This window comes from Muscardinus avellanarius (genome assembly GCF_963383645.1).
Source record: "Muscardinus avellanarius genome assembly, chromosome: 15".
Classification (NCBI taxonomy): Eukaryota; Metazoa; Chordata; class Mammalia; order Rodentia; family Gliridae; genus Muscardinus; species Muscardinus avellanarius.
Window position 1 is genome coordinate 31644215 of NC_137801.1, and position 144179 is coordinate 31788393.

At 39.9% G+C, this 144179-nt stretch overlaps 2 protein-coding genes across 2 annotated transcripts; one reads left to right on the forward strand and one right to left on the reverse strand.

The window, feature by feature from the left end:
- Positions 1-4016: 4016 nt before the first annotated feature.
- RMDN2 (regulator of microtubule dynamics 2) lies at positions 4017-68567 on the forward strand (the record flags this gene model as incomplete). Its single annotated transcript, XM_080711354.1, has 10 exons — positions 4017-4462; positions 37412-37586; positions 38983-39085; positions 43669-43729; positions 50278-50353; positions 51352-51429; positions 54986-55084; positions 63908-63961; positions 64046-64126; positions 68514-68567. 10 exons carry the CDS (start codon positions 4017-4019, stop codon positions 68565-68567), a joined length of 1227 nt encoding a protein of 408 aa, XP_080567480.1.
- A 31139-nt stretch (positions 68568-99706) lies between these two features.
- CYP1B1 (cytochrome P450 family 1 subfamily B member 1) lies at positions 99707-104292 on the reverse strand (the record flags this gene model as incomplete). The annotated part of the gene is made up of 2 exons (XM_080711279.1): positions 99707-100295; positions 103250-104292. 2 exons carry the CDS (start codon positions 104290-104292, stop codon positions 99707-99709), a joined length of 1632 nt encoding a protein of 543 aa, XP_080567405.1.
- Positions 104293-144179: the final 39887 nt, after the last annotated feature.

The window sequence follows — 144179 nt, forward strand, 5'->3', positions numbered from 1 at the left end:
AGCCTCAGCTACTTAGTGAAGCACTCTGCAACTTAGTGAGATCTTGTTTAAAAATAAAGAAAAAAAAATAGGAAAATAGGGCTGAGGGTATAGCTCAGAGGTAGGATGCCCTGGGTTCCATCTCTAGTAAAAAAAAAAAAAAAAAAAAAAAAAAAAAAGCCAACCCTTGTGCACCAGACTCTTTTGCATCCCAGGTTTCTTGCTATAATATTTCTTCTACTTCATCAGTGTTTGTTTTTAAGAGGTCTTTTTATTGGCAGAAAATACCATTGTTTCTTGATCTTTTGGCATTGTCTCTCTATAAGTTATGGCATCATTTCTGTCTTGTCTCCTGACTCTTCATTTGTTCTTTTTCCCCTCCTTTTATTTATTTATTTATTTATTTATTTATTTATTTATTTATTTATTTATTTATTTGTGGTACTGGGGTTTCTGGAAGCCCTCTACCTCTGGGCTACACTCCCAGACCTATTTTTTTAAATATATTTATTTGGAAACAGGGTCTCTTAAGCCAGCAAGGCTAGCTTCGAACCTGCAAGATCCTCCTGTCTCCACCTCCCAAGTGCGGGGGTTACAAGTGTGCACCACCACACCTGGCTCCTTCTATTTTTATTAATTAATATCGTTAGTATTCCATTTTTATTTCTTACTTATCTACTCTTGTCTTTTAGTGGTTATTAACTATTTAGTGGTTATAAATAGTGGTTATTAACTATTTAGTGGTTATAACACTATTATAATCTAAGATATTTATAAACAATTTATATACTTTTATTTGATCCTTCCCATACTTTGGGCTATTATTATCCTACTTTTTACTTCTACACAGTTTTGAAGCCCTGTGGTAAGTTATTGTCATCTTTGCTTTAATAAGCAATATTTTATAAAGAAAATTTAAAATGAGAGAAATGACTTTTCTATTTACCACATATTTGCCACTACTGGTATTCTTCATCCTTTGTGTATGTTCAAGTCTTTTTTTCTTTTTTTGTGGTACTGGGGTTCCTGGAAACCCTTCTACCTCTGGGCCACACTCCCAGACCTATTATATATATATATATATTTTTTTCTTTTTTTAATTTGGAACAGGGTCTCTTAAGCCAGCAAGGCTGGCTTCGAACCTGCGCAAATCCTCCTGTCTCTGCCTCCTAAGCGTGGGGATTACAAGTGTGCGCCACCACACCCGGCTATTCAAGTTTCTAATGTGTCATTTTCCATCTATTTGAAAAATGCGTTAGCATTTCCAATAGTACACGTGCATTAATAATAACACTATCAGTATGAACTACATTTTAATATGAGACTATAATGCACCAATAAATGTATTTAAAAACAAAACAATGTTTATTTTACCTTCAGTTTTGGAAGCTATTTCACTGGGTACAGAAATTTAAGTGGACAGTTTCAGCATTTGAAAGATGTCACTCCATTGTTTTCTGGCTTGAATAGTGCCAGAGAACACCTGCTGTAATCTTATCTTTTTCTTTTTTAAATACAATGTCTTTTTAAATTTTAAGGTAATCTTTTTGCCACTGGCTTTTGTCAGTGTTACAATGGTGTGTCTTGGTTTGGTTTTCTTATTCTGCTTGGATTATGTTGACCTTCTTGGATATGTGAGATCATGTGTTTTAATTTGGAAATTTCTTTCTTACCTTTCCCCCCTGTCTGATTTTTCCCCTAAAAGCTGTTCTTTGCTTGCCCCGATGGTGTTTTAATGTGAATATCTGAAGCTCTTTGAATACACTTCTCTCATCCTCAATACTCTGACACACACATTCTCAGTTTCTGTGAACCTTGATCTCTGTTCAACTCAGACCTCCATACTGTTTGGTTTTCCCCTCTTTGTGCCATGGTCCAGAAATTTCCTTCTTCAGAAAGTTTTAGGAAAACAAAAAATCACAAATTTAGTTAGATGCACATGGCTTATGCCTGTAATCCCAGTATTTGGGTGATTTAAACAAGAGGATTAGCCGGTTGTGGTGGCGCACGCTTGTAAGCCCCGCGCTTGGGAGGCGGAGACAGGAGGATTGCACAGGTTCAAAGCCAACTTGGCTGGCTTAAGAGACCCTGTTTCCAAATAAAAATATAAAAAAATAAGTCTGGGAGTGTAACCCGGAGGTAGAAGGGTTTCCAGGAACCCTAGTACCACCATAATTAATTAATTAAAAAAATAAACAAGAGGATTGTTGATTCAAAGCAAACCTCAGCAATTTAGCAAGAATTAACAACTTAGTGAGACCTGCTGCAAAATTTAAAAATAAAAACAAAAAGGGCTGGGGTTTAGCTTGGAAGTGGAATACACCCCCAAAATTATAAGTTTCATTTCCTATATTAGACAACTTATTATTAATATTTGTAACATTTCTCCCAAGTTGCTAGTGAAATTTAATTAAGGTGTTTACCTGTTTATAAAATAGGGAAAATTAAAGGGAAAACAATTTGGATAACTTCAAAGTACATACAAATGTTTCAATATATTTTACTTTAATTATAAAAGTCTGTCATAGTACTAATATACTTAATGCCATTTTTAAGTCTCAGACAAGAAAGGAATATGTTAATATTTCCATCTAGTTGACCTCTGACTTTGACAGCAGGAATAGGCAATAGAAATAGTGAAGATAAAATTTATTAAAGAAAAATTATGGTGCACTTTGTCATAGTAGCTGAGTTTATATGGAAGAGGTGGCCCATAGTTTGGGCCTTGAATACAAAAAGGGAAAAGTTCAGAAAGAGAAAAGCATCAAGTAAATGACCTTTGTAAAAAGTGAAAATTTTAGAAAAAGCAAAAACATTAACTCCTCAGATAAAAGAAGAAATTCAAGGAGAGAACATTCTGGGCCAGAAGAAGAAAGGGGTGAAGCCAGCATGTGTGTTATCACATCTGCTTTTCATATTGAACAAAATGGAGATGGGTGCCTTATAAACTTACCAAAGCTTGCTAAGGCATTTTATATCTCTAGCCCATATGCTTTAAAAATGCTAATCTCTAAGAATTAATGTAAGCCTGATGCTAAGGAAGAGCTTCTTGGCTGCTTTTAAAGACTAAGTAAGACTGAGAAATTCAGCAATTATAATTCAGAAATTAATTATATACAAGTAAAGATAACTTGAATTTTTATTTATTTATTTATTTTTGGTGGTACTGGGGATGGAACCCTTCTACCTCTGGGCTACACTCCCAGACCTATTTTATATTTTAATTGGAAACAGGCTCTCTTAAGCCTGAGAGGCTGGCTTCGAACCTGTGTGATCCTCTTGTCTTCGCCTCCCAAGCGTGGGGATTACAAGCATGTGCCACCACGCCTGGCTAACTTGAATTCTTAAATAATTTTCTCAGAAATATATAGCTATATGTTTACTTCTATCTATCAAATGCTTTAAACATTTCAGTAAAAGATAAATTTTAAATTTGTCATGAAGAATACAAATTCTGAATTAAACTCCATACTTGATACTAGACTTCAATAATATCCTAAAAGTAAATATTTTTATTGGGTCACATATATTGTAGAGATATTTACTCATAATATTTTTTAGTTTATGGTTTATCAAGTTTTTTTTTTTTTTTTGTGGTAGTAGGGATGGAACCCAGGGGCATTCTACCTCTGAGATACACCCCCAGTCCTATTTTTTAGTCTTTTTTATTTTTTATTTTTTATTTTTTATTATTTTTTTTTAGCTTTTTAAATTTTTTATTGGTGCACTGTATTCATACATCATAGTGGGATACAAACTTTCGTAGACATACATGCACACATCGGTCTCACTGATTTGCGAAGGGTCTCTTTAAGTAGCAAGGCAACCCGCTAACCACAATCTCCTAGTCTCCACCTCCTGAATGCTGGGATTACAGGCATGCACCACCACACCCGCATGTGCCACCACACCACACAATGGTTTTTTATAATAAAGACTTGGCTTTCATTGATTGAAAAAGCACTAATATTTTTGTCTAGGACAAAGACAATATTCATTTACATTTGTGCTCTCAATTTTAGAAACAAAACTGAGAAATGCCTCATTCTACAAACAAAGAACTGATTTTTGGCATCATGGTGGGAACTGCTGGAGTCAGCCTGCTAGTTTTGTGGTATCACAAGATTCGTAAAGCAAATGCAACAGTGACTTTACCTAAATTTCTTTCTCTGGGTAACACATTTGATTCAGTAACTTTGCAAGATGAGACTCATAATGGAACAGCGGTGATTTTTCAAAGAAAACAACTTCAAATATTGGAAAAGCTAAATGAATTGCTGACAAATATGGACGAACTCAAAGAGGAAGTCAAAATTCTTAAGGAAACCATTTCAAAGCTGGAGGAATGTATGCAAGATGAACTTGGAGGGACCATAACGGGTCATAAGATAAGTCCTCAGCACAGAGCTAGAAAAAGAAAGCTGACGACAGTTCAGAGTTCAGCATCAAGGCATAGCTCAGAGGAAGCGGAGAGTGAAGGAGGGTAAGTTTCCTTAAGATGTTTTCCTTCTTGCACTAATTGTTTATGCATTACTGGCATTATTTAGGACTTTTAATTGTGCATTTCCAGTCATATATTCTGCTACTAACAAGAAATGAAAATGCATGATTATTTTGACTTAGATTATAATTAAAACCACTTTCAGTATTATCAATATTTTAGGTGGTTTGGACTGCATTGATAAAAGAAATATAAATCAGTGGTAGGTGATATCATGTGAGTATTGAGAAAGACAGCAATCATTTGCCAAAATAGGTAACCCCCCCTTTTTTTTTTTAATGTGGTTACTGCGTGACACCTTATATAAGAACTCTCTAGACCAGTGCCGTCCAATAGAACTTTCTATGATGATGGAAATAAACTATATTTGTGCTTCCCCATATAATTGCTGCTAGCCACATGTGGCTCTTTTGTTGTTTTTGTTTTTGTTGTTGTTGTTGTTGTTGTTGTTGTTGTTGTTTTGTGGTACTGGGGCTGGAACCCAGGGGCATTCTTCCTCCGAGCTACACCCCCGGCCCTATTTTTTATTCTTTATTTTGACTTCGGCCTGGCTAGCTCAGTCCGTAGAGCATGAGACCCTTATTCTTTATTTTGAAACAGGGTCTCACTAAGTTGCAAAGAGACTCACTAAGTAGCTGAGGCTGTCCATGAACCGCGATCCTCCTGTCTCAGCCTCCCAAATGCTGAGATTACAAGCGTGCGCCACCACGCCTGGCTCATATGTGGCTCTTAAGCACTTAAAATGTGGCTAATGTTGCCGGGCGTGGTGGCGCACGCTTGTAATCCCCGCGCTTGGGAGGCGGAGACAGGAGAATTGCACTGGTTGAAGCCAGCCTTGCTGGCTTAAGAGACCCTGTTTCCAAATTAAAATATAAAAAATGTAGGTCTGGGAGTATAACCCAGAGGTAGAAGGGTTTCCAGGAACCCCAGTACCACCAAAAAAATGTTGCTGATACAAGTGAAAAATTGAAATTGTAATTTAATTGTAATTATAATTTTATTTTGTTTAATCATAATTAAATTTAAATTACCACTTGGGCTAGGGCTACTAAATTTTAGTGCAGATTAAAAATATTTGAGAATGTATAAGTGATTCAGTTTTATCTTTATTGGGTTAATTCATTGAAATTTTAAACTTATTTTTATATCCTTTTATTTGTGCATTATAGTCTCACATCATAATGTAGTTCAGAGTGATAGGGGCATACATGCACACAGCACTTGGTGAGCTTCTCCAGCCATCATATTGACGTTGACATTGGTATTTTCACATATGCATACAATGTCAATGGAAGTATTTCCTTCATATATTCTCCTCTTCCTCTACGCCCCCCTGAGCTCTCTCCATCACTCCACTGGGGTTTCTCCTTCTTTATTTAAAGTCCCTCTTGTATCCTGATGATTACTCCCTAGCTTTTCTGCATGTAAGAGAAAACATATGACCCTTCACTTTCTATGAGTGTGTAATCTCATTTAACGTGATATTCTCCATGTCCATCCGCTTTCCTGAAAATGACACAATTTTGTTCTTTATTGCTGAATAGAATTCCATTGTATGTATATTCTATAATTTTTAATCCACTTACTTGTTGATGGGATACCTATAGGCTGATTCTATAATTTGGCTATTGCGTAATTAATTGAATTCTAACACCAAGAACATAGATAATGTTCTTTTAGGGGAAAATTATAAATTAAATTGTATCTGACTTGTGTTTTGAAGACTAACATATGCAGGTCAAAAAATAAAAAAATTTAAAGGAGGACTAATTAGTATGTTATAGCCTGAAAATCTTGAGGGTTAGGAATTCTGTGTCTTCATTGTTTCACTCCTAATACTGTATTGTTGTGGCTGGTACAGAGTAGGTGCCAGTAAAGGTTTCCTGAATGAGTGCTTGATCTACACAGTTACCATGGGATTGGCAGGAGAGATCTGGAGGGAGAAACAAAGAGTAGGGATAAAATATAAATACTTAATCAGGTCTTAGAGATCACTGCTAGGACTGGAATTGTTTAATATCTTTTTATATAAATTCAGGAAATAACTATGAAGTTTTCCAGATAGGGAAGTCCGCAAAGGATCAATCTAAATAATAAGTTCTAAAAAAATGTGTGTTCCTGAACAACAACAAGTTGTAGACTTGTTTCAAAATAGGCAAATATTTAAAAGGAATCTAAAATAGTACTAAACCACTCAAAACGAAGACCTGGTAGTTATTATAGGGACAGAAAACACTCTCTTATTATATTTTATTAATGATAAAAATCCCATCATGACATGGAACATCACTGAGCGTCACTGAAGACAAGCCATCTGGTTATCCTACTTGTAGGTAAATCTGTGGTAGTTCTTCATCACACAGTAGTCCTGCTTGTGGTTCTGGCATTCACATGTAGTAAGGACATGACAGAACCAGGGATTAGCTAGATCTGATCCACTTAGACAGAGGAGGACTGGCATCTGGGTACAGGAATGTAGAACAAGAGGAGATAAAAAGACTCTGGCTAAATGTATAGCCTAGTTAAAGAAATTATAAAATTCTATAGTGATAACCTTCATTAAGTTTATGACAAGGAAAAAGAAAATAATGATAGTACTTGATTAAACTTCAAATAATGGCATCAGTGTACATTTTTAATGTGGATTCAAGAAAGAGTTGTGAAATTTATGAAAGGCAGTCACATGCAACTAGTAGAAAAAAACAGGCACATCAGAACTCTAAGACTGTTACCAGGGAAGACTGTTACCTCTTGCTTAATTTTGGGTGTCTTTGTTAGCAATAAAATACTAAAATAGTGATATGCAGTGCAATGACAGAGTAGGCTATAGTAAATAGTACTTAATAAAGCAGACAAAGAGAAACTTTGTCTTTTGCCCCATTCTAGAAAAATAAAATAAGCATATTAGCCAGGTGCCTTGGAGGTGCCTATAATCCCAGTATTTGGGAGGCTGAGACAGGAGGATTGCATATTCGAAGCCAGCCTCAGCGACTTAGTAGAACCCTGTTTAATAAAAATATATATTTATTTTTAATAAAAAAATAAAGTGGCTGGGAGTATAGCTCAGAGGTAGAGTGCCCCTGAGTTTAATCCCCAGTACCAAAAAAGGCAAATAAATGCATATTTAATTTGATATTTTTATTTATTTATTTTTTGTTGTTGTGGTACTGGGGGTAGAACCCAGGGGCTTTTCTATCTCTGGGTTATACTCCCAGACCTATTTTATACTTTATTTGGAAACAGGGTCTCACTGAGTTGCTGAGAGCCTCACTAAGTACCTAAGGCTGGCTTCAAACCTGTGCCATCTTCCTGTCTCAGCCTCCCAAGTGCAGGGATTACAAACATATGCCACCACGCCCGGCTTTTAATTTGATATTTTTAAATGAAGGGAATAAAATATAGAAAGATTTAACACATCTTTTAAATAAATTTTAAAATAATTTTAAAAATTAATTTTTCAATAGGTAAGAGCTGATTTTTATTTTATCTTATTTTATTTTTTGGTGGTACTGGGGATGGAACCCAGGGGCCTTCTACCTCCAGGCTACGCTCTCAGACCCATTTTTCATATTTTATTTGGAAACAGGGTCTCTTAAGCCTGCTAAGTCTGGCTTCAAACCTGTGCGATCCTCCTGTCTCAGCCTCCCAAGAGCAGGGATTACAAGTGTGTGCCACCACGCCTGGCCAAGAGCTGATTTTTAAATAAATACTTTAAAAAAAAAAACTGAGGTCTTTGGAAAATGTGTTTTAGATTGCCTGTTCTAATGTATCAGAGGCAGTTATATGGTCACATGACAAGTTTATCTTTTATGAGAGGTGTCTAGAGAATTTTACCTCTTTAAGTAAAGTAGATACCAATTTCCAAGTGCTATTAGTTTTACACAAGAAAGGAAAAATAGCCTGGCGTGGTGGTGCACGTTTGTAATTCCTGCACTTGGGAGGCTGACACAAGAGGATCGCGCAGGTTCGAAGCCAGCCTCAGCTGGCGTTAAGAGACCCTGTTTCCAAATAAAAAATATAAAATAGGTCTGGGAGTGTAGCCCAGAGGTAGAAGGCCCCTGGGTTCCATCCCCAGTACCACTAAAAATAAAAAAATAAAAAAAAGAAAGGAAAAATATACTTAGTACACTTAGTTGTTGACAAGACTTCAGTGTTAGGACTCATGAACTCTGATCTTATCAAAAATCAGTGGGATGCATCTTCTGCAAAAAGAAGCTCCCCAGGCCTTCTCCAGTACAGAAGTGTCCTCATGGCCTTTGTGGGACTCAGCCAATTTCATCTACGTGGAGTGGTAGTGAGAACAACTGATGCTCAGTGTGATAAAGCAGGCCCCCTAGGACCTTAACTGTTAAGACTGTTCCTTTATCTTTTACTAACAGTTTCATCTTGTAAAGCATCTTTACTTCTCAGCAAAAATATGTTTTGACTGACTTTTATTACTGCTCTAAGACATTGAATTAGCTACGACCTTGGCAACATTAGTGTCTTCAGTGAGAGCTGTATGTGGCACCAAATAAGTGAAAGAGGAGGAGTGTTTTGGAGAGGAGAACGTCCTGACACCCTTCCTTGGTGCGCAGTAAGAAAAAAAAATTTTTTTTAATTCTTTTTAGGTCACTAATTTATGTTAATATTTTTGGTTTATTGAAGTCCTTATTCCTAAAAACTTTTTAGTTCATTTTCTTTTGTAAACTCCCCACTGCCGTCATCTTGAGTACAATATTAATGTGAAAAAACCAGAGGTTTATTTTTCTTTCATATAAGAATAGAAATAAGAACACTGCAATTTTTTTTTTCTTGAATCTGTTATCCCATTTAATGTTCAACTAGTTCTTTTGGTAACTCATCCTATTCCTTATTTTATTCGATTTCTGTGCTTTTCATGTCTAGCAAAGTTTTGTGACAGTTAACTCTGATAAATTTAACCTGACATGATTTATTTTCTAGAGTATATAAATACTGTGGGTGACCACCCAATTTTTACATTAAATAGGTAATCTGAGCACAGATTAGAAAGGAAATTACACCAAAACATAAACTGCATTACCTTCCATTTGCAAACTGAAACAAATATGAAAATGTGCACACTGGAATGGCAGTATTCTCGTTTCGGTTAATTGGTCATGTTAATTTTTCCTTGACTAGATATTTAAACAGTAGTTACTTTTAATTTCTCTCTACTTGGTGGTGGAAATGTTAAACCATGATAGTTTTTGCTACCAGCTCTCAACCACTTACCTTTTGGAAAATACTCATTTTGGGGGATTTTGTACTTAGAGGTAATGTCAGAAAATGTTAAGCATGTCCTTCTTAAGAAAATACAAGGTTTCTAATTGTCATGTTACCATGGTGATTCAAGTAAATTAGAAATATTTAACTGCAGTCTTGAATTATACAGTCGAGATATATATATATCATGGTCTCGGCTTGATGTAAAGTAAATGAGCAGTGACCTGGCAGATTTTTCTTTTAGTAATAACAAAACCTAGCTTCACTTCAATCTTTACTTTTGTCTTTGACCATTCAACAATGAGAAAATGATAAAAGGTATCTGAGAATTAAGTTTCTAGGTCCCTTGAATACTGGATTTTCTTTGTCTTTCCCATCCATGGCAGCTATTTAAAGTCACTCAAAATATTCATACACATTAGTTCTCTCTCATAGGAGCTGCCACACCTCACAGTTTTAAAGTGTATTCTATAGATCAGTAACATACTGACATGTAATTGTAATTTAGTACGCGCAAAAATGACTCAAGAAGAAAAATAACATTGCAGTGTCTATTTACCTTTGTATAGGCAATTGCTTACATTACCCTTTTAACAATTGTACTTGGATAAAATGCTATGATTCTATAGGAATGTCACAGTGCAAGCTGCTTACCCAGGCACAGAGTATTAAAATTGTGAAGATTTGTGGTTGTATTAAAACTGTTGTGCCATTATACCTCAAAAAAGCCCTCCCCATTTCCCTTTTCTCTATCATATGTGACCCATATTGCTTTATCAAACTATGGGCTTAATAGCCGGGCGTGGTGGCGCATGCTTTTAATCCTAGCATTTGGGAGGCTGAGACAGGAGGATCGCAGTTCACGGACAACCTCAGCTACTTAGTGAGGTCCTTTGCAATCAGTGAGACTGTGTTTCAAAAATAAAGAATAAAAAATAGGGCTGGGGGGTGTAGCTCGGAAGTTGAATGCCTTTGGGTTCTACACCCAGTACCGCAAAAAAAAAAAAAAAAATTAAATACAAAAACTATGGGCTTAAAATCTGTTATTTCAATGAAAATGTTATGTGAAGCTCTAGAAATCTCCTCTTTAAAAAGTTAAATATTACTTGCCAGGCGTGCACCCTTGTAATCCCCGTGCTTGGGGGGCGGAGACAGGAAGATTGCGCAGGTTCGAAGCCAGCCTTGCTGGCTTAAGAGACCCTGTTTCCAAATAAAAAATATAAAATGGGTCTGGGAGTGTAGCCCGGAGGTAGAAGGGTTCCATCCCCAGTACCACCTAAACAACAACAATAACAAAAAAGTTAAATATTACTTAAGTTTAAAGGAATACATTCATTTTTTTCCCCATTTCACTGGTTCTTTACAAAGAAAAGTATGTTTTGAAATCTGGCACAGGGTTGTATAGTGAACCTGTAGGGTTTTTCTTTTGTTCTTGACATATTTTATTTTAGTAATAAATCCATATAATTTTCTTAGATAGTATCAAAAATAACAAGCCTGAGTATTTTGGGGAAAAAAAAGACAAGAAAAGAAATCCCACAAGTCTACCCCAGCATAATACATGGCAGTGCACCTGGCAACTTAGATGGTGTTACCTCATAAATGATAGAGGATAGCGATGAAAGCGAGACACAGACAGATAAAAACTTTCCAAGGTTTACTTACAACTTTTAACTTTCACTTTCATGATGTAAAATATAGGCCTTGCTTTATGTTAATTCGCATTTTTACTCTTGCCATTGTTTACTTCTGGCAAGTCAGTTTTGGTGTGGAAATTTTAATTATTCAAGGTATTAACATAAATGGATTCAGATACTCAATATGTGGTTGTTGTACTCCTTAATGACATAGTAGTCTAAATTTGCAAAATAAAAAAGGTGTTATGTTTTTTACACTTAAAAGAGGACCCATGCGTGGTGTGGTGGTGCACGCTTGTAATCCCCGCGCTTGGGAGGCAGAGACAGGAGGATTGCACAGGTTCGAAGCCAGCCTCAGCTACTTAGTGAGGCTCTCAGCAACTTAATGAGACCCTGTTTCCAAGTAAAATATAAAATAGGTCTGGGAGTATAGCCCGGAGGTAGAAGGGTTTCTAGGAACCCCAGTACCACCAAAAAAAAAAAAAAAAAAAAAAGGACCCATAACATAACACTAAAATCCTCTCTCTACTCCTCTACTCCTTCCTCTCAGAAATAACCTTTATCTTAAAGTTGGTGTGCAGTCTTTTTTGAAGTTTTAATGCTTCTACTACATATATATGTTTATATGAACAAGGTGTAAGTAGTCTTTTGTTCCTAAAATGTACATACATGGCGTTATAGGGTGCATAACCTTTTTTTTTTTTTTTTTTTTGGTGGAACTGGGATTCCTGGAAACCCTTCTACCTCTGGGCTACACTCCCAGACCTATTTTATATTTTTATTTGGAAACAGGGTCTCCTAAACCAGCGCGCGCGGCTGGCTTAGAACCTGCGCGATCCTCCTGTCTCCGCCTCCCAAGCGCGGGGATTACAAGCATGCGCCACCACGCCTGGCAGGTGCATAACATTTTGTAAGTTGGCTTTTGAGCTAAAAGTTTTTTGAAGTTTTCAATATTCGTATAGGTAAACAAACACTCTACTACTTTCAACTAACATGCTATATTCCATTGAAGGAGTATTTGTATATACCTTAGTTCTGTTTTGATGGATGTGAGGTCACATTTTTTTTGCTCTTATAAACACTTTTATTTATAATTCCTCATGTGTATATGGAAGAATTTCTTAAAAGTACTATTTGAAGTACTTTTAGGCATTGTGGACCATACAGTTTCTGTCTCAACTAGTCAGCTCTGCCAGTATTGTGTGAAAGCAGCCATAGACAATATGGGCGTGGCTATGTTACAATAAAACTTTATTTACAAAATGAGGTACGGGTGGATTTGGCTCCCAGAGTAAAGTTCGCCAACCCCTGAACTAGAAAAATACATTTAGCAGTAGTCTTTCAGTTTAATGTTTTTGGTCAAATAAAAAAGGCCTGGATTTGTTTTACTCTATTCGGAATTTAGGCTTTTTTTTTTTTTATTAAAAGAAGCTTTGCAAGAGCAGGTGCTGGATGATTATGAGGACAGAAATCTGATCTAGGCCTGGACAGATGGACAGGAGGTAAAGATGTGGACACCAGTAAGGGAGGGCCTTATTTCAAGGATCCTGACTTTGAATGGGAGGAGAAATGCACAGCAAGAAGGGAGTATCCAGTTCAGAGAGCAGATATTTTATGTTTGATGTTTTGATTTTTTTTAACATAAGGGGTACTTGAGCTTATTTATAGGCTTCAGGGAAGAAGCCAAAAGAGAGAGAAAGAGAACCAATACAGTAAAAGACCTTTTATTTTTATTTTTCTAAAAAAGGAAATAACCTCTGTGAAACAAGATGTGACCTGGCCCTTTCATGGTGGTGTACCTTAGGTAATGGAATAATGTAGAAAAAAGAATAGTATCACTGCACACCCTGGGCACACTTTATAACCCTCAAGATAATATCTGGTAACACGGGAACCAGCAGTATAAAGTCTCTAACACTGCCACCTGCAGTGAAGAAGAACTAGCTTGGAAAAGATTAAGTGCATCTCTGTCTTCCATTATCTTCCTAATCAAGTGTCCCCATTGCTATAAAATTTATAGATATAGTACTTGGAGGGTTATTAAGAAACAAAGGATAAGTTTATAAATTCATTCTTTTCTAAAACGTCCAATTTTGTAATGAATGAAAACATAACAGAGTTAACCTGATAAATAAAAGATGAACATTACTGTCACTATATATAATTAGGCATACTTTTTATTTTATTTTTACTTTTTGGCATTAGAGGTTGGACCCAGAGGTATTCTACCTCCAAGTTATATATTTTCCCATTTTTTTTGTACAAGAGATTGAACCCAGTGGCATTCTACCTCTGAGCTGTGCCCCTAGCCTTATTTTATTTATTTTTCTATTTTTAAACATGGTCTTGCTAAGTTGCTGAGGAGCTCACTAAGTTGCTGAGGCTGGTCTCAAACCTGTGAACCTCCTGTCTCAGCCTCCCAAGTACTGAGATTATAGGTGTGCAACACCTTTGGCTGCCCTATTTTATTTCTCTTTTGAAACAAGAATCTTTCAAAGTTGCTGAAGGACCTTACTAAGTTGCTGAAACTGGCCTCTAGCCTGTGATCCTCCTGTCTCAGCCTCCCCAGTACTAGGATCACAAGTGTACACCCCACCCAACTCATAATTAGGTATACCTGATGAGCCATTTATTAAGGAGAAATCTAATATACTGAATTGAATAGTTTATATTATTATTATTGACTAATAATTGGATCAGCTGGTAATATAATTGTACATTTCTATATTACCAAATTTAGAGTAGCTCACATTCTCTGGAATAATATAGAAAAATTTGAATTGGCCAATTCAGGTTATTTAAGTCACTTCTAATTTAGAGCTAGTCGTTTTATGTTATTAAAAATTCAGACTCCATATGGTTCTTCTTCTAGTCTTCGACTTCTCCCCAGGTATAGGGTAGATTCCTTGAAGGAACATATCTAGGCACCAGGAAGAAGGACATTCAGTCCTGGTGAGCTAATGATTCATCTGTTACTTCTCTGAAGAGAATAGAACATCTGTAGTCCCAGCAATTCAAGATGCTGAGACAGGACGATCACAAGTTGGAGACCAACCTGGACAATTTAGTGGGGCCTTGTCTCAAAATAAAACATAAAAAGGATTAGGGGTATAGCTCAGAGGTAGAGCACCCCTGAATTCCATCCTCACTATCAACATAAAAAAACAAAAGAACTTTAAGAGCATAATATTTATTTCAAAATTACTATAAATGGTATTTTTGTTGCTTTAATTTAAGTTTCCTTATAGGTGTCCCATACTATAAGGACAACAGGACATACTGGGTTAATGTATTAGGTTGTGTGTAGTGTAATACCAGATCACAAACCTGGCAATTGTGCAGTGAAAATTGAGAGCTCTAGGCCAAAAAAAAAAAAAAAAAAAAAAAAAAAAAAAAAAAAAAACACCTTTGTTCAAGCATTTCCTGGAGTAAGGTGTTAGGAAGGGAACAAAGACTAGAGGAGGTGATAGAGGTGGCAGGATGCTGAGCAGTGAGTAAGTATTTGAGAGGCAGTTATAAATGGCTCTGTACATATACATATACCTCTTATGGAGATAATATTCCAAAATGTTTTAGAACAGAGTAGAACATTTATTTTCTTGTAACTCTCACAGATGATTGTAAGTTCTTTTGGTGTGATGAAAGTCACACAGCAGATCTCCATAATTGTGCGGGTGGCCCAGAGAGTCGAAGGCACAGTCTACTGTTGATGTGAGTGTAGCTTGTTTCTTTCTTGGGAGGACAATGACTTGCTATCTTTTAAGCGTTTTCTTCCCATTTCAATACATCAGACCAAAGTCTACAATGGCCATTGTATCTGTTAGCATTCTCACTGTCATAATCCAAAACAACTGACCACACACAATTTAGAGAAAGGAAGAATTATTTGCTCACAGTTTTTGGAGATTTCAAGTTTAGTCCATGACAGGCTGGATCTGCAGAGGTCAGGACATGGTAGTATTAAAGAGAGAAGGAGAGAGAGCAAGGCTCTGCTCTCACATCATGGAAGCTGGAAGCAAAAGAGAGGAGAGATCTTATATAATCCCTGAGGCCACACCCCCAGGGGCTTCTCTTAGCAACCGAGCCCCACCTCTAACATGGCTGCCCAGGTTTTCATGAGGGCAAGGAAGACATTCTAAATCCAAATCATTACAGTTACTCTTCCTTATCACTGGAGGATGTAGCAGCCTGGAGTGGTGAAAGAAGGATGAATTAGTAGACCAGGGTGTGGAAAGTTGCTGGTGAGAGAGATGGTTGTGAGGAAAGACTTGTGCAGATATTGTTGTGTTATCACCCTCATGCAGCTGTTTCTTCACCCTTTGATTTGCTGGTGATTCTTTGAAAATAGTGGAGTCAAAATACCCATTACACAGCCACACGAATTTCAGCTTTTCAGCCAGGTAAGCTGTGGAATAATTTTATTCTGAACTGATGTCATTAGATTCTAGAGTCTGCTGTCATCACATTCTGTGTTATTGCTAGGTCAATTCCACATGCAGCTTAACAGACTTCTGACCCTTTCCACCTACACAAGGCATTTTACGGATGAAGGATGATAGAAGGAAAGGAAAGTCTTACTTTGAATTAAATTCAAAATGGGAAAATGCTTAAGGTGAGCCTTTAAAAACAAAACAAAAAATACTTCATGTGTTTCATGCTTCATATGCTAAAGAACATGGGAAATATTCAGAAACCAAGCTTTAGTGCTCCTTTTGGTTTTCCACAATAACTGGGTATCTGGAATGGCAGTATAGTTAGGTGAAACATCCTTCCCAGATAAATTTTGCTTCATCCATGGTTAATATTTTAAAATGCAATTAGTCAAAAGGATATAAGTTTATCTTACTTCACTCCTTTAAATACAGTAATAGTTACAAACAGATATTGTGATTTGTTTTATTTAAAACCATAAGTTCAGCCAGGCGTGGTGGCACACGCTTGTAATCCCTGTGCTTGGGAGGTGGAGACAGGAGGATCGTGTAGGTCCAAAGCCAGCCTCTCTGGCTTAAGAGACCCTGTTTCTAAATAAAAATATAAAAAAATAGGTCTAGGATTATAGCCCAGAGGTAGAAGGGTTTCCAGGAACCCCAGTACCACCAAAATAAATAAATAATTAAATAAAAAACCTAAGTTCTATTTCCAGAGATCCTTTAGTTCTAGTGTTCTTTTATATGATTTTCTTTGTCTTTCTTTCTTCTCTGAGCCTTTCAGTTTCCCCAAGCTTCAGTAGAGTGGGCAGGTACTTACACTGGGTAGAGTGACTCTTCTACCTCTCTGCATTCTTTGGGGCACATCTGTATGGCCATCAACTTTAGCTGCCCTGTTTTTCTTATTCTCTGTTGTTTCCCTATTGGTAAGGTGGACATTATTCCTCAGGAGGCTTGGCAAGTCTCTACTGTACTCCCTATTCTTTTTCCTCATTTCACCCTTTTTTTAAACTCTAGCTACTGCAAAGAGGACCAGAGCTACCAACCAGATTGTCCTGATGATCAAGTTGCTTCAGACCCTCAGCATCATGGAGCCTCTTCTATTTTACCACCAAAAATGTCTTTTCATCGTAAAACATCTCGTCCTTCTGCATTTTATGAAGTCATTGCACCCAAAGAAAGTAGAAAATTCTCTAAGGCATCAAATGAATTTGTCCGTTCATTTCCCTCTGCAAGAAGACTCTCTTTATTTGATAGATTTTTAAAAGGGAGTCTGTTCCCTAGTAAGCGACAAAGTAGAGTGAACTTCGATTCTCAAGAAAACATAAACTTTGGTGACTCTCCCTTAGAGCATTTTGCTGCCTTTCAGTCCCGAGGATCTTTTTCTTCCCGTAAACTAAGCATAGTTTCTTGCTACAGTAGTACCATTTTTTTTGATCCTCAAGCAAATGGTCATGACATGTTCAATCTAAATGAAATTGAATTTTTTTCCAAAGGCACAGGCCATGCTGATGCTGACAGACATACCTCTGTTATTCCTGAATATAACTCTAAATACATTACAAGTTTTGAAGGAAGAGTTCCTTTAGTCCGATGGAATACTGCAGATAGAGCCTCCTATCAACAAAGCATGTCATCCTTCTTTTCTCTTCCAACTGTTGCTTCCTCTACCAGTCAAACAAATGGATTTTTCATTGATGCTAAAGAAAGTGACCAGTTAAATAAAGAGTCAAAAGTTTCCTTTCATCTTGGGTCTCAGAGTCATGGTACCAATCATTCTCCATCTATGACTCAACAGTATCCCTACTCTCAAAGTGAAACTTCTCCTGGCTTCCATAATATTGGATTTTCTTCATTTTATAAGAATGCTGGTAGCTATATCTCATTTCAAAATGAAGTCATCTCAGGCCCACAGGAACAGGAAAATATTTCTGTCACACCTGAAGATGAAGACAAACCTGTGCCTATCGAAATTCCTACAATAAGGTCATCTCATCTCAGATATTTTACTTTCCTAAGAAGGGTATCTCAAATCAGGTGCCCACCAGTACGATAAAGTCTATAAAAATTACCCTTTGCTTCTCTTAGAAATCCCCTTTCCCCACTGAGCTTCATTGTAGTTTCAGAAAATAGATTTTTATATTGCAGTATAAATTTAGTTGCTATAATTTTGAAAGTTTATTGACATTATTGGAATATGAAATTGATCTGTTTCAGAATTTTTTCAGATTACTGTTTAGAAATTAGCTGATTACAAATTTCTAAATGACTATTGTAATACTTCGGGTATGAAGCTAGCATCAAGCTTTGATATATAGGTTATATAAATATAATACATTCTTTGCAATTTAGTACCTTCTTTTGTCCTACACTGATCATTAGAGATAGCATTCCTACATAATCTTCAGGGTTGTATTGATCAATTCACATATTTATATCAGTCTTGCTAGCTATATTTCTTATGTCTGACATCTCATGACATAACATTTTTGTTAACACAAGAATCAACAAAAATGAATTGTAAATAGACAATATTATAATGACAATATGCAAAATATTTAGAAACCAGATGTTTTAACTAAATTATTTTAACCCACACATTTATATTGGCACAAATATGGGGTATTAGAGAACTCAAATGTCAGAGATAAAAAGTATATGTATTAGTTTCCCAAAACTATATTTTTTAAAGTGAATATTTTTCATGTTTAATTATGCAAAACTTATAAATATGCTTATTAAATAACTAATGAGTGATAAATTAATATAAGCAATTAAGATACTTAAGTTGGAATATAATTAGCTTTTTTAGAGGAAAGGCATTTTCATTATTTTCAATTATTTATCATAATAAAATACCCCCAAATCTATATCCTTAGGCTAAGATGTCACTTACATTGATGTCTTTTTCTTTCTTTAAACATGTATTTTAAATCTTTTTTCAATTTTAGCTTAGTTATGATTACATGATTTTATATGGTACTGGGGATTGAACCGAGGGGCATTCTACCTCCAAGCCACACCCCAAGCTCTATTTAATTTTTTATTTTGAAACAGGGTCTCACCAAGTTGCAGAGGCTGATCGCAAATCTTTGACCCTCCTGTCTCAGGCTCCCAGGTACTAGGATTACAGGCATGTGTCACACCCAGCTGGGATTAAATATGTAAAACATAAAATTTATCATTGTAACCACTTTTAGGTGTATTGATTCGTGTCATTAAGTCATTGACATTCATGTGCAACCTGTACCACACTCATCTTCACAACTCTTCATCTTGCAAAACTGAAATTGCACTCATTAAACAATAACTCGCCATTCCTCTCTTCCCCAGTTCCTGTCAACCACTATTCTACTTTTTATCTTTTTTTTTTCTTTCCTTTTTCTTTTTGTTTTTTTCAGTACTGGGGCTGGAACCCAGGGGCATTCTACCTCTGAGCTACACCTCCAGACCTATTTTTTTATTCTTTATTATGAAACAGGGTCTTACTGAGTTGCAAAGGGCCTCACTGAGTTAGCTGAGGCTGTCTGCGAACTGCACTCTTCCTGTCTTAGTCTCCAAAATGCTGGGATTACAAGCATGTGCCACCATGCCCGGCCATAGTAACTTTGAAATCAAGAAATCTGAGATCTGTGCCAGGTGTGGTGGCACACACTTGTAATCCCAGTATTGAGAAGTTGAGACAAGAAGATCGCAGGTTCGTGTCCAGCTTCAGCTACTTAGTGAGACTTTCAACAATTTAGTAAGACTCTGTTTCAAAATAAAGAATAAAAAATAGGGATGGGGATGTAGCTCAGAGGTAAAATGCCCCCGGGTTCAATCCCCAGTACTGCAAAAGAAAAAAAAATTTGAGATCTCCAACACTGTTCTTATTTTTTTTTAATTGATGCACTGTATTCATACATCATAGTGGGATACAAACTTTTGTAGACATACATGCACACATCGCCCAGTCAGCCCCCACCCGATCCCCACTCCATTCTCTCCCCATCCCTCCCTCCCATGCTTGGCTTAGTGGTTGACATCTAGTATTATAGCAATTTATCCAAAATTAAAAATGATAATCTCACATAACAGTTTCATTTGTCTGATACCAAGCTTTTGATGACTTAAAGATAACATTCAATATTTCTTTTTACTTTCTTAACAGAGAATATTTTTTTTCTATTTTTTAGGTGAAACTATCATATATTTATATATTTATTTTTCAGAAAAAAAATCTATCCTAATATGGAATATGGACTCTAGATACCCCAAACGATCTTGAAAAAGAACAAAGCTAGAAGATATATATTTTCTGATTTCAAACCATATAAAGCTACAATAATTGAAACAGTGTAGTACTATTCTAAAGGCAGATATATAAACCATTGGAGTTAAAAAGCCTAGAGCTAAATTCTTCCCTATATTGTCAAGTTATTTTTGACAAGGTTTCTACGAACATTTGGTGGTAGAAATAATAATCTTTTAACTAAATATTGTTGAAAAATAATAATTACATGGAAAAGAATAAAATTGGACCCTTACCTAATCCCATATATAAATATTAACTCAAAATAGATAAAAGACCTAAATATAAATCTTAAGACTATAAACTTTTAGGAGAAAATCTGGGTCATAAAACCTCACAACATTGAAATTGGCAGTGATTTCTTGGATATGATTTCAATGGCACAGGCAACAGAAGAGTATACAAACTCCCTGAAAAATAAAAAAATATTGTATATCCAAAGACAATGTAAACAGAGTTAAAAGTTACTAATAGAATGGGATAAAATATTTCCAAATGCTATATCTGAAGGTATATTAATATTCCAACTAGAAATCCTAAAAATTAACAACAATAAAGGCAAACAATACAATTTAGAGATAGGTAAAAGACTAAAATAAATAATGAATCTCCAAAGATAACCAATCTTAGTTATCTGCTGGGTGGAAAATCTTGTTTTTCTGGTTCTGGTGTTTATTACCTATTTCTTCTTTGTAGTTAATCTCTTTGAGTATTTTCTCTAGCGCTGGTTTTGAAGACATAAATTCCTTCAGTTTCTGTTTGTCATGAAAGCTTCTCATTTCCCCATCTAATTTTTTTTTTTTTTTTTTTTTTTTTTTTGGTGGTACTGGGGTTCCTGGAAGCTCTTCTACATCCGGCTACACTCCCACGGGCTACACTCCCAGACCTATTTTAATACATTTTTATGTGGAAACAGGGTCTCTTAAGCCAGTACAGCTGGCTTTGAACCAGCGCGATCCTCCTGTCTCTGCCTCCCAAGTGCGGGAATTACAAGCGTGCGCCACCACACCCGGCATTCCCCATCTAATTTGATAGAAAGTTTTGCTGGGTAGAGAATTTTGGGATGGAAGTTGTTTTCTTTCAGTTTGGAATATGTTACTCCAAGCCCTTCTGGCTCTCATGACTTGGTTTGGGAAGTCTGGAGTGATTCTAATTGGTTTGCCTCTGAATGTCACTTGGCCTTTTGTTTTTGTTGTTGCCTTTAAGATTCTCTGCTTGGCTTCTACATTGGTCATTTTGACAATTATGTGGCATGGGGAACCTCTTCTCTGATCCTGTCTAAAGGGAGTTCTATAAGTTTCCTGGACCTGTGTATCAATCTCTTGCTCTATGTCTGGAAAATTTTCTGCTATTACTTCCTTGAAGAGATTGTTGATCCCTTTGGTTTCACTTTCTTTTCCCTCCTCTATTCCAATTATTCTTAGGTTAGCTCTCTTAAAATGGGCCCATATTTCTTCAATATCAGATTCCTGCTGTCGGATATTTTTTTCTAGATTAGAAACTATGAGTTCATTTTTGGATTGCTCATCTTCTAAGAGCGAGATTCTGTTCTCCATGCGTTCTAATCGGTTGTTTGTGCTTTGAATTGAGGCCTTTACTTCATTAATTGCATCCTTTATCTCTTTTTGGCTCTCTCTGAGTTCTTTTCGAAACACCTCTATTATTTCTACAGTTATTTTCCTGATTTGATCTTCTAGAAATCTCTGATTTTCAGTTTTATCGGGTTCTGATGTTGTGGGGTTGTGGGCATTTATTGCTCCAGTATTATTCCTCTTTCCCATGATTTCGGAGGTTTGTGCCTTCTCTGGGTTCTTCCCTTGGGTCACTATGACGTCACTTAAGGTGTTCTGGATCTCGAGTCAGTAGTATCTCAGACCCCTCTACTCCTTTACTGGGTTTTATCACAGAGTCTCCGACCCAGAGAGTCGATAGAGGCTGCTTTAGACTATGGGGGGTGCCAGGTTGCACGTTCTCCTATGGTGTGATATCTCTGCCACCGCCCCTCCCCCACTGGGTCAAGTCCCAGGGAGTACAGTACTGGGATTTCTCCTCTGTGGCCCGCAATTTGACTCACTGTTGTTGAGTACGCAGATGTAGCTGTACTGGCCTCGCTGAATTCGGTGCCGCTGCCGCCCGTGGCAATATGGCGCCGCTGCTACGCCCTAGGCTGTGGGGCTGGCGTTTTTCTTCTTGGTTTTGATTTCTACTCTGAATCCCTGCAGCATGTGCTGAGCTCAGCCACTGGGAGCTTTAGATGCTCTCTGAGCGGAGAAATCCCGCCTGGCTGTTCCGCAGTGGCTCACTTTGGCTTGCTGTAGCCGTCCTGTAAATTTGCCGGTGCCGCCGGCAGTATGGCGCTGCTGCTGCGTCTGACGCGTCCTCGGGCGTGAGGCCACTGTATCTCCTCTGTGGCTCTGTTCTCAGTCTGCTTTCTCTCTGGAGCCTGGTGATTTTTTGTTTCACTGGTGATGGTGTTTTCTGGCTATGAAAGGCGCTGATTTTGTGGTAATGGAGATTTGTTGATAGCGGGGCTGTTAAGCCCCGCTTTTCTCGGTCACCATCTTCCCGGAAGTCAAAGTATGTCTTTTGATTGATTGACCCACTTATATATGAAGTAGTCACTGATAAGATTCACTGCTGCCATTTCATTGTTTTCTGTTTTTCTTGGGTTTTTTCCCCTGCTTCCTTCCTTTGAGTTAGATTTCTTGTAATGACATGTTTTAATTTCCTTTTGCATATATTTTCTAGTGACTTTCTTTGTGGTTACTATGAAGATTCCATGTAACAAAAACTATAGCAATCTCTTTTAAACTGATATCAACATAACTTAAATTACATACAGAAATTATACTCCTTCACAGCTTCACTCTTCTCCATTTATGTGGTTGTTTTCATAGGTTACATCTTTTTCCACTGTGTAACCATTACACAGATTAATAATCATTTAATGCCTTTTTCTTTCAATCATGAAAAAGAATAAAAAGTGGAGTTTCAAACCAAAATTATAATAATACTGTTTTGATATTTATTCAAATACTTACCTTTACTGAAGTACTTTACATTTTTATATGGCTTCAAATTACTGTTTAAGGTCACCTTGAAGGACTCTCTTTAGCATTTCTTATAGAGCAAGTATAATGGCAATGAACTTCCCTCAGTTTTGTTTTTCTGGAAATATTTTTTATTTCTTTCTCAGTTTGAAAGACAATTTGGGCTGGTCATAGAATTATCAGTTGACTTTTTTTTCCCCTTTAGCTCTTAAAATATAGCATCCCATTGCCTTTTGGCCTTTAAGGTTTCTGCTAAAAAATCCATTAATAATCTTGTTGAGGATCCCTTATATGTGATGAGTTTCTCTTGCTACTTTTGGGATTCTCTGTCATTCATCAGGTTAAGTATGATGTGTCTTGGTGTCGACCTCTTTGGGTTTCTACTATTCGGAGTTTATTCAGTTTCTTGTACTTGAATTTTTCAAGCGAGCTCACTACCCATTCCCCTTTCTCCTTCTGGAATTCTTAGAATATGTCTTTGTTCATCTTCCTAATATCTCATAAATCTCTTAGGCTCTGCCTACTTTTCACCTTTCTTATTCTTTTGTATGTGTGTGTGGTACTGGGGATGCAACCCAGGGGCTTTCTATTTCCGGGCTATACCCCCAGACCTAATTTTTTAAAATATTTTCTTTGGAAATAGGGTCTCATTAGGTTGCGGAGAGCTTCACTAAGCTGCTGAGGCTGGCTTTGAGCCTGCGATCCTCCTGTGTCACCTTCCCTAGTACTGGTATTATAAGCGTGCACCATCATGCCCGGCTTCTGTTCTTATTCTTTTTGTTGCATATCATCAGTATTTTCAAATAACCCGTCTTCAAGCTCGCCTGTGCATTTTTCTACCTATTTAAATCTCCTGTTGCTCCCTTACAGTAAATTTTTATTCAGTTATTGTATCTTTTAGCTTCAGAACTTATGTCTGGTTCTTTTTTATAATTTGTATTTTTTCTCAATAATCTTTTTTTCCATATTGTTTTTCTGGAATTCTTCTAGATCTCTTATTGTTTTCCTTTATCTATTTAAGCATATTTAAAATTGTTGTCTTAAAAACCATTGACTAGTAAATCCAATCTGTATATTTCTTTAGGATCAGTTCTAGATGTTTATTTTATTCCTTTGAATGAGTCATCTTTCCTGGCTTTCTTATATGCTTTGTGATTTTGTTGAAACTTGATCATTTGAAGCAATAGCTACCTCTCCTAGTCTTTGTAGACTGGCTCCAGGTAGAAGACCCTCAATAGGCAGTCTCACAGGAAAGTTCACGGTCTTCTCATGTCATCATTGAGCATATATTACTTCTGGGCCCGGATGTGTATATGCTTGTACATTTTCCCCACCTCCCTCCTCTTACATGACTGTTTTTAATATCTTAATTCCTTAAGTCTCACCCCTGCATATTTTTGGACACTATTTGTTTTTGTTTTTGTTTTTGTTATTTTAATTTTATATTTTTTTGGTGATTGTAGTCATACATCTTAATGGGGTACAAGATGGTGGAGGCACACATGCACACATCATCCAATTAGCCCTTACCTACTTCTTGCCACATTCCCTCCCCTTCCCTCTTTTTGTTTGGCTTTGTGATTGACATTGATATGTTTGTTAATGTACATCATGTGCATTAAAGAACTTCCCTTTCACCCTCTCATCCCCTTATTTAGGTTGGCGTATTTGCTCCTTCTTCGTCTAGAGTTCCTTCTATGACCCATTTCCTCCCTAGATTCCACATATTAGGGAGAGCATTGATTTTTTATTTTTTGTGACTGACTTATCTCACTTAGCATAATGTCCTCCAGTTCCATCCATTTTCCTGTAAATGATGTAATTGTGTTTTTTTTTAATATTGCTAAGTAAGACTCCATTGTGTTCATATCCCACAGTTTTATAATCCATTCATCCTGTTGACTGACAACTTCACTGGTCCAATAGTTTGGCAATGGTGAATTGTGCAGCTATGAAAGTAGATACGCATGCATTACTTTGGTAGTTTGGTTTCTGTTCTTTTGGGTAGATACCCAGAAGTGGTATTGCTAGATCATATGGTAAGTTCATTCCCATTCTTCTGAGGATCCTCCATACTGTTTTCCAAAGTGGTTAACTAACTTGCAATCCTGCCAACAATGTCTTAGAGTTCCCTCTTCTCCACATCCTCGCCAGCATCTGTTGTTGTTTGTGTTTTGAATGATTGCCATTCTAGTTGGAGTTAGGTGAAATCTCAGGGTAGTTTTGATTTGCATCTCTCTGATTGCCAATGATGTTGCGCAATTTTTCATGCATTTAATGACCATTTGAATTGCTTCTTTCTTGAAGTATCTATTTAGTTTATGTACCCATTTTTGATTGGGTTATTTGCTTTTTTTTAGTGCTGAGTTTCTTGAGTTCTCTGTATATTCTAGATATTAGTCCTCTATCGGAGGAGTAGTTGCAAAAATCTTCTCCCTTCTGTTGGCTCTTGGTTGAGGTCCTTAATAGTTTCTTTTGCTATACAGAAGCTTTTAGTTTCATGCAATCCTATGTATTGATTTGTCTTTTAGTTTTTTGTGCCTTTGGGGTCTTGTTGAGAAAGTTTTTACCTGTGCCTATGTGTTGCAGTGTTCAACTTATGTCCTCTTCAAGAAGCTACAAGGTCTCTGGTCTAATTTCCAAGTCTTTGATACATCTTGAACTTACTCTTGTGCAGGGTAAGAAAGTTTGATTTATTTCCATTTTTTCATATATGATTAACCAGTTTTGCCAGCACCATTTGTTGAAGAGGCTATCTTTTTTCCAGTGTATGTTTTTGGCCCCCCTTGTCAAAAATCAATTGGCTTTAAACATGTGGATTTATTTCAGAGTCTTCTATTTTACTCCATTGGTGTATGTATCTGTTTTTGTGCCCGTATCATGCTGTTTTTATTACTATGGCTTTTTAGTATAGTTTAGGTCAGGTATTGTGATTCTTCCAGCATGATTTTTGTTGCTGAGAACTACTTTGGCTATTCTGGGTTTTTTTTTTTGCTGTTCCCAATGAATTTAAGGACTGCTTTTTCTATGTCTGTAAGGAATGACCTTGGTAATTTAATGTGTATTATGTAGAATCTGTAGATCACTTTTGGAAGTATGGCTATTTTGATGATATTTTTTCTGCCTATCCATAAACATGGAAGATCTTTCCATCTTCTAAGGTCTTCTCCGATTTTTTTTAATGTTCTATAATTTTCTTTGTAGAGATCTTTTACCTCCTTGGTTAAGTTTATTCCTAAGTGTGTGTGTGTGTGTGTGTGTGTGTGTGTGTGTGTGTGTGTGAGAGAGAGAGAGAGAGAGAGAGAGAGAGAGAGAGAGAGAGAGAGAGATATCCTGAGTGGAAGTGTTTTCTGGATTTCTTTTTCAGTGGATTTATGGTTGGTATACAAAAAAGCTTCTAATTTTTTAAGATTGATTTTCTATCCAGACACTTTTCTGAATTTTTTTCTTTTTTTTTTTTTTTTTGGTGGGTCTAGGGGTATAACCCAGGGATATTCGAACTCCAAGCTAAAACCCCTGCCCTATTTTTTATTCTTTATTTTGAAACCATGTCTAACTGAGTTGCAGAGAGCCTCACTAAGTAGCTGAGGCTGTCCGCGAACTGTGATCCTCCAGTCTCAGCCTCCTGAATGCTGGGATTACAAGCGTGTGCCACCACGCCCGTCTCTGAATTTGTTGGTCAGTTCTGTAAGGTTTTTGGTTGTGTTTGTTGGTTTTTCTAAGTATAGTATCATGTCATCTGCAAATAGTGAAAGTTTGAGTTCTTCTTTTTCTATTTGTACTCCTTTGATTTCCTTTTCTTGCCTTCTTGCTCTGGCTAGAGTCTCAAGTATTATATTGAAAAAAAGTGGTGATAATGGACATCCCTATCTTTTTCCTGTTTTTAGGGGAAATTCTCAAAGTTTTCCCCATTTAACATGATGTTGGCTGTGGGCCTATGTAGATGGCCTGTATGATATTGAGGCATGTTCTTTCTATTCCGATTCTCTGCAGTGCTTTTAGCGTAAATGGATATTGGATTTTGTCAAATGCTTTCTCAGCATCTATTGAAATTATTATATAATTTTTGTCTTTTGTTCTGCTTATGTGATGAATCACATGGATTGATTTTCATATGTTAAAAGAGTTTTTCATCCCTGGGATGAACCCTACTTGGTCATGGTGTATGATTTTCTTGATGTGGTTTTGAATGTGTGTTGCTAGTATTTTTTTAACAGTTTTCCACTCAAGTTCATCAGAGATATAGGCCCATAATTTTCCTTTCTTGAGCTGTCTTTATTAGGTTTTCTTATTAATGTAATTTTGGCTTTAGAGAATGTATTTTAGAGAGGAACGTTTCTTTCTATTTCATCAAATAGATTGAGGAATATCAGGATTAGCTCTTCTATAAAGGTTTTATAAAATTCACTGGAAAAACCATCTGGTCCTGGGCTTCTGTTTGATGGTAGGCTCTTTATTACTATTTCAATCTCTTTGATTACTATTGATCAGTTTAGATTTTCTATATCTTTTTGACTCAGTTTAGGCAGGTTGTATTTATATAGAAAGTTGTCAGTTTCTTCCAGATTTTCCATTTTTTTGGAGTATAGTTTTTCAAAGTAGTTTCTGATAATCCTCTGCATCTCTACACTATCAGTGGTAATATTTCCTTTTTAATCTATCTTTGTAATTTGGGTTGATTCTTTTTTTGTTGTTGTTGTTAATTTGGCTAGTAGATTATCTATCTTGTTAATTTTTTTGAGAAACCAGCTTTTGGTTTTGTTGATTTTCTGTATTTTTTTATTTTCTATTTTGTTGATTACTGCTCTGATTTTAATAATTTCCTGTCTTCTATTGGCATTGGGGTTAGATTGTTCCTGTTTTTCAAGGTTTTGGTGTATGTCATTAGGTTATTTATTTGGTGATGTTCTGTTCTTCTTATGTGAGCACTCAGTGTTATGAATTTTCCTCTTAATAATGCCTTCAAAGTGCCCCAGAGGTTTTGATAAGTTGTATCTCTGTTTTTGTTTTTTTCTAGCAATTTTTTTATTTCACCCCTTACTTCTATGACCCATTCTTCATTCAGCAGTGTGGTGTTCAATTTCCACATGTTTATGTACTTTCTCTGAGTCTTCTTATAGTTGATTTCTAGTTTAATTTCATTCTGGTCTGAAAAGATGCAGGGAATTTCACTTTTTTTAATTTGCTAGTGCTCACTTTATGACCCAGCATGTGATCTATTTTGAAGAAGGTTCTGTGAGTGGCTGAGGAAAATGTGAACTCTGCTGTAATTGGGTGTAATATTCCGTATGTGTCTAATAGGTCCATTTGGTTGATGGTGTTCTTTAAGTATGAGGCATCTTTACCAACTTTTTGTCTAGAAGATCAGTCTAACGGTGTGAGAGGGCTGTTGAAGTCTCCCAGTATTATTGTATTGGGACTTATGTATGACTTAATGTCACAAAGAATTTGTTTTATGAAAGGAGCTGTACATATATTTGGGGCATAAATGTTGACTATTGTTATTTCCTCTTGCTGGATTATTCCTTTTACCAGTAAAAAAAAAAAAGTGACCTTCTTTGTCGCTCCTGATAAGCTTAGGCTTGAAGTCTAAGTTGTCTGATATCATGGTTTCTATTCCTTCATGTCTTCGAGTTCCATGGGCATGGATTACCTTGCCTTTAGTTTGTTACTATCTTTACTTGTCAGGGGTATTTCTAGCAGGCAGCAGATAATTGGATTCTGGTTTTTAATCCATTTTACCACTTTGTCTTTTTATTGGGGAGTTGAGACCATTTATGTTTAGTGTGATAATTGAGAGATATTTTTATTTCCTAACATATTGAGTTTTAACTTCTGTTTAAAGTAGTGTTTGTTCTCCTTTGCTTAGTTGTTTGCTTGATGTAAATTTTTGTTTCTCTGGTTCTAGTGTATATTATTTCTTCTTTGCAGTTAATCGCTTTGAGTATTTTCCCTAGTGCTGGGTTGGAAGACATAAATTCCTTTCACTTCTGTTTGTCATGGAAGATTTTTATATCTCTATCTAATTCGAGAGATAATTTTGCTATTTTGGTAGGAAAAATTGGGGGTAGGAAATTTTTGGCTACAAATTGTTTTCTTTCAGAATTTGGAATATGTTAATCCAGGCCCTTCTGGCTTTCATGACTTGGTTTGGGAAGTCTGGAGTGATTCTAATTGGTTTGCCTCTTAATATCACTTGGCCTTTTTGTTTTTGTTGCCTTTAAGATTTTCTCCTTGGCTTCTTCATTGGTCAGTTTAACTATTATGTGGCATCGTGAGCCTTTTCTCTGATCTTGTCTAAAGGGGATTCTTTAAGTTTCCTGTACCTGTGTATCGAACTCTTGTTCTATGTTTGGAAGATTTTTCTGATATTACTTCTTTGACAAGATTGTTGATCTCTTTGGTTTCACCTTCTGTTTCCTTTTCTATGCCAATTATTCTTAGGTTAGCTTTTTAAAATGGGCTCATAGTTCTTCAATGTCACAATTCATGCTGTCTTTTTGTTTGTTTGTTTGTTTGTTTGTTTGTTTTATGGTGGTACTGAGGTTCCTGGAAACCCTTCTACCTCTGGTCTACACTCCCAGACCTATTTTATGTTTTTATTTGGAAACAGGGTCTCTTAAGCCAGCGAGGCTGGCTTTGAACCTGCACAATCCTCCATCTCCGCCTCCCACGTAGGGGGATTACAAGTGTGCACCACCATACCCGGCTTGAATTTTTTTCTTAAGTTTTTTACTATGCATTCATTTTTGGAGTTATCATATTCTAAGAGCGAGATTATTTTCTCCATGTGGTCTAATATATTGTTGATAGTTTGAATTGATTTCTTCCCTTCAATGATTGCATTCTTTATTTCTTTCAGACTCTCTAAATATTTTTGGAAGTCCTGTGTTATTTCTACACAGGACTATAATTCTGTGTTGTCAGGTTCTCTTATGGTGTTGTGGGAGCTCATTTCTTCCTTTTCTTTCCTCTTTCTCATGATTTCAGACGTTTGCATCTGTTGCTTTTGATAGATTTCTCTCAGTCTCTAGGTGTCAGCTGGTATGTCCAGGGCAAGTTATGTTTTATTCAACAGTGAAGGCTGAATGAGGAGGCTGAAATGAAGTCATAAATACAAGAATAGGATAAAGCCACAGATAGGCTCAAATAAAATGAGAGTATGAGTTTAGTAAGGTAGTATATAGTAGAGATTAGAGATAATGAATATGTAGTCATATTCTAGGAACCAATGTAGAATATTTAGTAAAGTGATATGAAGTGGATTTAATACAAGGCAAAGGAGAGAGAAAAAAGAAAAGGTTGGGTGTGGTGGCACACACCTGTAATCCCAGCATTTGGGAGGCTGAGACAGGAGGATCTTGGTTCATGAACAGCCTCAGCTACTACTTAGTGAGGCCCTGTGCAACTCAGTGAGACCCTGTTTCAAAATAAAGAATAAAAAAATAGGACTGGGGGTGTGGATTGGAGGTAGAATACCCCTGGGTTCTATTTCCATTGCTGCAAAAAAAAAAAAAAAAGGAGTGGGAGGATAGAGAGAAGAGAGTGGGTATGTACAAGGCAAGAAGCTTGGCAGAGGGGTTGGAAAGAGAGCAAACAAATATGCATACACACTCATACACACAAAAAAACAAACAACAACAACAAAATAATGCAAAAGCCTCTGCAGTCTTTCTCTGTGCACACACCAAGTGCCACCGGCACCTTTCCTGCTGCAAGCCTGATTCTCTGATTCTTTCTCAGTCTATGCAGATGGCCAGTATCAATAGGGCTGTATTTAGTGTTAAGCATATGTCACCCTCCACACTTTCCACGGATGTAGAGCCTGGGTCTCTCCCTGCCTGTGTAGGTGTTGGATGCCTCTCAGACCAAACTCAACGTAAAAGTCTCTGTTCTTCTCAGCTAGGGTTGGGTTGGTCTGACTTCTCCCTGTTCACCACTATTTGGTGGTCTGTCATGATCCCAGAGATCCTACTAATTGGATCTAGTGTTAAGCATAGGTCTCCTTCCACACTTTCCACTGATGCAGAGCCTGAGTCTGTCCCAGCCTCTGCTATGTCCAACAATAAACTCCAGCCCTGCCTTTGCCAGATTGAACTTCAAAGTCTTAGATCCAGAGAGTTTATCATGGCTGTGAGAGTCCCTGGAGGTGCCGCACTGGGTGTTCTCCTGCAGGGACGGCGGCTTCACTTATGGTGTTGTTGAGTGTTGGTCTGGATCTCTGGACGGGTTGGTGAGCTTGGCTGCCACTGCTATAAATAGTAGCCAGTATTTACACAGGAGGAACTGATGGCTTACAGTTCCAGTGATCTGCAGCCCCTTACTTCAAGTCCTTGGTTGTTTTTCTGTTCATCTCTGGAATTGGGTGTAGTGAGGCAAGATGGCACCAATGTGGTGCCCACAGCCGCTAGGCAGGTGGGTTTCTTTTCTGCTCTCTGATCAGTCTTCTAGCTTTTTTCCCCTGCCACTTTTGTTGTTTTTAAAGTTGTAGTATATTCTGGCTTTTGTAAAAATGATGTTTTTAAGGCAATGGAGATCAGGTGTCAGCAGGACTGGTATGTGCTGTTTCCCTAGGTTGCCATCTTCCCGGAAGTTGGACACTTTGACATTCTATTTTATTCTTCTGTCCATAATCCTTGGACCTATGTACTCCTGAGCTTGTGGCCCCCCTGTAGCTCATATGCACCACAATGCTTTCTACTGCTTTTAACAATCCCATGATAGCCAAACTATGCTTTCCTTCAGCACTATGAGTGAAACAAGACAGAACCCAGTGTTTCAGGAAGCCCCCATATGAGCAATAACCTTGCAAACAAGTTTCACTCTTTTCCCTTTTTTTTGGAGTGAGGAGTCAAGAATCAGGTAGCTTCCCCCTAGCTATGCTACACCAGAGAAGGAGTGTGACAAGGGTCAGCAAAAACATAAGAAGTCTCTAACTATTTATTGGGGACTTTTGTCTGGTTGCTGCAAATCCTTTACAAGTTTCTAGATCTCCCACAAAGCTATTTCAGTCAGCCTGTTATTGTCTCCTTACAAAGGCTTCTTCCAATGTAAATTGCTACCGCTGTACTTCTATAAATAGAACACAATTTTTGCAGTAAACAGTGTCATTTTGCTTTTAAATAATACAATTATGCCTTCAGAGATGTTGTTGTTGGTATGGAAATAAGTAGTTGATCATGAATAACTGAGGTAGGGAACATGATATAGTTCTTATTAAAATGAGAAGCAGGAAATAGGACCAGAAAAGTAAATGAGGGATAAATGTTTACAGTAAATTTTATATTTTAAGGTTAAATTCTCCAGATCTGATAAGAGGTTATTGGAAAAAGTCTAGGTTTGACATCGTTTAATCTCTGAAATGTCTTTTATGGGTTGGTGAGGTTACTAAAAATCTAATCTCTAACCCAAAGTTAGTAGATATATTTTCCCAGTCATGTAGGATGCATCTTATTTTTTTATTTTCTTTCAGAACTTGCTCATAATTTTTTGAGGAATGCCCATTTATAAATAAAATATCTCTGTCCAAAGTAGGAAAGCAATTTTCCCACACTTTTGTGCTTTTAATGTTCATTTAATGGGAAGAAGTTCGCCCAGATATTCCCTCACTTTTGGGCTAGTTTGCCTATTGTTGTGCCAATACCACACTGACCTAATTTCCATAGCTTCCACCATTGTTCTGTGGCCTGCTCTCCGTTCTTCAAAATTGTCTTAGCCTCCTGCTTTATTTATTTATTTATTTATTTATTGGTGGTACTGGGGGTGGCTTTTCTACCTCCAGGATATACTCCCAGACTAGTTTATACTTTATTTGGAAACAGGGTCTCACTAAGTTGCTGAGAGCCTCACTAAGTAGCTGAGGCTGGCTTCGAACCTGTGCGATCCTCCTGTCTCAGCCTACCAAGCGCTGGGATTACAAGCATGCGCCACATGCCTGGCAGTCTTAGCCTTCTTGCACTTATCTTCTCATATTGATTTTACAGCCAGATTAAGCTCCATATGAAAATTGCTTTAAAAGTATTGATTAGTTTGAGGCCATATGAAATTTTAATATAAAATTTTTGTGTTCATGGATATCTTTTTCCACTTACTTTGGTACTCTTTAATGTCCTGAGATGATATTTTATAGTTTTATCCAGAAAGGTCATAAAAAGACTTCTGTGTGGTTTTTACAAAAATCTTTTGATGTTATAAATGCTCTATTTTATAAAACTATATTTTCTAACTTGTTTTAAAGATTTTAAAAACACAATTGATTTGCAAGAGTTGATTATAAATGCTTATCAATTACTTATCTAGAATATTTTATAGTTTCTAGTCTATTGAATAATCTTCAAATGGTATAATTTCTGAATCTTCTTTTCAAATTAATATAATCTTTCTTTCTTTTTCTTTCAGTGTTGTGCAGAGAGTACCTGTGGTACAATGTTGAATAGAAAGAATAATACCATAATTATTCTCTATTCCTGATTTTAAAAGATGGTTCTAATCCTTACATTTATCACCTGCAGTGTGAAATATATTTTTTTTGGTATATAATTTCTATAAGGTTTGGAAGTCCCTTCTACTTTTTAAGTTTTGGGTTTTTGTTGTTTTTTTGGTTTTTTGCCTAAAATTGTATAGGAGTTTATTGGCAATATTTTTTTAGAACCACTGAAATAACCTTTTATTTTTTAATCTATTATTCTAGAGAAATTTTTTAATGTTTAACTATGCTTGTTATTACCAATATATACCCAACTTGGTTATAATGAATTCTTTCATTTTTGTTGCAGTTCCTTGGTTGATATTTTATTGAGGATTTTTAAATCTATTTTATGTGTGGAATTTACTCATAAATTTTCATTTCTTATAATATTTGTATCTAATTTTTTTTTGTTTTGGCAGTACCACACTCTCTTGATTACTATGGCTTTGTAATAAATTTTGAAATCAGAAAGCCCTCTGATATTTTCTTCTTTAATAATAATTTTAACTTTTCTGTGTCCCCTGCATTTTCACATGAATTTTAAGATCAGTTTTTTAACTTCTGAAAAAAAAAGTCATAATTTTTGTAGGAATTGCTTTGAATCTGTCATTAAGTTTAGGAGTACTGACATCCTATCATTACCAAGTCTTTCAATTTATGAAATGAGCTTTTTTATTTACTTAAATTTATTAAATCTTCTTTCATTTCAATAAGGTCTGTAGTTTTTAGTTAAGTCTTGCGGTTCTTTGTTAAATGTATTCCAAGAATTGTATATTTTTAATAATATCACATAAAATTTTTATTCATTTCATCTTTGAATTATTCATGGCTTTATAGAAATAATTATTTTTGTACATTGATCTTTTATCCTGCAACCTCTCTGGTTTTGTATATTAGTTCTGAGTGAGTGTGGTGTGTGTGTACAAGCACACACATGAGAGTATGTTCTATAAGATTTTCTTATATAAAAGATTGCTTTATTTCTAATCTGGGAAATATAAGAATATATATATCTTTCATTATTATAGTTTCATAGTAGATCCTGATATCTGGTGGGATACATCATCTTCTCCCCTTTGCTCTTTTTCTTCAAGAGGGCTTTAGTTACTCTAGACTTTTCACTTTTCTATATTACTTATGGAGTCAAATTATCAAATTCCACAAAAATTTCTATTAGGCTTATAAAGTCAGAATTGCATTGAATACATAGATTATCTGGAGATAACTCACATATTATAGCATTTTGTTTTCCTAGTCATGAACATGATATATTTCTCCATGAACCTAGGTGATTTTATAAACATCTTTTAATACAATTTTATATTATTTTGTTAGCTTTATCCCTAGATGTTTGTTACTCTCTGAGATCATTAAAAATAGAGTATTTTCTTGAATTATAAATTTTAGGAATTTTTTGACTTTCATATATTAGTGTTTAGTGAATTTGCTAAACTCATCTATTTATGTCATACACTGTAGATTATTTTTGTATTATATATATAAATAATCATATAACCTATAATAACAAGAAGGTTACATTTAATGAGGATGTGAAATAGTCAAGGGAGTTATATGGATATCCTGGGAAGGATATACCAGATAGAAGGAAGGGCAAATACGAAGGACTTGAAGCAGGATAGTGACTGATTGGTCGGTAATATAAAGGAGCCCAGAATCCTGGAGCGCTCTGAGAATGGGAAAGTGGTAGAAGATGAGGTCACAAGGACTGGACCAGATTACGCAGGGCCTCATGGACTACCATAAGGGCTGAGTTTTATACTCTGATTCAGACGTTTGTTCTAAGTAAAGGAGAAACATGATCTAAGTAAAGTTTTGGATTGGGTCTTTTGTCTACTCTATTAGAAATAGACTTTAAGGGAAACATGATAGGAGGCCATTGCAGTAATCTAGATGAGATATTAATGGTTAGGACCAGAGTGTTATTGAACAGAGGTGGTAAGCAATAACTAAGAGACTGGACATTACTTAAGAGAAAAAAAAAGAATAAAAGATAATTCAGCAACTAGAAGTATAAGGTTTCCATTAATAAAGAATGATGTTTAGAAAGGTGGATATAAGTTCATAAAATGTCTTTTTATACAGTTTTTGAAAGAGATTTATTTTGAGTCTTAGCACTTGGAAATAGTTATAATTTTTCCAAGAACTGATTCATATCTTTGCTTATTTGTATCAAATGGGGATTACAAATTATGTGACTGATTACATTGGCTGCTCAAAAACAACCACATTTGCATTCTTTGTAGCAAGTGTATATAGATAGCTAAAGTATGTGAATTTTTATTGATTTGATTAATATTTGTTTTATCACTATTTCTAATTTGTCTCTCTATATTATGTACTTTTCTATACTTTAAAATGCTTTTAGAATAGGCAGGAGACAAATAAATCATGTGCCTTGTATGCCACTGAAAATGGAATGTAAAGGGCAGTATTAATCTTTAAAAACTAAGCTGGGCGTGGTGACACACCCTTGCAATCCCAGTACTTGGGAGGCAGAGACAGGAGAATCACAGGTTTGGTGCCAACCTCAGCTACTTAGACCCTCCACAACTTTGTGAGACCCTATTTCAAAATAAACAATAAAGAGTAGAGCAGAAAGTGTAGCTTGGAGGTAGAATTACCCTGGATTCAATCCCCAGTACCAATACATACATACATACATACATACATACATACATACATATATACATACATACATACAAAGTTAAAATTTAAAACATCATCTTCAATTATAGATATATATGTATATGTGTAAATTAATACATGCATTTCTATTTCTGTGTGCCTGCTGGGTTTCTACAACTTCATATCATTCATTCAGGATATTCAATAAACACAATATAGAGTGACTACTGCTCTGGGCACTTGAGACATCAGCTAATGAACTCTACCATCAGGACACATGCACTCTAGTAGAGCATCCACTGACAAAGTAATGGCACATATAGTAGATTAGGAAGTTATATAGTATATTAATGGCACATATAGCAGATTAGGAAGTTATATAGTATATTAATGGCACATATAGCAGATTAGGAAGTTATATAGTATATTAATGGCACATATAGTATATTAGGAAGGTATATAGTATATTAATGGCACATATAGTAGATTAGGAAGGTATATAGTATATTAATGGCACATATAGTAGATTAGGAAGTTATATAGTATATTAATGGCACATATAGTATATTAGGAAGGTATATAGTATATTAATGGCACATATAGTAGATTAGGAAGTTATATAGTATATTAATGGCACATATAGTAGATTGGGAAGTTATATAGTATATTAATGGCACATATAGTAGATTAGGAAGTTATATAGTATATTAAAAGATAATGGTTCTGTGGGGAAAAGTCAAACGTGATAAGGGAGATTGAGGGCAAAGGGAATGTGGTGGTTCCAGCTGTAAAGTGACCTGGATGGGCCACACTGAGAAAATGACATTGGTGCAGAGACTTGAAGAGGGCAAAGGTGTGAGTGATACAGCTCATAGGGAAGAGCATTCCAAGAGCGTCAAGTCCTGAAGTAGGACATGCTTCGCAGGCTTATGGAACAGCTAGGAGGCCAGTGTGAGGCTGAATGAGTGACAGGAGCAGTGAAACTGAGGTCAGAGAGTAATGCGCCTGGGCAAATTGTACAGGGCCCTGTGGACCGTTGTCAGGGTTGAGGATTCTCCCTGTGCAACAGTGGCACCATTGCAGCTTCAAGCCTATGCGTGGCCTGGTTTGACTTGCATTTTAAAAGGAGCATCTGGCCATTACACATAACTTTCAAAAGAGTTGATGACGATTTCTACAATTTTAGGTATATTACAGCTAACACTGACACAGAAGAACAGAATTTTCCAGTCCCTCAGGCATTTAACACACAAGTAGAGGAATTCAAGTTAGACATCCTTCTTCAGAAGGCAGATCATTTACGTATGAATGAGGTTGGTAAAGTGGAGAGTTTTGAGCTACTTTGTGACCACAAAGAAAAGGTAAGAGCTCCTTGACAATAACATGTTCATGTGGTTTTTATTTTTCACTTAATCTCCCATTCCATTTAAAGTATGACCATCATGATTTGTGTCAAGGTTCACACAGAGCTGAACTCTCTATTTAAAAGTAAATAGATAGTAAAGAAAAAGTATTGAACTATTCTATGTAAGTTCATAAAATAGGAACTAGACCTATAATTATACAGATTTACTTTTATTTGATTTTTAATTAACTTACATATTCAATCCATATTTTCTAACTGATGAAGAATAAGACATCATGCCAAGGTAGGGAGTACAATGTTCTCTGGGAAGAGAGATAACTATATTTTGAATATTTTTCAATATTATAGCTCAGCTAATATTTAATGCTGTTTATAGCCATGGTCATTTTGCAGTGTTTAATGTTAGACCTGGATTGAACAGTCTACCCCTTTCATTTCCTTACTTAAAAAGTAGAGGAAGGGAGTTTCAGCATCCCAGGGAGAATTTCTTGCTTTCCCATGAGCAATTTAACCCTCATCTTTATCTGAGAATTTTGCAACTCTAAATACAGTATCTAAAAATCTAAGTATCTGATCAATAAGTAATACAGAAAAGTACCAAAACACCACACTGTAATATATATATATATATGTATATATATTTTTTATATATTATCAATAACATTTTTATATATTACCAATAAAATTTTATATATTATCAATAAAATTTTTTAAAACTTTAAAACCTCTAGGATTATATTTAGGAAATTGAGGTAAAAGATATGACTACTCTGTGAGTCTGTGAACTTCAATATAAGCATATTATGTAAAAGGCTCATTAAGATATTATATTGATAGGCCCAGTGTGGTGGCGCACGCTTTTAATCCCCGCGCTTGGGAGGCTGAGACAGGAGGATCGCACAGGTTCGAAGCCAGCCTCAGCTACTTAGTGAGGCTCTCAGCAACTTAGTGAGACCCTGTTTCCAAATAAAATATAAAATAGGTCTGGGAGTATAGCCTAGAGGTAGAAAGCCTCTGGGTTCCACCCCCAGTACCACCAAAAAAAAAAAGATTTTATATTGATAGTAGATAATATAGAAATGAAAATAAGTAAAGGACACCATAGTCTGCCGAGAGTTTATAGATTCTGGCACCTGTCAGCCCTCTCTCGTAAATATGTGACTCTAGTGTCTGGGTGATTTTAATTGGTTTTAAAATCTAAACAGAATACTGTATTTGATCACATTTCTTAGCCATGAATGTTTGAATTTAAAATGTTTAATATTTAAATATGGATTTGATCATCTGTAAATACCAGTGTACCTACTTAAGTTGTTAAAAGTCTCAGTGGAAAACAGTTATAATCTGGACAAGTTACAGAGTTAATCTAATGTGCAATTCTCTCCTTTTAGTTTAAAGATGAAGTAGAGTTTATGTGGCGGTTTGCTCGTGCTTATGGAGACATGTGTGACATATCTACAAATACGCAAGAAAAGAAACATTATGCTAATATTGGTAAGCATTTTTTCAAGATTGATTATTCTCAAGCAGCAGTTATGATCTGTATTCTCAGTTAAATTAATATATTTAATGTATTTCAGTATATCCTGGTACCAATAAATGTACACTGTTTCAGAACAGAAAGATTTTTTTAGGGCTAAAGTATATGTCCTTTTAAAATATTTGAGAATATTAGAGCCAGGCGTGGTGGCACACACTTGTAATCTCAGCATTTGGGAGGCTGAGACAGGAGGATCGCAGTTTGAGGACTGCCTCGGCTACTATTTAGTTAGGCCCTTTGCAACTCAGGGAAACCCTGTTTCAAAATAAAGAATAAAAATAGGGCTGAGGTTGTTGCCCAGAGGTTGCCCCTGGGTTCCATCCCCATTACAAAAAAAAAAAAAAAAAAATTGAGAATATTAGAATAGGCTACGGAAAAAAGCTTCAATTTTAGCTTTTAAAGTTTATAAATCAATAAGACAGGAACTATCACAGGCAGAGGACAGTTGTATTCAGCAATAATTTACCACAGTTAACACACTTTACTTTCTATAGGGGAGAACTCTATAAACCCCAAAGAAATAAGCTCTCAGACTTCAGTTCATGGATTTTTTTTAAATGATGCATCAGTATTAACCTTGAGTTAATCGCTGTTTAAGCTGAATGATGAAGACCCAGGGTGTATAATACTGTCATCTGTACTTTTTTTGTATATTTTTAGTTTTCCATAAAATAGCCAGAATATTATCTTTTTAAATTTTATTTATTTTTTTACTAATTTGTTTTGATACTGAGGATGGAACTCAGGGTCCTTCTACCTCTAACCCATTTTACCTTTCATTTAGAGTCTCACTAAGTTGCTGAGGCTGACTTCGAACGTGCGCTCTTCCCGTCTCAGCCTCCCAAGGGCTGGGATTACGAGCGTGTGCCACCACGCCGGCTCCAGAATATTATCTTGTTGTTGTTAATAGTGTTGTTTTCTACTTCACCATGACTCTCACTGAAATACTTTCTTGCAAAAGCTCCCAACTGCCATGTCTCTGAGCTTTAACATAACACTCTAACATCAAAACCCTTTAATTCTCCTTTTATTCCAAAGCCTCCCTTTTACCAGGCTTCTCTTCTCTAAGATAGCATGAGGAAGAAACAGCAAAACTGATCTCCTCCGAGTCTAGTTCTTGGTCATGTTGAAGTCCGTGAAGGAAGAAGTGTCATCTCTTGGCTTGGAGGTTCCTTTGCTGAGTGACCTCTGCACTTGAATCTTCTCCAGTGGGAAGGAGACAAGAGGTCTCCCTTGTTGTTTGTTTCATATCCACCATCAGCTTTGTGGACCAGTTTCTCTGGAGTGCAGTGTGCAGGCTGAATACCAAGTGTAATTCTGGAGAAGTATTTATTAACTTTAAGGAAAATGAAAATTTAACCAAAGAGAACAAAGGGATTTACTTTTATATCTACTGAGAAAATCAAAGTATATCTATGTAATATGCTCATTAATTCATGAATGCTAAATGCATTTCTTCCTTAAGCATCTCCTCTATTCTGGGCATCATGTTATCTGGTAGGAATAGGATAGCAAAATAGATGTAGTCTCAAAATAGACTGCAGGGGGAGTTTAACTTAGCAGAGGAGGCAGTGTTTTCAAATTATTAGTCATACATGTAAATATCTGTTATTAAAGAAGAGTACAGTGTGTTAAGAGATTGTATAACAAAAATAAAGAGGTGATTGAAAGGCTGGGGGTTGGTGTAGGGAAGTCTTTCTTATGGAAATAGTTGTTTCCTATAGGTTAAATTACTTTGAATCGCTAAACTGGAATGAATGGAATTGAATTCAGATGTAAGATGCTAAAAATATAAAAGATGAAGGCTAGAGGAAATTTGGAGGGAAAAAATAGAGTGTAGGAGATATGCTCCCAAAAGAAAAGCTTATAGTTTTTATAGTGTCAAAGAGAAGGGAGGAATGCCTAGATGTGTTCATTTAAATACAGAAATAAATTTAAAAGAATTCCTTTTGTTCATCCATTAAATAAATATTTAAGAAATATTTATTTTTATTCATTCATTAAATAATGAAAATAAAAATAAATGAAATAAATAAAATATAGTTTATTCATGCATTAAATAAATATTTAAGAAAGATTTCTCCAAAATTATTGTGTCTAGGAGCACTGTTAAAATGGGGCAGAAGAGAGAGAGACAAGAAGGGACATAACTATGATTGAGACTGCACACTAAGGAACTCACTGTATGGACAAAGTCCTTCTGTTCCAAGAAGAGACAGTTTAGTAAGGTCATGACCAAGTGTGCTGCAGTGGAGATCAAGGAAGGGTTAAGACCAGCCATTGAAAACCTCAGATTCAGTACAGGGAAGGAAGAAGTGCTGAATGTTTTTTCTCATAATAGTGTGTTTGAAGTTGTTATGCTACCTGGGCGTGGTGGCACACGCTTGTAATCCCCGCACTTGGGAGGCTGAGACAGGAGGATCGCTCAGGTTCGAAGCCAGCCTCAGCTACTTAGTGAGCCTTTCAGCAACTTAGTGAGACCCTGTTTCCAAGTAAAATATAAAATAGGTCAGGGAGTATAGCCCGGAAGTAGAAAGCCTCTGGGTTCCACCCCCACCCCCAGTACCACGAAAGAAAGGAAGAAAGGAAGGAAGGAAGGAAGGAAGGAAGGAAGGAAGGAAGGAATTGTTATGCTAAGGAAATGTTTGATCTCTAGGAAGTAAAGAATTCTTTTGTAAAACTCATATTCAGTATATCAGGATACAGTACTTTTTTTTATCACTAGAGGGTGCAGAATTATTTTATGAAACTGAGTATACCAGGATGCAATACGTGTGTGTGTGTGTGTGTGTGTGTGTGTGTGTGTGTGTGTGTGTGTGTGTTACTGGAGATCAAACCCAGGGACATTCTACCTCTGAGCTATACTCCTAGCCCTACTTTTTTATGCTTTATTTTGAAACAGGATCTCACTAAGTTGCAGAGGGCCTCACTAAGTAGTTGAGGCTGGCTGTGAACTGAGATCCTCCTGCCTCAACCTCCCAAGTACTGGGATTACAAGTGTACACCACCATCAGCAATACATTTTATAAGCATTATGATTAACCATGACTTGTATTCCAAATAAAACAGGAATCTTATATTTGAAGGAATGTTACTATATTATTTCTAATTAAGCAATCAACATGAGGCTGTGAGGCTTCTCTGGAGATTGTCCAACTTTCTCTTATCTTTGGAGAGTGATAAAAATCACTTCTTCTAATTTAGGCCTGAGGTGGTGCACTGAAAGTTTTATTTGGCAATGTGTCTAAAATGTTGATTTAGTTTTTAAATTGTTTTTGTTCTAACAAGTATGTTTTTAGTCATTCACTTAAAGTCACTAACTCCTTATTTAAAATTAACTCAGTTAATATTAAAATACTTTTTAGTCTTTCTAATTTACATCAATTTCTATATGGTATATTTCCCTTAATGGATAAAGCTATGTAGTGCCACCTCAACAAATTAGCAAGTTGGAGAATGTTTTATTTATTTATTTATTTATTTGGTGGTACTGGGGGTAGAACCCAGAGGCTTTCTACCTCTAGGCTATACTCCCAGCCCTATTTTATATTTTATCTGGAAACAAGGTCTCACTAAGTTGCTGAGAGCCTCACTAAGTAGCTGAGGCTGGCTTTGAACCTGTGCGATCCTCCTGTCTTAGCCTCCCAAATGCGGGGATTACAAGCGTGCGCCACCACGCCCGGCTGGAGAATGGTTTTAAAATAAAAGATCCTCATTCATAAAGATTATATAAACCACATATGTAAATCACACATTTTGTAAATCACTAGCTAGTTTTTTTTAAGGAAAACAAAACAAAAAGACCCCCTTGAGAAAGATTCTCAGAATATGGTTCTGTTTTGTTATAGGCATTTTGACTCTTCAAGCCATTAGACAAACCTCTAAAACAATTATTACATGATATAAGTTATGTTAAAGCTAAGTAAAATAATTTGGGGGAATCACGTATGTTACCAGTCCTCTTCATTATGGCGAACGATTCGGCAAGAGTGTCCCAGGAAGTCTTCCGTACTCCTCTAGACAGAGTCACTCACTCCACGGTGCTCCCTCTTTACCCTTCTCTTACTTCTGCATGACATTTACTTGTTTATATACCTGCTGCCTACTGAGCTGTGAGTCTTTGAGGATCAAGGACTGTGAGTTGACATTTTATTCCCATAAGTTCACAGAATATGGTATTGCATAGTTACTCAGTAAATATTGTTTGGATGGATTACAAAAACTAACTTCTGTTATACCTGTAACATTCAAATGACTTTGCCTGTACTTGGTTAAACCAGTTAGTCCATTGGGTCTCAGACCTGAGCATATGTCAGAATCACCGGAGGAGTGTTAGAGCACAGGCTGCTGGACCCCACCCCAGAGTTGACTGTTGAGTGATCTCCCATGTGGTGAAAACTTGCTTCTCTAACAAGTAGCCAGGAGATGCTAATGCTTTTTGTTCAGAGAACATATTTTAGAAACCACTGACTAATCCAACAACCCACCTCCTACAACCCAAATGAAGGTACTAAGTGTAAGTATTTTATCTTTTCAGGAAAAACTTTAGGTGAAAAATCTATTACCCGGGCACCCATGAATGGACACTGTCATATGTGGTAAGTACACAGGATTATGCAGTCTTTTAAATTCTAATATGCTTTCTATATGTTTGCTGTGGATTTTTAAAACTATGATTGACCCATTGAATTTGTCAGCTACATTCACAGAAAAAATATATTTAGCAGATAGTACAGGAACTATACATATTTTTATTATGCTTTTATTCTCTTGTATTACAGCATATTTTAAATACATTGAAAGTAAGTTTTCACTAAAGATTTCACAAGTAAATCTACCAAGATGGCTTTGATAAATTATAATTAAATCTAGTGTAATATAACATTTTGTTTGAGAACACATACTGAAATAATAATTCTAAACAAAACGGAGAAAGAATACTTCAAAAAATAAAAGCACATTAGCCATTTTCTTCTGATTTGATTTAAATCATGGGATACAAATTCCACAGTTCCGTGAAAAACCAGTTTTAATATAAGAACATTCAAATGAAAGGAATTTAATTAATTGGCTTGAGCATGGGTGAATATCCTTGAAGCAAGAAAAATTATCCATGATTATGTTTTGTTTTGGGTCTTTTCTATATTAAAAATTATAATGCACAAGAAGAAATACATTGTTTTTAATTATTAGTCTTCCTTTTACTTTTAGTTGTATTTTGACATGTTTTAGTTTCTCAGTTTTTGTTTTGTTTTGTTTTGTTGTTGTTGGTGGTGGTGGTTTTATTTTCTCCTCAGCTATAAACAGATACCTTAGATATCAGAAAGATGCAATAATCATTCATGACCCTTACCTCAGCCTTAGGTTTCCAGAAATCAATTCCTTTTTGTAGGAAAAATCACTCTTCCAAACAACTTCCTTCCCAGACTCCCATTTGTCCCTGAGGAAATTCACTTTTGACCCACCAAACTCTAAAATATAAACCAATTTCCCAAAGCAGACCTGTTTTTTACTCTGAGGCCAGCAGGGGGCGCGCCTCACAAACGAACGTGTGGCACAATATGAATAGGTCTTTAGACGCTGCCCCCACTGGGCCTAGGATGAGATGCAAGACTGTGCCTTTCCTCACAAGGCAGGCAGGCGGACCGCCTCACCCTAACATGACAGACACCCCCAGTCCTCTTGTCGACACCCCCAACCCTCATGTCTCTTCCTCTTTTGTTTGGATTCTTTGCCTTCTCTCCTATAGCCTGGAGATGGTTAGGGGGCAAGGCTGGCAGAACCTGTGACTCATTTCCCTAGCGTCCATGGGAGTAGAGCATCTTGAATTTTAGAATTGAAGTACCTTGCGGGGCGTGGCGGCGCACGCTTGTAATCCCCGCGCTTGGGAGGCGGAGGCAGGAGGATCGCACAGGTTCGAAGCCAGCCGCGCTGGTTTAAGAGACCCTGTTTACAATTTAAAAAGTATAAAATAGGTCTGGGAGTGTAGCCCGGAGGTAGAAGGGCTTCCAGGAACCCCAGTACCACCAAAAAAAGAAAAAAGAAAAAGAAAAAGAATTGAAGTACCTTGTAGAGAAAGTAGCATTGTTACCCTTGGTGCTTTGCACAAACTCTAGGAAAAGGGTAATTTTGCAGTTAACCTCCTGGTACATATTTCCCTAATTTACAAGAGCCATTCCTGCTTCCATTGCCAAGTTTACCTAGATTATTTAATTTACATAATACTAATGTGTACTAATAAATTATATGTGTTAAAGTGCTTCTATTCTTCCACTCTTCGGAATAACTATAATTAACTTATGTTGAACAAGTTATGCTCTCTTGCTCCAGCTCCTTTGAAATTGAAGGTTTTTGGCAGCTGATTAACCAGATTTGGATGCAGAACGAATGTTCACATTTTATTCTTAACTTTGAGCTCTTTCCTGTCCTCCCTTCTCCGTTTTCTCTCCTCCTCTCCTCCTCCTCCTCTGTTATCTTTCCTCTCTGCTCTGCTCTTCTGTTCCCTCTTCCTTCTGCCCTCTGTTCATCTGTGCCCATGAAGAATGACAGTAAGATGAAATTTGATATTAATCCTCACTTTTAGTATGTTTCCAATTTTTATAATGACAATATTGAGTCTCGTCAGAGGGCTTCATAACTACCTTGAAACTCACCTTGTCAACACAGATCATGCTAACTCTACCCCTTAGTGCGTTGCTCAGTCTGTCTTCACTAATCTGGCCATTTCTTCTTTCTTTACTTTTTGTTGTGAACTAAATGCCTTGTTTTTTAACTTGATTTAACTTCAAAATTAAATCTTACCAATACATATACAAAGTAATGATCTAAATGGTTTTCACATGATTTCTTATTCAGTATTCATTTTAATTAAATATTCAAATTTAATTGATAAAAATTAATAAATGTGAATGTTAATTAGTATTAATTCTTAGAATGTATTTACTGAATGCAGGTCATTGAATTAAAGAGTTGAGGTGAGAGGTCATGAAAAAAGAGAAACTTAAACTTTGACTTGAGAAATAATGAGTGGCGAGCCGGGCATGGTGGCACACGTTTGCAATCCCAGTACTTGGGAGGCTGAGATAGGAGGATTGCAGGTTTGTTGCCAGCCTCAGCTACTCAGTGAGGCCCTCCACAACTTAGTGTGAGATTTTGTTTCAAAACAAAGAATAAAAAAATCAGGCTGGGAATGTAGCTTGGAGGTAGAATGCCTCTGGGTTCAATCCCTAGCACTACAACACACACACACACACACACACACACACACACACACACACACACGAAATGATGAGTGAAATTTAGGTAAGTTGCTTCCATAATTAATTGTAATGGAATGTTGAGAAAATATTTTATTTTGCTGGAATCTTTTTCAGTATATTGAGATGTTAATAAAACTTTTTCTATTCACTCAGCATGAATGACAAACTGTGGCCTGCAGGCCCAGTCTGACTATGTGTTTTTGTAAATAAATATATATTGGAGCACAGCCATACCTGTTCCTTTGTTCAGAGTAGCAGAGTTGAGTAGTTGCAAAGAGATTGGACGCAAAGCCTAAAATCTTTACGATCTTATCCTGCAGCAAAAGTTTACAGCCCATGGTTCAAAGTATTACATGAAGGCTTAAAACCTTTACTTTGAAATAGAAGATGCAATTTTTAAGGCTAATTTTTATAAATCGTTATTATCTAGGAATAATTTTTTAAATATATAATTTTAGCTGAGTGCAGTGCTGCATGCCTATAATCCCAGTACTTTGGAGGCTGAGACAGGAGGATCACAGTTTCAAAGCCAGCCTTGACAACTTATTGAGACTCCCAGCAACTAGCCAGACCCCATTTTCAAATAAAAATAAAATAGGGCTATGGGTCTAGCTTGGAGGTAGAACACCCCTGGGTTCAATTTCTAACACCAAAAAAAAAAAAACCAACCTCTATACATACATACATATACATATACATACATATATAGATGTATATTTAAAGTCATAGATTTCTACTTTATCTTTTCCAAAATGAAATCTCTTTGTAACTTTAATGCTACACAAACTTTCTATAACACCCTTATGTTTTCATCCTACCAAGCTAAAACATGTCTGAAGTCAAGAGAATAAAGTTACCAATGGATTTGTGGTCTGTTGGCCAACAAGAGCTGACTTCAGTTATAAATAATGTCTTGCATATTTGTGTTCTACTGTTTGCAAATTATATCCACATGCCTTATAGAACGTGATTCACGGAACAGCCTTTTTCTATTTTCTAGATAGGGTAAGAAAAGCACTGTGTGTGTGTGTGTGTGTGTGTGTGTGTGTGTGTGTGTGTGTGTAATATGTGTGTAAGTGTATGTGGCTGTTAGTAACAAGGGCCATCCAATCAGTGGGACAACAAGAACTTGGATCTGAACTCTTGTATTCTTATTTGCTCAGTATTTCTTTTATGGCAATATGCTGCTTCTGCTTTCTCGCCATGTAAATAACATTGGCTTAAATAAAAAATATTGCAGGGAAACTAATGGAGTTGTTTTGTAGTTGTTAAGACAGTATGGGTGTCAACTAGTAAGCATACATGGAATATCAATGCAAAGAAAATACAGAATTCGTGTCAAAGCACTTGCAGGTAGAATGGCCTCTAGATGGAGATATACACCATATTGTTAACTAATTTTCTTCAGCATTCTCATCAACCTGAGAATTTGAACAATAAAATATTAAATTAAATTGTTTTAAATGAACAGTATAAAAATGACATACACACATTGGTAGAGATGATTGACAAAAATCAAGTCTTGAGAGAATGTGGCCAGGGAAATTTATGATACATAAGAAGATAAACTTAAGATTGAAAAAAAACAGATTTCAAAAAAGTATGTAAACCATCATTCTAGTGATACATTATTTGAAAGGCCAGCCTTGACAACTTATTGAGGCTCCCAGCAATTAGCCAGACCCCATTTTCAAATAAAATGTATTACTGTGTATTATTGTGTTTTATACAATGATATTTATACAAATCATGGAGATATTTTGCCTTTTTTATTTTTATTCACTCAGAGTAACTTGGAGAAAATGTGTTGAGAGCAAATGAAGGCCTACGGATGAGGATAAATAATTTTGATTTCAGAAAATACAAGACTGAGCCGGGCGTGGTGGCGCACACTTGTAATCCCTGCGCTTGGGAGGCTGAGACAGGAGGACCGCATGGGTTCGAAGCTAGCCTCAGCTACTTAGTGAGGCTCTCAGCAACTTAGTGAGACCCTGTTTCCAAATAAAATATAAAATAGGTCTGGGAGTATAGCCCGGAGGTAGAAAGCCTCTGGGTTCCACCCCCAGTACCACCAAAAAAAAAAAAAAGAAAAGAAAAGAAAAGAAAATACAAGACTGATTATATCAGTATAGACCCTCTACATTCCATCACGAAGACTTAGGTTGCTTTGTGAAGCTCTAGATGAGGATGGAAATTCAAGTAGACCCAATGTAGGTATTTCTAAAACTGCAACTTTATTATTATTATTATTATTATTATTATTATTATTATGTAATTGATGGAATAGGTAAATTGTTCTGGTATATACAAATTTAAGCAAGGCATTCTACATCCTTGTAGATAAGAAGTTGAAATGTGGGCAAGTAGATGGGTAACCCATGCTGCCTGGATGTATTGAGCCTTAGTTATTTAACAGATTATTGTCAAAGCTTTAGGGTTTTTGTGTGTGTGTGTGTGTGTGTGTGTGTGTGTGTGTGTGTGTGTGTGTGAGATACTGGGGTTCCTGGAAGCCCTTCTACCTCCAGGCTACACTCCCAGACCTATTTTTACATTTTTAAAAAAATTTGGAAACAGGGTCTCCTAAGCCAGCATGTGCGGCTGGCTTCAAACCTGCGCGATCCTCCTGTCTCTGCCTCCCAAGCGCGGGGATTACAAGCGTACGCCACTACGCCCAGCTAAAGCTTTAGTTATTTAACAGATTATTGTCAATCTTGGGGTTATTCTAGGCTGAGTCTATATCTTATAGACTAGTGACTTCAGAAATTTTGTCACTGGAAGAAGATATACAAGATATGCTTATAAAAGTTATAGATAACAAAATTAGAAGAAACCATATATATATATATATATATATATATATTTTTTTTTTTTTTTTTTTTTTTTTGCAGTACTGGGAATGGAACCCAGGGACATTCTACCTCCAAGCTATACCCCAGCCCTATTTTTTATTATTTTGAAACAGGGTCTCACTTAGTTGCAGACAGCCTCACTAAGTAGCTGAGGCTGTCCATGAACCATGATCCTCCTGTCTCAGCCTCCTAAATGCTGGGATTACAAGCATGCGCCGCCTCGCCTGGCTCGAAACCAGCTTAATGATGAATAGCAATAATAATTTAAGAAATGAAATTTGAAAAATAACAAATCCTCATTTTATAGAGTAAATACACAAGTTGCTAACCAAATATGTTTTCCATATTGTAGTCAAATAATCACTTATGTTAATTTTGTATTCTCAATGGAAAAAAGTAAAGAATCCATGGGCTGCATTATTTTGGTAACACACTATTTTCAGGAGAGGTTGAGAGTGATAGGGAAGTTTTTTGAAAAAACATGCTCTGAAATTACCTTTGACCTTATTTGCTTTTAGTCCTGAAATTTATTTTTATTTTCAATGACATTAAAGGAGGACACCAAATTTAATTTTATAAGAAGGGAATAAGTTTTAAAAGGTTCACTTAACATTTTAAAATTTACAGATATGTTCATACTCTGTTTTCTAATTTTGTACTTACATGATTAGATTTTAATTTTATTTTTCTTTAAAGTCCTTTTTATACTTTTATTGATACATTATAGTCTCTGATATATTCTTCATGACTTTGATGTTGATGATGGCAAATGATAGTGGCAGTGAATATTTATTAAAACTCCTTATGTACCAGATACTGTTTCAGGCACATTATATGTTTTGGTTTATTTTACCTTCATAGCATACATATGAAGTAGTGCTACTGTCCCTGGTTATAGATGAGAAAACTTACTTTGTGTTAATATCAAATATCTATTATTTTAGGGCCCTTGCATCTACATGTAGATATTTTAAAATGTTATATTTTGATCATTTATTACTAGAAATTTGCATTATGGCTAGTTTTTGTCTATTTCAGGTATGCAATTTTATGTGGCCATGTGTCTGAGTTTGAGGGCTTACAAAACAAAATCAACTATGGGCATCGCTTCAAGGTATTGCTTGATTCTAAATATTTTTTAATGTGGTTATATGTTTGATGAATAGGAATAAACAGATTATTCAGCAAATTAGGATCTGGGAATTTGTTTATGTTGTTTAAGCAGTAGGAAATAAGATGACACTCTTTAAGTAATACTGTGATGAAAAATTACTTTTGGGTAATTCAATATTATTATTCCAGATTCTGTAAAAAGTCAGCAGGAAATTTGTTATTTTTCAAATATAGAAGGTTAGCCTTTGGTCCGTGAGCTCACTAACATCTAAAGTGTAATTTGGGACTTGTCAACAATCTCTGCATATGGACTTGGTAAGGGACAGCAGGATCCATATAGAACTTAAACTTGCAACAGTAAGTGAACAGAATAAGCTATGCACATATACAGCATTTACTATTTGCCTTTAGTTACACTAGCTCAACAAATAACTCCCCAGGATTGGTCATTACAGGGATGAACAAGCAATTCTTCCCTGCTTTTTGTTTTTTATTTTTTATCTCCCTATAACCACTGAGACAGTGCCAGGGGACTAAATTCTCATCTAGGTCTGCAAGTTTTTCCTCCCGTTACATCCCACCCCACGTTATTTGGTGTTTGGAAGCTCATCTCTGCATTAGTACATATAGCCAGGCAAGTCTTGCACAGGCAAACATTTGACTTGACTGCTTATTTTTTTCCTTTCTGACACTTGGCTTTAAAATTTGTATAGCCTCATTAAATCATAGTCACAGCCCTGGTTATAAGCCAGATACTTGTTTATGTTATCTGGTAATTGGTTATCTTATCTGACTATAAACCAGATAATTGGTTATAAACAATAATTTTTAATAACTGAATTATTGATAAGATTTAGATATAGAAAGGATACAGATGGATAAGCTGCTGAGACACTATTGAAAAACACGTTAGAATTTACTTTTACTAGGATTTCTTGCAGTTCCATATAGTGATATAAAAACTTGGGAGATGACTTTTCCTTTGGGTATCTCTTTCAGGAACATCTAGATATAGCACTCAAACTATTACCTGAAGAACCCTATTTGTATTACCTCAAGGGAAGATACTGTTATACTGTAAGTTGAATGCCTTTCTGTATAAATCTTATTTGAATACACAAGAATATTTGATACATTTTTAATAGCTTGCTAATTCTTTTTTTTTAACTGGGTATCTACTCTGGGAAGAATCATAAAATCAGTATAAATTTTACATGAATGCATAATATATAATTTTATGTAGATGTACAAGTTACACATAACTTAAAAATTGGTAATGTATATATCTTATCATTTTAAAACATAATTTGCATATTTTCTGTTTAAAATACTGTACATTAAATATGCACATGGTTTTGTTTGCAGTAATGACACTTCATAGCTCTTGGGTTGGCATCAGCCATCCATGTATGGTCCTGTGAGAAAATTTATTTTCATCCAGCAGTATTTATTGAACATAAATATGTGCTAATTGGCCAGAAAATGAATAAAACACTGTTTTGTGAGGGAATTAATTTAGAAGGTATATGAGACAGAGTGAAATAGCTCAAATAAAGGCAACAGGTCATCCTAAGAGCTGGTGTCTTAAACGACTTAATTAGTTTACAAAAGAGTAACAACAACAACAAAAATTGCCAAAGCATTAATAATAAGAAATTAAAGGAAAAATGGGTGAGGATCATGAGCACAATTCAAAGGTGTTTTTTGAAAATAAGCTGTTCTGCAGCCGGGCGTGGTGGCGCACGCCTGCAATCCCCGCGCTTGGGAGGCGGAGACAGGAGGATCGCGCAGGTTCGAAGCCAGCCGTGCTGGCGTAAGAGACCCTGTTTCAAAAATATAAAATAGGTCTGGGAGTGTAGCCCGGAGGAAGGAGGGCTTCCAGGAACCCCAGTACCACCAAAAAAAAAAAAAACAACAAAAAAAAAAGAAAAAGAAAATAAGCTGTTCTGTTGCTTACAGTGAGGTAAGCTAGAACTAACTAAAAAATGAGATCTTTTCTCTTATTTCAGAATATCAGGCGTTTTTGTTGTTGTTGTTTTGTTTTGTTTTTTGTGAGTTTGGGGATGGAACCCAGGGGCATTCAATCTTCAAGCTAGACCCCCTGCTCTATTTTTTATTCTTTATTTTGAAACCGGGTCTCACTGAGTTGCAGAGGGCCTCACTAAGTAGCTGAGGCTGTCCCCGAACTGCGATCCTCCGGTCTCAGCCTCCCAAATGCTGGGATTACAAGCGTGCGTCACCATGCCTGGCATATCAGGTGTTTTTTTTTTTTTTAATAACACTACCTATTCTAGCTATAGCATTTTGTCCAACATTGACTATGGACATAAAATAAAATCCAAAAGGAGTAAAGTAGAAGTGGCTTCTAGTACACTGGAAATACGTGTGCTTGATTGTTTCCCAGATCAGATTTCAGTTAAATTGCCTCACAAAAAAATATTCTAGATAATCATGTGAAAATATTTTAGCATCATTTTTTATTATAAAAACAATTTCAAGCCACACAGAAGAACCTCTAAACATTCTAAAAAGACTCAACTTAAAAAAAGAACAAGACCAAGGGTTGACAAGGATATGGAGCATCTGGAACTCCCATATATTCTGATGGGAACATGTTGCGAATAAATAGATATATGAATAAATGATATAGTACTTCATAGGTATTTGCCAAGAGAAATAAAAATGTATGTTCACACAAAGTCTAAGATATTAATGTTCATAGTAGCTTTAGCAGCATAACAACATGAATGACTTTCTAAAGCATTATGCCAAGGAAACTCACAAAAGACTACATAATGTATAATTACATTGATGTGAAATTCTAGAAAATGAAACCTCTAGACATAGATCAAAAGTTGCCTGGGACTAGGAATGGGGTAAGAAGATTGACTGCAACAGGGTACAGGAGAACTTTCTAGGATGATAGACATGTACTATATATATTGATTGTTGTGGTAGTTTAGAATTGTATGCATTTATCAGAACTTACTGAACTGTATATGTCTAATGGATGAAATTTTATTTTATGTAGAGATTATCTCAAAGCTGATTTTAAAAGCACATATGATCAAGAAATATAGAAATTATACATATGCAAAAATTATATGAATCAAATAGTAACCAAAATAAATATGTATATATGTGCATGTGTGCACACACATAAATTTTTAGACAAAATTATCTCTAAACATAAATAAAATAACTATATAATAATAAAAGGTTCAATTTACCAAGAAAGTATTTCTAAACCTGCATGCTTCTAATAATAGCCTTAAAACTGTAAAATGAAAATTGACCAAATTATAAAAATTAGGTCCACCATACTGGTAGACTTCATCCTCCTCTTCTGGTAATTTTAAAAAACAAAGACACATACACAAATTGGTATGTAAAGCATATAATAATCATACTAAACTTAACATTTAATATGTTATTTAAATGACTGAACTTCAGTTACACTTATCAACCTAAATGAAATCTTAAAACCAAAATGTTTAATGAAAAAATAACACAAAAGGAACTCACAGTATGATTTCATTTTTTACAAAGTTCAAAATAAGGCAAAAATAAGCATATCAATAAGTTAAATGATATAGAAATGCAAATTCCTTAAAAAAGACAGGATACTGTCCACCTAGAAATCTAGAAGATGGAATTAAGACGGAAGATTCTTAATGGGGCTGGGGGAACACTGACTATATCAACACAGTCTAAATATTCATTTCTTAGCCAGCTTAATCTTTTATAGTAACATCTGATATTCATCTTTGGAAAAAAGAAAAAATTTATAAAGACAGCAAAAAGATAAATAGTATGAAATTTAGTTTTATTGGTTATGGCTTAAATATGCATATTGGGTTCTCCATGTGCACTGTCTCTGGATCAAAGATCCTTTTCCATCTCTGAGATGCTGCCTCTTGGTTCCTGAAGCCAGTTGGCAGCCTGAAGTAGTCAGGAAGCGAGCCCAGAAGGGCTGCTAACGACATCCTAGACAAAGAAGTACTCTGCAGTTATCTCAGAATCACAATTTAGATGAACAAATCAGATCAGCATTATTTCCAACCCATTTCTTGTCTTCTGACTGGATGCAAATCTTATCATAAGTATTTCATATTGATTTTGAAACTAGTGCTTCTGGTGCTCATGGTTTGTTAGAATATGAGAAAGAAAAGCAATCAGGTGTGGTGGTGCATGTTTGTAATCCCAGTACTTGGGAGGCTGAGATAGGAAGATTGCAGGTTTATGGCCTGCCTCAGCTACTTAGTGAGGGCCTCCACAACTTAGTGAGATCCTGTTTCAAAATAAAATAATAAAATAAGGGTTAGGGATATAGCTTGGAGATGGAATGCGCCTGAGTTCAATCCCTAGTACTGAAAAAAGAGAGAAAGAGAGAAAGAGAAAAAAGGAAGGAAGGAAGGAAGGAAGGAAGGAAGGAAGGAAGGAAGGAAGGAAGGAAGGAAGGAGAGACAAAATAAATATTAGTACTATAAGGGTGATATCCTTCAAGTATTGTTTATGGGTAGTTTTATTTATATAGGTTATAAATACACATATACATACTTATCTAACTGGGGAGAGATTCTATCCAAAAGATGAGCAGCTTTCTAAGAGTGATATTGTTTTATATTTGCAGGTCTCAAAACTCAGCTGGATTGAGAAAAAAATGGCTGCTACTCTGTTTGGAAACATACCAACTTCAAATGTACGAGAATCTCTACACAACTTCCTTAAGGTATTTTATTCATTATTTTAGTGTCAGACTGGCTACCATCTGTACCAGTCCCTGCTGGTTGTCAAGGAAATCTGTCTCTTCTTCTCCATGGGGAAATCTCACTGAAACCCCAGCTTGAATCCTAGTTTTGACATGTGCTATTTATTTTAAGCCTCTTATAGTGCAAGTTAATCTTTCAAACCTAAACTTTTGGAAGCAACTGCTTTCCCCTAGGTCCTAGGTATAACAACTACTTTTAAAAATAATTCAGCAGTCTAAATGAAGGTTTAGGGATAGCAGCCCTCACTACAAAGTCCGGGAGCAGCTCTCCGAGTCAAGTAAACACATGTGGAAACAGTCGTGCCCTGATTATCACCTTGTTCCCAATACTCCCTTTAACAAATATAGAACCAGTTTAATTTTAAAGAACTAAAAGGTGGCAAAGCATGTGTTATTTTTAAAAATGACCTTCTTAGTTGTAGATAATTCTATAGAAGATTTTGGAGCATCAGACAAACAAGTGTTTTTATTCCTTTTTTAAAGTGTATAATTGCTATAATAATACAGCTCTGAAGAGTAAGATGCACACATTTATCTATATCTATTGTGTTCATCAGCTTTGTGCTACTGTGACTGTAATGCCTAACAAGAACAACTTAGGGAAAGATAGGTGTATTTTGGCTCACGATTTTAAAGGCTCAGTCTATACAGCTCCAAGGCAGAAGCCTAATGGCAGCAGAGCATGACAATAGGAAGGGAGGAAGGGAGAGAGACAGACAGACAAACAGACACACACACACACACACACACACACACACACACACACACACACGATGCCAGACAGATCTAGTCCCTAAAGCCACACCCCCAGGACTCACTTCCTCCAGAGCCAGGCCCCACCTGTCTGCAGTGACCACACAGTGAATTCATTCACATTGTTCATTCATGATGGATTAATCCATTGGTGTGGTTAGAGTCTTCATGATTCCATTATTTCAACTCTGAACACTGACGCATTGCCTGAGGTTTGGGGGAACATTTCAGATCCAAACCATAACGTCTGCCCATATAATCAGCTTTCTTTTGGGCTAATCCTTCACCTTTATTTGGTGAAGGCCAATCTTAAAATCTTATGTTATAGGTTGAACATTCCTATAATCAATAAGTCTGAAATCTCGTAATGCTCCAAAATTTTAAACTTTTGGTCTTCGTTGTGTCATTTCGCAAAAACTTTCAGATCTGGGAGCATTCGGGATTTTGATTATTTGGATTAGGAATGCTTCACTGATGAGTAGTCTGTGCACATTTTCCCAAAGGTCAAACACTCCTGATCCTATACATGTTAAATATGGGATTCTCAGTCTATACTACATTTTTTTCTTTTTCCAAACATTTATTTCAGATTTATAAAAATATAGACAAAATCAGGCTCTAAACTGTATGGTTCAGTGTTAATATTTATTTGTATTTTAGGAATCAGTGTTTTAAACTGAGAGGGAATCTAGAGATCATGTAGCCTAATGTGGCAAATAGGCTTCCTCCTCTCCCTCCATCTCTGGACAGTGGCCAGTGACAGCTTGGAGACTTTGAGAGAAATGAGTGTTCTGAGGTCAAGCACCAACCTGACAAAAAGAGAGCAGGGAGTAATAGCACAAGGGACATGCATATTTTTTATTAATTTAATGTGATTATTTTTGTTTTATAAAAAGGGAATCAAACCAGGCACAGGCACAGAGGCACATGCCTATAATTCTAGTACTCAGGAGGCTGAGACAGGAAGATCTCGGGTTCATGGTTGGCATACAGTAACTTAGCCAAAACCTGTATTAAAATATCGAAGAAAAAGGGCTTGGGATGTTGCTGGGATGAAAATGTCCCTGCGTTCAATTCCTGTTACCACGCACACAAAACAATAATATTAATAAGTCAAAATTGAGTGGGAATCAAGGAACCGTTTCACAAAATGACAAATATTTAAGATATGAATGAAGTCAAATAGTACAACATCCTCATAGCATCAGCCTTTTTCTACTACTGAGAATTAGTTCTCTCATTTTAAATTCTATTTAGAATATGAATGATGGCATATTACATGACATATAAAAGATGCTAAGTTAATTAGAAAAAAAGTTACTTGATCTTGGAACTCATCAAAGTTACAGTTGGGGATTGAGTTTTCAGATCACTGCACAAAAGTTCTTACGATGCTAATGTGCCTGAAATAATCAAAAGATAAAATCAAACATGGTATCAGTACAATAATAAAGAGCTAAGGGGTATAGATTCTGGAACCAGAGTACACAATTCAATCTCAGCTTAAGCTTTTACTGACTGATTATCATTGGACAGGTTACTTAACCTTTCTCAGTTTAATTAAGAACACGGAAGTAACAGGAGCTACTTCATAGTGGTGTTACAAGGTAATACAAGCAAATTGCTTAGAGTATGCTTAGTAACGAGTATGTGTCAAATTTTAAAAACTCACAGAATTTTAGTTTTATTAAAATTTAAACACCTTGGAAAATTGTCTTGCAGACCCTATCATTTTATCATGATTTAGATATTGTCTTTAAAAATGTTCCATGGTGTTGGTAAAAAGGAAGAGAGAAGAACAAGGAATTCTGTGCATGTTCACTGCATTAGCTGAGTGTACTGAGGAGCCCAGAGTAGTGAGGGTTAAGGCTGTGGAAGAATGAAGAAATATGGGGATTGGAAAGACAAAGAGGAAATTGCATAGGCCTTATGTAGGTCCTCTTTAGGAGAGTCTGTAAGCCCACAGGAGCTACATTGTTGGAACTCCTGCCCCCAGAGTTCACAAGGGCCAGGAAGGTGTCTCCAGAGCCAACCAGTTGAGTCCTCTAGAAGTCAAGAGCACTGGCTTTAGAATTAGACAAATGAAGCTAGGACCTGAGCCTTTTCTTATCCGTATGATCTGGATACATTTCTTTATTTCTCCTACACTCAAATTCTTCATGTGCAAAGTGGGTTTGGTAATACCTACTTTGTATGGTTTTTTCTTTTTTGAAGATTACATAAATTAATACATGTAATTGTCTTGGCGTAGGTTCTAGCATGATAAAGGTTCTCATTAATATAAATATTAACTAAATTTACTTTCTCCTTATCATTGAAAATCTGATCCTCCACAACCTGAAAGCATCTATGGAGGTATTCTTAGACCATAGTCATCTATAAATCCCCTGTGGGCATCCTTTCAAGCCATCACACACATCCCATCTCCTGCAGAATTCCAGCATGAATACTTAGGGAAGTGGTTCTCAACCTGGGCTATGATTTGGAATCACCTATGAGTTTTAAAAATATATTAAGTTTATGACTCTAACAATATCAGAATCTCTGGTTATATCAAAGTACAGTTTATATATAACAGATTACACCCATTACAAGTATTTAGTTTGGTGAAGTTTGGCAAATTTTTATCCTCATGTAGTCAACATCATTTCAAAACATAAAGTATTTTCATCACCCTAAAGAATTTTGTCTTTTGACTCTCAATGTTCCCACACCCTGCCCAGATAACCAGTGATCTGCTCTTACAGTTTGTCCTTTTATGTATATCTGGTTTCTTTCACCTACCATACAATTTTGTATTTGTTCATTTTATTGAATGCATCAGAAGTTCCTTTTAATTGCAGAGTACTACTACATTATATAGATAGATAAACCATAGTTTGTTTATACATTGGCTTATTAATGGACATTTAAATTGTTTCCAGTTTGGAGCTATTATGAACAGAGCTTCTTATAAGTATTCATATACAAACTTTTCAATTTTATTGGTATAATATGCTTATACATCATAGTAAGAAAGTATTGCATTCATATATGCACGTATCTCTTGGTATGGTTACCTCCTGACCCCATCCCACTACCCTCTTTCTTCCTCCCCACACACACTAGTAAAGTTGTTAGTGATACTTTCATATATGGACATAAGATTATTTTATCTGTCTTCTTTTTTAAGACTCCCTTTTCCTCTTCTTACCTCCTTCCTTTGTCCCCTTCCACTATTCTACTGGTCTCACTCCTTATTAACATAAAGTTCCTTCTTTAGTATTTTCTCCCTACCTTCCACATGTGAGAGAAAGCATATCACTTGTCTTTCTGAGACTGGCTGATTTCACACCGCATAATGTTCTCTAGTTCCATCCATTTTTCTGCAAATAACATACTTTTGTTCTTCTTTGTCTGAGTAAAAATCCATTATGTTTGTACCATATTTTCTTTATCCATTTATTTGTTGACAGTCACCTAAGTTGGTTCCACACTTTGGCTACTGTGAGTTGTACTGCTATATACAAGGAAAGATACTGAGAAGTGTGTGTAATAGCTGGGTCATATGGTAGTTCTATTCCTAGTCTTTTGAGGAACCTCCATACTGATTCCCATAGTGATTAGACTATTTACAATCCCACCAACAGTGTTCCTTTCCCCCATATTCTCACCAACATTTATTATTGCTTACATTTTTTATGATTACCATTATAACTGGGGTTAGTTGGAATCTCAGTGTAGTTTTATTTGCATCTCCCTGATTGCTAATGATGAACAGTTTATGATATATTTGTTGGCCATTTGTATTTCTTCTTTTGAGAAATTTCTATTTGGTTCATTTGCCTATTTTTAATTGGGTTATTTGTTTTTCTGATGTGTTTTGAGGGTTTTTTTTATGCATTCTAGGTGTCAGTCTTTAATCAGATAAGTTAGCTGGCAAAGGTTGCTCCCGTTCTGCTCTCTCTTCATGCTCTTGATTGTTTCTTTTGCTCTGAAGAAGCATTTTTATTTGATGCCATCTCATTTATTGATTCTCAGCTTTATTTCCTGAGCTTTAGGGTCCTATTGAGGAACTCTGTCCTTTCCTGTGTTTTGGATGTGGGTTCTATGTTTTATCCTAGCACTTGCAAAGTTTCTGATTTAATTTCTAGATGTTTCATCCATTTTGAGTTGACTTTTGTGCAGTGTGAGAGAGAGAAGTCTAATTTTATTCTTCTATGTATGACTATCCAGTTTTCCCAATGCCATTTGTTGAAAGGCTGCCATTTCTTCAATCTGTATTTTTGACACCTTTGTTGAAAATCAGCTGACTGTAAGTGTGTAAATTTGTCTCCATATCTTTTATTCTTTTCCATTAGTCTCTGAGTCTGTGTTTATGATAACTCCAGGCTGTTTTTGTCATTACAGCTCTGTAGAATTATTTGAAATCAGGTGTTCTGATGCCACCTGCATAGTTCTTATTTCTCAAAATATATTCTACTAATATCAATTATTTGACTACCCTTTTCCTGATATTTACTGTATAGGCAAATCTACTGCTTCTCACATTATTTTAAACATACTTTTTATAAATAAATTTTTATTTAATCTAAAAACATTGCTTTGGCTATTCTGGGTCCTTTGTTCTTTCATATAGATTTTATGATAGTGTTCTTCTAGATATAGGAAGAATTCAATTGGTATATTGATGGGAATTGTATTGATTTTGTAATTGCTTTGGGTAGTATTGCCATTTTGACAGTATTTATTCTGCCTATCCAGAAAAATAGTAGGTCTTTCCCTCCTCTAAGGATTTTTTTCAATTTCTGTTTTGTTTTGTTTTGTTCTGGGGATCAAACCCATGGCATTAAGTTGTAAGGCAAGTGCTTTATTTCTGAGCTACTTGTTTTCAATTCTTCACTCTTCCACAAATTTTACTGTAGAGATCTTTTGCTTCATTAATTAGATTTATTCCCAGGTAGATTTTTTAAAATTATTTTTATTGGTGCATTGTAATCATACATCACGTTGGAATACAAGACTTGAGAGGATATACAAGCACACATCATCCAATTAGCCCTCATCCAATCCCCATCCCATTCCCTCCCCCTCCCTCGATCCCATGCTTGATTGGTGATTATCTTTGATACATTTGTTTATGTACCTCCTGAGTTTTAAAGAGGCTACATCCTCCCCCATACCAACCCCTCTGATTGGTTGCCTTAATTGCTTTGCTATAGGGCCCTTTCTACAACTCGACCTCCTCTTGTTACCCCTTTCTTCCTAGTTTTTGCTAATTAGGGGAAGCATCTGGTTTTTATTTTCTGTGCTATTTCTCTGTGCATGCCGCATTTCAAGTTCCAATCCCACTCTTAACGGCCCCAGTAGTGGCCTGGCCACCCGGAGGACTCTGATTCCGACCTGGCTGGCTCCAGCACTGGCCTTGCCTCATGGGAGGCCCCGATCCTGGCCTCGCTGGCCTCCGCACCGAACTAACCCCTCGGCTGGCTCTGCTCCAGGCCTCGGAGGCCCCAGTACCAGCCTTGCCTCATGACAGGCTTCGATCCTGGCCTTGCTGACCCTGGCAACAGCCTAGCCCTCGGCAGGCTCCTATCCTGGTCTCAAAAGTCCAAGCTCTGTTCTTGCCTCACGGCAGGTTCTGATCCTAGTCTCGCTGGCCCCAGCACTGGCCTTACCCCCTCAGCAGACTCTGATCTGGGCCTTGGAGGTCCCAGCACCGGCCTTGCCTCTCGGCAGGCTCCAATCACAGCCTCGATGGCCCTAGCACCAGCCTAACCCCTCAGCTGGCTCCGATCCTGGCCTCGGAGGCCTCAGTAGCAACCTTGCCTCATAGCAGGCTCTGATCCCAGCCTCGTTGGCCCCGGCACTGACCTAATCCCTCGGCAGCCTCCGATCCCGGCCTCGAAGGCCCCATCACCAGCCATATCTCTAGGCAGGCTCCGATCCCAGCCTCGCTGGCCCCAGCACTGGCCTAACCCCTGGGCAGGCTTCAATCCCAGCCTCGGAGGCCCCAGCACTGGCCTTGTCTCATGGCAGGCTCTGATCCCGGCCTCGCTGGCCCCGGCACAGGTCTAATCCCTTGGCAGGCTCCGATCCCGGCCTCAGGGGCCCCATCACCGGCCTTGCCCCACAGCAGGCTCCGATCCCAGCCTCGCTGGCCCCAGCACCGGCCTAACCCCTCAGCATGCTCCAATCCCGGCCTCGGAGGCCCCAGCACCAGCCTTGCCTCACGGCAGGCTCCAATTCTGGCCTTGCTGGCCCCTGCATCGGCCTAACCCCTCGGCAGGCTCTGCTCCCGACCCTAGAGGCCCGAGCACCAGCCCTGCTTCACAGCAGGCTCCGATCCCGGCCTCGGAGGCCCCAGCACCAGCCTTGCCACCCGTCAGGCTCCAATCCTGGCTTTGCTGTCCCCATCACCAGCCTCACCCCTTGGCAGGCTCCGATCCGAGCACCCTCTTCACCCATCAGGTTGTCCCACGTTCCTGAGGGTGCATGGTGGTAGTATTCTGCCTCTGGGCTAATTTCTTCAAAAGTTCCAGGTGTATTGTGTCAGATCTCTGCCTCCCCTGAGTACTTACTTGCCGCTGCCTCCACCATTTCAAATCTTTCCCAAGCTCTTTTCCCACACTGCATATTTTCCAGTGTTCCTAAGCATGCATGGCAGTAGCATTCGATCTTTGGGGTAATTTCTTTAGAGAATCAGGGTGGGTTGGATCAGATGTCTGCCTCTCCCAAATACAAGTCCCCACCGCCATCGTGACCACCGCTGCCGACACTGCCTTCCTCCTAGGTCTCCGCTAGACTCTCTCCTTACAGGTGATGTCCAGGATTCCTAACGATGTAGAGAAGCAGCAGTCCTCCTTCTCAGGGAATTTTCTCAAAAGTTCCAGTTCATTTGGATATGTTTTGTCTGCATGTCCTATATCCTAACTGCTGCTGTGGCCATCTTAACCCCTCTCCAATATTTTTTTTTTTAAATAAGAGAGTATGTGTGGTTTGGGGAGGATGTGGGCTCAGGCACTTGGTAGCAATGAAATTTTTTTCTTTCCTCCCTTCCAAGAGCGGAGTCCAACAGCCTCACCACACAGTGCAGAATCTGCTGTTCTAAGTGCACCATGGCCTTTTCCAGCACAGCAGTGCTGGGTTCCTCTATACCTTGCGGCTGGGCCTCCTGTTTGGTACAAGGCCTCCCGGGACTCGGGCTCGGCCTCCTGCCCGGTACCATGCCTACCCAGGGGTAGGCTGGGCTGCCCACCCTCCGCCCGGGGCCGGGGCCTTGTGGCCCGGGCCTTCCCCAGGTAGATTTTTGGTTTTGTTTTGTTTGTGGCTACTGTGGATAGAATTGTTTTTTGGATTTCTTTTTCAATGGATTTGCTATTAGTATATAGAAAACCTATTGATTTTTTTTGTAAATTGATTTGTATTCAGCTACTTTTCTGAATTTGTATGTCAGCTTTAGAAGTTTTCTCACTGAATTTTTTGGGTCTTCTAAGTTTAGTATCATGTCATCTGCAACGGAAGTAGTATAATTTCTTCTTTCCCTATTTGTATTCCTTTATTTCCTTCTCTTACCTAGTTGCCCTGGCTGACATTTCAAGTTTATATTGAATTAGAGTGGGGATAGTAGGCATCCTTGTCATATTGCTGATTTTAGAGCAGATTCTTTCAATTTTTCATCATTTAATAGATGTTAGCTTTGGGTTTGTCATAGGGAGAGAATATTACTAGTTGTGTTTATTCCTGAAAGAAAAAAAGAGAATGGAAAACAATGATTATATAAAGGAATATCAAAACTTAAAGTATTTCAGTGCTTTAAAAGCTATATGCCATAGTAATCAATTTTATTTTGATGGATAAAGGTAAAAAATGTGTTTTACTCAAAAGTTACTGAAACTGAGAAATAATTCAAATGTGAAATGACCAACCTAAGTTCCTAGGGAAGCATGGTTAATATTATATAATTTATTGAAATATACTCTCTTCATGGTGGCTAATGTTATTGTTGTAATATTGCCCTGTTATCCTTCTGTCTGTTTTCTCTTAAATCAGGCTGAAGAACTACAACCTGGATTTTCTATACCAAATTACATGTATTTAGCCAAGGTAAGGAAGACCACTGTTTAAGATAACTTTGAATCTGTACATAGAGATGTATTACCTTTAATATGATTATTTTTTCATTTCTAGTGTTATATAGACCTTGATGAAGGCCAGAATGCTTCAAAGTTCTGTAATTTGGCATTATTACTTCCTATTATTTCCAATGAGGTAAGCAGAGACAGTGAATGTTAGTTTCTTGACAGTATCTAAAAGCTTAAAATGTAAGCAGCTGGCTTAGTGCATTTGGTGTCTCCTTTATTAAATTTTATTTATTTTTATTTTTCTATTTTAATCGAGGTACTATTGCCATTTAAAATCACATATATATGGCACACAAGGGTGATATTTTTTCGATACCTTCCATTAATGAAAAAGAAACGATTGTGTTAGCTCTCACTATTTTATTCAGTACTGCAGGATTCTGGATGTGCTTGCTGGTGTAGGCATTCTTCAGGGCTCACAGTCTGTGGGAACATGTGGAAATAAATAAACATTTTCCTGCTCCCTTCTCATTATCACCAAGCATTATCACCCTCTAATTTAGAACAGAAAATAAACACTTTGCAAAAAAGCACGTTCTTCTTTTATGTTGGATCAGTACAGGCGCCACCATCTGTTACAATCTGGAACATAAGCTGCTCCTGCTGCCCTCTAGGAGATTTAGACTTTGGAGAGTATGAGGTTTTTTGGTTTTTTGGTTTTTGGTTTTTTTTTTTTTTTTTTTTTTTTTTTTTGCGGGTCTGGGGATGGAACCCAGAGGCATTTGACCTCCGAGCTACACCCCCCTACCCAATTTTTTATTCTTTATTTTGAAACAGGGCATCACTGAGTTGCAGAGGGCCTCACTAAGTAGCTGAGGCTGTCCGCGAACTGCGATCCTCAGGTCTCAGCCTCCTGAATGCTGGGATTACAAGCATGTGCCACCACGCCCGGCTCAAGAGTATGAGGTTTTAAGAGAGCCACAAATAATCTGTTATGGAAATTTTGAAAATGGAGAAATTATTTTCATCTAGAAGAGGTCAGGTGCCATCAGAGGTGGACTTTGAAAGATCTACATGGTGAGGAGGTGTGGGTAGAGCATCTCAGCTCGCACAGAAGCACAGAAGTAAGAAAGCAAAGGCATGTTTGCCTGGGGTGGAAGGAGTGTGAGGGGCAGTCATAGGAAAGAGTCCTGAAGAAGGTCTTGAAACATGATCTGCCAGGGAGCTTAGGGCTGGGATGCCTGTGTCTAAAGACAGGCAGGCTCCTCTGAGTCCTCCCACAGCCACAGTGAGGTCTGGAGCTGATAAGAATCTTCTGGATGCTCAGAGTCTCCAACAGGGATGATTGTCCTACCTCACCTCTCTTAGTAGTTTCATCAGTTACTAGGAGGTGCAGAGCCTCAGTGGCAGGAGTCCTATTCCAGAAGACAAAAGTTTTAGGTAATTTTTTCAGCTAAAAACATGTTGTCTTTCTGTGCTGGTGACAGCGACCCTGTTGTCTTTCACACCTGCCCTGGTTGATGTCCCTTTGGGTTATATGCAATCATCTTAAGCTGAGTGTCTATGCATTTGTATTAGAGTATGAGATTATGAGATTATAGTACCATATGATTATGAGGTATTATACCTGTTGTTGTTGTTATTGTTGTTTTTTGTGGTAGTGAAGGTGGAACCCAGAGGCTTTCTACCTCTGGATATACTCCCAGACCTATTTTTATATTTTATTTGGAAACAGGGTCTCACTAAGTTGCTGAGAGCCTCACTAAGTAGCTGAGGCTGGCTTCGAACCTGCGCGATCCTCCTGTCTCAGCCTCCCAAGTGCAGGGATTACAAGCGTGTGCCACCACACCCGGCATTATACCTGGTGTGATGTACAAAGGCTTATCCATGAAATTCAGAGCACCCATGGGTGGGCTAAATGTTGATTATGCTTAGGGTTTGGACCTTAGTCCTAAGTCTCTTGTGTGCTCTAGACCAAGTTTCTACTTGATATCTTCATGTGGATGTCTCTCTAGCATCTCAAACTCATCTGGTCATCAGGTCTTTGGATCTTCTCTTCCTCCATCTTCCCCTGTTAATAAATGTCACTTCCATCCACCCAGCTGGGAAGCCTGGGAATCATCCTTAATGCCTCCTCCTCTCTTAGGTGTTCAAACCCAGCCATGTACCCAGTCACCAAAGTCTCATAATTCTTCTAAAGCCTTTAACTACCTCACCACCCGCTCTCTCCACTGCTGCTACTCATGGCAGAGTACCACCCACCCTTCCTGGTCTGCAGATGGTGAGAAGCCTCCCAGATGCTGGTCTCACAGCTTCCTTGACTCCTCAGACCACTCTTAGCTCCCAGTAGAAGCCAAAGCAAAAGATCAAGGACACGTCCCAACATGTCACTTCCCTACTTTAAACCCTGTGCTGTTAGGTCAAAGTTCAACATTTTTAGGATGTCCTTTAAGGCTCTGATCCAGCTTCTGCCAATCTTTCGAGCCTCACATATCCCCCTCCTCCCCCTTTGTCCCATGTTCCTTCACCCTTAGAACCTGCTATTTGCTCTTCCTGAAACAACCTTCCCCATCCAGCCCCTCCATTCCTTTCCCTAGCCTTACTCCTATTTATCCAAGCCTCCCCGTAGATGCCGCTTCTTCAAACCTTCCTTAATACCTGCTGGCAAGGATGCTCCTCATCCTTTTCTACATATGATTTCGCACAGTCAGGACCATGTCGTTATTTGTATGACTTGCTGCCCCATTAAAGCAGCAAGCAAGCCTGCTTCACTCACCACTTACTCCCACTGCTAAGGACACTGCACAGCACAATACCACTCAACCGGCACCAGCAGGAAGAACACAAATACTAATCTACACCAATCGAAACTTACAGCGTGGATAGTAATAATAAAAACTGTCACTAAGAACTCTGTATAATGTGAAGTATTCGGTAATAAGCAAAACAGCACGAGCAGATATTTCCCACGTTACCTTCTTTTCCAGTCATCTCTCCATTTCTCTTCCTAATGTGCTTTTCCCAAGTTGTAAATGTACTGTCAGGAGTATTTCAATTGGTGGCACATGCTTGTAATCCCAGTACTTGGGAGGCTGAGACAAGAGGATCTCATGTTCGCAGCCAGCCTCAGCTACTTAGTGAGGCCCTATGCAACTTAGGGTAGGGAGGCCCTGTTCTAAAATAAAGAATAAAAAATAGGGCTATGGGTGTAGCTCGGAGGTCAAATGCCCCTGGGTTCCATCCCCAGTACTGCAAAAAATAAATAAAATTTATATATAGATATACATAGATATAGATATACATATATATACATATATATAGATATATAGATATATAGATATAGAGAGAGAGAGATTGAGATTAAAATATACCTAATTAGTGACTTTTCTGACCAGTGTGTTCATTGCCAATATGTCTGGCCACAAATTATAGTGGAGACAGCCTAGCCATTAGTTTCACTTCCTCTTGTGAATATGCATAACATACATTTTTTTGTAAAATTGATAACTTCTTCCCTCATCATAGTCATTTACAGACATGTCCCTTCTCAGAAAACTCTAAGCCCATCACACTCCTACTTGATATTGGAAATATCAATATCTCTTTGGTCTCTAGAGCCAAGACTGATGTATGTAAGCAGCCTTACACTCCCAGAATTGGAAATTATGGTGGGTTTTTTTTTTTATTGTTCATGTGGACTTTTCTTGAACTGAGGGAAGTAATCTCAGATTCTAAGTTTTGTTTTGTTTTTAAAAAAGTAATTTAGCTGCCATGAAGATGAAAATCCCATACCCTTGAAAAAACAAAACAAGTCAGGCATTGGTGTCACATGCTTGTGGTCTTAGTACTGGGGAGGCTGAGACAAGAAGATCTCAGGTTTGCAGCCAGCCTCAGACAGTTTAGTGAGGACCTCCACAACCTAGTGAGACACGTTTTCAAAATAAAGAATAAAAAATAGGCTTGGGGTATAGCTCGGAGGTTTAATCCCCAGTACCACAAAAAAATTAATTAATTAAAATAAAAGAGATCCATATGTCTAAGAAAGTGTGAAGTGATTACTGAATGTAATAATGACTTCATCAGTAGTTTGAGAATTGTTTGCCTAGAGGCAGTATTAAAGTTTATTGGTCTGAAGTGTACTGATAAAGCTCAAATATAAAAAGCATGTCTAATATATTGTTTTACAATGATGAATGTGATAAGCAGTAAGGAGGGAAAATAAATCTTTCAAAATTGCTGTAATATTTTCAAGTGACATCAATCATCCTTCAGTGACAGTCTTATAGGATAGTAATCTCCAATATAAGCTACTTGATAAAGTGTGTGTGTGTGTGTGTGTGTATCCTGATGATGGGCCCAATTCCTGAATCCCACCACTCCAGATATGATGGAGGAAAATCCTGAAGATAGCTTTCCATATTATCCACGCTTTCAAAGATCTGAATCATGCTTCATCCTAAGAAAGCCATAGTTTCTCTGTAATGGCCTCACAAATACAAAATTGTATTTCAAAGTACCTAGAGTATCAGGATAAACATGTGAATTTTCACTGCATATTCATATTTTCTTTACAGGACAAAGAGGCAAACAAAGAAGTGAAAAAATTAATGATTTCCTTGAAGAAGTAAATAAAAGAGCTTGCTCTTCAACAAATCCAGTGTGGTCTACTAAAATTTAAGCTTATCAGAGCTGTGACTTTTATCTTTTTTTTTTCTTTTTTGATGTCAGAGTCATGTGTTCAGATTTGATGGTAAAATATATATTTCTGCAGAATCCAGAAATAATAGCACTATGAAGCAATAAGTTATTAGGAGAATCTATTTGCTAAATGTAGTACAAGATGATGTATAAACATGTATGCTTTATGTATTTCCTATTAAAAGTCTTCAAAATATTTCTTTCAATAAATATTTAAATCAATCAAATCGAATTAATTTTAATAACTATTTTATTGTTATTTTAATGGAGACTTTATAAAATAATTTTGTTCAGGTGGATGAAAAATGGAAACAATGAGCAGAGTTGTTGGTAGAAAAGCAAAAACAAAAGAAAATATATAATATAACATAATCATAGAAATGTGAGTAAAGTTATAATAAAATGCTTTTGTGGATAAAATTATAATAAAATGCTATTTTACTATCAAATTTGCAAGGATGTTTCTTCTTTCAGGAAACATTCAGTATTGGCAATATTGCCATGAGATGGAATATTCTCATTCATGTTAGTGAGAGGGTATTTTGGGCATAAACCTTTGGTAAAATGAACTTGGAGCCTTAAAAATATATTAACAGTAATCATGTAATTCCATTCCATGAAAATAACCCTAAAGTGAAAAGCATAAATTATTTACATGTAAATGTTCATAACAGCACAATACTCTGTCCAACAGTAAGAAAGCAATTAGCCACATTAGAACATAACAACAGAATATTGTTTCAACATTAAAATATTTATAAACATGATATAGGTAAATATATAGACATCATAAATACAGGTTCAAGACAGAGTAGGGCATACATATGGTCTCAACTACAAAAATATGGACAGAAAAGTATCTGGTAAAAAATACACCAAAATGGTAGTAGTTTTTATTTTCTGTATTTCCCAATTTTTAATAATAAACTAATTTGATTTTTAATTGAACTTTGCTAACAATAATCTATAAAAATATGGCTACTCTATATCTTTTGTATTTCCATATGAATTTTATAATAGGTTTTTACATTTCTACCAAACAAAGAAAAGAAAAACAGTGACTGAGATTTTGATTAAAGTTATATAGATCAATTTGAAGGGAATTTGGCACCTTAATATTGAATCTTTCAACTCATCAATATATTTTTCCATTCATTTAGGTCTTTAATTTCTTTCACAATGTTTTGCATTGTGATTTCAGTGTTTAGGTCTTTTACGTTTTTGTCAGACTTGTCCCTAAGTACTTCATATTGTAATACGGTTATAGCACCCATCTGTAGTCACAGCTACCTGAGAGGCTGAGGTAGGAGGATTGCTTGAACTCACAAGTTTGAGTCCAGCCCAGGCTACATAGTGAGACTCTGCCTCAAAAACAAGACATAACAAAACAACAAAAATTGGATATAATCCCAACATCCAATTGTGATTTCTCTCACCTCTCACAATGTAGTCTGTGCTTATTTTGTTACTGAATTCCATATTTGTTTGAATTTTATCTATTCTATATGGATATATATTTATTCTCTAAAATAGATTAAAAGACATTCCAACTTATCTTGCTTCTGTTTTTCCATAGTACTCAATAATTACTTTTAAAAGTCAAATTTAGCCGGGCATGGTGGCGTGCTGCTGTAATCCCAGTATCACAAGTATAAGAGCTGAGACAGGATGATCACAGGTTCAAAGACAGCCTGGGCCAACTTAAGAAGACCCTCTGGTGAAGCCTGTTTCAAAAAAAAAAAGGGTGGAATGTAGCTCAGGTACCAAATAAAAATAAAAGTTGAATTTAGCTTTTTCACTCTATAGTTGAGAGAGATAAAGAGTTTGATATTAAATTTCTTTCAGATTTTTGAGCAGTCATTTCATAGGAACCCAAACTTGTCATCTCCAATACTTTTTGAGATTCCTCTCTAATTTACTGCTCTTGTTGACAATGTAAAACAAACCTCGTTTGGCCTAGGTATTATCTTTATGGATATATATGAATATTGTTTTGATCTTTTGCATTACATGTATTTATTTTAAAAGAACATACCTTAGTTTAGTAAAAGAAAAATTGCAGAAACCCAGTTAAAAATAGTTGGTTGAGATGTCTATACCTCCAGCTATCTTTTCCCTCGGAAACTAAGAATACTGGTGTTTTTACTTCCGAGAGCCATTTACCCAGGAAGACTACCACAGTGGTTGTTCCAATGGGAAGTCTCCCCTGTGTGGAGGGGCCCTTGTGAGGGCTGGATCCATCCACCCTTTGCCTGGTCTGCCCATAGATGTCAGCTCCATCCCTGTCTCTGCCAGAAAGCTTGTTTCAGCCAGAATACTCTGCTTGTGTGAGACATGATTGACCCAGAGAGACAGGTCCCAGGTCAGAATGTCTCTCTCTCCACTCCTACCTCTGGTATATTTTTGTGCCTGCACAATGGAAAGTCTGGAAGGCTGTGGGAATCCAGTACTAGCTGCCTTCTTGGGACTGTACAATACAGAGGAAGACATTCAGAGGTCCATAAAACTTATACTTTTTTCAGAGGATAACTTAGGCTTTCCAATGGTTGATTCTCAGTTAACCCAACCTTCTGTCAATGGATAAGATAACCAGTGTCATAGAAATGATCAAGAAGCATTCGAGATCTTAAGAGTCTTCTGCATTACCAAAGAAAGCTTAAATTATATATAGCAGTATAATGTTTTAATAGAGTAATTTCAGCTGGGCGTGGTGGAGCACGCTTGTAATCCCAGCATTCGGGAGGCTGAGACCAGAGGATCATGATTCGTGGACAGCCTCAGCTACTACTTAGTGAGGCCCTCTGCAACTTAGTGAGACCCTGTTTCAAAATAAAGAATAAAAAAATAGGGCAGGGGGTGTAGCTCGGAGGTTGAATGCCCCTGGGTCCCATCCCCAGACCCGCAAATATATATATATATATATATATATATATATGTATATGTATATGTATATGTATATGTATATGTATATATACACACATATATAGATATAGATAGATATATAAATATATAGTAATTTCACTATAATTCTCTAAGCCTATGGTCTTCACACTTGCTTGGATGAGTTTTTAAAATTGGCATCCTTTAGTATATTTACATTTATTTATGTTATTCATATTAATGCCCTAATATAATGCTCACGGTAAAACATACACAAAGAGAAAACATTTTAAATAGTAAGATTACCTTTTTTCTTGATACAAAAAATTTGTAAGTAGAAGCCAGGCATGGTGGCGCATGCTTGTAATCCCAGCATTTGGTAGGCTGAGATAGGAGGATCGTGGTTCGTGGATAGCCTCAGCTACTTAGTGAGGCCCTTTGCAACTCAGTGAGACCCTGTTTTAAAATAAAGAATAAAAAATAGGACTGGGGATTATAGCCCAGAGGTAGAATGCCCCTGAGTTCCATCTCCAGTACAAAAAAAAATTGTAAGTAGAAATAGAAGGATGTCTTCATAACATGATAAATATAATTTATCTGAATTCATCATGCTTATTAACAAAGCTTTGAGAAGCATTTATATTAATGTCAAGGACAGGACCAAGATAGCATTATCACTGCTATTATTTAATAATGTTCTGGAGGTATTGGCTTTAATTAGAAAAGACAAACTAAAACTTTGAAAGTAATATGTTAACAGAGTAGAATAAATATAATTGTTTATGTTTATAAATAAACTTATATCCATGAGAAACCTGAAAGAACTAACTATAAAACTATTTCAACTATAAGAGTTGGTTACTGTATAGAGATCAATATCCATCACAAATACAATTGGAAGATATACTGGAAGGTAATGCTTCATTTATTACATCAGAAACAAAATCAAATGTATAGGAATAAACATAAGACTAATAATGCCCAGTGGACAGGCAGAAATTGAAGGACTCCAAAGTTTTGAAAAACTAGAAAGACTTGCTGTACTTTGACTAGGAAGACAGCCTCCTAAAATTCTCAAGTATTCCTTCAGTTAATCTAGAAATGGGATGTTATTCCAACATAAATACCAAACAAGAATATTTGTGTTCCAAGATTCAAATGAAAAAATAAGTTGAATAATTGTGAAAGTACTGAAAAAATCAGATAATATGGGCAACCGCATCTCAATAGGAAAAATTATGTATAGCAATAATACTCAAATAATGAATGGTCAGGCAAATTAATGAAGTACAATAGAGAGTCTAAAAATATATCCAAATACACATGTAAATTTAATGCCTATTTAAAGTGGCATGTAAAATGAATTATTTGATGAATGAATGAACCCCCAAGAGGTTAAGGGTGGAGAGAGATGGGACAGACTATAGAGCTATGAAGTAACTGATTTAGATCTAGTTTAATGAGCAAGAGACAGGAGCATCTATAGCGCAGACTCTCCACACGTGATGATGTTCACAGATCTGCACAAGAGCGGCGATTGCGTCTTACCTGGGTTACATTCCAAGCACTCACAACTCTATCTGGGCACAGTAACTGTACCAGGCTACAACACCATGACTGCTCAGAAGAGGTAACAGGTGCATACACTGCCTAGTTCTGAATACATAGCAGGAAAGTTTATGCCAACTAGGAAAGAAAACTTTGAAGGAACAGGGCAAGTAGGAAAAGGGATGAGAGGAAGAGCACAGCCTGGCTGGGCACATACTCAAGGAACCTTGTCGATGTGGCTCAACTTAAAGAAGCACCTCTGACAGAATCCCAGAAAGAGGCCTTGATGTGCCGTCCAGGAGGAGTAGGTACCTGAGGGAGCACCACCCCAGAAGCCCAGAGGCATGTTCTCTGTGATTTCAAGCAAGCCAAGTGCCCCTTGTGCCCAGCTCACGGGCTCACTTGAGAAAGATGACAAACAGGAGTACACTCCTCAAACTCTGGTGTTGGTATCCAAGCAAGGAGTAACTGCTCGCTTTGAGGTGAGCTTTTGTGACATGCATTAGCCTCAGTGCTGTCACCTGTTATAGTCGGCTTTTTCAACCATTTTGACCAAAATACCTGACAAGCACAACTTGTAGAAAGAAAGGTTTATTTAGCTCACAGTTTTTGGAGACTTCTATCGGTTCATGTTCAGACAGTTCCCAGGCAGGCACTGCAGCAGCACAGTTTCAGGTGTGGCTCCAGGAAGAGAGTGAGAGAGAGGGAGTGAGGAGAGGGTTGAGGGAACCATATATTCCCAAGGCTACACCCCCAGAGACCCAGTGCTTAGCATGTCAGCTTTGGGGGATCTTTTAAACACAAACCCGAACTCCTTTTACTTCTATAGAAGCCCTGGAAGCCATGAGCTATGTAGACCCAGCAGGAGTCCCCCTACGAACCCTCAAAGGAAGTTAAGTCTGGGAGCCACAGAGTTATCGGCATCTTCTTGCTGCCCTGTCCACACAGTCATGGGGAGCAGAGTTTCGCCTTGATCCTCCTGTTGTACTTGCATCCACCTTGACGGGTAGTGCTGTGTCTTGAGGAGTCTGATGGAAGACACAGCTAAACCAGAGCCCGGCAGCAGTGAGCCTTTTCCTAGACTCACAGCCCGGATCAAAGCTCTGTTCTTTCATGCTGGCACATGTAACCCTTTAGCTGGTCTGATAACATGCAGAGAGACAAACCCTGCTACCCAGAGGCCTGCTGTAAATAAACAGGGCCAGAGAAGTGCTGTGATGAGCTGGCAGATATCAAGTGTTCTCTCTGCTGAGGTTTGATGGGATAGCATCCAGGCCCAAAACCCACAGTACTCTCTCTGGTGCAAGGATGACCAAGACTGCCTTGGGTATCCTAACGGCTTCAGGGGGAAAGTAGGTAGAAAATAAAGAGCAATGAACATGGGAAGAAATGCTACTTTATCATTGGAGTCCATCAATGTCTTAGAAATTAAGATTTCTAAGGAAAGGCAGTGCTGGGCATGGTGGGCGGCACACACCTGTAATCCCAGTACCCAGGAGGCTGAGACAAGAGAATCGCAGGGTCATGGCCACATTCAGCAACTTAGCAAGACCCTCATCAATGTAGCTGAGGTATAGCTAGGTAGAATGGCCCTGGGTTCAAACTCCAGTACCAGAAAAGATATAATAAAATAAAACAAATAGGAAAGGCAGCATGATATAAAGAAGAGAAAGGTACTGGATTTGTAACCTGATTTCGATCCCTACACAACACCAGCCCTCTATATGAACATGGGTAAGTAACTTAAGCCCTCTGAGTCTCTGTTTTCTCATGTGAAAAATGGGGATAAAAGTTCCTACTATGAAAGATTTTGCTAAAAGATTAAATATATCTCAAGCAGTTGGTGCAGGGACATGGAGTTTGGTTTCTTATCTTCCCTGCCTGAGGGACAGACACTTTTCTGCACTGCTTCACATTTGCAATACCTCTGCGGTACCTCTAAGGTTGCCCACATACGAGACCTGGGGAACGCAGGATAACTATTCCCTTAGATTCTGCTTCTTTATTAAACACAGACAAAAACATGCTCAGCAACAGGCTCACTGCCTGGAATCCCAGAAGGGCATGGCAACAGCAAAGGAGCTTTGTGTGAGTCCAGGAGGGGCGCTATCACTCGCTTCTTACCTACTGAGCTGCCCTGCACTGCACTGCACCACATATACTAGTGAGATGGAGCCAGTTTTCTTGCCTGTTTAAAACTTTCTTTTTCTTTTTCATTCTTTCTTGTTTTCTTCTTCTGATACTGAGGACTGTCCCCACAGAGTCCCATGCAGGCAGCTGAGAATGAGATGGTGAGCAGATGAGCATTCTGAAAGTGCAGAGTCTCTGGGTCCTGCAAGCAAGAGAAGCCTGTGGAGCAGGGCATCTGTTTGCTTTATTTTGCAACCTATCCCCAAAGGTTCTCACAGCTCCCTTCAGTCTTATCCCCATATCCCCACCCTCTTCCTTTTTTTCTTTCCATCTCTTCCCTTTCTAGGCCACAGAAAGGCTCTTGCAGGCTTCAAGCCCAGGGACAGGACTTGGGTACTTTCTACCTGAAAGCCTCCACCTTCGAAGTGAGGTGCCAGGGTACTAGGGGGCTCTGGCCCATGGAAGGGAACCCACAATTGCAACTTGTTATGCAGCATTTTGCCTTTCCTTCCCTTGGGGTGTTTTTGGGTTTTCCCAACAATCAAGCTGAGTTCTAAGTTGCCAGTTCAGTTATGATGATGTTTAGGGAAGGGGCCAAGGGAAAACCTGATACCCTGTGTTGAGCAAGGTGTTTTGTGGGAAATTCTGAACTGTCTCCTTCATGATTCAAGGCTGATTACCTCTGTCCACATCCTGAGCTGCGGAAGTGGCTGTGCCTGTGCTGTTAGCAAAAGCTGGGCCATGTGCAGGGGCAGTTTGTGTGCCTTCTTTCTTCCTATCTTTCTTTTTTCTTTCTTTCTCTCTTCCTTTTCTTTCTCTCTCTTCTTTCTTCCTCCCTTTCTTTCTTTCTTTCTTTCTCTCTTTCTTTCAGTACTGGGGATTGAACCCAGGGATTCTACCTCTGAGCTACATCTCCAGCCCTTTATAAATTTTTTATTTTGAAACAGGGTCTTGCTAAGTTGCTGAGACTAGCCTGAAACCTGCCATCCTCCTGTGTCGGTCTCTCAAGTACTGGGATTCTAGATGTGCTCACTATGCACCACACATTCATTGATCTACCCAGGCTATGCTATAGCCAAATGGAAACCACATGTCTTCAATCATTAGAGCATGTAAGGTAAAATCTGCTGCACAATAGGCACCAGTAAAAATCTTTTCTGATAAGAATGGAAGGTGACTTGAGTGTTTCTCATTAGCCCCCAAGACTAGGACTGGCAGGTGGACAGAGAGTGGGTAGGAACAGGGACCCCTTGTTCTTACCAGTTTTGAATAATCCCATGACTATGGGGTTATTTCTAGGCTTCTCCTATGCCAGAACTGCCCTAAGAAGTTCTGACTCTTTTGCCCCTATGAGAGCCAGGCCATGGTTCCCCTTGAGGTTGTCCAAGGCAGCCCAAGAGGATACAGCATTCCCTTATGCCTAGCTCTGATTAAAATTTTACAAGTGACATTGAAAATACGGCTATTTTTGAGAAACATTTAAAAGTCAAATGCAGCTGGGCATGGTGGCGCATGCTTGTAATCCCAGCACTCAGGAGGCTGAGACCTGAGGATTGCAGTTTGCAGACAGCCTCAGCTACTTAGTGAGGAGGCCCTCTGCAACTCAGTGAGACCAAGTTTCAAAATAAAGAATAAAAAATAGAGCAGGGGGTGTAGCTCGGAGGTTGAATGCCCCTGGGTTTCATCCCCAGACCCTCAAAAAAAAAAGTCAAATGCTACTGAGTGCTTCATATATATCATTTTAATTCTTATGTTTGCAGCACCTACAGCTACACAATTAGTGAAGAACAGAAACATCTAACTCAGATCTGATGAGTTTTAAAGTTCCTAGGCTAGCCACATGTAGAAGCTGACGTACAATCTTTAAAGTTTTTTCATGCCCTACTCCCCAAAGAACAGTTATCAAATGAATGAGTATGCTGTAATCCAGCAAAGCTTTGTTTATGGATCCTAAATTTTGAATTTCATAAAATGTTTACATGCCCTGAAATATTATCCTTCTTTTAATTTCTTTCAACCATTTAAGAAGGTAAAACCATTCATAGCATCAAAGCTATACAAATACAGATAGTGGACTGTATTTGGCCCCTGGGCCATAGTTTGTTGATCTGTGGTATAAAACAAGGAATATTCATCTACCAAGATGGCTGATGTCCAGTGAAGCCCATTGAGGCTATCTGAACAGTATCAGAGTAACCACTCAGAAAAATGTTCCCCATGACATGGGAGCAGTAGACACTCACCCTAGCTCTTGGAAAGAGATAATGTTTTGTTTTGGAAATAACTGTACTCCTCACATACCCTTTTATTTCAACCTGAGTTTATTTTCCACTGGGAACAGTGACTCTTCTCCCTATGGGTGAAGGTCAGGTCAATATGAGTCAGCCCTATGGGCTAGGGGAAGAGTGGAGAAGCCCAGATAACTGAAGAAATCACATGCTACCACTTGTCATGTTCATGTAGCTCTCCTGAGAAAGGCTTCACACTTGCCCTGTAAGAGTAGCTGCATCAGAAGCCCCTCTTTGGGCTGCAATTCCGACTCTGGAGGAAGAAGACCAAGAGTGGCAGGCTCTTGTGTAGCCATGTGCCAAGTGGTTGTGCTTGGGGCCTGGAAATCACAGAAGCAGAGTTTTAACGCAGTGATGGCTGAGAAGGGCAGTAAGAGAACAGAGGTGGCACTTTATCCTTCCTGAATGGGAGCAGCAGTAAAATCTGAGCTGAGAGGGAAATGGGGCACAGGAAAGAGAAAGCTCAGAACACCCTGCACATCCTGAAACCCCACTGACCCAGGAGACAGTTCTTACTAAAATGGGCCAGGAAATCAATGAACCAAGCAACCTCTCAAAGATAGATGTAACACCTGTGTCCCAAGGCCCAGACAATGGCAAGTGCTGTGTGGAGGAACAATAAAGCAAGTCACCAGCAAGAAAGGCTTGCTAGACATGCAGCTACTACCAGAGGTAGGAGCTACCAGAAAAAGGAACTGCAGCTTCCCCTCTTCTCAGCAACCCCACTGAGATTTGAGCAGAAATCCTCTTCAACCATATATAATAAAAGCTTTATTGGAGGTACAGAGGTACAGTCTTTGGAGTGTTCTGAAGTCTTTCAAAGAATCAACTTGAAAATTGGACATTAAAGAGATATGGACCCATCTGAAAAGAGCTAATCTAACAATAATAGGCATATAAGAGGGAATAGAAGGTGAAGCCAAAGGGATCAAGAATCTTTTCAAAGAAAGATTTTGTTAAATCAGAAATTTTACCAAACATAGAAAAAGAGGTTGATACACAAGTACAGGAAATTTATAGAACCCGCTTTAGACAAGATCAAAGAAAAGGCTCACCACACCACCTAACAGTAAAACCAACCAACATAAAAGCCAAAGAAATAATTGCAAGAGCCAGCCGGCAAAAGTACAGGTTCCGAAGAGAGGAGTAAGGATTAAAGAATTCATGCATGGGAGGGCTTACTAGTCTCTACTAGCACCAAGTTTATTCTTTCATCGCCCTTTTATACAGTTTTTAGCTTTAGGTTGCAAAGGAATGCAAGAAAGGCAAGTACAAAGTACATACATCATGAGCAAGTCCAACAATACCCTGGTACAACATAAACCTAATCTTAACTAGCAGAACAATTAGCATCAATCATTACGAGAGGGTCTTATTTACTTAGACTCCATGACTCCAAACCTTGTTGACTCTGGGAGAAGGACAGTCAGAAGTGCACTTTTGAGTAAGGATAAGACAAGATAAGGTAAAAACCTTTATGGCTCCCCACAAATAATCTTAAAGGCAGCAAAAACAAAGCCCAAGTGACATTCAGAGGGAACCAATTAAAATCACTCCAGGCTTCCCAAACTAACTCATGAAAGCCAGAAGGGCCCAGAGTAACATATTGCAAACTCTGAAAGAAAACAATTTGCAGCCCCAAATTTTCTACCCAGCAAAATTATCTCTCAAATTTGACAGGGAAATAAAAATTTTCTACAACAAACAGAAGCTGAATGAATTTATGTCTTCCAAACTAGCACTACTCAGAGTATTTTCTGAAAAAATGAGAACTTTGAGATTAACTGTAAAGAAGAAATAACTAATAAATACCAGAACCAGAGAAATAATAATATCCATCAAGTTAACAACTAAGCAAAGAAGAACAAACACTACCTCAAACAGAAGTTAAAACTCAAAATATTAGGAATTAAAAATCATCTATCCATAACCACACTGAACATAAATGGCCTCAACTCCTCAATAAAAAGATAAAAAAAAACCAATCTGCTGCCTAAAAGAAACACACCTTACAAGTAAACATAGTAAAAAAAAAAAAAAAAAAAAAAAAAAAAAACTAAAGGTGAAGAGCTGGAGCAAGGTAATCCATGACAACGGAACTCAAAGACAAGCAGGAATAACAAATATGATATTAGACAAATTAGACTTCAAGTCCAAGCTTATTAGAAGAGACAGAGCAGGTCATTTTTACTGGTAAAGGGGACAATACAGCTAGAGAAAATAATGCTAATCAACATTTATGCCCCAAACATAGATGCAGCTACTTTCATAAAACAAACTGTTTTTGACAGTAAGTCTACATGGATTTCAATACAATAATACTGGGAGACTTCAACACCCCTCTCACACTGCTTAGACAGATCTTATAGACAAAAGGTCAGTAGATGCCTCAGACCTAAAGAACACCATAAACCAAATGGACCTATTAGACACATACAGAATATTCCACCAAACTAGAGCAGAGTTTACATTTTTCTCAGCTACTCACGGAACCTTCTCCAAAATAGATCATATCCTGGGTTACAAAGTGAGCACTAGCAAATTTAAAATGTGACATAATTCCCTGCATCTTTTCAGATCACAATGGAATGAAACTAGAAATCAACTATAAAAAGACCCATAGAAACCACATAAACATGTGGAGACTGAACACCATACTGCTGAATGAGGAATGATTCATAGAAGAAGTAAAGGGTGAAATTAAGAAATTTGTAGAAACAAACAAAAATAGAGATACAACATATAAAAACCTTTGGGACACCATGAAGGCAGTATTAAGAGGAAAATACATAATATTGAGTGCTCATATAAGAAGAAAAGAAAATCACCAAATAAAGAACTTAATGACACACCTCAAAGCCCTTGAAAATAGAAACAGTTTAACCCCAAAGCCAGTAGTAGACAGGAAGTTATTAAAATCAGAGAAAAAAAATCAATGAATTTAAAAATTCATTGATTTCATTTAAAAATACAGAAAATCAACAAAACCAAAAGCTGGGTTCTCAAAAAATAAAGAAGATAGCTAAATCACTAGCCAACCTAACCAAAAGAAAGAGAATCTATTCAAATTATAAGAATAATAGATAAAAAGGAAATATTACCACCAACAGTGTAGAAATGCAGAGGATTATCAGAAACTACTTTGAAAATGTATACTCCAACAAAATCTGGAAGAAATTAACAACTTTTTAGATAAATACAACCTTCCTAAACTAAGTAAAGGAGATATAGAAAATTTAAACCAACTAATAGCAATAAAAGAGACTGAAGCAGCAATAAAGAGCCTACCATCAAACAAAAGCCGAGACTCAGACAGTTTCCCAAGTGAAAAAAAAAATGGGGGAGGGGGTACTGGGGATGGAACCCAGGTGCATTTTTACCTCTGAACTAAACCACCAGCCCTATTTTTTATTCTTTATTTTGAAACAGGGTCTCACTGAGTTGCAAAAGGCCTCATTAAGTAGTAGCTGAGGCTGTCTTAGCCTCCCAAATACTGGGATTACAAGTATGTGCCACCATGCCCGACTTCCCAAGTGAATTTTATAAAACATTTATAGAAGAGCTAATCCCAATACTCCTCAATATATTTCATGAAATAGAAAGAAACAAGACTCTCCCAAATACATTCTATGAAGCCAACATCACATTAATACCAAAACCAAATAAAGACAGCTCAAGGAAAGAAAACTACAGGGTTATATTGTTGATAAACTTAGACATAAAACTGCTAAACAAAATACTAGCAACACATATTCAAAAGCATATCAAGAAAATCGTACATTATGATCAAGTAGGATGAAAAGCTAGTTCAACATACAAAAATCAATCCATGTAATTTTTCACATAAACAGAATCAAAGCCAAAAATCACATGATCATTTCAATAGATACTGAAAAAGCATTTGACAAAATCCAACATCCATTTATGCTAAAAGCACTGCAGAGAATCAGAATAGAAGGAACATACCTCACCATCATAAAGGCAGTCTACAATAGGCCCACAGCCAACATCATATTAAGTGAAGAAAACCTGTGAGAATTCCCCCTAAAAACAGAAACATGACAAGGATGTCCATTATCATCACTTCTTCTTTTTTTAATTTTTTATGGGTGCACTGTATTCATACAACATAATGGGATAAAAAAATAAACTTTGTAGACATACATGCACACATCGTCCAGTTAGCCCCTACACAACCCCCACCCCATTCCCTCCCCATCCCTCCTTCCCATGCTTGGCTTAGTGGTTGACATCTAGTATTATAGAAATTTATCCAAAATTAACAATGATAATCTCACATAACATTCATTTATCTGAATTCAAACTTTTGATCACTTAAAGATAACATTTCAATATTTCTTTTTGCTTTCTTTCTCACTAAATATTGTTGAAAAATAATAATTACATGAAAAAGAATAAAATTGGACCCTTACCTAACACCATATACAAATATTAACTCAAAATAGATAAAAGGCCTAAATGTAAATCTCAAGACTATAAACTTTTAGAAGAAAACCTGGGTCATAACACTTCACAACATTGAAATTGGCAGTGATTTCTTGGATATGATTTCAAAGGCACAAGTGACAAAAGAATAAATAAACTTCCTAAAAAATAAAAAAATTGTACATCCAAAGACAATGTATACAGAGTTAAAAGTTACTGATAGAATGGTATAAAATATTTCCAAATGCTATATCTGAAGGTATATTAATATTCCAAATAGAAATCTTAAAAATTAGCAACAATAAAAGCAAACAATACAATTTAGAAATAGGTAAAAGACTAAAATAAATAATGAATCTCCAAAGATTTTAACCAATAAACACATGAATATATTCTTCTTTGCTTAGTTGTCAGCTGGATAGAAAATATTGTTTCTCTGGTTCTGGTGTGTATTACCTATTTCTTTGTTGTTAATCTCTTTGAGTATTTTCTCTAGTGCTGGTTTTGAAGACATAAATTCCTTCAGTTTCTGTTTGTCATGGAAGCTTCTTATTTCTCCATCTAATTTGATAGAAAGTTTTGCTGGGGAGGAAATTTTTGGTTGGAAGTTGTTTTCTTTCAGAGTTTAGAATATGTTACTCCAAGCCTTTCTGGCTTTCATGACTTGGGTTGGGAAGTCTGGAGTGATTCTAATTGGTTTTCCTTTGCATGTTACCTGGCCTTTTGTTTTTGTTGCCTTTAAGATTCTCTGCTTAGCTTCTACATTGGTCATTTTGACAATTATGTGGCATGGGGATCCTCTTCTCTGATCCTGTCTAAAGGGAGTTCTATAAGTTTCCTGGACCTGTGTATCGACCTCTTGCTCTATGTTTGGGAAATGTTCTGCTATTATTTCTTTGAAGATATTAATCCCTTTGGTTTCACCTTCTTTTCCCTCCTCTATTCTGATTATTGTTAGGTTAGCTCTTTTAAAGTGGGCCCATATTTCTTCAATTTCAGATTCCTGCTGTTGGATTTTTTTTCTAAGTTATTAATTATGTGTTTTTGGAGTGATCATCTTCTAGGAGCAAGATTCTATTCTCCATGTGGTCTAATTGATTGTTTACAGTTTGAATTAATGCCTTTACTTCAATGATTGCTTACTTTATTTCTTTTAGAGTCTCTCTAAATTCTTTTCGAAAGTCCTGTATTATTTCTACAGTTATATTCCTGATTTGATCTTCTGGAGATCTATGAATTTCTGTGTTATCAGGTTCTAATATTATGGGGTTGTGGGCATTCGTTAATCTAGTGTTGTTCCCCTTTCCCATGATTTCAGAAGTTTGTGCCTTCTCTGGGTTCTTCCTTGGGTCACCACGACTTCACTTAGGGTGCTCTGGATCTCAAGTTTGTGGTAATCTCAACCACCACTACTCCTTTACTGGACTGTATCATAAAGTCTCAGAACCAGGGAGTTAATCGAGGCTTTGCAAAATCATAGGGGTGCCAGACTGGGCATTTTCCCATGGGGAGCTGTGACTAGGGTGTGGTATCTCTGTCACCACTACTCCTTTACTGGGTTGGACTGCAAAATCTCAGACCCAGGGAGATTATTAATGCTGCGCAAGTCCCTGGGGATTTCTCCACTGCAATTTTACTCACTACTATTGTGCGCACTGTCATGGGTGTGGTAGACTCGCCGCAGCTGCTGGCAATATGGTGCCACTGTCACGCCCTCAGCCATGAGGCTGGTGTATTTCTTTTCTGGATTTGAGCTCCGTTCTGAGAGCTTTGTTCTGAGTCCCTGGAAGGTGTGATGAGCTTGGCCACCGGGAGTTTTAGACGTTCTTTGCGCTGGAAGAACTGCTGAATTATACCTGAATGATCTGCAGCTGCTCACTTCAGCTCCTTGTTTACCTTTCCACTCTGCAGCCTGGTGCTGTTGTCGCGGCCCACTTGGCTAGCCCGGAATGGGGCGGTGGCTCAAGATGGCGCTTAGGCATGTTGCCAAGTCACGAGGCTGGCGGTGCCCTGAGCCTGCGCAGTGAGCCCTATCAGGCGCCCTACGGATGATCAGTGATGCAGCGCCTCATGCTACCACCAGCCCGCCTATGAGAGGGTTAGAAATGTGCATGCCCTAGCTGTGGGAAGCTTGGGGTTGGTGGAGTGATGAGGGAGGGGTTATGAGACTGATATATATTTGCCTGCTGTGCACATTGAGGGGGAAGCATTAAAAAGAGAAGCATTAAAGAGGAAGCATCATCAACAGACTTGGCGTTTGTGTCTTCTTTCTTGGGGCTCTGCAGGACGGAGCCTTAGGGACGGGACAGCTGTGATGCATGATGACACTGGTGTGGCTCTGCAATCCGGGCTGGTTTCTTTTCTGGTCTCTGGTTGTTCTTCTAGTCTTCTTTTTTTTCTGTCCCTTGTGTTTACATTTTTTATTTCTCTGCTGATAGTGTTTTCTGGCTATGAAAAGTGCTGATTTTGTGGCATTCGAGATTGAGTGTTATCAGGACTCATAAACGCTGCTTTTCTCGGTCGCCATCTTCCCAGAAGTCTATCATCACTTCTTTTCAATATAATACTTGAGACTCTAGCCAGAGGAATAAGGAAAAGAAGGAAATCAAAGGAGTACAAATAGGAAAAAGAAGAACTAAAACTATCAGTATTTGCAGATGACATACTATACTTAGAAGACCCAACAAGCACAACCAAAAGCTTATAGAACTTATCAGCAAATTCAGCAAAGTATCTGGATACAGGCCAGGTGTGGTGGCGCACGCTTGTAATCCCCGCACTTGGGAGGCAGAGACAGGAAGATCGCACAGGTTCAAAGCCAGCCACGCGTGCTGGCTTAGGAGACCCTGTTTCCAAATAAAAATGTAAAAATAGGTCTGGGTGTGTAGCCTGGAGGTAGAAGGGCTTCCAGGAACCCCAGTACCACCAAAAAAAAAAAAGTATCTGGATACAAAATCAATCTTAAAAAAATCAAAAGCTTTCCTGTATGCCAACTATAAATTCACTGATAAAGGAATCCAGGCCAGGTGTGGTGGTGCATGCTTGTAATCTCAGCATTCAGAAGGCTGAGACCAAAGGATCATGGTCTGTGGACAGCTTCAGCTACTTAGTGAGGCCCTTCACAACTCAGTGAGACCTTGTTTCAAAAATAATAAAGACTAAAAAATGGGGCTGAGGGTGTAGCTCAGAGATACAATGCCTCAGGGTTCCATCCCAGTACCACACACACACACACACAAAAGAAACAAAGGAATCCAGAAATCACTTTCAATCAGGATATTCCACAAATAAAAAAATACTTAGGAATAAACTTAACCAAGAAGGTAAAAGACCTCTACTAAGAAAATGATAAAACACTGAAAAACAATCAAAGAAGACCTTAGAATATGGAACAATCTTCCATGTTCTTGGATAGACAGAATAAATATCATCAAAATGGCCATTTTTTTCCAAAGTGATGTACAGATTCAATGCAATACCCATTACATTACCAAGGTCATTCCTCACAGACATAGAAAATGAGTCATTAAATTCATTTGGAACAACAAAAACCCAGAAGAGCCAAAGTTGTTCTCAGCAACAACAAAAAAAAACATGCAAGAGGTATCACAATTTCTGACTACAAACTATAAAAGCCATGATAATAAAAACAGACCTACAAAGCCATGGTAATAAAAATAGTATGGTACTGGCACAAAAACAGACACATAGACCAATGGAAAAGAATAAAAGACTCAGAAACAAATCCACACACAACCAATTGATTTTTGATGAAGGGGCCAAAAACATACACTGAAAAAAAGATAGCCTCTTCAACAAATATTGTTGGCAAAACTGGTTAACTATATACAGAAAAATGGAAATAAACCCATTTCTCACCCTGCACAAGAGTCAATTCAAAATGGATCAATTCTGGGTGTGGTGGCACACGCTTGTAATCCCAGCATTTGGGAAGCTGAGACAGGAGGATCACGGTTCATGGACAGCCTCAGCTACTTAGTGAAGTCCTTTGCAACTCAGTGAGATCCTGTTTCAAAATAAAGAATAGAGAAGTAGGGCTGTGAGTGTCACTCAGAGGTAGAATGCCCTGGGTTCTGTCCCAGTACCGAAAAAAAAAAAAAAGTTATCAAATTAGACCAGAAATTAGACTTGGAAATTAGACCAGAGACCTGGAGACTCCTTGAAGAGGGCATAAGTTCAAAACTTCAATACAAAGGCACAGGTAAAAACTTTCTCGACAAGACCCCAAAGGCACAAGAAACTAAAAGGTGGATCAATACATGGGATTGTATTAAACTGAAGAGCTTCTGTACAGCAAAGGAAACTATCAAGAACCTCAACAGAGAGCTGACAAAATGGGAGAAAAATTTTGCCAACTGTTCCTCCAATAGAGGACTGATATCTAAAATATAGAGAGAGCTTAAGAAACTCACAGCTAAGAAAACAACCCAATTAAATATGGGCAAGTGAACTAGACACTTCACAAAAGAAGAAATTCAAATGGCCAATAAATTTATAAAAAATGCTCAACATTATTAGCAATTAGAGAGATGCAAATCAAAAATACCCTGAGGTTTCACCTAATTTAAACTAGAATGGCAATCATTCAAAACACAAACAACCAACTGGGCATGGTGGTACGCACTTGTAATCCCAGCATTTGGGAGGCTGAGACAAGAGGATTACAGTCCACGGACAGCCTCAACCACTACTTAGCGAGGCCTTTGCAACTCAGTGAGATCCTGTTTCAAAATAAAGAAAAAAAAGTAGGGTTGGGTGTATAGCTCAGAGGTTGAATGCCTCTGGGTTCCATCCCCAGTAACACACACACACACACACACACACACACACACACACACACACACCCCATAAACAACAGGGCATGGTGGCACATGCTTGTAATCCCAGCATTTGGGAGGCTGAGACAGGAGGATTGTGGTTTGTGGACAGCTTCAGCTACTTAGTGAGGTGCTTTGCAACTCAGTGAGACCTTGTTTCAAAATAAAGAATAAAAAATAGGGCTGGTGCTGGGCGTGGTGGCACACACTTGTAATCCTTGCCCTTGGGAGGTGGAGACAGGAGAATCACGCAGGTTCGAAGCCAGCCTTGCTGGCTTAAGAGACCCTGTTTAAAACACACACACACACACACACACACACACACACACACACACACACACACATATATGTGTCTGGGAGTATAGCCCGGAAGTAGAAGGGTTTCCAGGAACCCCAGTGCCACACACACACACACACACACAAAAAAAAAAAAAAAAATAGGGCTGGAGGTATATCTTGGAAGTAAAATGTCCCTGGGTTCCATCCCCAGTACCACAAAAAATAAAAATTGGGCTGAGAGTGTAGTTCAGGGGTAGAATGCCCCTGGATTCAATCCCCAGCACCACAAAGTAAATACATAAATAATAAATAAGTAAATAAAATAGCCCTGAGGATGTAGCTCAAAGGTAGTTCTCTACCAGTTCATTCTCTAATACCAAAAAGAAAAAAAATTGAAATTCCTATTGATGCTATTTTGGCACATTAATATAATGCTTTTCTCCTTTTATTTGTTGATGTGATAAGTTGTACTGTAGTGTTTAGAACACAATGGTTTTGCTTCGAGAATGAACAAAGAGACCAGTGGAAGAAAAATAAAGAGCCCCCAAAATGAAAAAACTCCACAAACAACGACAAATGCTGGCAAGGATGTAGAGAAGTAGAACTCCAATACATTGTTGATGGGATTGCAAATTAGTGCAACCTCCTTGGAAGGAAAACAGTATGGAGGATCCTCAGAAAAGTGAGAATGAAAGCCGGGCGTGGTGGCACACGCTTGTAGTCCCAGCACTTGGGAGGCTGAGACAGGAGGATAGCGCAGGTTCGAAGCTAGCCTCAGCTACTTAGTGAGGCTCTCAGCAACTCGTGAGACCCTGTTTCCAAATAAAATATAAAATAGGTCTGGGAGTATAGCCTGAAGGTAGAAAAGCCCCTGGGTTCCACCTCCAGTAGAACCAAAAAAAAGAAAAAAGAAAAAAGAAAAAAAAAGCCAGAAAGAATGAAACTACCATATGATCTAGCAATACCACTTCTGGGTACCCACCCAAAAGAATGGAAACTAAACTACCAAACTAATGCATGCTATGTTCATAGCTGCACATTCACAGTTGCCAAACTATGGAACCTGCCAAGATATCCATCAACAGATTAATGGATTACAAAACTATGGGATATGTACACAATGGAATTTTACTCAGCCATAAAGAAAAACATAATCACATCATTTACAGGGAAATGGATAGAACTGAAGAACATTATGCTAAGTGAAATTAGTCAATCACAAAAAATAAGAAATCAGATGCTCTCCCTAATATGCAGAAGCTAGGGAGGAAAAGAGCAATAAGGAGGAACTCTAGATGAAAAAGGAGAAGCCATAGATGAGCAAATAAGGAGACCTAACTGGGAGTGGTGAGAGGGTGAGAATTCCCTAATGTACATGATATAAAATCACAAACCTATCAATCACTAAGCCAAACATGAGAAGGAGGAAAGGGGGGGGGGGGAATGAGGTGGGAATTGGTGAAGGGCTAAATGAGTGAAGTGTGCATGTATGCCTCTGCCATTTTGGACTCCATTAAGAAGTATGACTATAATGCACCAATAATTTTTTTAAAGAACCAGCTTGGAGCCTACTATGGTTTTCAGTTAAAATGTCTCCCAAAACCGAATGTGTGGGCAATGCAGCCAGGTTCGGAAGTGGAACATGGGTGTGTGGTCAGGAACTTTATCTATCCCTGGTTGCTTGCTCTGTCTGTCTGTCTGTCTGTCTCCCTGCCACCAGGATCTGAGGGTGATTTTTTCCCTCATCATTCACGTCCTAAAGCTCTCCCACTGAGCCCATCCCGCCAGGAGCCAGCTGATCATAGACTGACCTATGAAACTGTGAGCCTGAAAATAAACCTTTCTTCCTCTATTTTGTGCTTGTCAGGTATTTGGTCATGGTGATAAAAGTCTGAAGAAAACAAAACCCTTTGGCATACATAAAATTAAAGAATCAATAGGCCATCATAAATCCCATTATAAAAGACATTATTGAAAAGTATTTTAGTGCAGGGCGTGGTGGCACACACTTGTAATCCCAGCATTTGGGAGGCTGAGACAGAAGGATCAGAGTTCATGGACAGGCTCAGTGACTTAATGAGGCCCTCTGAATCTCATGAGACTCTGTTCCAAAAGAAAGAAACTAGAGCTGGGGGTATTGCTCAGTGGTTAAATGCCCCTGGGTTCCATCCCCAGTACCACAAAAAAAAAAAAAAAGTATGGAAGTATGTTAGTTCCAAGAGTCTGCCCTCTGGATCTTTTCAAGAGCTGTTTCTGTGGTTATGGACTGGACCATATCAATGCCACTTGGCAAAAACAGAAGCCAAGGCTGATTAAGGACCTGCCTACAACATCTGCCATGGGGTATGCTGAGATGTTTTTAAGTGACCATGAAATCAATTTCATGGTTTGCAACCAGCTTTTTCATGGGTTGCAACCAGCTTTTTTGTGAATCGTTGTTGGTGATTCATTTATGGCCTCTTAACTCAGTGTCTCTGTTTTTTCCATATGCCTGTCCTTAGTGTCCACATTTGGTTGCCTCCTTCAGACAAAGTGCCCTGACTACTCATTCTAAATAGTCCAATCCCCCTATACTATCCTGTTTTATTGTCTCTACAGCTCTTATAATTCAATGAAACCTTATATATTTTATTTTGCCCTACCAATCCCATTAGAATATCAGCTCCATGCACCCAGGGACTGCACATTCATTGCTATACCCCCAGTGCCCAGAACGCAAGTGCCTCCACCTAACAAGTATTCAATCAACACGCAGGGCACCAAGTTAAAACTGCCTTGGGCAGGAGGTTCCAGCTATGACTTTGGCTGCTATTGCTCATCCTAAAAGCTGTTGGTCTGTTTTCTGTTGTGTGCCAAGAAGCCGGCACCACCTTTTCCTCCCAAGCCTGCGAAGGATGTCGAGGCAGGCCATGACCTGCACGCACACCTCTGGGCTTGAGCTTCCCTGTTCAGCGTTCCCATCTCATCTCCCTGTCTGCCAGAAGCTGCTGTACTATCTCCCAACCTCAACTACATGCCATTGAAGCTCGTTTGCGCCAATTCCCCTTTAAATTTACTTTCAAGTTTTATTGACATTTTGGTGTAGCTTAACAAAAAAAAAATTTTTTAAATTCAAGTACACATCCTTGTAACCACTGTCGCAACCCTCTCCCCAAACTCCATCAATCTATGCCTTGGTGATGGCGCTCTCTCTCCACTCTAATCCTTGGCAATCACTGATTTATTCTCATCACAACAATTTGTGTCCTTTTGAAACTAGAGTATAAATAAAACCACACAGTGTATAAACTTATGAGACTGACTTTTTTCTACTCACACAACCCCTGAGATTCATCCACATCACTGCATGCATCCATAGTTCATTCCTTTTTCAACCACTCAGTAGTATTCCACATTCTGTTTAGCCAATACCCTTTGAAAGAATTTTAGGTTGCTTCCAGATTTTACAAATAGAGTTGCTATTCAGGTATAGCCTTTATGTGAATGCACTTTTTTTTTCAGTACTGGGGATGAGAACCCAAGGACATTGTACCTCCAAGCTACACTCCCAGCCCAATTTTTTTTCTTCTTTATTTTGAAACAGGGTCTCATTGAATTGCAGAGGGTGTCACTAAGTAGCTGAGGCTGCCCTCAAACCATGATACTCCTGTATCAGCCTCCCAAATGAAGGGATTACAAGTATGCACCATCACACTCAGCTATGTGAATGTATTTTTATTTGATATAATCAGTTTACTTTTCTTTAAAGTAAATTTAGCCATTATAATAAGTTTGTGAGTACATTTTTAATGAAAAAATGTGGTACATTCTTAATGAAAATAATAATAAAATAGTTTTTAAAATAAATTGCATCCTGAAAAACAATGGTAAATTCTGTTAGCATATACACATATACTTATATACATGTAAGTATACACAATCACATACATAGATAGGTTTTCAGCCATAATATAATGTATACTTCATACGGTGGGTTATGATCAAAGACATTTCAAAGTCAGTGTTCAAGGGATGGAAACCTAGGGACCATTTATGCTTGTTTCATCATGAGTTGTCAGAAACCAAAAAGCCGATTTCTGGAAAGATGGCGATCGAGAAAAGCGGGGCTTAAGAGCCCTGCTAACAACCAATCTCTATTACCACAAAATCAGTGCCTTTCATAGCCAGAAAACACCATCACCAGAGAAACAAAAAAATCACCAGCCCCAGAGAGGAGGGGGTCTCATAACGGAGTTCAAAGCCACAGAGGAGATACTCCGGCCTCACGGCCGAGGACGCAGCAGCAGCACCTTACTGCCGGCGGCAGCGGCGAACTCAACAGCCCACCAGGCTCCAGAGACAAGCGGCGGACAGTGAGCCAAGGTGAGCCGCTGTGGAACAGCCCGGCGGGATTCAGCAGATTTTTCGGCGCAGGGAGCATCTAAAGCTCCCAGTGGCTGGGCTCAGCACACCCTGCAGGGACTGAGAGCGGAGCTCAAAACCAGAGAAGAAACACGCCAGCCTCACGGCCAAGGGCGTGGCAGCAGCGCCATATTGCCACCAGTGGCAGCAGCAGCGAATTCACCGAGTCCACTATAGCTCCATCTGCGTATTCAATAACAGTGAGTCAAATTGCGGGCCCCAGAGGAGAAATCCCAGTACTGACTCCCAGGGACTTGACCCAGTAGGAGAGTGGCGGTGGCAGATATATCACACCATAGGAGAACGTGCAACCTGGCACCCCTTATAGTCTAAAGCAGCCTCTATTGACTCCCTTGGTCTGAGACTTTGCGATACAACCCAGCAAAGGAGTAGTGGTGACTGAGATACCACAGACTCGAGATCCAGAGCACCTTAAGTGAAGTCGTAGTGACCCAGGGGTAGAACCCAGAGAAGGCACAAACTCCCGAAATCATGGGAAAGAGGAATAACAATGGAGAAATGAATGCCCACAATCCCACAACATCAGAACCCGATAAAACAGAAATTCAGAGATTTCTAGAAGATCAAATCAGGAAAATAACTGTAGAAATAATAGAGGTGTTTCGAAAAGAATTAAGAGAGAGCCAAAAAGAGATAAAGGATGCAATTGATGAAGTAAAGGCCTCAATTCAAAGCACAAACAACCGATTAGACCACATGGAGAATAGAATCTCGCTCTTAGAAGATGAGCAATCCAAAAATGAACAAATAGTTTCTAATCTAGAAAAAAATATTAAACAGCAGGAATCTGACATTGAAAAAATATGGGCCCATTTTAAGAGAGCTAACCTAAGAATAATTGGAATAGAGGAGGGAAAAGAAAGTGAAACCAAAGGGATCAACAATCTCCTCAAGGAAGTAATAGCAGAAAATTTTCCAAACATAGAGCAAGAGGTTGATACACAGGTCCAGGAAACTTATAGAACTCCCGTTAGACAGGATCGGAGAAGAGGATCCCCACGCCACATAATTGTCAAAATGACCAATGTGGAAGCCAAGCAGAGAATCTTAAAGGCAACAAAAACAAAGGGCCAAGTGACATTCAGAGGCAAACCAATTAGAATCACTCCAGACTTCCCAAACCAGGTCATGAGAGCCAGAAGGGGTTGGAGTAACATATTCCAAACTCTGAAAGAAAACAACTTCCAGCCAAAAATTTCCTACCCAGCAAAACTTTCTATCAAATTAGATGGAGAAATAAGAAGCTTCCATGACAAACAGAAACTGAAGGAATTTATGTCTTCAAAACCAGCACTAAAGAAAATACTCAAAGAGATTAACTACAAAGAAGAAATAGGTAATACACACCAGAACCAGAGAAACAAGATTTTCCATTCAATAGACAACTAAGATTAGTTATCTTTGGAGATTCATTATTTATGTTAGTCTTATACCTATCTCTAAATGGTATTGTTTGCCTTTATTGTTGTTAATTTTTAGGATTTCTAGTTGGAATATTAATATACCTTCATATATAGCATTGGGAAATATTTTATCCCATTCTATCAGTAACTTTTAACTCTGTTTACATTGTCTTTGGATATACAATATTTTATTTTTTAGGGAGTTTGTATACCCTTTTGTTGCCTGTGCCATTGAAATCATAACCAAGAAATCACTGCCAATTTCAATGTTGTGAGGTTTTATGACCCAGATTTTCTCCTAAAAGTTTATAGTATTAAGATTTATATTTAGGTCTTTTATCTATTTTGAGTTAATATTTGTATATGGGATTAGGTAAGGGTCCAATTTTATTCTTTTTCGTGTAATTAGCCGTGAGATTAGCCGTGAGGGCACTGCTCCCATTTGGATTTGGGGTGTCTCCACATGCTCCCCAGCCTGTGGAACTACTGGAAGATGGTAGAACCCTTTGGAAGTGAGGCCTAGAGGAAGTAAATCACACTGTTGGGCGCATGCCCTTAAAAGGTAGGCTGGGACTCCAGCCCCTTCCTCTCTTTTTCTTTGCTTTCCTGCTACTGTTACTAGAGTCCTAGGGTAAAGGCCCCGGCCCTTGGCATCCCAAAGGGCCAGCAGATCACCTGTCCCAATAGACCAATCCAGGGATGAGCAGTGGTGAAGGGCAAGCAAGGAACCATGTCTTCTCAGTGTAGCCACGCTGGGAAGGACAGACATAGGGTTCAGTGACCAAGGCATGTATGTCTTCAAGGGACCGAGAGACTCCGAGGTTTTATAGGAAAAAAAAAAAGAACAAAGGCAACTGGGCTTGCATGGCTGGGGTTTGCCTAGCTAACAGGGTAGGTCATTTTGATCAGGCCATGGTCTGGCTGATCATTATCTCAGGACTGGCTATCTCAGGCAAAGCTCTGGGAAGGTCATTACTTGAGGGGTGATTTGGTTCCTGTAGTGAGATGACTGTCTCGCTTCGGGGAGCAGCCTCCATCGTGTCTGGGGGCATTTCTCCCATTTGGGGGGACAGTCTCATCACGGATGATCTGTTCTGAGAGGCTTGCTATTGCTTAGGTGTAGTTTTGGTAAACAGAGTTCTTCCAAGAGACCACATCCTAGGCAATGGATGAGTGTATGGATTGCCTTGGCTCAGGCTGCGGCTCCTGATCTAGGCAAGTTCTAGGGCAGAGATTTTAGGATTATAAAACAAATATGTGACTTACTCCTTTTTTTCATTCTTTCTTTTCCTCTCTCTCTACTTCTGTCCCTCCCTTTCTTTCTTCCTTTTCCCCCCATAAAGAACAAACAGCTTTAGAAGGCTTTTCTCAGACAGAGGCAGTTGTGAGTCTCCCTGGCACTTTACAATGTCAGCTGCTCCCTGACTATGGTGTGGAATGTGCCCTAGACAAAGGAAGTAAATTGCTTTAGAAACTTCTGGGCATCATAGCTCTTAGGAAACAGACACTCCTCTGCCCATCCAAACACAGGCAGGTTGGGAGGGGACCTATGGTACAAAGACAACAGGCGTTGAAATCAGTTTATCTTTAGGGAAAATTCAGGTGTGAATGCTTCTTAATATATAATTTTGGCATATTACCACCACCTTCACAAGACTGCAGGACAATAATGTGTTAAAGCATTTATTTTTAATAGAGTAATAAAAAATTCATGAATGCTTATATTATAATTTCATTTCTCCCTCTCATACCTGATACATACTGAAGAGCATTAATGAAGACATTGGCATTCTTTCTCAAAGCTGTAAATAGGAATAAAGGAAGTACAAGCATAATCTGATACCTATACTTTAGCCATATCCATTTAACCTAGTTTATTTTTCCTCCAAAATCTCAAAAAAATTTTTAAATAATTGCTTTTTAATTCATTTGCATATTTTTTTCTTTTCCTTCCCTTTTCTGAGAAGGATAGCTATACACAAAACAAGAGCAGAGAAGAAACACTGAGCCTCAGTAAGGAGCTGACATTTCTGTGTCACTCATAAAACCGGATTGGCTTTGAGGTTATAGAAATGGCCTTTGTGAATTTCCAACCATCACATATGTGGGGTAGAGGGGTTCTGGGGATTGAACTCAAGAGCATTCTACCACTAAGCATGCTTCTAGCCCTTCCTATTATTTTTATTTTTAAAACAAGGTCTCAATAAGTTGCTGGGATAGCCTCAAACTTTTGATCCTCTGATCTCAGTCTCCCAAATACTGGGATTATAGGCGAGCGCCACCACACCTGGCTACCACACCTATCTTATGAGCAAAGCTGCATCATTTCCACCCGTATCCAGCCTCACACTCTGTTGGACTCATTGGATTAATTTCAATCCTGCTTGACAGTTTTGCATAAACTTGACCCCAATTCAATTTTATGAAGGAAGTTTTTTTTCTCCACAAAAATATTACTTTCACTTGTCCTGAACCTCTATGGCCAGTTCCAAGATCCTTTTGTAGTGCATATGGGAAATGAGTGAGTGTTCTCCCAAACCAATTCATCACCACCCTTTTTGGCTTCTAAAGTGATGTCCCCATGCCAAAGTATCAATTACATTGAATGCAATTTTTACTTTGCTGCTTCTTTTCCTGTTTTCACAGTAACAAGAGCTGTAGTCTGGAAGAAATCAGGCTCTTTAGCACTGCACAGCCCTCCCATCTGCGAATGCGGGGCGGTGAAAGACTGAAAACCTTCTGCACAGGTCTTTGACATTGAGTCTTTTTTCTTTTTCTTTTTCTCTTTCTTTTTTCTTTCTTTCTTTCTTTCTTTCTTTTTTTTTTTTTTTTTTTTTTTGGTGATACTGGGGTTCCTGGAAACCCTTCTTCCTCTGGGCTACACTCCCAGACCTATTTTTATATTTTTATTTGGAAACAGGGTCTCTTAAGCCAGCAAGGGTGGCTTCGAACCTGCGTGATCCTCCTGTCTCTGCCTCCCAAGCCCGGGGATTACAAGCGTGCGCCACCACGCCCGGTGACATCGAGTCATTTACCAAGTAAAAAGTTCAGCAGAAAACAAATATTTCCCGGCAGTGTATTACAGGATTCTCTCATCCATTCTACTTCACTGAATATTAATTGCACTTATTAACTAAGGCACATGTAAATTTAAAATGAACAGATGAAGCTGGGCATGGTGGCACAAGCTTGTAATCCCAGCATTCAGGAGGCTGAGACAGGAGGACGGTGGTTTGCGGACAGTCTCAGCTACTTAGTGAGGCATCTTTGCAACTCAGTGAGACCCTGTTTCAAAATTAAAAATTAAAAAAATAGGGCTGGGGGCATAGCTCGGAGGTAGAATGCCCCTGGGTTTAATCCCCACTATCGGGGAAAAAAAAAGAATGGATGAAATTCAGAAAAAGAATTAATGTATTGCAGGAGGAGGGGAAAATGTATCCTGTATTTTTCAGATGAAACAGCATCTTGAAGTCTCAGCCCAGTCAATCTTTCAAAATTGCAAATCAGTTCTTATTTTTGTTTGCTATTGAAATTTAACTATCCTTTGGCTTCTATAAATTCAAAAATATAGAAATCAATAATTTGGTAGAAAATTGAATGCTGAAAAACTGTTGAGAAAAAAAGCAGCAGCTAACAGTGTACAGTGTAGAATGGGCAAATAAAAAGCTTATGGTGCGTGCACGCGCTCTGCTCTTCTCTCTCTCTCTCTCTCTCTCTCTCTCTCTCTCTCTCTCTCTCTCTCTCCCTTCCTCCCCACTCTTTTGTGTCACATGGGTAATATGTTAAGGCCATAACAAGGTTCAAGAGGAGGGGGCACATATCTCACACAATGCCCCAAAACCCCAATAATAAACACCAATAATAAAGCACTTATAAACCACAAAAGAATTGTACGATGAAAATATTTAATTCAAGAAATAAATGAGTACATTAGTCTATATTTGCTACAATATAAAGTGAAACTTCATGAATATGAAAATGATCTTTTTAATATTTTGGCAATGTTGTACCATTATAATCACAAATACAGAGTTTTTAAAAAGTTTAGTATATCAAACAGCAAAAGCTATATATTAATGCTGCGTCCCCAAAATCTGTTTTGGTCACAACTAATGTACCATAGTTTCTATGTATACACTAAAAGTAAACATGATAAAGCATAAAAATAAGAAAAGATTAAATAAGTAATTCTTGAGTGTAATCATCTACTAAAGTATGCCTTTTATTACACAATTGTGTCACCACTAAAAACATACAAATTAATATATACTGCTATGCAACTATTTGATCTAACATAGATCTAGTATGAAAATATTAGGGGTGTAATAATATTTCACAGGTAATGGCTAAGTTCTTGGACATGAAATCTTTTAGAAAATACATAAAATACAACTGAGATCTTTTTCTTCTGGGGGAAAAAGGCATTTTTCTTGCATTTCAAAGCTTTAATATATAAATGAGGCATTTAATAAACAATATGCCTTAGCTATTGTGATAACCTCAAGTAGATGTTCTAACTTTAAAGGTAATCAGCAAATATATTATTATCTCTGGCAGAAGTAAAATAAGGTTTTCTGATTATGCCAGTAATCTGATTACTGTAGCCTCCAAATTTGGTTATTTTTGTTCATTTTTTGTTTTGTTCTTTTTCCTTTAACTAGGTTACAAGCTTATTAAGCCAGGTGACCTCAGTGTAACCACGTTCCTTTCATATAAGCACAGCGCTCTCTTTGCTGCAAACACCAGGTGACAACCAAACCATACATAAGCAGATTACAGCACGTCTGGACCGGTTGATTAATGAGGCATCCAAATCCATGCATGATTATTTTTGCCATTACCCATATCTCAAAGCAAACAGGCTATAGGAACCCCAAATCACTGTCTTAACAGTCCTGGGGCATAACTAAAGAACTTACATGTATTGGGTAAGCTTGATTTCTATTGTTGACTTTAATGTCTTTAAAAATACTGGCACAACTATTTCTATTCAAGAGGTACAATTATGACATTTTAAAAATGAAAACTGCATAAATTTTGTATTAAATACAACATACCAAACTACAAAACGGATCTACCATGTTGTAGATCTTTCAAATGTACCGGAGATTTCACAATAGCATACCAGACATCATCTCTCTAAGTGTTCATGCCTCAAACTTTGTGCTTCCGTTACATAAATTTGAAATGGGTGGGAAAATGTTTAGATATCTTTCTTTTTTTTCATTCTGCCTCTTTCCTCTGATCACCCATGCAACACTTCTTCCCTTGTAATTTTGATTTTAAAAATTCTAAACATTTAATAATACAGAGAAAACAGTGAGCTCTCAGGACCCTGTAGAGTTTCTTTTGGACATTTAATTGCAATGAAAATAAAGATGTGAAAGTTCCCTTCGTACTTTTACCCCATTTGGTGACTTTTTAAAAGGATTTCAAGTTATTTACATAATCTAGACATTCTTTCCTGGCTACCAAAGAAATTGGTTGCAGGGTTGTCATCTTAAGTAACAACTGCTCCAATCAGCTGTACTGACTCACAGTGTGAGTCTCAAAACAGCCTCCAAAGGATATCTTCTAATTCTGACTTAATTTTTTTTTAAAGACATTAATTCTAAAACTTTTTTAATCACTTAAAAGAGAAACTGGTCAGTTATAATGGGTGTTTCCCTGCTTCCTACCTAGTAAAGAGAACATCATAAAATTCATGGCATCTTTCACTATCCTTCCAGAAAACCATGGTTAGATTTCCCACTTTTCACAAGATAATGGTCAGATTCCCACTAGCTTCAACTGGAACTCAATAATCATGATAGATTTTAAGTTAAAATAACATGTAAGCATGCCAAAAGTTTGTAATTTAAATGTATTAATTGTCAATTTCAAAAAGAGAATTTGTACTATAAATACATTTTTGACAACAAAATGTTACATAGGTAAGAACACATCTTACTGCTATAATCTTGAGATCTCTCTGTTGTCCAAAACTTGGATGAGAAAAGAGATATTGCTTTGATTTGGTTTTCATGATGTCATAAACAGGTGTTTGACTTAATCAGGCTCATTTAACATATTGGGGCCACACTTTGTCGAACTGATTGCACTTTTCAATTTGCAATATTAAAAGGCATATATCATTCAACCTTTACCAGACAATAGCATACTGCTTGTGAATAACTAGGTAATATCTGTATATATATTGACTACTATTTGGTGACATGGGTTTTCTAGCCTATGAGACTGACAAATCCTTTTTTCCCCCTCATAATTGAAATATGGTGCTTCGGCAACAAAGAGAGGTACATCTTCAGCTGGAATATTGTAGTTTAACTATTTAAACTTTAAAATTCATGACAAATCTCTGAAACCCACTCTAATCATTAATTTAACAACTGATTTCTTTTTGAGCAACTGACTTTATGGTTCATCCTAAAATAGGGAAGCACATCAGAGAGCAAAAAGATAATTCCACCTGGACATACCATAGTATCTCTAAGCTATTTTACTAAAAAGATAAGAAGGAAATTTCTGGTCTTTACCTTTTCCCTTATGCCAATCACATATCTTACACTAAAATGACTTGCCTTGCATCTTCAATATATCCTGAAATTTGGCTTAATACTGTTTCCTATGAAATAGATTTCTGAACATAGCTCAATCCTGGCTTCACCTAAAAAGGCGTCATTGCTGAAATACTTTTTCATTGGATAGTTGTGCGTGTTTATATGTGTGTGTGTGTGCGTGCGTGCGTGCGTGTGTGTGTGTGTGTGTGTGTGTGTGTGTTTTCACTCTCCCCCAAGACTGGAGGAAGTCTAAAATGTCAAGTGTCTCTGGCTTCTCACTGGCAGGCTTCCTGAGCCTGCAACTTTTGAACGGTGCTATCAAGGAGCTCCATAGACTCTCTGAGGGTGACTTGGATTTTGAATGACTTGGGTTTGATGGTCAGGCCATAACTGAAACTCATTTTCGATGGATCGTTTTGGCTGGCCTTGAAATTGCACTGGTGAGCGAGGATGGAGATGAAGAGAAACAGCAGCATCTTCGACAGCTGTTCACCGATGCACCGCCGTTTGCCCACTGAAAAAATCATCACGCTGCTGGCCAGTTCCTTGTTAATGAAGCCGTCCTTGTCCAGAAATCGGGCTGGATCAAAGGTCTCGGGGTTAGGCCACTTCGCTGGGTCATGATTCACAGACCACTGGTTAACAAAAACCACTGTGTTCTTGGGGATGTAGTAGCCCAAGACAAAGGTGTTGGCCGTGGTGGCATGAGGAATGGTGACTGGCAGAAAGCTGGAGAATCGCATGGATTCATAAACAAAGGCCATGACGTAAGGCAGGTTGGGCTGGTCACCCATGCAGGGCAGGCGGTCCCTCCCCACGACCTGATCCAATTCAGCCTGTACGCGAGCCTGCACCTCAGGGTATCTGTTTGGTTTTAATGCAGAAGGGGAAAAATATGAGCGACCAAAATTAATTTATCTTTCAAATAGAAACACATTATTATTTAATCCCACTGTTTTTGAAACAGGCTAAGTCAATGCCTGAATTAACACTTCTGTGGGGGGGGGATTCTAAAACAGGTTGCTAATTTCTCCCAAATAACAAGATAAATTTTAACAATTATATCTTCAATAATAAACTTCATATGACTAAAGCTTTCTTTACACCAAAAGTCAAAAAACTATTAAGTTTCCTCAGTCTAAAGATGCACAATAACGTCCAAGCCGACTTTCCATTTGACACTGCAGGAATGGTGCCGAGGGTCCACAATACTTGCAAGGAGCCCACAAAAATGTTTTCATGTCCTTTAAAATCTTCAAAGCACACACAAAAATAAACTTTTAGGTAAAAGAAAAAATTTAATACGTAATTTTAATGTATTTTATGCCAATGAAATCATAAGACAGAATTTTAAAATGTTTTTTGTGATTAAGGAGTCCACAAAGGCAAAAGCACCCAAGACTCACAAAAGTTAAAATGCAGCCCAGAAATCAAATCAGAATAAACAGATTTTCTTCTCATTTCCCTGAATAATTTCTTGTTCTTAGTTTATATATATATATAAAGACTGTGGGCATCTCTCTAAATGTGCACATTTTCTAAACTTAAAGGCAAATTTCCAATGTCTATGAGATTGTGGTACAAATTAACACAACAATGTGTTGTTGCTGATATAAAATTGTACAATCTTTTTTGGAAAACAAAATCTTAGTACAAAGCAAGTTCTATAAGGTAACCCCTGGCCCCCATTTAAATTCCAATAACTCGTTTTTAGTAATGTGTTTTCAAAAACTTATTTAATACATGAAATAATGTATAACCATGAGAGCTAAAATTTGAAATGTAATAAAAATCAATTAACAAGTGAAAGTTTGAGGAATAACTACATCTATGCCTACATTATTTTACCAATACGTAGCCAACAGAAATCAGTAAAATAAATGTAGAGATGGAGAAACAGTCAGTACAATAAGCATAAGTATCAGAAATTGAAAAATAATTACCAAACTGAAAAAATACAATCATGTATGTGATCAAATTCTGGTTGATTTTTAAATTTGCCTTTCCAACATCATAATGCAGAGGTCTGCCAACTTTTTTTCAATAAGAGCCAGAAAGTAAATGTTTTCAAATTTGTGGACCAAACCCTCCCTGTTCCAAATGTTCAGTTTTGCCTTGTGTTGAAGCCGTAAATAATATATAAATGAGTGGACCCAGGCTGTGTTTCAATGGAACATGCAAAAAAAAAAAAAAAAAAAGGTATAACTTGCCAGCTCATAGAAATCTTTTCACTAAAAAAGAAGAAATAGCTTATTTATCAGCTTTATTGAATTGAAAATTATTCCAAAGCCTTTTATTATATTTTGCTGCTAAATTGGAGTACATGGAGAACTAGTTACGGTTCTAACAGAAACAGAAAGCCTATTTCAAAAGACAACTTGCTTAATCTGGAGATTCCAAGGACTTTTCTGATCCTATCCTGGGATGGCCTTTTTCATAATCCATGGCTGACTTTTCTTTATTCTATTTCTGCCTCTCTCATCTATCTCCTGGGGTATGTTTCCATGATCTTAAAACTGAGAAGCTATTTTAAATATGAAAGACATAATTTGTGAAGGTACCTGTGCATTATCTAAGGAAATATGGGTTGGGATGGATCCCAATAAGAAAAGAAGCTATCTCTGCCTCTCAGATCCAGGGGTCCAGCACGTTCAGTATCTCCAATAGCTTAACTTTGTGCCAACAAATGAAGAATAGCACAACCAGGATTTCTGGTCTCTTAGGTGATGGCGGTGGCTTGCCTTTGGAGCAGACTTTTGTCCCTGGAGCAGGTTTTCCAGAGAATAGACAGGCTGCCCAGGTAAATCTTAATTTCAGGGGGCCAATAGCTAATCTTTGAGTGTATGTTTCCTGTAGAATTTATTTGCTAAATTTGGCAACCTGACAATGGGGACCTATTTAATCCTGGCATGCAGGAGCTTGCTAAAGGTCAGCACTTGCCATGCTCCCTGGCACCTTCTGGATACCGTGTGTGTGTGTGTGTGTGTGTGTGTGTGTGTGTGTGTGTGTGTGTTTTACTGGGGATTGAGCCCGGGAACATTCTACCTCCAAACTACACCTCCAGCTTTTTCTTTTTCTTTTTTTAAATTTGAAACAGGGCCTCACTACTTGCTGTGGCGCTCCTTAAATATGCCATCCTCCTGTCCCAGCCTCCCAAGTACTGGGATGACGAGCGCGCGCCTCCGCTCCCAGCTCCTCACGCTCCTTTCTAGCTACCCTGACATTTCCATCAGTCCCGGAGCTGTGGTTTTATGAACCTAGCGACTGCGGCTTGCTTTCTGGCAGCTTTCCGAAAGCTTCTGAGCGGGTTACCCTCCGCCAGCCTCCTTTGCCCGGGAACAAGGCCCTGACCCGCCGCTCACTTTCAGCGCCTGGGCTGGGCGGCCTCCGATCGTGCCGTGTTTATTTAACTCATTTACTGCATTTCTCTTTCTCAGGAACCGTTCCAATTTTGCTCCTACTGCGCCAGGGAGAGCAGCCAGGGATGATCTGTGGGCACTTTAAAATTCTTGCTTTTTTTTTCGGGGGAGCGGGGAGCTGGGGGAGGGGGTCTCACAAATCCGTCTCGGCTCGCAGGCGCGGGAGGGGAGTGTGCAGACCAGACCGCAGGTGCCAAGAGGCCCCGGGAGCGCGCGCGCCCCGGCCTGCCCTGCGCGTGCCTGGGCGTCGTCTTAGGGACGTGATCTCAGTTTTGAGGGGTGGGGACCTGGAGCAAACCTCCAGCCCTGCGCTCGCCCGGGACCTCAGCACAGCCTAGCCCGCTCGGCGGTTTCCAGAGGAGGAACCGGAGGCCCGACCCCCGGCCCCGGAGGCTCTACCTGGTGAAGAGGATGAGCAGCCACAGCAGCGCGGTGGAGAGCGTGTCCTGGCTGGCGCCGAAGATGTCGGTGACGGTGGCCGGCACGTTCTCCAAGTCCAGCGGCGCCGGCCCGCCGCCCGCGTCCCCGGCCCCCGTCCTTTGGGCGGAGAGGATGAAGGCGTCCATCACGTCGCGCGGGGCGGCCCCGGGCGCCAGGCGCTCGCGGTGCCGCCGGAACTGGTCCAGGACGAAGTCGCTGAAGTCGCGGTTGAGCCGCTGGAAGTCGCGGAAGGCGGTGCGCAGCGGGTTGGGGAAGAGCCTCAGCCAGGGCAGCACGTCCACCAGGCTGCCCGCGCCCACCGTGCGCCCGAACTCCTCGTTGCGGCTCAGCAGCGCCAGGAACTCGGCGTCGTCGTGGGCGTAGCGGCCGCCGAAGCACACGGCGCTCATGACGTTGGCCACCGCCACCACGACGGGCCGCGCGGGGTCCAGGAAGGCGCCCCCCGCGCTGCCGCGCACCAGCAGCGCCACCAGCTCGCGCGCCTCGCCCAGCACGTGGCCCTCCAGGGCGCGGCGGCGGCGCGGGGGGCCGGTGGCGAGGGCGCGCAGCACGCCCTGGGCCGCGCGCCGCTGCGCCCTCCAGCGCCCCGAGCACCGGCCGAAGGCCAGGCTGCGGCCGTCGGACACCACGCGGAAGGAGGCGAAGGGCGGCCGGTCGGCGAAGACGGCGCCCTGCTGCACCAGCGCCTGCTGGATGGCGCGCTCGCCGTTCAGCACCACCACCGGACAGCTGCCCAGGCGGATCTGGAAGACGTCGCCGTAGCGCCGCGCCAGGCGCGCCAGGGACAGGTGTGACGGCTGGCCGACCGCCGCCGCGTTCCCGATCAGCGGCCAGGGGAAGGGGCCCGGGGGCAGGGACCCCGGCCGCCGCCGCCGCCGCCGCCACAGCCACAGGCCCGCGTGCACCGCGGCCAGCGCAGACAGGAGCAGCAGGAGCGTGGTGTGCTGCGCGGACGGCGGGCTCGCCCGCGGCGGGTCGTCCTGGCTGAGGCCGGCGGCCATGCTGGGGGCGGAAAAGCCAAGGCGAGGCGCTCAGGTGCGCAGAGAAGGGAGCGAGCTCTCCCCGGCCCCCACCCCGGCCGCAGGGCGTTGGGATGGGGAGGACGCGGCGCGCCGCGCGGGCCCCGGCCGGCTCTCTGGAGAAGTGGCCCGAGACGCCCCTCCAGCCTCTGGTGGAGAAGGGAAGGGGCGTGCCTCCGCCTGCAGACCCAGCGCCGTCCTCTGCACCCCCCCACCCCCACCCCCGTCCCGTAACGGTTCCGGGAACCGGGCGACGACGCCACAGGCATCTAGGCGATGGAGTCTGGTTTCAAGTGCCGACCACCCCACCCCTGACCCGAAGAACCCATCTGGGAAGGTGTCTGCGCGGACTGACCTGCCCAGAGGCGCGGTTTCCAGCGACGCGGAACAGACGGCTCAAAAGAAAAAAGAAGAGGAAAAACAAAAAAGAAGAAGTCTAAGGCCTTTGCTGAGGGCAAGACGTCAGTCAGCTTGAGAATCGCCGGGAACCTGGAGGACACCTGCCGCCCGCGCCGGGACTTTAGCACCTAGCGCTAGGATTGAGATGGGAACAGGGGAAGGCGCCTCCTTTGCGGAGCCCTGCTGCACCTGGGACTCGGGTTTGTGCAGCCCTGCTGCACCTGGGGTTTTCTCACAGCGTCGGGGTCGAGGGAAATTGACGAGTGGCTTCCATTCCCAGCCCTCCTGCCCGGGGTGGCTCTCGCAGCCGGCGCCGCAGGGGTGTTTGCACACACTGCACAGACTACACGCGCCATCCCGCTTCTCCCGCTTTTAAGGACTGCAGAGGAGGAAGAGGACCCGGGGCGGGGCCTGCGGGGGCGGGGCGGGCAGCTACGGTCCCCGCCGCCCAGGGTCCGACTCCAGGGGCTGCGCGCGGGTGGTCCAGCAAGGCTCGGGGCGGCGCGCTCCAGCTGCCGTGGAGAGGTAGCTGGCGGCTGTGCCCTGGGCTGCGGTGTAAACTTTTGCTTGCTGGATAACGGTTCTTAATCACCCCCACCCCCACCCCCACCCCCAGTCGAGGCCTCACGATTTCTCCAGAACCGCGCTGGGACCACCCTGCCAGTGTCTCTGAGCTCTTGGACCAAGCGCACACCACACCCCGGGAATGGAACTTCTTTTTCCTCTGGGTGACTTGAGCTTTGTTCCTCGAGAGACACCGGCTCAAGATCCTTAGACTCTGGAAGGCAGAAAGGAAACCTGTCAGTTTATAATGGAGGAGCGCTCGGGTCGTGGTGGCGGTTTGCCTTTTAATAGTATTATTGACCCCACGTTCTCAAGCGGGCCCTTCGACGTGCAAGGTTCTCTACACCTCTTGCGCCGAGATCAGGAAACCCTGATAGAAAATGCGCTCCGGCCCGGGGCCTACAGCATCCTTGGGCACACAAAGGACTTCACTCGCGGGGCGCAGCTGCCCACAGATTTCCCCGGTAGAAAGGACTGTAGGCGGCACCGCGGGCTGCAGAGCCGGGATGGCCCCGGCAGCACGAGGAGGTAGGCGCGGGGCGGGGAGCCAAGGCGGGGTGAACACGGGTGCCGGGAGGCAGGGCGTCCGCAGGGTTCCTGGAGCTAGGGACGGAGCGGGGGCGGTGAGTGGGAGGAGGAGGCAACCCTCTGCGCCTGAGAACCTCGCGGGGTTGAAAAGTTTCTTCTGCTGTCGCCTCCCCCTTGCGTGCGGAGCTGTGCCTCGCGTGCGCAGCTTCTGGGAAGTCATATCCCTGGGCGCTCCTCGCGGCCGCCCCTCCTGCGCTTCGCACGACACCTGACACGCCGAAGCGGCCGCCCAGGGCGGGGTGCCTGCCGCCACCACCCTCCGCGGCGCACGCACTCGCCGCGCCAGCCAGGAGGACTTGGCCGCCACCGCCAGGCCCGGTCGGGGCGCGCTTCCAGAGTCCTCTCGCACCCGTGGCTCCGTCCCTTTTCCAGGCATGCGTGCAGTGCGGCGCTTCCTTCCAAAAGGAAGCCAGAGGCGCCCGGGCAGGGGAGGTGCCCTTCCCTTCTGGCTGGTGCACGGTAGCCTTATTTTTCAAGACACCGAGAGAACAAGGTCTCCCTGAGGCTGGGGAAGGGCAGAGCCCGAGGTAGAGGTGGGATGTAGTTAACCAGGTAGGTATTGTACTTGGCCTCTGAGGTCATCAAGTATAAATATAAAAGTTGCACATTTACCATGAGACAACCCTATACTTTGAACTCCACCCGAGCTCCAAATTTTGGGCCGTTGTGGCCTTGTTTGCAGAGAAGGAAACGAGTTCCAGAAATTATGCGACTTACGCATGTCACACAGCTATCAAGAAGTGGAGACAGGATTTGAACCTGCTAAGTCCCGGTCCAGATTCTTCATACGGGTTTACACAGAAGAAAATAGCAGATGAGAGGCCCACACAGTTTTTTTTCTTACATGCATTAAATAAAACTGGAAGGATTTGTTTTTGTTTTCTTGAATGAGGATTCAGGGGATCACAAAAAAAAGCAAAAGAAACAACAGTATGCTCGCTCTTTGCAATTAGATTGGTTATGAGGGAGGCCTGTAGAACATAGCTGGCCCTGGAGTAACTTATTACACTTTTAAGGCTTCAGCGGAGCCAGGGACAGTGGCACATGCCTATAATCCCAGCAACTGGGGAGGCTGAGGTAGGAAGGATTGCAAATTTGAAGCCAGCCTGGACAACTTCACTAGATCCTTCCTCAAAATAAGAAATAAAAAGGCTAGGGGTATAGCTCAGTGGTAGAGTGACCCTGGATTTAGTCCAGGTACCACCCTCTCCCCCTAAAAGAAAGAAACAATGGTTGTCTGTAACAGAATCTGACTTCTCGAAAGGTTGAAATTAATAATAAAATTATTATGACCTATTAAAATGCCTTTTTGTAAAAGCCTCCATTTCATCACTTTTGAAAGGTCCTCTGGGAGTGATTTTACGCACCATGATGGAGAACTTAGATCAATGATGAAGAGGCTTTGGGGCAACTACATTAGTAATATACATTCATTTCCCAGAGCCGTGTTGATCTACATATCTGTCTTGGTCTACTTCCTGATGCTGTAACAAAATATTCCAGCTGAATAATTAATAGAGAAAAGAGGATTATTGTAAACTGGGCATGGTGGCTCACGCTTATAATCCCAGCATTTGGGAGGCTGAGACAGGAGGGTCCGGTTTTGCAGCCAGCCTCAGCTACTTCGTGAGGCCCTTTGCAACTTGGGCCAACAAAAGTAGCAGAAACTTCCACTCCCCTTACACTTAACCTAGGAGTGAGAAAAAATCAGTTGCCTATATCAAATCATATTAACGGAAGTGAAGATGGCTTTGGTAGCTAGCATTCATGGTCTCAATGCTTCTATGTCCAAGAAACCTCAGGATTAGCACTGCTTAATACAAAGATGGTGAATCCAGAGAACCCTTGTGAGCCCATAAAATACTTCATTGATTCTAAAACATGCCTTTAAAATTTTGCATTTTATAGCCGGGTGTGGTGGTGCATGCTTGGAATCCCAGTCCTTGGGAGACTGAGACAGGAAGATCCAGGTTCACAGCCAGCCTCAGCTACTTAGGCCCTTCACAACTTAGTGAAACCCTGTTTCAAAATAAAGAATAAAAAATCAGGCTTGGAGTATCACTCAGAGGTAGAATGCCCCTGGGTTCAAACCTCAGTACCAAACCAAACCAAACTTTGCATTTTATATTTTAGCACCTCTGAAGTCTGGATGTGTTTTACGATTAACAGCACATTTACAGCTGGAAGCTCCTCCCCGCACCTCTTCTCTTAGTACCTAAAATAATAGTGCACCTTACAAATGCTGGTGGCTTCTGAGATTGGATAAAATATATTTATAATTATAATATATATTTATAATATTTATATAATTATAATATATATTTATAATTGTATATAGAGAAATATATATTCTATATATAGAGAGAAATATATTTTTATAGCTGGGCGTGGTGGCGCATGCTTGTAATCCCCGCGCTTGGGAGGCAGAGACAGGAGGATCACTCAGGTTTGAAGCCAGCCACGCTGGTTTAAGAGACCCTGTTTCCAAATTAAAAAAAAAAAAAAATATATATATATATATATATATATATATATATATATATATATATATAATAGGTCTGGGAGTGTAGCCCCGAGGTAGAAGGGTTTTTAGGAACCCCAGTACCACCAAATATATATATATATATATATATATATATATATATATATATATATATATATATTTCACCCTGAGGGTCTCAAGCCTGTGTCTCCCAGCAAGGCTCGGGGTTTTGAAGTCAGCTTCCAAGAGTCCTCTCAATTTCCAGCACGGTATGATACCCTACAGCCGAGGTGCACTTGTCAGGTGTTTTGGTCACAGCCACAGAAAAGCTGACTACGAGTGCATCTTCAGAACGTTCAGGCTTTACGGTACAGACCTCATCAAGAGGGCCCCCTTGGAACCAGGTGAAGACTTCAAATAGAGCCAGTGAAGCCATGTCTTTTACTCTAAGTGTCCTTCCATTCCCCTTGGAAGTTAAAGGAATCTCAACTAAAAACAGTGTCCTGCCCGGCTCACTCTGCCCTGCCTGCTTTAAGGACACCGCCCACCCGGGTTTCTCGCGCTTCATAAATATGCCATTGTTTTCCCAGAAGCACCCTCCCCACCCCACCCCTCTTAGCCTCTTCCTTTTTCCTTGGGTTTCTTCATTCGGTGCCTTCTTGTCTTCCTCTTCCTCTTCCTCCTTCTATCTTGCTCACTGTCATAGTTTCCCTTTCCTGGGCCCATTCCCGTCTTCCTCGCTATATTCCCTCTCACACCTTTCTTCCCTCAAGCTGCTCTCTGTTCTTTATCTCCCTTCCTCTCTACTTTCTCCTGCTTACCTTTTCTCTTTTGCAGGAGAGAGGAGAGTCCGGCAAGAAAGAGAACTGGTAGTAAAAGAAATAAGATGAGGGTTGGGGAGATAAAGTAAGAAAGAAGAGAAGGGAGCTGGGCACAGTGGTGCATGACTATAATCCCAGCTATTTGGAGGCTGAGACAGGAGGATCGTAAGTTTGAGGCTAGTCTGGGCAACTTAGTGAGACCTTGTTTCAAAATAAATAAATAAGGTCTGGGGGTATAACTCAGTGGTAGAATAATTGTCAAGCATGTGTGAGGAAGGCCCTGGTTTGATCTCCAGTCTTAAAAATAATAAAATAAAAAAGGCTGAGAGAATAGATCAAGTGGTAAAGTACTTGCCTATCATGTGTGAGCCCTTAGGTTCAATTCCCAATAGAGCAGCAGAAAAAGAAAACAAAAATAAACATACAAAAAAAAAAAAAAAGCCGGGCATGGTGACACACACTTGTAATCCCAGTATGTTGGGAGGCTGAGACAGGAGGGTCACAGGTTCTCGGCCAGCCTCAGCTACTTATTAAGGCCCTCGGCAACCTCGTGAGACCCGATTTCAAAATAAAGAATAAAAAATAGGGTTGGGGATGTAGCTCAGAGGTATAATGTCCAGGGGTTCAATCCCTGGTACCAAAAAAAAAAAAAAAAAGGAAGGAGGGAAGGAAGAGAGAAAGAAGAAAGAGAAGGAAGGAAGGAAGGAAGGGGCATAAAATATTAAACTCTTTGAAGCAAAAAAATAACCTTAGTAATCAGTCATGTTGTCTAGTGTCTCGACCAATAGACAAGTCCCTCCTTAATATTTGCGGGGCGAATCTTTCACCAGCCCAGCCAGCCATGATTCCACAGGCAGGGAAAGAATGCCAGGGTCTGTGGTTGCTCTCGCACATTGATTCTCTGGATTTCAACCACCACCCACTCAGTTGCTGAATGGAAGCCTCCTGTCCAGTACTTTGGTTAGCAGAGAACGTTTCTACTTTCCTAATTCTTTGACCAAGCATGCATGTGCGTGTTCACACACACACACACACACACACACACACACCCCTTTAGGTAAATGGAGGATATTGATTTTCATTTTCTAAAATTAAACATTTACCAGTTTACCAAGAATATATGCATTGCAACAAGTAAAGAACCTCTTTATCTAAAAATGGACCATATATTTATATATTGGGACTTAGCCAAATCACACCATCTGGCCATGGGCATGTTGTCTGGTAGTTTTGGGGTTTCAGATGGTGTCTTAGTAGATGCCCCATATCCAGGGTTAAGTCTTCTTACTTCTTCTTCTACTCTACCTCCCATTAGCCTTAGTTTTTAGAATTATATCTGCATTTTCCCACAGGTTTTCTTCTCTTTCCACAAACGGAATAAAATTCAGGTTAAAAAATTATAGTCATATGGAAGTATTGAGAAAAATAATTGGTAGTTAAATAACATAGGTGGCTGTTCTTCCTCTACACAATCCCAAAAGAGGAGACTGGGTAATTATACATTAACTTTTCTGATGATTCAGTTCTCAACAGGATTGTTCCCTTCTGCTGTTGAAGTGGCCATTTCTCAGCTGTGGCCTGCTCTATTATCGGACTGCTTTGGTTAGAAAGTTCTAGATATTAGGAGATTCTTCCTAATATTAAGAAAATTCCGGAAAGAACTTTTTTGTTTTCTGCTGAACTTACAGCTACCCTTTGAAGTAACATAAATAAAGACTAACTGTCCTTTTATGTGCTTGAAGATGGCTATTGTGCTGCTTCCGAGCCATCCTTCCACTAATTAAATAATGTCCCAGTTTCTTTGTCATTGTTTGAATAACTTGGTTTTCAGAATTTTGTTCAGCTTATCTGGGCCTTCTGGATAATGCAGTTTTTCAACTTGCCTATCTAAATATATGCCTAAAACTGAGCACAATATCCCAAAGGTGACATCTTATCCACCTTAAAAAGATGTGATTAGTTTCCATCATGTAGAATACTTTCAGGCAGACTAAGTTTTTGGCCTATTTCAAAATATCTATCTCCCATTGTTAAAATATGGGCATTGTACTAAGATTACGAGCAACTAAAATCCTCATTTTTAAATACAGAAACTGATAGTTGGCTAAGTCTTTAATCACCCTTGTGTAATTCATTTTATAAAACTAAATATGAGACTTTATATTTACTCCTACTAAATGATTCTTGTGGTTTTAGAAGTGTTTCAGCCCAAAAAGCTACCGATACTATTGATACTCTTGCTGGCCCTGATGGACAGAGATCAGAACAAGGCAGGAAAATCATACAGAGAAAGCATGTCTATAGCCAGGTGACCTCAGAACCTCTCAGAGTTGCTTCTAGGCAAAGATCTTTGGACTGTGATTTGTATTATACCATACACTCTTGTGATTAAATTATCCATAATATTACATATATTTTATTATTATTCTTTTTTGGCAATCATGGTTGTCAAAAAACACACACAGTACATTAAAAAACAAACAAAAAACTCTTGCTCAAAGTAATCAATAAACATATAATACACAGAAAGTAGGAAAACCCAGATCTAATCATTGGAACTATCTGTCTCCATAGGCAGTTGTATATATATATACATATTTAATACATATGAGGTTATACAAGAATTACTACTTAGACTTTTTTCCAACTTCATGATTATTTTGTGATCTCGATGGAGGATATAATCCACCTCTTGCCTTTCAACTATTCCATAGTGTGACTATGACAAAATTTATTTAGCCATAAATAATGACTTAGATGACTATGTTGTTCTCAGCTCTATTATTATACTCTACTGCAGTGACTTCACTTTTCTGTGTAACTCTGTATCCATTTGTGAGTGTTCAAGTAGAGAAGCTTGAATGAAGGGCACATATGGGTCCATGATGATGTCATCTCATTGTTCTGTAAGAAGATGGACCAGTTTGCATCCCCACAAATCTCAGGTTTTGTACCAAGTTGTATGTGCCCAAATACATTTTCTTCTGTGAAAGACTGTTACTTTAATTCAGCTTTGTGAATAGGGAACAAAACCAAACAAAATATCACTTGTCTTCCAGACGTATTCCTTGTTTTAAAGAATATAAGTGCTTGCATTTGGGTTATCTCCTCTCCCTGACAAATGATGGAAATCCTCAGATTAAAGTCAGTGAAACATTGGTCATTCCGGATCTCCACATCCCTATGGAAGGTGTCACAGAGGCCCAGAAGGGAGAAACAGCCTCAGCACATGTCCCTGGCTCCTCGGGACGATGCCAGTTCCCCACAGGCCCTGGGTACGGGCTCACATGCTTCCAAGGCTGGTCTGATCTTCCAGAGGAGATTAAGTGCAATGTGGCCAGCCAGCATGGACAATCATTGGCAGGGTGGCTCCTGGGCCAGGCACGCCTGGGTGTGAGGCTCAGCTCGCTCACATATAAGACAGCCTTGCTCATGTGATTTAATCTTGTGAACACTCGTCCAAAACAGAGCCTCTCCCCACTGTCATGAGTGGTTGTGAGGATTAAATGGGATATTGATTCTGAGAAAATCAGCTAGCAGAGCTGATGGCAGAGTGAGCTCTCAATGAAAGTGAGCCATCGTTAGGATGATTACTGTGATTGTTCCTAACCCTACAAGTCCCTATTCTTGTCCAGGAAAAGCAGAGTTATGGCAAGAATTTGGACCTCTCTCTCAGGTTAATAAACACGTGGCCTATTTTGTTCAGTGTGATAACTCACGGGACAGCATGCCTTTATCCACCTATGAGATCCTGATATCCAGGTGACATGGAGCACCTCCTCCTTGTGTTTTCTTTCTTTTTTTTTTTAAATTATGGGTGCGTTGTAATTATACATCACAGTGAGGTTCAGTGTGATAGAAACATACATGCACTCAGCACTGGGTGTGTTTCCCTCTGTGTCTCACCCCATACCTCCTCCTCCCTGTGCATAACCACTGAAGTTGGTCTTGATAACTTCCTATGTGAACATAGCATCATTTGAATTGTTTTCTTCATTAATTCTCCCTTTCCACCTCCCCACCTTCCTCCCCAAGTCCCCTTCCACTGTTCTACTAGTACCCGCCCCTCGTTTATCTGAAGTTCCTTTGGTTTGCTGCTTTCTCCCCAGATGCCACATGGGAGTGAAGACACCTGACCCTTTACTCTCTGAGTCTGGCTAATGTCACTTGGTGTGTTATTCTCTAGTTCCAGCTATTTTCCTCCTGTGTTCCTCAGGCGGAGCCCTGGGCGGTGCCTCATCCCTTCAGAGCCAGCCTGCCAGACTCTGACTTGGCTTTATCGTGTATGATTTGTGGCGCTGATCGCTGTCAACCTTTTCTCCGGGTCCAGTTTACGATTCATAAAATGGGGAGCGGGATGCAAGTGCCTGTTCCCCAGAGCTTTAGTGAAGGTTAAACGACCAAACACACGTGAAGCTGCTGGAGAGGTGCTGGCCCGAGGCAGGTGCTCAGGAAGCACTGGCTCTTGGTATTCTTCCCAGGGAGGCCACTTGCTGCTGCCTTGCAAAGGCTGATCTCACCCAACCATGTGCTCTTGGCAGGAAGGCTCCGTGCCAATGGGCAACTTGTGACTTCCTCAGCTCCCAGATGGCAGCTCTGCAGAAGTTTCTCCTCACCTCGTTTCACCTCAACCAGATGTGGCCCAAACCAAGACCTTGGTGCAGAGGCAGCTCCTCAGGCGGGAAGGCGGTCTGCTCCCTGGAGAAGCCAGGCTGGGCTCCTTCCCAGCCCAGCTCTGGGCTGGTCTCTCCTGAGCCTTCATGGGTGCTTTGCAGCACTGAGATGGTGAGGTTCAGGTCTGTAGTCACACAGCCCCTGCCAAGGAGACCTAAGAGAACAGTGCTCTGTGTGTGCAGATGGGAGGAGACTCAAGGCTGGGCTGCTGGGGACTCTCAGAGATGTGCACACGTCGCCTTCCTCCTTACGTTATACCCAGGTGAGAGGGGACCAGGCTGCAGACGCTACACTGGGCACAATGGCCAGCCTGCCATTTACACTGCGGTGGAGGAGCTGAGCGGGTCACAGGCATCTGTATCAGAAGACAGCCAAGGGAGGCCTGGAGCTCTCCCTCCTTAAACACCAGGGAAGAAATTGTCAAGAATGCTCCCCAGCGGGCTGTGGTGGCACACGCCTGTAATCCCAGTATTTGGGAGGCCGATAGAGGAGGATCCTGGGTTTCAAGCTAGCCTCAGCAACTTAGTGAGGCTCTCAGCCATTTAGGGAGACACTGTTTCCAAATAAAAAAATAAAATGGGGCTGGCGGTGTAACTTGGGGCTAGAATTTCCCTGGGTTCAATCCCCAGCAAACATACACACACACACACACACACACACACACACACACACACACACGTTCCCCTGAAATGGAAAGTTAGTGCATTTGTCTGTATGACTTTGGACTGAAGCATCTCCCTTTTTCTTTCTCTGACTGAGTCAGTCCCTGGTGGATCGTGTGGTTTAAGGGTTTGAATGCAGAAGGAAGGAGGGCTCCTTGGTTTCAAAGCTTTGAGACATAGCACTGGGATGGCCAAGCCTCTGAGCAGCAGCCAGGCCTTCAAACACCTCACCTTCCAAGCCTTCAGGGACTTCCAGTGCAGCAGGGATGTGTCTGAGCCACAGCAGGGATGTGTCTCTGGTTACCAGCCACATCTCAGGGAGCCCTGGGGCTATGGACTGGAATGCAAACCACTTTCACAGCAAGGACACAGGGGGACTCAGGACCAGAGGGAGCCCCATTGCTACTCTCTTTTACAGCCCGCTCTGAGCACATACCTGAGGCTCCCTGTGGCAGATCAGAGAAGTGGAAATCAATTACACATGTCATTTATCAAGGAATAAACACACTAACAATTCTGAGTGCCACTTGCATAGCCCTGTGCCTGCCTAGGTGGGAGGCCCACCCTCTTCTCTGATAGGACAAGGCCCATGCACCACAAACCAATTGGAGACAGAAAGCAAAGCAATTAGCACCCCTCCCCCCAGTATCTTATAGTGTATTCTAAGCTGCTGACATTCCCACAAGTACCACGTACCTCTACTGCTGTGTCATTTATTTTTCCCAATTGTCCTAAAATATTGGCATTTCAGCCTACTTTTTACATGTGGGGGTTAAAACAGTGAATTATTTGTCAAAAGTCACAGATTGCAATTGAGGCAGACATTTGTCCATTTTATGCTGATAGAACAAATACCCGAAGTTGGGTGATTTATAAAGAAGCTTCTTTGGCTTAGAGTTCTGGTGGCTGGAGGGTTTCTATGTTGAATACTGGCTTCCTCACAATGTGGCTTAGAAGCAGAAAGAGAACTGGCTATGTGCAGAAAGGCCAGGTGAGCCCTCAATAAAAGCCATTATTATGGGGTGGCCTTGATTTATTTATTTATTTATTTATTTATTTATTTATTTATTGGTGGTACTGGGGTTCCTGGAAGCCCTTCTACCTCCGGGCTACACTCCCAGACCTATTTTTACATTTTTATTTGGAAACAGGGTCTCCTAAGCCAGAGCGCGTGGCTGGCTTCGAACCCGCGATCCTCCTGTCTCTGCCTCCCAAGCACGGGGATTACAAGCGTGCGCCACCACGCCCGGCATGGCCTTGATTTATAACATGCTCTCGTGAACACTCATCCAGTCACCAAGCGAACTGACCCACTCCTTTAACACATTAATCCACTCAGGAGGGTGGAGCCTCCATGACCCAGTTCCCTTCCCATAGGCCCCACCCTTTAAAAGTTTCTACCACCTTAACACCACCACACTGGGGACTGTGCCTCCAGAACACGAACCTCTGGCGAACAAGCATGCCAAAACCATAACAGGAGACAATATTTGAACTCAGGTCTGCAAGCTCCAAAGACCATCTGTACCACGCCAGTATTTGTTGACTTATTACCTAGTCTCTTACTGTATCTCTCCTGTCCAACCCTACACCAAGCATAAAGTTCTCAAGTATCGCTATGCCTGTTAAGGACCTGGGCTACCCCTGGGCTACCCCACTCAAGTGAGATGAGTCCTTGCAGGGGCCCAGGACCCCAGTAGGCAAAGCTAGCTTGATTACAGTCCTGGAGATGATTCGATTTTTCTCCCTCCTCCTCTCCCAGAGTAGAATAACCTTAGTATTTGCCTAGCACAATTCAGTCTCTATAATCACACCTTGGGAAGGCTTAGTGAACCTTCCTTTAAACAGTATCTGGAGCATGCAGAGGGTTGATATGAAGCCTCTGCGGGGGCTTCAGAACTAGATCTGCTACGCTCAAACCCGTATACTGAAATTTCCATAAAATTCACACATTCCAATCCCCAGAAATGACAGTTTTATTTAGAAGTGAGCAAATCAATTATTTCACAGGCCATGGTGCCAAATCTTAGCTCAGTATTTCTCAAACATCTTGTTTTCAGGACCTGTTCATATTCTTAAAACTTATTGTAGAGCCTAAAGAACCCTGGTCTGCTGAAGTTATAACTATCAATATTTACAATTTTAGAAGTTAAAGCTGAGAAATTAAAATATTTACTGCTTTGTTCACTAAAAATAATAAACTTAATACATGTTAATATAAATAGCATATTTTAGGAAAAATATAATGTCCCAAACAAAAAATAGTCAGAGGAACCCTGGTGTTTTTTTTTTTTTACAACTCTCATTAATTTCTGACTTAACAGAAGACAGCTGAACACTCATCTATTTCTGCATTCAATCTACTGTGATATCAAATATCATGTAGCCCATGAAAGACCCCTTGTTAGGCTTGGGAAAGGATGAAAGGAAGAAAAAGGCAAAGAATATCTTATGATCATAGTTTTATTTTATTTATTTTGATACTAGGAATTGAGCCCAGGGGCATTCTACCTCCAAGCCACACCCCCAAAGTCTTTGTAGTTAAACAGGGTCTCACTAAGTTGTTACGGGTCTTGCTATTGTTGGTGAGGCTGGCTTTGAACCTGGGATCCTCCTGTCTTAACCAACCAAGTGCTGGATGGCCAGTTTTAACCTGGTGTCCCTTGAAAGAATCTCAAGAGACTATCATGCAAGGGGTTCCTAGACTACACTTTGAGGACCTCTGTTTAAACTTGATGTGATTTTTTTTCTTGGCATAAGGAGTTGGCAGATATAAGGGTAGGTTTCAGAAAGAGTGATGGCCCAACTGTTAATTTTAAAGGAAAATCCCCAAGACAAGTGCAGTCACTATCAGATAGCATTGCCACCCTGTTGGGCTAGGGTAGAGGTCCCATCCATCAGCAAATGTCTATCCAGAAAGATGTCACCTCCCCATGGCAGCCACCTGCCCAGATGATGCACCTTAAACCCAAAAAAGGGCCAAGAAGAGATAGAGAAAAATCCCAGCTTCCTAGGCTCTGAGGGTGCCTGAATCAGTCGGCTGAAAGATCCCAACTTGGAGGAAGAGATGTGAGACCAGAAGGCAGCTGAGCCACAGCAGGAAATGGCAGTAACTCTTTGGATGATAGCTCTGCCAATAATACCAATATATTACTAATATTGTAAGAAGTACCATGTATTGGGCACTTTGAGCCAGGCAGTGTGCCGAGTGCTAGGCATAAATGTTTTTATTATCACTCATAACCAATTCTTGGAGATAACTACTATCCTAATCACTATTGTACAGGCAAATAAAGCAAGCCTGGAAGAACTGGAGTTATTCATCAAAATCACACAGTTCTCTTGGTGGATGAACTGGAATTGGACCTTGGGCCTACCGGGATTCAAAACTGCTGCCTGCCAGGCAGGCCAGGTGGGAAGACTGCTCCCAGAGAAAGCCTCATCTTTTCAGGGCAGGAGGCACAGACATTTCCTTTTAAAGGGGAGAGGCTACAGTCACAGCTCAGGGAACATTACCACTTTGAATCGGAAGATTCCTGGTACAGGGTGTACCCTCTGTTCCTATTCCAGTCAGCCTTTTGCAGGGTTCAGAGCTGAATTGTACTGGGAACATCAAAAGACTTGGGGAGGTGGGGAGCAAAGTTATGGTTATGGCCCCCAAAGTTTCCGGTTCCCTCCTACCTCCCCATTCACCATGCAAGCCAGTAAAGAACACACTGTCGGGTTTTCATTGCACCAACAGGGAAGCTTTGGATTTGGCACTCCTGCTCCTCCCCATAAAACCATACCCCTTCCAAGCTCTGACCTGGGGATCCTGTGGCGCCATCAGCGCACCATCTGGTAGAAGGCCCTCTGCACAATCCGCGCCTTCTGACCTCAGCCTCCCAGAGGTGCAGACTTCTCATAAACAAGTCCTATCGCCAAATTCCCTGCAAAAATAAACAAGGGGATCAGATCGTGTGAGAATTCCATTCCGAGGCAGCCTCCCTTCTCCCCAACCAGAGGCCTGAGAAGTTCAGCTCTGCAAGAGCTTCCTTTGCGTGCAGACAAGCACAAAAGGCCCAACCGGATATACCTGTTATTTCCCAATGACCTGAGAGCCCCAAGTTTATGCTAAGCCTTGGGTTATGGCAGGGCTTGCACGCAAGCGTCGGGCTCCTTCCCACAGGCAGCTGAGAGGTGAGGGTGGAGGACAGAGGAGCGACTCTAAACTGACAGCACACAATTTAATTCCCTCTAAGCTTTCCAAGCATGCAGACTGTTCCTTTTTGGTCAGCATATAACCTAAGCGATTTGCTCTACTCAGGCAAGAAATGTCTAATTTAAACCACATTGCAGCTAAGCCCGGGGCTGAAGAAAGAGGACACCCTGTAGCTTAGCTCGTGTGCGTTAGGCTGGCAGCAGCAGAGACCCAGCCAATCCCAGGAGCCCCTGGATTTCATGCCCAGGCCCTGACTGCAGATAGGTGGGTCAGAGGCCTTAATCACCACACTCGCTCTTCTGTCTCATGCTTCGTCCCTCGTGAGTGGGTTTAATTTTAGTAAAAAGTCTACAGAACAATGTCTGTGTCCCTGGTGTCCTCTGTTTGAGTCCTAAGCCACTGACCCAATGCTGGGGGACTCCAGGCACCTCTAAACCCAACCACTATCTTTTCTCCTTTGAAAAATGGAACGGGTGGCTAGGCTCTGCAGATGGATACATTTTAGTGGCAAGTGATTGAACTTGAGAAAGAGATCTGTATTCCAACCTTGATTCCCCCTGACAGCTGTGGATTTGAGAGAAGGAACTTCACTCTGGGCCTCAGAGTCTTCATCTGTAAAATAGGCAGGCTGGGCTAAATCACTTGCATTTGACAAAATAACAATAGGATTATTGTGACTGTTATTATTAGCAGTAATTCCATCATATTTTCTAAGATTTCACGAGCCATACAAACTTTTTATTTTTTTGGTGGTACTGAGGATAGAACCCAGGGGCCTTCTACCTCTGGGCTACACTCCCAGACCTATTTTTTATATATTTGGAAACAGGGTCTCTTAAAACAGCTGAGGCTGGCTTCAAACCTGTGTGATCCTCTTGTCTCAGCCTCCCAAGCGTGGGGATTACAAGCGTGCACACCAAGCCCGTCTTTTTTTTTTTTTTTTTTTTTTTTTTTTACGGGTCTGGGGATGGAACTCAGGGGCATTCGACCTCTGAGCTACACCCTTTTCCTATTTTTTTTTAAATTCTTTATTTTGAAACAGGGTCTCACTAAGTGTGGAGGGCCTCACTAAACAGCTGAGGCTGTCCGTGAACCGCGATCCTCCAGTCTCAGCCTCCCAAATGCTGTGATTACAAGCGTGCGCCACCACGCCCGGCTGCCAGACAAACTTTTAAAATTCTTCTTTAAGGGGCCAAGGAACCAGCTCAGTGGTCGAGAGTGTGATTATCATTCACGAGACCCTGGGCTCAATCCCCAGCACAAAACCAAACCAAATTTGTCCTTTAAGACACTTTGCCTAGGCTGGGCGTGGTGGCGCACGCTTGTAATCCCCGCACTTGGGAGGTGGAGACAGGAGGATCATGCGCAGGTTCAAAGCCAGCCGCGTTGGCTTAAGAGACCCTGTTTCCAAATAAAAATATAAAATAGGTCTGGGAGTGTAGCCCAGAGGTAGAAGGGTTCCATCCCCAGTACCACCAAAAAAATAAAAAATAAATAAATAAATAAATAAAACACTTTGCCTAACTGACACAAAACAGGAAGGATGGTAGCAGCCAACATGGTAGGGCCTGGTGGGAAGGTTGAGTCCGCCACATTCTGCACTGAGTTCTCACATTTCACCCATAGCCATGCCAGACGACTAAATGGTCTCTAAATACAGCCTACGTGTCAAAGTTGCTCCCTCGGTCCAGAATCTTGGCTGTGAAAATTCTCTTCCCTTTTAACTCCCTCTGTGTCCCAGAACTGTTTACTCCTCCGAGCACTTTGCACTGTTACTCCACCGGCTTCGTGCTGTCTTGTGTTATTTTTGGTTTCAGATCCGATATATCCCTGCTCCACGACACCCTTGGGGACTTGGTCATTTGTGCAGCCCAGCTTCTCCTCCCTCCTCCCTGCCCTTCCCAGGACCTGGTATAGATATTCAGCGAGAAGAATTAACTCCTTGAACTCAGTGGACTTCGCCACAGAGGGGTGACAATGGTCCATCAGGTTAGACTAGAAAGCAGTTCACTGGCTGGAGGTGGGCATTTGGGGGAAAAAAATTTCTATCCCCCAAGGAAGCCCAGTTACACTGGCAATCAGAGGGGGGCAATGGGCCAGCGGCAGGGAAAGTTCCAATAATCTCTTCTTTCTGAAAAGGATCAAGTTCACTGAGAAGCTGAGCATCTTGGCAAAAAGATTGTGATGGTTGAAAGAAGAAAGAGCTAAGCTTATTGGAGGGGGCTCTTTTCTTAAAGAACATAAATAATCTCTTCAAAGTTACTTGAAGAAGATCTGTGCAGTTGTCCATACGTGGCAGCCGATGGTGAACAAGCTGTTCGGTGGGCTCACTTCTTCCAGGCTGAGTACGAAGAAGGATTTGAGGTGGCTTCCCAGAGAAGGAGGGCTGCAAGCGAATTGGGAATCAACCCACAGTACTTCAGCGTCCTTTTTGTTGGAGATCAGCACGGCGAATTCAACCTAACAAAACACTTCCACTGGCGTTAGGCACACGTGTGAAATTACCAGTGCTAATCTCAGTGTCACGTACAGGGGAGAGGAGGGCGAGAGGAGGGGGCCAGGGCCGGGGGAGCTCCCCAAGTGCTACAGGCACGCGTGTCCCCACCACTGAACTTCCTGTGATGTGATTACAGTGCATCAATGAAAGTAAATATAAAAACAAATCCTCTGAGAGTGAGAAGACAAAATGGAGAAGACAGGATGGGATAAGTAAAAGCCTGATAAACTAAGCAGGTAGGAGACGTGTGTGAGGATGGAGGGGCAGCTTTCTGCAATGGAGGGATATGAGTGAAACCTCATGTTCCGCAGGGGAGGAGCAGCTCCGTGCTGACCTCTCCTGTCCTAGCCAGCTGGAATGCAGGCATATAGAGAAAGGAAGGGTCTGGGACTTTTTGTTTGGGTTTGGCTTTTCTAGTAGGGCATCTCAGAAATGGTAACGAACGTGGCAAAGCTGGCTTTGAGGGATGAGAAGTGAGTGAGGCAGGGGTAGCGATTGAAAAAGAAAGAAAACTCTGTCCCTGTAGAGAGTGTGAGCTGCTGTGGGTGGTGGGACTCGTGTAGGAGGGATGGATCAGAGCAGAGAAATGCAAGTACCAGAAAAACAACTTGGGGAAGAGGCAGGGGCATGGGGTGGGCAGGAGGGTGCACAGTTTCTCTTTCTGATCTGAGCTAGGGAAATTTTATTCTGAGTAGCATGGGGTCTGGGGGACAGAGAACGTGAGAAGGAACATGGCCCTGGAGAATGCCTGGAAGTTTGTGATATCTGACCTTGGAATCTCCCGCAATTACTGACTGTGATAGCCTGTGCATCCATGTCCCTTTACCTCCATGAGATAAATGTCTGTGAAATTAGCCTTGTGTGCAGAATCTGCAAAACATCTTGCATTGATGGAAGGCTGCCAAGGTGTGGGAGAAATGGGGAGACGCGGGGGCCTGTTTCAATCCCTGAGGCTTGAAGGTATTCCTTGGTGATTAAAACCTTCCCACAGAGATCGATCTTGAACCTAGTGAAAGAAGAGAAGAGAACATTATCTTAGAGTAATAGCAATACTAACCGCAGCCTTAATAAAGCACAACAAGCTCCAGCTGCTAGAATAATTAGCCTAAGAAACCCAGGACTTGGCTGGGCGTGGTGGCGCACTATTGTAATCTCAGTGCTTGGGAGGCTGAGACAGGAGGATCGCACAGGTTCGAAGCCAGTCTCAGCTACTTTGTGAGGCTCTCAGCAACTTAGTGAGACCCTGTTTCCAAATAGAATATAAAATAGGTCTGGGAGTATCGCCTGGAGGTAGAAAGCCTCTGGGTTCCACCCCAAGTACCACAGAAAGAAAGAAAGAAAGAAAGAAAGAAAGAAAGAAAGAAAGAAAGAAGGAAGGAAGGAAGGAAGGAAGGAAGGAAGGAAGGAAGGAAGGAAGGAACCCAGGATTCAAGAGCTCCAATACAGAGTTTAAATAAAGAGGCGCGAAAGAGAACCCGCAGAACAACAGAACTAAACCTCTGTGTATGCAAAATCTCTGTCGCCTGTGGCTCCTCGAGGAAGGGCAATTTGGGAGTGGAATAATTTACTTATGTATAAATACATCATATTTCTCTATATATTTAGTCAAAATGCGTGTTATCTGAAAACAACTCAAGACCAGCTGCCACCCCTGCTCTATCTTATTTTTATCCTGATGTTATATAGATATCCAAGTAGTTTTTTTCTGTTTTTTGGTTTTGGTGGTACTGGGGTTCCTGGAAACCCTTCTACCTCTGGGCTACATTCCCAGACCTATTTTTATACTCTTTTTTGGAAACAGGGTCTCTTAAGCCAGCATGGCTGGCTTCGAACCTGCGCGACCCTCCTGTCTCCGCCTCCCAAGCGCGGGGATTACAAGCATGCGCCACCACGCCCAGCAATATCCAAATGTTTTGAGAGGACAGTCTAACATACACAAAGATTTCCTATTTACACCTTTTGCACGATGTGAACAAGCAGCCAGCTACAGTGCTGAGCTGGGCAAGATCCTCTTGACTCCAGTTGAATTACATATGAATTCATGGTGGTGGTCAGCTTTCAATAATAATTAGCAGCAAATTACAAAAGAAAAGCAGGATGGCATGATTCATGACCTTATAAGAGCAGCAATGGTTTTGAATTTCCACTCATCCTCTGAGTCATGTGATATGTTTCAGAAACTCACTTAAAATTGAGAAAATAAGCCATTCCTAATTGTATTTAAGTAAGGAAATGGCTCATTTGTGAATATAAGAAGATTAAAGAATATGGCTTTGGTGTGTTTGTTTAGAATCTATGCCAATTTTTTTTCAGAGGCACAAATCTGGTTTTTTCTTTTTTTTTAAAGAAAAGCCTTTAATAATGCCAATTATTAACAATAAAAAGAGCTTCATATGCAACTGCAACTCTCAGAGATCTTGACAAGTAACTCTCACTTCTTTTTTTGTTGGTTTTTTTTTGTTGTTGTTTGTTTGTTTGTTTGTTTGTTTTTGGTGGTACTGGGGTTCCTGGAAGCCCTTCTACCTCTGGGCTACACTCCCAGACCTTTTTTTTTTTTTTTTTTGAAACAGGATCTCTTAAGCCAGTGTGGCTGGCTTTGAACCTGCGTGATCCTCCTGTCTCCGCCTCCCAAGCGCGGGGATTACAAGTGTGCGCCACCATGCCCGGCGTTGTTGTTTGTTTGTTTGTTTATTTATTTATTTATTTATTTATTTTTTGCACTGGGGATTGAGCCCAGGAGCAGTCTATCTCCGAGCTACATCCCAGCCCTATTTTACTTTTATTTTGAAACAGGGTCTTTCTAGGTTGCTGAAAGAACAACAGACATGGAGACTCCAGGTGAGCACTAGACCATGAGTGAGCAGAGAGAGATGGAAAACAATCCAGCTGCAGGGGGAAAACCCCCAAGGCCAAGGACACAGCAGCCCTGTTCTACACCGCCCTGTCTCCCAGTGAAGTGCTGCAGTCATGGGACTTTTGGAACCATAGATAGGGTCCAGCTAGATAGCAAATCATCTGTACATGTGCCTTAAGCCAAGATTACTAGCAAATGTATTCATCCAGACTGCGGTATTGAGAGATATGGTTGAGTACATGAGAATGTGGAGAAATGGTCATGACACAGCCTTAACTTAAAATGGGTCAAAGTGCATCCTTAGTATAAATAAGAGTATACTGAGTATAGATTCCAATACTGAAGACTCTCAGTCTCCCAAAAGGCCAGAGTGCCAGAGACAAAATGTTAAATGTTTTCCTTGGTGGGGATGAAACTATTTTCTTCTTTGCACTTTTCTTTCTTTCTTTCCTTTTCTTTCCCTACAGTGATCATGTTTCTATTATAGCCTGAAAAATAAGACATGAGAGAGGGGTTTGGTCAGATGAGCGGTTCTGACTGTGATTGCTTCTCCACAAATGAACGTCCACATCCATTCACAGTATGTGGGCGCACATGAACGCAGGAGCCAAAGCTCTGGGCTCCTCCTTCCACTCCCACCAAGTCCCTTTGTCTCTGGTGAGATCTCTAATCATTATAAGCTCAGCCCACATATCTGGAGAGGCAATCTCTGGGTACTGCACCTCCAGCCTCTTCTATAGGTTTCTGGGAGGTAGTCACTCCCAGTGGGGCTTGGATAGGACTTACCTCTGGTCTCTACTTTCTGGTGATGGATGGAGGAAGTAGAGAGCTGGGACAAATATGACTTGTTAAGAAACATCTTTGCTCACATGACCTTTAACAGAGGAGCTCCCTGGTGGTGCCCACATTCTCTAGAACTTAGAGAAGACACCTCCGAAAAGCCAAACTCTAAACCTGACCGACTCCAGGGGTGTGAGAAAGGAGGCAGCCTGCCAGCGGAGCATCCTCTGGATGCTGGAGCCCACCTGAGGGGAAGTGGACCCATCACGTGGAACTGCAGCAGTCAGAGGTTTCAGTTTCATCTGACATTAGCTGCATCCTTTCCTCAAGGTCTTTGCCATACTTTTACAATAGGCTTTTTAAAAGGCAGCTTAAATGGATCAGTGCATTGGGCTTTGTGCAGAGGTCTGTGTTCTCCCAAGCCCCTCTTCCTTTTGAGTCTGGTAGAACTTCTCCCATCCTGTTGTTACGCTCTTTGTAAAAAGCATTGTGTGTTCTTCCCTGCCAGGATGCTGTCTTTGGGAGACACATACCTGTAAATAATTAATAAGCTGTGTTTGGTTAATAAGCAACATTCAGCTCTGGTATTAATAACAGATTTTTAATGCTAGATACAGCTGGCTCTGATTTAGGAACACCAGGTCACTTCAGTGTTTTGGAGCATTAGTTTACAGGACAGACTAAATATTGCCAGATGTCACACTAAAACACACACACGCACACACGCACACCTAAGTGGGTCTTGAAAGAGGCCTCTGTAGTTTGCACATGTGTACATATGTGCACACAATGAGCAGTCCTTGCTGTTTTCAAATATCAACTCTGACGTTACCTCCCAAGACCTTGCTCCTTATTTTTATGACTCTTCCCGACTCTTCAGATCCCTAGAGCAAGCATATTTTCTTAACTAAGACTCAGGGTTCATTGGTTGGCCATGGATCAGAAATTAAGAATACCCTGGAAAGGCTGTGGGAGATTGGTTTCTCTGTGTGAGGAATCAGCAGCTTCCCCGTGGCCCACATGGTCAGCCATGGGCCAACCTGCTTAGGTCACAAGCGACCCAGCCTGCTAGCCCAGTGTCCCCCATTCCTCCCTGGCACAGCACACCTCTGATTTCTCATCCCTCACTCTCAATATCCTGGTCGGAACCGAAGTCCTTGCTCTGTGTTCCTCCAGCTAGACAAGGAGACCTGTTGGTTTTCTTTCTCCAGACCCTACTCTTAAGATCCGCACAATAGGAAACTTCTTCTGGCTTCACTATGCATGCAGAACCATCTTCAGGTCAGACCAAACTCCATCCCTTAAAATGGCCTTCCCAGCTACCTCACACAAATCCTCCTCCACCTTCTGAGTGTTCCTGGTCTGAGGATGGCTTTGCAACCAAAGTTGTAGATTTTCAAGTTTCTCCTCATCACAGCCTCCTCGTCATAAGCAAAGATCCAGAAATGTCTCTATGCATATTAGTACATAATATACAGAGAACAACTCCTGTCTTCAATAAAGAGAAAGAGACAATACACCTAAGCTATTTCTCCTACAAAAGCTGATATTAGCTGGATATGGTGGTGCACTTTTTTTTTCCTTCGGTACCAGGGATGGAGCCCAGGGGCACTGTAGCTCCAAGCTATACCTCCAGCCCTATTTTTTAGTCTTTTTAGTTTAGTTTAGTTCTGTTTTGTTTTTTAGTGGTACTGGAAATGGAACCCAGGGGCCTTCTACTTCCGGGCTACACTCCCAGACCTATTTTATATTTTATTTAGAAACAGGGTCTCTTAAGCCAGCTGAGGCTGGCTTTGAACCTGCACGATCATCGTGTCTCAGCCTCCCAAGCACGGGGATTACAAGTGTGCGCCACCATGCCCGGCTTTAGTCTTTTTAGTTTTGAAACAGGGTCTCACTGAGTTGCGAAGGGCCTTGCTAAGCAGCTGAGGCTGTCCACAAACCTTGATCCTCTGGTCTCTGCCTCCTGAATGCTGGGATTACAAGTGTGCGCCACCACGCCCGGCATGTAGTGCAAATTTATAATTCCAGTACTTGAGAGGCTGAGACAGGAGGATCAGAGGTTTGAAGTCAGCCTCAGCAATTTAGCAGGCCCTCAGCAACTTAGCAAGGCCCTCCGCAACTTACCAAGACCCTGTTTCAAAATAAAAAAAAAAATAAAAAGGGCTAGGAGTATAGCTTAGCAATAGAACACATACACACAAACTTTACAAAGGGCTAGGCAGTCAGGTGAGTGAAGGCCCTAGCCAGGGCCACTATCTCCTGAGAAGTCCACAGTCTTTATATTTGTAAATCAAAGCTCCTGCCAAGGGGATCAGGGGTGTAGCTCAGTGGTAGAGCTCTTGACTGGCATGCTTAAGACCCTGGGTTCCATACCCAACACTGAAAAAATAAATAAATAAAGCCCCTACAGGGTGACTGATATAGTAGATTACTTTTTATTTTCAAGATGAAAAGATACTCCTCTTTAGCCAAATCAGAGTTATCAAATTACTGGCCCTAAGTCTCTTTCCTACCCACATGGGGCCCACCCTCTCCATAGGGCTTTCGTGCCTTCCTTGTTCTGACACTGCTGTCTTTTTATAGATCAGTACCCTTAGTTCCCCTTTTTACCTGCCTCCTCTCCTTTTTCTGGGGAAAGAGTGTAATATTTTGGCAGCCGTTGTTTGTTGGGCAGCTGAGGTTCTAATCATATCTCCATTACTATGGATCTGTGTGGCTTGGGAGACCCTGCTGGCTCTCTTTGAGACCCAGCTTCTTCATCTATAAGATAAAAAGCCTGCTAGTGGATCTGTGGTTTCTTCAGCATTGATACTTTGTGATTCTATATTCTCAGACCTTGTACCTTAGTGTATGAATAAGTCTCTCTTACAATATTTGCATCTTAAACCTTACATTTCATAGTGGAATAAACAGATTAGTTTTTTAAATCTCAAACTTCAACAGAAGGTGTAGGAGGAGTGAAACAGGTTAAGGATATGGTATAGGGCTCCCCAAAACCATATCTTACAGATCTCAACTTTCTTCCTCCTGGAGTCCAGATTTGGTTTCTCTTGACCTCTTAACCTATGTTTAGTTTCAAAGGAAACCCTCCTACAATTGTACTTAAATCCACCTCCAAAGTATGATTTATCTTCTCATAAAGTTTTCATATGGAAACATTCCCTCAGAAGTAGCTAGGCATTGTACAGTCATTCCCTTTTGAAAACCAAAGCCACTGTAACAAACAATGACAAATTCATTCTGTAATTTACTTCTTGACATCGGTTTGCCATCCAGAGCCCTTTCTGTTTAATCAGATGCTTGATCAAAAAGTATAATCTAACCATTTAAAGGGCTGAATGAAAGATTAACAAAACCCTTCCTACTAATGCATGAACATTTGTTTTTTGGCTAACTTTCTGGCTCTGTTTCTTTGGAAAAATGATTTTAAAAAAAGATGAAACAGCAATAAAGAGCTTACCATCAAAGAAAAGCCCAGGACCAGATGGCTTTCCAAGTGAATTCTATAAAACCTTTATAGAAGAGCTAACCCCAATACTCCTCAAACTATTTCGTGAAATAGAAAAAAGTGGGACTCTCCCAAATACATTCTATGAAGCCAACATCACACTAATACCCAAACCGAATAAAGACAGTTCTAGGAAGGAAAACTACAGGCCTATATCTCTGATGAACTTGGATGCAAAACTATGAAACAAAATACTAGCAACATGCCTTCAAAACGACATAAAGAAAATCATACACTATGACCAAGTAGGGTTCATCCCAGGGATGCAAGGCTGGTCCAACATATGAAAATCAATCCATGTAATTCATCATATAAACAGAATCAAAGACTAAAATCACATGATCATTTCAATAGATGAAAAAAAGCATTTGATAAAATCCAACATCCATTTATGATGAAAAACACTGAAGAGAATTGGAATAGAAGGAACATATCTCAACATCATAAAGGCAATCTAAAATAATCCCACTGCTAACATCATATTAAATGGGGAAAAACTTCAAGAATTCCCCCTAAAAACAGGAACGAGACAAGGATGTCCATTATCACCACATCTCTTCAATATAGTACTAGAGACTCTAGCCAGAACAATAAGGCAAGAAAAGGATATCAGAGGAGTACACATAGGAAAAGAAGAACTCAAACTTTCACTATTTGCAGATGACATGATACTATATTTAGAAAACCCAACAAACTCAATCAAAAGGCTTATAGAAATGATCAACAAATTCAGCAAAGTATCTGGATACAAAAATCACTCTCAAAAAATCAGAAGCTTTCCTGTACACCAACCATAAATCCACTGAAAAAGAAATTCAGAAAACACCCACTCAGGTTCTCCCACAAAAAAATAAAATACTTAGGAATAAACTTAACAAAGGAGGTAAAAGATCTCTACAAAGAAAATTATAAAACATTGAAAAAAGAAATCGAAGAAGATCTTAGAAGATGGAATGATCTTCCATGATCATGGATGGGCAGAATAAATATCATTAAAATGGCCATCCTCGCAAAAGTGATCTACAGATTCAATGCAATGCCCATTAAACTACCAAGATCATTCCTCACAGACATAGAGAAATCAGTCCTTAAATATATTTGGAATAATAAAAAGCCCAGAATAGCCAAAGTAGTTCTGAGGAACAAAAACCATGCAGGAGGAATCACAATACCTGACTTTAAACTATACTACAAAGCCATTGTAATAAAAACAGCATGGTACTGGCAAAAAAAGACACATAGATCAATAGAGCAGAATAGAAGACCCAGAAACAAGTCCACACACTTTCAGCCAATTGTATTTTGACAAAGGGGCCAAAAACATACACTGAAAAAAAGATAGCCTGTTCAACAAATGGTGTTGGCAAAACTGGTTAACCATATGCAGAAAATTGGAGATTAATCCCACTTTCTCACCCTGCACAAGTGTCAATTCAAGATGGATCAAAGACTTGGAAATCAAACCAGAGACCTTGAAGCTCCTTGAAGAGGGCATAGGTCCATCACTGCAACACATAGGCACAAATAAACACTTCCTCAACAAGACCTCAAAGGCACAACAAATTAAAAGGCGAATCAATACGTGGGATTGCATGAAACTGAAGAGTTTCTGTTCAGCAAAGGAAACTGTCAAGAACTTCAGTCGAGAGCCAACAGAATGGGAGAAGATTTTTGCCACCTACCCCTCCGGTAGAGGACTAATATCTAGAATATACAGAGAACTCGAGAAACGCAACACTAAAAATACAAATCATCCAATAACAAAATGGGCAAGCAAACTAAATAGACACTTCACAAAAGAAGAAATTCAAATGGCCAATAAATGCATGAAGAAATGTTCAACATCATTGGCAATCAGAGAGATGCAAATCAAAACTACCTTGAAATTTCACTTAACTCCAACTAGAATGGCAATCATTCAAAACACAAACAACAACATATGCTGGCGAGGATGTGGAGAAGTGGGAACTCTAAGACATTGTTGGTGGGATTGCAAATTAGTGCAACCACTTTGGAAAATAGTATGGAGAATCCTCAGAAGAATGGGAACAAATCTACCATTTGATCCAGCAATACCACTGTTGGGTATCTACCCAAAAGATAGGAAGCCAAACTACCAAACTAATGCATGTGTATCTATGTTCATAGCTGCACAATTCACCATAGCCAAACTATGGAACCAGCCAAGATGTCCATCAACAGATGAATGGATTACAAAACTGTGGGATATGTACACAATGGAATTTTACTCAGCCATTAAAAAAACTCAATTACATCATTTTCAGGGAAATGGATGGAACTGGAGGACATTATGCTAAGTGAGATTAGTCAATCACAAAAAAATAAGAAAGCAGATGCTTTCCCTAATATGTGAAAGCTAAGGAGAAATGGGTCATAGGAGGAACTCTAGATGAAAAAGGAAATCCTATACAGTAGCAAACAAGACAACCTAAATGAGGGGATGGGAGGGGGGAAGCAGGAAATTCTCTAAAACACACAATGTACTTAAACATATCGAAGTCAACCACTAAGCCAAGCAAGGGAAGGAGGGATGTGGAGGGAATGGGGTGGGAATTGGGTAGGGGTTAAATAGGTGATGTGTACATGTATGTACACACAAGATTTTTACCCCAATATGATGTATGAATATAATGCACCAATAAGAGAGTCTTCCGGGAAGATGGCGACGGAGAAAAGCAGCACTTACGAGCCCCACTAACAACCAGTTTCTATTACCACAAAATCAGCGCCTTACATAGCCAGAAAACACCATCAGCAGAGAAACAAAAGGTGTAAATACAAGGGACAGAGAAAGAAAATCTGGAAAAACGAGACACCAGAAAGAAACCAGACCACAGTGCCACGTCGGGGAGCCCCGCGGGCACCATCTTCACTTGCTGCACTAGCCCCAGAGAGGAAGGGAACTTAGAACGGAGCTCAGAACCAAAGAGGAGATACGCCGGCCTCATGGCCGAGGATGCAGCAGCAGCGCCATACTGCCGGCGGCAGCAGCGAGTTCATCGGACGGCCCCAGACCAATGCACTCAACAGTCCACCAGGCCCCAGAGAGGAGCGGTGGACAGTGAGCCAAGGTGAGCAGCTGCGGAACAGCTGGGCGGATTACAGCAGATTTTTTGGCACAGGGAACGTCTAAAGCTCCCAAGGGCCAGGCTCAGCACACCCTGCAGGGACTCAGAGCAGAGCTCAAAACCAGAGAAGAAATACGCCAGCCTCACGGCTGAGGGCATGACAGCAGTGCTATATTGCCAGCGGTGGCAGCAGCAAATTTACCGAGTCTACTACAGCTCCATCAGTGCACTCAACAACAGTGAGTCAATTTGTGGCCCCTAGAGGAGAGATCCCAGTACTGCACTCCCAGGGACTTGACCCCGTGGGGGAGTGGCGGTGGCAGAGATATCACACCATAGTCACAACTCCCCGCAGGAGAACGCCCAACCTGGCACCCCCTCATGGTCTAAAGCAGCCTCGATTGACTCCCTGGGTCTGAGACTTTGCTTGATACAACCCAGTAAAGGAGTAGTGGTGACTGACTTGAGACCACAGACTCGAGATCCAGAGCACCTTAAGTGAAGTCGTAGTGACCCAAGGGAAGAACCCAGAGAAGGCACAAACTTCTGAAATCATGGGAAAGAGGAATAACAATGGAGCAATGAATGCCCACAACATAAGAACCTGATAAAACAGAAATTCACAGATTTCTAGAAGATCAAATCAGGAAAATAACTGTAGTAATAATAGAAGAGCTTTGAAAAGAATTCAAAGAGAGTCAAAAAGAGATAAAGGATGCAATCAATGAAGTAAAGGCCTCAATTCAAAGTATAAACAACCAATTAGACCACATGGAGAATAGAATCTCGCTCTTACAAGATGAACACATAGTTTCTAATCTAGAAAAAAAAATCCAACAGCAGGAATCTGACATTGAAGAAATATGGGCCCATTTTAAGAGAGCTAACCTAAGAATAATTGGAATAGAGGAGGGAAAAGAAGGTGAAACCAAAGGGATCAACAATCTCTTCAAGGAAGTAATAGCAGAAATTTTCCAAACATAGAGCAAGAGGTCAATACACAAGTCCAGGAAACTTATAGAACTCCCTTTAGACAGGATGAGAGAAGAGGATCCCCATGCCACATAATTGTCAAAATGACCAATGTGGAAGCCAAGCAGAGAATCTTAAAGGCAACAAAAACAAAAGGGCCAAGTGACATTCAGAGGCAAACCAATTAGAATCACTCCAGACTTCCCAAACCAAGTCATGAGAGCCAGAAAGGCTTGGAGTAACATATTCCAAACTCTGAAAGAAAACAACTTCTAGCCAAAAATTTCCTACCCAGCAAAACTATCTATCAAATTAGATGGGGAAATAAGAAGCTTCCACGACAAACAGAATCTGAAGGAATTTATGTCTTCAAAACCAGCGCTAGAGAAAATACTCAAAGAGATTAACTACAAAGAAGAAATAGGTAACACACACCAGAACCAGAGAAACAAGATTTTTCCATCCAACTGACAACTAAGATTGGTTATCTTTGGAGATTCATTATTTATGTTAGTCTTTTACCTATTCTAAATTGTATTGTTTGCTTTTATTGTTGCTAATTTTTTAGGATTTAGTTGGAATATTAATATACCTTTAGGTATAGCATTTGGAAATATTTTATCCCATTCTATCAATAACTTTTAACTCTGTTTACATTGTCTTTGGATATACAATATTTTATTTTAGGGAGTTTGTATACCCTTTTGTTGCCTGTGCCATTGAAATCACATCCAAGAAATCACTGCCAATTTCAATATTGTGAGGTTTTATGACCCAGATTTTCTTCTAAAAGTTTATAGTATTAAGATTTATATTTAGGTCTTTTATCTATTTTGAGTTAATATTTGTATATGGGATTAAGTAAAGGTCCAATTTTATTCTTTTTCATGTAATAATTATTTTTCAACAATATTTAGTTCAAAGATTATTATTTCCTCCACCAAATGTTCGTGGAAACCTTGTCAAAAATAACTTGACAATATATGGAAGAAGGTATCTCTAGGCTTTTATTTAACTCCAATGGTTTATATATCTGCCTTTAGAACAGTACTACACTGTTTCAATTATTATAGCTTTATATGGTTTGAAATTAGAAAATATATATCTTCTAGCTTTGTTCTTTTTTGAGATCGTTTTGGGTATCTAGAGTCCATATTACATATTAGGATAGATTTTTTCTGAAAAATAAATATATAAATATATGATAGTTTCACCTAAGAAAATATTCTCTGGTAAGAAAGAAAGCAAAAAGAAATATTGAAATGTTATCTTTAAGTTATCAAAAGCTTGGTATCAGACAAATGAAACTGTTATGTGAGACTATCATTTTTAATTTTGGATAAATTGCTATAATACTAGATGTCAACCACTAAGCCAAGCATGGGAAGGAGGGATGGGGAGGGAATGGGGTGGGGATCGGGTGGGGGCTGACTGGGTGATGTGCGCATGTATGTCTACAAAAGTTTTTTGTATCCCACTATGATGTATGAATACAGTGCACCAACAAAAAATTTAAAATAAAATAAAATAAAATTGTAAAAAAAAAATAAATGTTCCCTTGACACATTAGGTTTTCTGGGGGGCGGGAGGATTGGGAAAAGAGAAGATATAAAACATTGAAAAGGAAAGCCTACAAGAAACTAAAAGTAAAATTCTTATAATTAAGAAAGAAAATAGAAAAGATAGCAATCAAAACTAGAATTATAAATCAAAGTTTAACTGATTCTGAGAGTATCCATCATCAGAATTAGACCTCATAGCTGGGAGTCTAGAGATAAGGCAAGCTCCATGGTTGGGAACCCCAGTGGTACCGGTTGCATTTCCCCATGACTCTCAGCTCTTCCTCATCTGTGTTCAATCTGAACCTGAGGGTAATATGACTATTGTAGTAACATGGCTGAGTTTGACCTTTGCAAATCACAATGTCCAGGGAGAGAGACTCTTCCTATACTCTCTTTTAGGAGTAGAGAATTTTCCAGAAGCCCCGGGAACTTCTCCTTGAATTTTTCCCCTTGAATTTTATTAAGCCTATTGGTTCATATTGTTGAACCCAACACTGACAGAGTGATGAGATTATACTTAGACAATGTACGCCTACCCTGGAGGCCCAGAGACTGAAACAGGGAAAGGTGAATACCTGAGAAAAATCATGATTGGTTGGAATAATGAAGACTGCTGAGCAAACAACCATCTGCCTATCACATGCTGTATCTCAAAAGTCCTCCCACAGCCGGGCGTGGTGGCGCACGCTTGTAATCCCCGCGCTTGGGAGGCGGAGACAGGAGGATCGCGCAGGTTTGAAGCTAGCCGCGCTGGCGTAAGAGACCCTGTTTCAAAAATATAAAATAGGTCTGGGAGTGTAGCCCGGAGGAAGAAGGGCTTCCAGGAACCCCAGTACCACCAAAAAAAAAAAAAAAAGTCCTCCCACATTCTTTTCAGAATCATCTTTTGAAATACAATGGGGGTATGACCTTGGTCCCCATATAACAGATGGAGTCATTCATTAACTCAGTCATAGAGTTGGGTTAGAACTTGTATATATATGAATATCTAAATACATATGCATTTGTGGGAAAATGGAAATAGCCTGAAAGTCCAGGATTGTGCAATTTATTAAATCAATGGTGGTACATATATACAATGGATTATTACAAAGATATTATGTTATATAAGAAAAAACAGCCAGAAGTGTTCACAATATATTATAACATAAAAAGTAGGCTGTAAAGCTGTTTTTAAGAAAAACAGATCTAGATAAAGAGATATACACACCAACATTTATCAGTTGTTATCTCTACATAGTGGAATTGCAGATAATTTTAATTTCCTACTTTGTGCTTATTTTTAATATCAATGATGAGAATATATAATAAAATTTTTTTTCTGGTGAGGACATAATCAAAAGATGTCTGTTTAATAAATCTTTTTTTAGCCAGGCATGGTGATGCACACCTCTAATTCCAGTACTTGGAAGGTTGAGATGGGAGGATCACAGATTTGAGGCCAGTCTCAGGAACTTAGCAAGACCCTTAGCAACTTAGAGATACTCTGTTTAAAACTAAAATAAATAAATAAATAAATAAATAAATAAATAAATAAATAAGGCAGGGATTATAGCTCAGAAGAAGAATGCTTCTGGGTATGGTCCCTAGTACTCCCCCAAATTAAAAATATTTTTAAGATTATTAAATAGCTCTTTTTTCTATGTTCATAGCTGCACAATTCACCGTTGTCAAACTATGGAACCAGCCAAGATGCCCATCAATAGATGAACGGATTACAAAACTATGGGATATGTACACATGGAACTTTACTCGCCATAAAGAAAAACATGCATCTTTACAGGGAAATGTATGGAACTGGAGGACATTATGCTAAGTGAGATTAGTCAGTCACAAAAAATTAAAAATCAGATGTTCTTCCTAATATGGGAAAGCTAAGGAAAAATGGGTCATAGGAGGAACTCTAGGCGAAGAAGGAGAAACCATAGATGATCAAGTAAGATGACCTAACTGCGGGGATGGGAGGGGGGAAGAGGGAAATTCTCTAATGCACATGATGGACATTAACAAACATGTCAATATCAATCATTAAGCCAAAGTTGAGAAGGAGGGAGGGGAGGTGGAGGAGTGGGAATCGGTAAGGGCTAATTGGGTGATGTGTGCATGTATGCCTTCACCATCTTGTACCCCATTAAGATGTATGACTACAATGCACCAATAAAAAAATTTAATAAAATAATAGTTCTTTTTTTCTCTAAGGATAGTGATTTTCAGACATAATCATAGGTACCACCAAGTTCAAGAAGACATTTCTGCAAATGGAGTCAGGAGGTTACAGCAGCAGTGCCTCAGCTCTCCCCTTCACCCCAGTACAACCTTAGGATGAGAAGAGCCACTTGGGAGGCTTCTGAACTTTCTACCCTCGACCGACCGCCCTCCAGAGTCCCAGTATATCTGGGGAAGAGCCAAGTCCAGCATGTGCTTCAGGAATGGTGCCGAGAGCAGAAAGTTACAGATCCTTCTTAAGACAACACTTATGAGAATAGCTTTTCTTCCTAAAAGTCAAAGTTCCTGGCAGATATTTGGTTACTAATAAATATTGGTTAAACAGAGAGATGTTAGGTCAGGAAAAATATTTGAGAATATTAAATAGTGAAATTACCAATTACCAGCTCAGCACAATGACGTCTTCAAATTATGTTAGGCATAGGGAACAGAATGACTTGTGTCAACTCTGCTTTCTCTGGAACCATTCCTGGGTTTCTTGACCACCCGCGTCTGGCCGAGTGCTCCCACATTTATCCCAGTTGTCACTAATGAGAAGGACTCTTTCTTCTGCTGACCTCTGGCCCCTGAAGATTCTGTTTCCTTCACAAATGGAAAGTACCCGGGAAATAGCATATCCCAAAACTTCACAGTTTCAGCTTCAAAGCAAACCCCCCAAAGTGAAAAGCACGAAACCTGAAGGAATTTAAGGACCAGACTTGGAAGCAAAGATGAGGGGTTATGTGACTGATGGAGGCTGCCAGGTCCTCAGCAGGTACCACTGAAGAAGAGCACGTCTGGGGACACCCCAGTGCCTACTGTGCTGTGAAGGCAACAGCCCCCGTAATTAGAAACAGCTTTATTTACATGCCAGATGTCCACGCTTCCCTGCCAATTATTTTCAGAAACATTTTAAAGAACCATTAGTGACAGTGTGAAATGTCTGGGCTTGTTTTTTGTTGTTGTTTTTTTAATAAAATATTTGTCCATAATTACAATTTCAGTCTGATATGAAGATTACAATCTGCTTCCTCTTGAGGGTTTTTATGTACTAGGGAGAAGGGAGGCTCAGGATAAGGGTGCATTTGAGTAGAGTTTTTATCACCAGAAAAGCTTTTACTACCCCACATTTGGCTTAATCACAAAGAAAAATCTTTTAAAATTTTAGCAAAATGTCTTCTTATAATGAGTGTACACACACACACACACACACACACACACACACACATCATTAGTGAATCCTGAACACTTAAGAATAATATGAGCCAGGCGTGGTGGCGCACGCTTGTAATCCCCGCGCTTGGGAGGCAGAGATGGGAGGATCGTGCAGGTTCGAAGCCAGCCGCGCTGGCTTAAGAGACCCTGTTTCCAAATTAAAAAGTATAAAAATAGGTCTGAGAGTATAGCCCGGAAGTAGAAGGGTTTCCAGGAACCCCAGTACCACCAAAAAATAAATAAAAAGAATACTACGAATGACCAAAAGTTCTTGGAAGCACAGGATCCATATCATGAGTCACAGTCCTCCTAAACTTTCTGCTGGTCATACCACCTAAGAATTCAATGTTGAGTTCTGGAGTCTGGAAACCATATTTGGAAAGATTAGAGACCCTTATCCAGAGGGGATGAACAGTAGACACCTTTAGGGCAGGGTGTGAAGTGGCCCTTCTTGCCCTCACTGCCTCAGGAAGAGTGTCTAACATGCTTAAAAATATTTGTTGAGGCCGGGCGTGGTGGCGCACGCTTGTGATCCCAGCCTTCGGGAGGCAGAGACTGGAGGATTCACGGACAGCCTCAGTCACTTAGTAAGGCCCTTTGCAACAGTGAGACCTTGTTTCAAAAAATTTTTAAAAAAGACTAAAAATAGGGCTGGGAGTGTAGCTCAGAGGTAGAATGCCCATGGGTTTTATACCAGCATCACACACACACACACACACACACACACACACACACACACACACACAAAAATGTTGAATGAATCACTATGTAATTTGTATTTTATGCACAATTGCTGAAGTACAGAGAGTGCAGAGAATAAAAGAAGACATGACAATTCATATCAAATACTTGAAAATTATTCTAGGGAAGGGAGCAGAGATGCATTTTCTCTTGGTTTGGGGACCAGAATTGGGGCTCCGTAGGGAGAGCTACAGGAAGGCAGCTCTGACCTGAAGCATTACGGTTTCATGAAGAACTGTGAGCTGCTTGGTTACATTCTCAGTACTCAATTTTAATCTGAGTATTTGAGGGATATATAAAAAGAAATATGGGCATGCGGCCAAATTAATAATTTGTTCAAGAATTCTTTATTGAGCATAATGTCAGGTGATGCTGAGGGAAAGACAACCAAAAAAGGCAAGGCCACAGCCCCTTCCAGCTTGTGAGCTGCTAAGGAATTCAGACAAGTCGGCGGCCGATCACAGTATGCACTGGGTGAAACAGGTTATAATGGGGGAAACGGAGGCACCTACAGAGGGATCCCAGGAAGCTTAGATCAAATGAAAATAGGAGATTGGTGGGGTTGGGGATGATTTGGCATGCATTAAGTCCCTGAGACAGAGACTTGAGAATGATTTCAGGAACCCTTCCACCATCTTTATGTATTTATTTATTTTGTGGCACTGGGGATGCATCCCAGGAGCTTTCTACCTCTGGGATACACTCCCAGACCTATTTTTTTAGTTTTTATTTGGAAGCAGGGTCTCACTAAGTTTCTGAGAGCCTCACTAAGTAGCTGAGGGTGGCTTGGAATCTGTACAATCCTCCCGTCTCAGCCTCCCATGCGCTGGGATTACAAGTGTGTGCCACCATACCCATCTCTTCCACCATCTTTAAACCACCCATGCCTCCCCCCTCCTGTCCTACTCATCCTCAGCCTGAGAAATTTTCTCCCTGAAGTTGATGGCTGAGTTCTATATTCCTGGTTCCAATTCTCATTGCTAAAGCTGATTTTGAGGCTTAGTGCCTGATTCATCCCGACTCCTGACTCTCCAAATTGAGTCAAATCCAGCTCTCCAAACAGAGTGAAGTTGGGCTACCTGATCATCTCAGCCAAGATGAACTCTACATAAAGTGCCAGACAGAATACTCCTAAACTAAGAGCCAAACTTGAGTGAAGCCTGATAAGACTGACTTTCAAAAAGCATCAGGACGATGAACACGTTCTGCAGTCGGAGAGTAGTGATGGTTACACAGTCTTGTGAATGTACTAAAACTTCTGCACTATATACCTCAACACCATAAAATCTGAGGTATATGAATACAACTCAATAATAATTCTTCTAAAAGAGTAGTAAGAGATGGCTGCTAAAGGAGGCTGAGTTTTAAAATCTCATATTAAACTTCCTAATTTCCTTGGATTTTCTGAAAGAGGAAGAAGTTGTCTTCAGACAAAATTCTGGCCACCTTTAGCGATTCCTGACAACCCAAAGTCATGTTAAAGCATGAGAAATTTTTGATAAATGCTGACTCAATACACAGTCTATTAATTAATACCTAAACAATTACATGCTGTGGCTGTATCAAGATTTGCACTTCTAGCCGGCGTGGTGGCGCATGCTTGTAATCCCCGTGTTTGGAAGGCGGAGACAGGAGGATCGCACAGGTTCGAAGCCCGCCACGCTGGCTTAAGAGACCCTGATTCCAAATAAAAAAATATAAAAATAGGTCTGGGAGTGTAACTCAGAGGTAGAAGGGTTTCCAGGAACCCCAGTACCACACACACACAAAAAGATTTGTATTTCTAAACATGCCTTGGCATTCATCATCACAGGCAGCAATGACTAGTGGAGGACCTACAGTTTGATCCTAATTCTTTCACTGATCAGAACTTTGATGACTTCAAGGGCCTGGATGATCTTCAAGGAGCCACAGAACCACAGGGGTCTCCATTTTCTCAACTTTAACATGAATAGACTGGGTGCAGTTTCTCTACATGATTCTGACTCCAAGATTTCTAACTTTCAAAACCTTCAGGACAAGTCGGGTATGGTAGCATATGTTTTTAATTCTGGTACTTGGGAAGCTGAGACGGGAGGATCACATGTTTTAGGCCAGCCTCAGCAATCTAGCGAAGACCCTCAGCATCTTAAAATAAAAAATTTAAAAGGGCTGGGGGTTGTAGCCTTAAGGTAGAATGTCCCTGAGTACAGCTTCCAATACCCAAAACAAAAAAATTCTTCAGGACAACCCTGAGAGATAAGCAGGCAGGGACTGTTGCCCATATTTTCCCCATGAGGAATTAACTAATGTAAAGGAGCCATTAGGATTCACAGCAGGATCAGAAGTGAATTTGTCTGAGTTCCAGTTTAAAGCTCCTTCTAGTGTGAGTGAAGCGTGGACCTCTTCATCCCAGGAACTATCACACAGGGGTTATTCTGCTGGGGATAGTCTGAGGAAAGCTGCAGGTCCCCGAGAGTGATAAGCAGGGCATGTATGAACAAAAATGATGAGTGGGACTCGGGCCCTGGCTGCCGGTGGAGGAGGTTAAGTCAGAAGAGGCTGTGTGCCCAGGAGCTGGCATTCCCCAGAACACGAGAAAGGGGGAGTTGCCAGGAAACCCTGAGTTCCCCGGCTTAGCAATCAGTCCTCAACTGAGTTTTTACAGGAAATTGCCCAGCTCCTTGGAAATTTTATGTGGTATAAATATGACCCTGGAATTCTATATATCAGCTTAGTAAGAAGAAGAAACATTTTGAAACTATGGATTTGGGAGAGCTACTGGCATGATTATTATTATAATTACTTTTGGCCAAACTGTACAATATGAAATGGTATTGCTAAAAGCAATTTAATTTCCCAATCTTTGAGACCTCTTAAAAACAAGAAAACTGCCAAGAAAATGAAGGTAGAATAGGAAAAAGGAATTTTTTTTAAAAAAAAAGTTTAGGCTGGGCACACACTTGTAATCCCAGTACTTGGGAGGCTGAGACAAGAAGATTGCGGTTCCACGCCAACCTCAGCTACTTAGTGAGGCTCTTCTCCACTACTTAGCGATACCCTGCTTAAAAAAAAAAAAAAGAAAGAAAGAAAGAATAAAAAATAGGGCTAGGGATATAGCTTAGAGGTAGAATGTCCCTGGATTCAACCCCCAGTAGAGGAAAAAAATCAGCCTCACTCTGCCATAACTAACTGGCTATGTGTCCTCAAATAATTCAGTTAACTTCCCAGATCCTACCAGTTGATCCTCAGCTGCAAATAAAGGGGGTTAGAGAAGCTCATTGTTAAAGACCATCTTAGCTCTTAAAATACAATGATTGGCTACCACATATTTGACCACATTCTTCTCCCTAAATCTTAGGAATTTCTGTTCTTCAAGTCTATACAAATAGAAATCTTTCGTGACACCATCACTCTTCTTTGTCCTAGGAACAGAATGCCCACCCACAGTCTGGTACCACTTTCAAGAGCTACAGTAGGTGACAACTAGTGTCTTTATCACGACTGCCTATACAGCGGGAGAAAGTTATATAAGAGTAAAATAGAGAGCCCAACCTTCACTAGAAAGACAGTATGACATAGTGGTTATGAACACAGACTGCCGGTTATGGTGGCACACGTAATCCTAGTACTTGGGAGGCTGAGACAGGAGGATCACAGGTTCGAGGACAGTTTAAGCAAGTAGTGAGACTCTCATGAACCTAGTGAGACCCTGTTTCAAAATAAAACTAAAAACTAAAAAGTAGGGCTGGATGTAGCTCAGAGGTAGAATGCCCCTAGGTTCAATATCCAATATCAAAAAAAAAAAAAGCACCGACTGCAAACCTGGGGTAAGTCTGCGATATACTAGTGACATGTTCTCTGTGCTGGTACTTTGTGATCATTCAGATCATTCAATAAAAGTAAGCGATATGGGCTGGGATCGGAGCCTGCTGTGAGGCAAGGCTGTATCTGGGGCTTCTGAGGCTGGGATCGGAGCCTGCCAAGGGGTGAGGCGGTGCCGGGGCCAGCAAGACCGGGATCAGAGCCTGCCATGAGGCAAGGCCGGTACTAGGGCCTCCGAGGCCGGGATCAGAGCCTGCCAAGGGTTTAGGCCAGTGCCTGGACCAGCGAGGCTGGGATCAGAGCCTGCCATAAGGCAAGGCTGGTGCTGGGGCCTCAGAGGCTGTTATCAGAGCCTGCTGAGGGGTTAGGCTGGTGCCGGGACCAGCGAGGCCAGGATTGGAGCCTGCCATGAGGCAAGGCGAAGCTGGGGCCTCTGAGTCCAGGATCAGAGCCTGCTGAGGGTTGAGTCTGGTGCTGGGGCCAGCGAGGCTGGGATCAAAGTCTGCTGTGAGGCAAGGCCAGGACTGGAGCCTCTGAGGCCGGGATTAGAGCCAGCCGAGGGGTTAGGATCAGTGCTGGGACCAGCAAGGCCAGGATCAGAGCCTGCCATGAGGCTAGGCCGGCGCTGGGGCCTCCAAGGCCGGGACCGGAGCCTGCCGAGGGGTTAGGCCAGTGCCGGGACCAGCAAGGCCGGGATCAGAGCCTGCCATGAGGCAAGGCCAGAGCTGAGGCCTCCGAGGCCCGGATCGAAACCTGCTGAGGGGTAAGTCCGGTGCCAGGGCCAATGAGGCTGGGATAGGGGCCTACCATGAGGCAAGGCGGGTACTGGAGCCAACAAGGCCGGCATCAGAGTTTTCCGGGTTGCCAGGCCAGTCCCAGGGCCTTCAAGAGTGGGATTGGAACTTGCAATGAGGCATACACAAGAGAAATATCACAGAAAATAAAAAACCAGATGCTTTCCCTTAATATGCAAAATCTAGGAAGAAACAGGTAATAGGAGGAGATCTAGTTGAAGAAAGGGCCCTATAGAGGAGCAATTAAGGTGACCAATCAGAGGGGATGGTATGGGGGAGGATGGAATCTCTTTAAAACTCATGATGTATGTAAACAAATATATCAAAGTTAATCACCAAATCAAGCATGAGATCGAGGGAGGGGGAGGGAATGAGATGGGGATTGGATAAAGGCTAATTGAATGATGTGTGCTTGTATATCCTCACAAGTCTTTTATTCCATTGTGATGTATGACTACAATGCTGACTACAATTATATATATATATATATATATATATATATATATATATATATATATATAGTGAGCTGTATGGGTCTCTATTATTGAGAAACAGCAAGGCCTTTATAAAACTAGCATGAGATGGTAAATGTCATACAGGCTGGGTTTCTTTTTTTTTTTTTTTTTTGGTGGTACTGGGGTTCCTGGAAGCCCTTCTACCTCCGGACTACACTCCCAGACCTATTTTTATATTTTTATTTGGAAACAGGGTCTCCTAAGCCAGCACACGCGGCTGGCTTCGAACCTGTGCGATCCTCCTGTCTCTGCCTCCCAAGCGCAGGGATTACAAGCATGCACCACCACGCCCGGCAGAGGCTGAGTTTCTAAGAGGAAATGACACTCTTCTTTTTTCCAACACCTCTGGCAAAATTATCACCCAAAAGTAATAGGCACAGCCAGTCATAGAGGGGAATGAAATTCCCTCTAGACAAGGGAAGAACACTGACTTGTCCTTTGGATATGGTGCTTACATTCTTAAAAGTAAAGTAAAAGTAAAGGCACAGACGGGATGGATGAGAATTTAAGGATGAAAAGAAGAAACAAGGCAGCAAATGAAAAGGTTCATGATGATCATTTTTATTTTATGATAAAAGGCATTTCTGAGCAAATTCTAACCATTTTATCAAGAAGCAGGAATGAATTAGCTACCTTATATTCCCACTTAAAGAAACGCAAGAACATTTTTCTCTGCATGTATAATTTGTTAAAAATTAGGCATTGCATGTTTTTAAATATTGAGATGTAGTCTGGACATGCACGTTCCAACTGATAGGATCTTTCTCCATCTTTTCGTATATCATTGATTTTTCTTGCCAGCTGGGGACTCAGAGCAGATACACACCTGGTTGTCGGGGCCCACTCGGCTGGACCAAGATAGCACCCAGGCTTGTTGCCAGCGTGGACTCAAGATGGCGCCTAGGCATGTTGCCAAGTCACGAGGCTCACGAGGCTGGC